The 144179-nt window shown below is 48.6% G+C and overlaps 1 protein-coding gene across 1 annotated transcript; it reads left to right on the top strand.

Annotated features, from left to right (window-relative positions):
• The first annotated feature begins 137833 nt into the window (after positions 1-137833).
• LOC123062519 (probable signal peptidase complex subunit 1) lies at positions 137834-138584 on the top strand. The gene is made up of 2 exons (XM_044486066.1): positions 137834-137979; positions 138167-138584. Exon 2 carries the CDS (start codon positions 138167-138169, stop codon positions 138458-138460), a length of 294 nt encoding a protein of 97 aa, XP_044342001.1. The 5' UTR covers positions 137834-137979; the 3' UTR covers positions 138461-138584.
• The last annotated feature ends 5595 nt before the right edge of the window (positions 138585-144179 follow it).

Genomic DNA, 144179 nt, shown 5'->3' with positions numbered 1-144179 from the left:
GAGAGTTCCAATGTGCCGTCGCGATAAGGCCTGATGGCTCGTCTTGTTGTCAGGGACAACATTACCTCTGGGGGAGCCCTGGCTGTAGGCCAAACCCTCCGATTAGGCGTCTTCGTCGTGACCGCCCCGTCGGCCGTCGCGCCGACGATGGCCTCTCGGGTCATCAAAAACAGCTTTCACATCGGCTCGGGATTCACCGAGCAGATGGACCCAATGGAGCTCTCTTCTTTGAACGAGCTCTTGGATCGCATCGCCGCCTTGGGAGTCGCTACGGACTATGATCGGATCGGTCTTAAACCTGACCAAAGGGAGATTAACTCTCTGCCGGTTACCCATCAGATAGCGATGGTGGAGGAGGGATGCAGTGATTTTTCCTCTATTTTGAGGACAAACTATGTCCGGATTCCCGAGCTCTCTGAGCCGGATACCCGTCTACGGGAGGACATGGCCCAAGCTTCGAACCTGGAATCGAACAATGGTCTAGCACCGTCGGGCAATGTCCCAGAGCCCAAACTACCAAGCTCGGAAACTCCTTTGGGTCTCAAACCGGGCCAGGGTTTGGACTTAAATCTACCCACCCACCCTCACATAAGTGATCTTTCCCATATTAGACAAGAGCCCCAAGAGACAGTACATCACTATTGGGCCATATTCCTCCTTGCAATAAGCAAGGCGAAGGACTGTCGCGAGGAAGACACAATTTCATTCTTTTGCAAAAATTGCACGGACAAGGGAATCCTTAACGCATAAGTCACCGTGATATAACACACTTCGCTGACTTGGCGTCCATAGTACGGAAGTATTGTGCGATGGAAAGCACTTGGAAAACCCAAACACAATTATGGGATCCTCTGGCTCTAACTAAACCCTCTGTCCGAACTAAAAGGGTGTACTCTCGTAAGTCACCCAATCCAATTACTAAGAAGCCGAAACCCACTACAGGGCGCGGAACCGTATTGGAGGGATGGCTCAATGGGCCATGCAAAATTCACAGTACATCGGATACCATGCCAACACACAGCCTTAGAGCATGTTGGATAATCCGGCAGGTGGCTAGGAGCGGCGAGGATCTCCTCGTCAGCAATACCACAAAGCACCCTCCCGCAGAAAATAACAATACAATACTGACAGTCTTTGAGACTTTCGCCTCAAACAATAGGCGCAAGCGGGCACTTCGTAGCCTCGCCAAAGTCTGCCATGTCGCAACAATAAATCCATGGAACAACACGGCCATAACCTTCAATGCCAGTGACGAACCTCAATTCCGCATAGCCCGAGCTCCAGCCGGTTTGGTCCTTAGTCCAATTGTGGACGGCTTCCATCTTACTAAAGTACTCATGCATGGTGGCAGCGGATTAAACCTCATCTATGAGGAGACTCTTAGAAAAATGGAAGACAAGAGCCGCATTGAGCAAAGTAGCACGACCTTCAGAGGAATCATCCCTAGTCGGGAGGCATGATGTGCGGGAAAAATCACACTAGATGTGGTATTTGGCACACCGGAGAATTACAGGTCCTAAGAAATCACATTCCAAGTGGCACCGTTTAGTAGCGGATACCACGCCCTTCTAGGACAAGAGGCATTCATGATCTTCCAAGCTATACCCCATTACGGGTACATGAAGCTCAAGATGCCCGGACCCAATGGAATCATCACTCTAGCTAGTGATCCGGACATAGCACTCTGTGCTGAAAATAAAACTGCCGCACTGTCCCTCGAAGCGTTATCCCAAGCCCTTGCCGTCGGTGTCAAAACCGGCGGATCTCGGGTAGGGGGTCCCGAACTGTGCGTCTAAGGCGGATGGTAATAGGAGGCGGGGGACACGATGTTTACCCAGGTCCGGGCCCTCTCGATGAAGGTAATACCCTACGTCCTGCTTGATGGATCTTGATGATATGAGTATTACAAGAGTTGATCTACCACGAGATCGTAGAGGCTAAACCCTAGAAGCTAGCCTATGGTATGATTGTTGTTGTCCTACGGACTAAACCCTCCGGTTTATATAGACATCGGAGGGGGCTAGGGTTACACAGAGTCGGTTACAAGGGAGAAGATCTACATATCCGTATTGCTAAGCTTGCCTTCCACGCCAAGGAGAGTCTCATCCGGACACGGGACGAAGTCTTCAATCTTGTATCTTCATAATCCAACAGTCCGGCCAAAGGATACAGTCCGGCTGTCCGGAGACCCCCTAATCCAGGACTCCCTCAGTAGCCCCTGAACCAGGCTTCAATGATGATGAATCTAGCGCGCAGATTTGTCTTCGGCATTGCAAGGCGGGTTCTTCCTCTGAATACTCCATAGAAGATTTTAAACACAAGGACAGTGTCCGGCTCTGCAAAACAAGTTCCACATACCACCGTAGAGAGAATAATATTTCCACAAATCTAATCTGCTGACACATTTGACAGCATGACATCATACCACGGCCTATCATTATTCGAACCGTTTTTCTCAACCAGCACTGCACATATCGCGAGGCAGTTTTCTTGACACGTCTTGTCGAAGCAGAGATCGTGTCCCCCTTATTACGGGATTCTCATCAATACGGACGTGGGTAACCCAATCGTGCTTGTTGGTATGACTCCTCGATTTTAGGCAAGTCCCAAACGGCCACGAGGAGGACGCCTGATATTCATCCTCTTTATAAAGAGGCCATGGCCTGTCCTTTTTCTTGTACTCAATCGAATCCTTCCCCCTCCTTGAGTTCCAAGACCCAAGGCTCAGGTCAGGCGCTTCGGACCTTCAACCATATCCAGATCCAACCTTCATGGTCAGTGGATGCCTTCCTCTGTCACAGAGGAAGATGTCAAGAAGCTAAGAGAGGCCAGGTATTTGACCCTCGAAATCTCGCATAGGCCTCCTGCTCGAGGGCAGGTCATTCCCACTCCCGAACCCGGCGAGAGCGTTGTGTTCATTTCTCACTTTCTCCGAGGGCTACGCCTCGCTCTGGATCCCTTTGTTAGGGGGCTCATGTTCTATTATGGGCTGGATTTCCATGACCTGGCCCCGGATTCCCTCCTTCACATCTCATCGTTCATCGTTGTGTGTGAGGCCTTCCTCCGCATTACCCCACACTTCGGCATGTGGCTCAAGACTTTCAATGTGAAGCCGAAGATGATCGAGGGGCGACACACGGAGTGTGGAGGTGACGAAATAAGCAAAAGCGTTGATGTTCCATGGCCAGAGGGTTCCTTCCCAGAGGTGTCCAGTTTATGGCAACGGGAGTGGTTTTATATCACACCTCCCCGGAGTCCCAAGTGGGTAGCCGCCCCAGCCTTTCGCTCGGGCCCCCACCACAACTGATGTCATGGATCAACAAGTGGCTGGACTGGGGGCCAGTAAATGATGTGCCGATATTGTAGAGTCGCATCCGAGATCTCCTCGAGAGAGATGGCAGCCTGGTCACGGTAATGCAAGTCATGCTAGTTCCTCGAGTCCCGCCTTGCAAACGTCGACCCCTCCGTATGTGGGAATTCAACCCGGAAGGACCGCGAACTATTCAGCACTTCCTCGGCATGACACTCGAAGAGATGTACAAATTGTTCTTTGGACCACAAATAAGGTGTCCGGACACCACCGAGGATGCTGGTTTGAGCTGCAATCGCCCAGATACCCAAGTAAGTAATTCCATGGCCGAACACGCTATCTTTTTATTTATCATAACATCATTCTGAAAAGTCGCTCTTTGACCAGGACTGGATAACAAAGGCGAAGATGATCAGGTGTTCAGCCCCCCTTCCCGAAGGCTCAGCAGCTCCAGTACTGGCCAGAATGCTCGAGCCGGCGCCTTATCAGGTGCCCCCAGGGGAAGATAAAGGGGGGAATAAAGAGGCTGAATGCAGGCCTCACTCATTATTCATCCAAACCAGGGGAATTAGCGCCTCCGCGAAGGAGGATAACCAGGGAGAAGAATCTAAAATTCCCTCTCCCCAAGGAAGGAAGAGGACCACCTCTGAAGACCCGGAAACAAAGGTTTCCAAACGGGGGAAGAAATCTTCGCCAGAGGGTCCAGTCTCGGAGGGTACTCTTGTCGCACAATGCCCGCAAGGGGATCAACCCTCTATCGAGTTGTAAGTAAACAAAAAGTACTTAATAGTAAAAATACCCTCCATTACCTCTGAAGACAATAATCAAAGCATGTATCTTGTAGTTCGGATCGTAGCCCTTCTCGACAGAGTTCGTCTTTGGGGGATCTTCTTCCAAAGATGATGGAGAGCAAAACACCTCCCCATGCCACCCGCCTCATGAGGCGGGCGACCCTAAAGTGTCATCGCGGAGGGTTTCTCCTGATCCGCCAAGGCCAGAGGGTAATCCTTCGGCCACCCGAAGTCCTCGGTATTCGGCTCCTAAAGAGAGCAACAGAAAGAGTCCGGAACCGTCCGATGTGCGATCGGACACACTGAAGGATCTTCTGGAGCAAGCGGCCATCTCAGAAGCGCATCATACGCTAATGGGTACGGTGATTGAGAGGATTTCATCTGCCGAAAGCGGGTTGCATGAAGCTTTTATGAGTCTACTGAAAGGCTTTGAGGTATGTGAAATAGTGTATGTTTTTTATGGTACCGCACGAAGGAAATATGCCCTAGAGGCAATAATAAAGTTATTATTTATTTCCTTATATCATGATAAATGTTTATTATTCATGCTAGAATTGTATTAACCGGAAACATAATACATGTGTGAATACATAGACAAACAGATTGTCACTAGTATGCCTCTACTTGACTAGCTCGTTGACCAAAGATGGTTATGTTTCCTAACCATAGACATGAGTTTTCATTTGATTAACAGGGTCACATCATTAGGAGAATGATGTGATTGACTTGACCCATTCCGATAGCTTAGCATACGATCGTTTAGTATGTTGCTATTGCTTTCTTCATGACTTATACATGTTCCTATGACTATGAGATTATGCAACTCCCATTTACCGGAGGAACACTTTGTGTGCTACCAAACGTCACAATGTAATTGGGTGATTATAAAGGTGCTCTACAGGTGTCTCCAAAGGTACTTGTTGGGTTGGCGTATTTCGATATTAGGATTTGTCACTCCAATTGTCGGAGAGGTATCTCTGGGCCCTCTCGGTAATGCACATCACTTAAGCCTTGCAAGCATTGCAACTAATGAGTTAGTTGCGGGATGATGTATTACAGAACGAGTAAAGAGAGTTGTCGGTAACGAGATTGAACTAGGTATTGAGATACCGACGATCGAATATCGGGCAAGTAACATACCGATGACAAAGGGAACAACGTATGTTGTTATGCGGTTTGACCGATAAAGATCTTCGTAGAATATGTGGGATCCAATATGAACATCCAGGATCCGCTATTGGTTATTGACCGGAGATGTGTCTCGGTCATGTCTACATAGTTCTCGAACCCGTAGGGTCCGCACGCTTAACGTTTCTATGACGGTTATATTATGAGTTTATATGTTTTGATGTACTGAAGGTTGTTCGGAGTCCCAGATGTGATCTCGGACATGATGAGGAGTCTCAAAATGGTCGAGACATAAAGATTGATATATTGGAAGCCTATGTTTGGATGTCGGAAGTGTTCCGGGTGAAATCGGGATTTTACCGGAGTACCGGGAGGTTACCGGAACCCCCCGGGAGGTAAATGGGCCTTAGTGGGCCTTTATGGAGAAGAGGAGAGGCGGCCAGGGCTGGGCCGCGTGCCCCTCCCCCTAGTACGAATAGGACAAGGAGAGGGGGCGGCACCCCCCTTTCCTTCTCTCCCTCCTTGAGGGAGTCCTGGATTAGGGGGTGTTCGGGTAGCCGGACTATACCTTCAACTGGACTCCTGGACTATGAAGATACAAGATTGAAGACTTCGTCCCGTGTCCGGATGGGACTTTCCTTGGCGTGGAAGGCAAGCTTGGCGATGCGGATATTCAAGATCTCCTACCATTGTAACCGACTCTATGTAACCCTAACCCTATCCGGTGTCTATATAAACCGGAGGGTTGTTGTCCGTAGGCAATCAACTCCATATACAACAATCATACCATAGGCTAGCTTCTAGGGTTTAGCCTCCTTGATCTCGTGGTAGATCTACTCTTGTACTACCCATATCATCAATATTAATCAAGGAGGACGTAGGGTTTTACCTCCATCAAGAGGGCCCGAACCTGGGTAAAACATCATGTTCCCTGCCTCCTGTTACCATCCGGCCTAGATGCACAGTTCGGGACCCCCTACCCGAGATCCTCCGGTTTTGACACCGACATTGGTGCTTTCATTGAGAGTTCCTCTGTGTCGTCGCCTTTAGGCTCGATGGCTCCTTTGATCATCAACAACGATGCGGTCCAGGGTGAGACTTTGCTCCCCGGACAGATCATCGTCTTCGGCGGCTTCGCTCTGCGGGCCAATTCGCTCGGCCACCTGGAGCAGATCGAAAGCTGCGCCCCTGGCCATCAAGTCAGGTTTGGAAGCTTAAACTACACGGCTGACATCCGCGGAGACTTGATCTTCGACGGGCTCAAGCCACGGCCAAGCGTGCCGCACTATCTCGAGGGGCATGATCTAGCTCTGCCCCCGGACAGTGTCCTGGAGGCCGCACATGCATCGGTTCCGACCCCTAACTCGGAGCCTATTGCGCCAATCGAGGATGAGCGGTTGGACGTCACCTCGGGGGCTGCGATCCCGAAAGCGATCGAGCCGAACGCTAGCCCCGCACTCTGCACGACCCGTGACTCCGAGGATCCGGACTCCTCCCCAGACTCCGAACCCCCCGCGCCCCTGCCAATCAAATCCGATTGGGCGCCGATAATGGAGTTCACCGCCGCAGACATCTTTCAGCATTCGCCTTTTGGCGACATCCTGAATTCTCTTAAGTCTCTCTCTTTATCAGGAGAGCCCTATCCGGACTACGGTCAATGAGGGTGGGATATGGATGATGAGGAAATTCAAAGCCCACCCACCACCCACTTTGTAGCCACTGTCGATGATCTAACCGACATGCTTGACTTCAGCTCCGAAGACATCGACGGCATGGACGATGATGTAGGAGACGAACAGGAACCAACACTTTAGGGCGCTGGAAGGCCACCTCATCATATGACATATATATGGTGGATACTCCAAAAGATGGAGATGGCGATGGAACAGTGGGGGATGACACCCCCAAGAAACAGCCAAAGCGCCGGCGTCAGCGGCGCCGCTCTAAATCCCGCCAAAGTAAAAACGATGATTCTAGCACGGGAGATAATACTACCCCGGATAGCGCCGAAGAACACCCACCTCAGCAAGATTCGGCACAGGAAGATGGAGAAGCCAGCCCTCATGAGAGAGCGGCAGACCGAGAGGTCAAGGATGATAACTATACGCCTCCCTCCGAAGACGAGGCAAGCCTCGATGACGACGAATTCGTCATACCATCAGACTCCGCCGAACAAGAGCGTTTTAAACGCAGGCTTTTAGCCATGGCAAGCGGCCTCAAGAAAAAGCAGCAACAGCTTAGAGCTGCCCAAGATTTGCTAGCTGACAGATGGACGGAAGTCCTTGTGGCCGAAGAGTATGAACTCGAACGCCCCTCCAAGAGTTACCCGAAGCGCAGGCCGCTACCCCGATCAGAGGAGGAAGCACCTACATCACCAGCGCATGACATGGCAGACCGGCCACCTTGCGGCCGCAACAGAGAGGCCTCTCGGCCCTCCACCCAAGCCATGCCCCAACGCCGCCCAACTAAGGCACGGGAAAATGCGCCCGACCTGCGAGACATACTGGAGGATAAGGGAAGACAAACAAGATCGATCTACGGATCGTGCAGGCGCCCTACGGCATGTGACAATGATCTTCACTCCGGATACAACAAATTCGGCCGGGCCGAACACAACAGACATAGCTCTTCCGAGCTGCGTCGTGATATAGCCCAGTACAGAGGCGCCGCACACCCGCTATGCTTCACGAATGAAGTAATGGATCATAAAATCCCAGAGGGTTTCAAACCCGTAAACATCGAATCATACGATGGCACAACAGATCCAGCGGTATGGATCGAGGATTATCTCCTTCACATCCACATGGCACGCGGCGATGATCTACACGCCATCAAATACCTCCCGCTCAAACTTAAAGGACCGGCCCGGCATTGGCTTAACAGCTTGCCAGCAAACTCAATCGGTTCTTGGGAGGACCTGGAAGCCGCATTCCTCGACAACTTCCAGGGCACTCACGTGCGACCACCAGATGCTGACGACTTAAGCCACATAATTTAGCAGCCAGAGGAATCGGCCAGACAATTCTAGACACGGTTCCTAACAAAGAAAAACCAGATAGTCGACTGTTCGGACACAGAGGCCCTAGCAGCCTTCAAGCATAACATCCGCGATGAGTGGCTTGCCCGGCACCTGGGACAGGAAAAGCCGAAATCCATGGCAGCCCTCACGACACTCATGACCCGCTTTTGCGCGGGAGAAGAGAGCTGGCTAGCTCGCAGTAACAACTTATCAAAGATCCCTGGTAATTCGGATACCAAGGACAAAAGTGGCAGGACACGTCGGAATAAGCAAAAACGCCGCGTTAGCAGCGACAGCAATGAAGACACGGCAGTCAATGCCGGATTCAAAGGCTATAAATCCGGTCAGCAGAAAAAGCCATTCAAAAAGAATACTCAGGGCCCGTCCAGTTTGGACCGAATACTCGATCGCTTGTGCCAGATACATGGCACCCCCGAAAGGCCAGCCAACCACACTAACAGGGATTGTTGGGTGTTCAAGCAGGCAGGCAAGTTAAGGGCCGAAAACAGAGACAAGGGGCTGCACAGCGACGACGAGGAGCCCAAGCCGCCGAACAACAATGGATAGAAGGGCTTTCCCTCACAAGTACGGATGGTGAACATGATATACGCAACCCACATTCCCAAGCGGGAGCGGAAGCATGCGCTACGGGACGTATACGCGATGGAGCCAGTCGCCCCAAAGTTCAACCCATGGTCCTCCTGCCCGATCACTTTTGATCGAAGGGACCATCCCACTAGCATCCGTCATGGCGGCTTCGCCGCATTGGTTCTCGACCTAATCATCGACGGATTTCATCTCACAAGAGTCCTCATGGACGGCGGTAGTAGCCTGAACATGCTTTATCAGGATATAGTGCAGAAAATGGGCATAGATCCCTCAAGGATTAAGCCCACAAGAACGACCTTTAAAGGCGTTATACCAGGTATAGAAGCCAACTGTACAGGCTTAGTAACACTTGACATGGTCTTCGGATCCCCGGACAATTTCCGAAGCGAAGAGTTAATCTTCGATATAGTCCCGTTTCGCAGTGGCTATCACGCCCTGCTCGGATGAACCACATTCGCAAAGTTCAATGCAGTGCCTCACTACGCATATCTCAAGCTCAAGATGCCAGGCCCTCGAGGAGTAATTACGGTCAACAGAAACACCGAACGCTCCCTCCGTACAGAGGAGCATACGGCGGCTCTCGCAACGGAGGTACAAAGTAGCCTTCTCAGGCAATTCTCCAGTCCGGCCATTAAAAAGCCAGACACTGCCAAGCGCGCCCGGAGTAACCCACAGCAGGACCGCCTGGCACACTCTGAGCAAGCGTAGCAATGCGGCCCCAACCCCAGCTTTCACGACATAGCGAAACCAGTACCTCGCGTACAAATACACCCTTGAAATACCATGGGCACAGAGGAAGGGGCACAATAACGGCGCGCCCAAAATACGGCTTAAAACGTACTAGGGGCTGCCAGATTCTTTTTTTTAATTTAAATTTTTCTTACTTTTAGGACTCCATACTTTGGACGACCTGTTCGGCAATTCGACTGCCGCACAAACGATGCAAGATCCAGGGAGGTAGACAAGCCATGCCGCATTATGGAACTCCCAGGTGGTCTCTGTTACAAGCGGTATACCTGTTTTAAATACAATTCCGCGGCCTGCCCCTGGTCAGGACATACTGAATAGTCCAATATCTTTTGCTTACCGCACTATTTGTATCGTTCGGCTTTGATAAATAGCCTCTCTATAAACAATGCTTAGCTTCTTGTCTATTTTTTTGCATTATCTTCTTTTCACATTTATGTTTATTAAATGACATGATTGCACCCGTACACCATGGTACGGCAAACACGCCAGGGGCTTCAGTACCCCTCATAATGGTGTGAGAAGTCCATACACTTTCACAAGTGCGGCACCCCGAACTTATAGCACTATATGCATCGGCTCCGAATCATGATTTGGGTCAATAGTTGGGTTTGCCCGGCTCATATGTTTTGGTGCCTTACGTTCCGCTCTATCGGCTAAGGTAGCACTAGGAGAACCACTGCGATTGTGCCCCGGTTCAACTGGGTTAAGCACCTCAGTGGAGAAAGCTAAAACTGACTGTCATGATGTGGCGAGAGACCGGTCGCTGTTCGAGAGGTTTTTCGAGTCCCTAAAGGCTTATGCCGCTTCGAGCGAGGAGTTGGCTTTGTCCGGCCAAGGCGTGGATAGCGCCCCGAACTCGGTCTTCCGAACTAGGGGCTTCGCCGAAATTTGAAATTATAGAGTTCTATGGCTAAGTGAGAGTGTTCATGCATTATAGTCCGATTGCCTAGTCCGTTGTGCTGAGCGCCTCCCTCGAAGGACCCAACTATGGGAAAAAGAGCGCTCATGTTTATCCCGAACACCCCAGCACTAGTGGCACGGGGGCAGAAGCCGACGACTGGCCATCTCTCAATTTTTGATAAACGGCCGCACAGAAAGTAATATTTTAAATTCAATAAGCATTGCTTAGCGCATATGAACAAGTTTTCAGCGCACAGGATAAACACGAGCGAGTTCATTCAAATATCACATCCTTGGTACATTCATCCGCCACAAGGCGGGCACCTGCAAGAACATCCTTGTAGTAGTTCTCGGGCTTGCGATGCTCCTTCCCCGGCGGCGGCCCGTCCTTCACAAGCTTCTCACTGTCCAGCTTACCCCAGTGCACCTTTGCACGGGCAAGGGCCCGATGGGCACCTTCGATGCAGACGGAGCGCTTGATGACCTCAAGCCTCGGACAGGCCTCCACCAGCCACCGCACCAGCCCGAAATAGCTCCCAGGCAGGGCTTCTCCGGACCACAGCCGAACTATGAAGCCCTTCATGGCCTGCTCGGCTGACTTGTGGAGCTCGACCAGCTGTTTCAGCTGGTCGCTCAAGGGCACAGGGTGTCCGGCCTCAGAATATTGAGACCAGAACACCTTCTCCGTCGAGCTACCCTCTTTAGCTCGGTAGAATGCGGCGGCGTCGGATACGCTGCGGGGAAGATCTGCGAATGCCCCTGGAGAGCTCCGGATTCAGGTAAGTAACAGGTAGTTCACTTTTATATTTCTACTTTGCATAAAGAATGCCTTACCCGCTGCTATCTTCCTCATCTCCTCCAACTCTTGGAGGGCCTTTTGGGCTTTGGCCTTGGCAGAGTTGGCAGCCTCTAGGGCCGTTGCAAGCTCGGATGCTTGCGCCTTCGACTCCAGCTCCAAACTCTCATGTTTTTCATGAGAGCCTGAAGCTCTTGCTGCACCTCGCCGACCTGAGCCCCAAGTCTGTCTCGCTCGGTGCGCTCCGCGGCCGTTTTCTTTTCGGCCTCAGACAACGCCTGCTTAAGGGTCGCCACCTCAGTCGTGGCCCCTACAATAAGCAGTACAATCTTGTTACTCTTTTTGCAATCAAGCCTTTTTATAGGCAATTGTTCTATAAGGTATTTCTTACCTTCTTCCTCCTCGAGCCGCCGCTTGGCAAGGCCGAGCTCTTGCTCGGTCCGCTCGAGGTCCTGCTTCAGGACACCCACCTCCGCAGTCAGTGCGGCGGTGGATAGCAGCGAAGCCTGCATATGCATATTGACTCTTTTTTGTTAGACTCCTGCGATATTTAATAGATCCTCTATTCGGCTTTTCTTTTCGAACGCCAAACAGAGCATCAGGGGATACTGTCTATGCGGTAATATTTTTACATATTTTTACTTACCTCGAAGCCTGTTAGAAGGCTGGCGCAAGCTTCGGTCAGTCCCCTCTTGGCGGACTGAACCTTCTAGATCACCGTACTCATAATAGTACGGTGCCCCTCGTCGATAGAGGCATCATCAAGCACCTCCAGCAGATTGTCCGGCACCTCCATTTGGACGGAGGCTGCCGGCTCAGAAGGCTTGCTCCTCTTGGAAGGAGTTCGCCTACCGCGGTCCGGAACTGTGGAAGATTTCGGCGCGGTGTCCGGCACAAAGCCGGACTGAGAGCCCTGGGGAGCCTTATCCCCTTCACTCCTGGAGTCCGGGAGGTTGCCTTGCGGCTCCTCCGGGACCACCTCCTCCTACCCCGGAGCTTGTCGCGACGCCACTTCGGCGTTGTCTGCGGTGTGGGGGGAGACAGCGGGCGGAACTGAGTTCACGTCCAATGAGTCCAGGGAGCCGCCCGACGATTCGTCGAATTCGGCCCAGGGCGGCCTGCATAATTACATTCGACATTAGGGAAAGCTGTGCAACAAAGGAACATCATGAGTTACTCTGATATCCGAACTTACGATTTCGCTGGACGCTTGGCCCTGTTTGGCCACTCCTCTTTGCCCTCTTCGGCGTTGGGGGCGTAGTCCGGCGGAGGGGTCTTCCTTTTCCTAGACCCCTCGGCCTCCCCCGTTGGGGCGGCCTTCCTCTTCTCTCCTCCCTTCGCTGGGGGGGAGAGTTTTCTTCTTCCTCCTCCTCGATTTCGCAGGAGGAGGGCGTCTCGGACTCGTCAGATGACGAGTCCGACACCACCACGTTGCGGGCACTCTTTCGAGTCCCCGTGGTCTTCTTCTTCTTGGCCTTCTTCTCCGGCACCACATAAGGTGCCGGAACCAGCAGCTTCGCTAGTAGAGCTGGGGCTGGGTCTTTGGGTAGCGGAGCCGGACAGTTAATCGGTCCGGATATCTCCCGCCAAGCCTGTCAAAGGTAAGGGAGTTTAGATCCCGCATAGAGTCAAACTATGAAAAAAGCTTAACATCCTGTAAAAGGTGTAGATGGCATACCTCGCTAGCGTGACGCTGCGAGCTGTATCCGCGGTCCTCGGAAGCGGATGCAGGAACCTCGGCGCCCTTGAATAGCATCTTCCAGGCGTCTTCGTACGTCGTGTTGAAGAGCCTGCTGAGGGTTTGATGCTGCGCCAGGTTGAACTCCCACAGATTAAAATCCCGTTGTTGGCACGGGAGGATCTGGCGGACGAGCATAACCTGGATTACATTAACAAGCCGGACTGGCTTGTTCACCAGGGACTGGATGCATGTTTGCAATCCGGTCACCTCTTTTTCGTCACCCCACGACAGGCCCGTCTCTTTCTAGGACATAAGCCGCGTGGGGGGTCCGGATCGGAACTCGGGGGTTGCGGTCCATTTCGGATCGCGCGGCTCGGTGATATAAAACCACTCGGATTGCCATCCCTTTAGGGTCTCCACGAAAGAGCCCTCGAACCATAGGACATTGGCCATCTTGCCCGCCATGGCACCTCCGCACTCCGCCTGGCTGCCGTGCACCACCTTGGGCTTGACGTTGAAGGTCTTGAGCCAGAGGCCGAAATGAGGGCGGACGCGGAGAAAAGCCTCGCACACGATGATAAACGCCGAGATGTTGAGGATGAAGTTCGAAGCCAGATCGTGGAAATCCAGGCCGTAGTAGAACATGAGCCCCCGGACAAATGGGTGGAGTGGAAAACCCAGTCCGCGGAGGAAGTGGGGGAGAAATACTACCCTCTCATGGGGCCCTGGGGTGGGGAGAATCTGCCCCTCTTCGGGAAGCCGGTGCGCGATATCCTTGGACAGGTATCCGGCCTTTCTTAGCTTCTGGACTTTGCCCTCCATGGCGGAGGAGACCATCCACTTGCCTCCCGCTCCAGACATTGCTGGAGAAGGTTGAGGTGGGAAGTGCAGGCTTGGGCGCTGGAGCTCGGGTGCGCAGGAGATGGATAGGCAAGGGAGGAAGAAGGCATAGGTAAAAAGGTGGATCCTTGTCCCCTTATATGGGCGGATGCGGTTGTGCGTCCCCACCTGCCTAGTAAAACTCGCTTGCCTCTCAAGCGCCGTGATATGTGGCGCGGTTGGGTTACCCACGTCCGTATTGATGAGAATCCCGTAAAAGGGGGGTACACGATCTCTGCTTTGACAAGACGTGCCAAGGAAACCGCCTCGCAAAGCACGCTGAGGTGGAAAAGTGAAAACGATTCGAGTGAAGGACTTGGCTGTAGTGTGATGACGCACTGCGGAATACGTTAGCAGATTTGATTTGTGTTAATATTATTCTCTCTATGGCAATATGTGGAAGCTTATTTTGCAGAGCCGGACACTACTCTTGGTGTTTACAATCTTCTATGAAGGACTTGGAGGAGGAACCCACCTTGCAATGCCGAAGACAATTTGTGCGCCGAACTCGTCGTCATTGAAGCCTGGTTCAGGGGCTACTGAGGGAGTCCTGGATTAGGGGGTGTTCGGGTAGCCGGACTATACCTTCAGCCGGACTCCTGGACTATGAAGATACAAGATTGAAGACTTCGTCCCGTGTCCGGATGGGACTTTCCTTGGCGTGGAAGGCAAGCTTGGCGATGCGGATATTCAAGATCTCCTACCATTGTAACCGACTCTATGTAACCCTAACCCTATCCGGTGTCTATATAAACCGGAGGGTTGTAGTCCGTAGGCAATCAACTCCATATACTAGCCTCCTTGATCTCGTGGTAGATCTACTCTTGTACTACCCATATCATCAATATTAATCAAGGAGGACGTAGGGTTTTACCTCCATCAAGAGGGCCCGAACCTGGGTAAAACATCGTGTTCCCCGCCTCCTATTACCATCCGGCCAAGACACACAGTTCGGGACCCCCTACCCGAGATCCGCCGGTTTTGACACCGACACTCCTCTTTCCCCCTCCCGAATCCTATTCCAACTAGGAAAGGGGGGAGAGTCCTACTCCCGATGGGAGTAGGACTCCTCCTGGCGCGCCTCCTCCCTGACCGGCCACACCCCCCTTGGTCCTTTATATACGGGGGCAGGGGCACCCCATAGACACAACAATTTATCAAGTTGATCTTTTAGCCGTGTGCGGTGCCCCCCTCCACCATAGTCCACCTCGATAATACTCTAGCGGTGCTTAGGCGAAGCCCTGCGTCGGTAGAACATCAACATCATCACCACGCCGTCGTGCTGATGCAACTCTCCCTCAAGACTCAGCTGGATCAGAGTTCGAGGGACGTCCTCAGGCTAAACGTGTGCTGAACTCGGAGGTGTCGTGCGTTCGGTACTTGATCGGTCGGATTGTGAAGACGTATGACTACATCAACCGCGTTGTGCTAACGCTTCCGCTTTCGGTCTACGAGGGTACGTGGACAACAGTCTCCCCTCTCGTTGCTATGCATCACCATGATCTTGCATGTGCGATTTTTTTTTTGAAATTACTATGTTCCCCAATAGTGGCATCCAAGCCTAGTTTTATGCGTAGATGTCATATGCACGAGTAGAACACAAGTGAGTTGTGGGCGATATAAGTCATACTGCTTTCCAACATGTCATACTTTGGTTCGGCGGTATTGTTGGATGAAGCAGCCCGGACCGACATTACGCATACCCTTACGCGAGACTGGTTCTACCGACGTGCTTTGCACACAGGTGGCTGGCAGGTGTCAGTTTCTCCAACTTTAGTTGAACCGAGTGTGGCTACGCCCGGTCCTTGCGAAGGTTAAAACAACACCAACTTGACAAACTATCATTGTGGTTTTGATGCGTAGGTAAGAACGGTTCTTGCTAAGCCCGTAGCAGCCACATAAAATTTGCAACAACAAAGTAGAGGACGTCTAACTTGTTTTTGCAGGGCATGTTGTGATGTGATACGGTCAAGACATGATGCTAAATTTTATTGTATGAGATGATCATGTTTTGTAACCGAGTTATCGGCAACTGGCAGGAGCCATATGGTTGTCGCTTTATTGTATGCAATGCAATTGCCCTGTAATGCTTTACTTTATCATTAAGCGGTAGCGAGGTCGTAGAAGCATAAGATTGGCGAGGCGACAACGATGCTACGATTGAGATCAAGGTGTCGCGCCGGTGACGATGGTGATCATGACGGTGCTTCGGAGATGGAGATCACAAGCACAAGATGATGATGGCCATATCATATCACTTATATTGATTCCATGTGATGTTTATCTTTTATGCATCTTGTCTTGCTTTGATTGACGGCAGCATTATAACATGATCTCTCACTAAATTTTAAGATAAAAGTGTTCTCCCTGAGTATGCACCGTTGCCAAAGTTCATCGTTCCCAGACACCACGTGATGATCGGGTGTGATAAGCTCTACGTCCATCTCTAACGGGTGCAAGCCAGTTTTGCACACGCAGAATACTCAGGTTAAACTTGACGAGCCTAGCATATGCAGATATGGCCTCGGAACACTAAGACCGAAAGGTCGAGCGTGAATCATATAGTAGATATGATCAACATAGTGATGTTCACCATTGAAACCTACTCCATTTCACGTGATGATCGGTTATGGTTTAGTTAATTTGGATCACGTGATCACTTAGAAGATTAGAGGGATGTCTTTCTAAGTGGGAGTTCTTAAGTAATATGATTAATTGAACTTAAATTTATCATGAACTTAGTACCTGATAGTATCTTGCTTGTCTATGTTTGATTGTAGATAGATGGCCCGTGTTGTTGTTCCGTTGAATTTTAATGCCTTCCTTGAGAAAGCAAAGTTGAAAGATGATAGTAGCAATTACACGGACTGGGTCCGTAACTTGAGGATTATCCTCATTGCTGCTCAGAAGAATTACATCCTGGAAGCACCGCTGAGTGCTAGGCCTACTGCTGATGCAACTGATGACGTTAAGAACGTCTGGCAGAGCAAAGCTGATGACTACTCGATAGTTTAGTGTGCCATCCTTTACGGCTTAGAACCGGGACTTCAACGACGTTTTGAATGTCATGGAGCATATGAGATGTTCCAGGAGTTGAAGTTAATATTTGAAAGTGCAACTATCCCTAGGTGGTTTTGGTAATTCATAACAACATATAGCTCATTGAGCTAATGCTATTCCAAGATGATTATTTCAGGAAAGCTCAATGATTGGCATGGCATGGATGTGAAAGCTCAAAATACTAAGGACAAAGGATTGGCTCAAGCTCAAAAGCTCAAGACTCTTCATTTTATATTTTAGTGATCCAAGATCACATTGAGTCTTTAGGAAAAGCCAATACTATCAAGGAGGGATGAGGTGTTGCTTAATGAGCCTCTTGCTTCATGTGCTTAGTGATATGCTCCAAAACCCTCAACTACTTTCCCATATCCACATATGACCTAAACCCTAAGCCAAACTCGGTCCTACCGATTCTTCCTATCCGGCGCCACCGAGTTTCACTTGTCATTAGCCACTGCCAAACCCTAGCAATTTGGTCCTACCGATAGGGATCTCGGTCTCACCGAGATGGGGTTGCAAACTCTCTGTTTCCCTTTCGTAACTTTTCAGTCTCACCGAAAGAGCGAATCGGTCCCACCGAGATTGCAATGTAAACTCAGTGTTTCCCCTTTGTAACTTTTCGGTCTCACCGAGTTCCACTCGGTGTCACCGAAAGAGCAAATCGGTCCCACCGAGTTTGCCTGACCAACTCTCTGGTTAGCTAATTACCAAATTCGGTCTCACCGAGTTTGTGTAATCGGTCTCACCGAGATTACGTTATGCCCAAACCCTAACCACATCGGTCCTACCGAGTTGCATGTCAGTCCCACCGAAAATCTCTAACGGTCACTAGGTTTACATTTTCGGTCCGACCGAGTTTATTGATTCGGTCCCACCGAGATTGGAAAACTGTGTAACGGTTGGATTTTGTGTGGAGGCTATATATACCCCTCCACCTTCTTCTCATTTGAAGTGAGAGCCATCAGAACACACACACCATTCCAACTCATATGTTCTGAGAGAGAACCACCTACTCATGTGTTGAGACCAAGATATTCCATTCCTACCATATGAATCTTGATCTCTATCCTTCCCAAGTTGCTTTCCACTCAAATCTTCTTTCCACCAAATCCAAATCCTATGAGAGAGAGTTGAGTGTTGGGGAGACTATCATTTGAAGCACAAGAGCAAGGAGTTCATTACCTACACACCATTTGTTACTTCTTGGAGAGTGGTGTCTCCTAGATTGGCTAGGTGTCACTTGGGAGCCTCCGACAAGATTGTGGAGTTGAACCAAGGAGTTTGTAAGGGCAAGGAGATCGCCTACTTCGTGAAGATCTACCGCTAGTGAGGCAAGTCCTGTGTGGGCGATGGCCATGGTGGGATAGACACGGTTGCTTCTTCGTGGACCCTTTGTGGGTGGTTGCTTCTTCGTGGACCCTTCGTGGGTGGAGCCCTGTGTGGACTCGCGCAATCGTTACCCTTGGGTGGAGCCCTGTGTGGACTCGCGCAACCGTTACCCTTCGTGGGTTGAAGTCTCCATCAACATGGATGTAGGATAGCACCACCTATCCGAACCACGGGAAAAACATCCGTGTCTCCAAATTGCGTTTGAATTCTCTAAACCCTTCCCTTTTCATTCTTGCAAGTTGCATGCTTTACTTTCCGCTGCCTATATACTCTTTGCATGCTTGCTTGAATTATGTGATAATTGCTTGACTTGTCCTAAATTAGCTAAAATCTGCCAAGAACTAAAATTGGGAAAAGGTTAAGTTTTTATTTGGTCAAGTAGTCTAATCACCCCCCCCTCTAGACATACTTTCGATCCTACAATATTTCAAGAAGATGCCCGGATTGAGAGATATGAAGTCTCCAATAAGTTCTACAGCTACAAGATGGAGGAGAGTAGTTCTGTCAGTGAACATATACTCAGAATGTCTGGGTACCATAATCACTTAACTCAGCTGGGAGTTAATCTTCCGGTTGATAGTGTCATTGACAGAGTTCTACAATCACTGCCACCAAGCTACAAGAGCTTCGTGATGAACTATAATATGCAAGGGATGAATAAAACAATTCCCGAGCTCTTCGCAATGCTAAAGGCAGCGGAGGTAGAAATCAAGAAGGAGCATCAAGTGTTGATGGTAAATAAGACCACCATTTTCAAGAAAAAGGGTAAAGGGAAGAAGAAGGGGAACTTCAAGAAGAACAGCAAGCAAGTTGCTGCTCAGGAGAAGAAACCCAAGTCTGGACCTAAGCCTGAAACTGAGTGCTTCTACTGCAAGCAGACTGGTCACTGGAAGCGGAACTGCCCAGAGTATTTGGCGGATAAGAAGGATGGCAAGGTGAACAAAAGTATATGTGATATACATGTTATTGATGCGTACCTTACTAGAGCTCGCAGTAGCACTTGGGTATTTGATACTGGTTCTGTTGCTAATATTTGCAACTCGAAACAGGGACTACGGATTAAGCGAGCACTGGCAAAGGACGAGGTGACGATGCGCATGGGAAATGGTTCCAAAGTCAATGTGATCGCGGTCGGCACGCTACCTCTACATCTACCTTCGGGATTAGTATTAGACCTAAATAATTGTTATTTGGTGCCAGCGTTGAGCATGAACATTATATCTGGATCTTGTTTGATGCGAGACGGTTATTCATTTAAATCAGAGAATAATGGTTGTTCTATTTATATGAGTAATATCATTTATGGTCATGCACCCTTGAAGAGTGGTCTATTTTTGATGAATCTTGATAGTAGTGATACACATATTCATAATGTTGAAGCCAAAAGATGCAGAGTTGATAATGATAGTGCAACTTATTTGTGGCACTGCCGTTTAGGTCATATCGGTGTAAAGTGCATGAAGAAACTCCATACTGATGGACTTTTGGAACCACTTGATTATGAATCACTTGGTACTTGCGAACCATGCCTCATGGGCAAGATGACTAAAACACCATTCTCCGAAACTATGGAGAGAGCTACAGATTTGTTGGAAATCATACATACAGATGTATGTGGTCCGACGAATGTTGAGGCTCATGGCGGATATCATTATTTTCTCACCTTCATACATGATTTAAGCAGATATGGGTATATCTACTTAATGAAGCATAAGTCTGAAACATTTGAAAAGTTCAAAGAATTTCAGAGTGAAGTTGAAAATCATCGTAACAAGAAAATAAAGTTTCTACGATTTGATCGTGGAGGAGAATATTTGAGTTACGAGTTTGGTCTACATTTGAAACAATGCGGAATAGTTTTGCAACTCACGCCACCCGGAACACCACAGCGTAATGGTGTGTCCAAACATCGTAATCATACTTTACTAGATATGGTGCGATCTATGATGTCTATTACAGATTTACCACTATCATTTTGGGGTTATGCTTTAGAGACGGCCACATTCACATTAAATAGGGCACCATCGAAATCCGTTGAGACGACGCCTTATGAACTATGGTTTGGCAAGAAACCAAAGTTGTCATCTCTGAAAGTTTGGGGCTGCGATGCTTATGTGAAAAAGCTTCAACCTGATAAGCTCGAACCCAAATCGGAGAAATGTGTCTTCATAGGATACCCAAAGGAGACTGTTGGGTACACCTTCTATCACATATCCGAAGGCAAGACATTCGTTGCTAAGAATGGATCCTTTCTAGAGAAGGAGTTTCTCTCGAAAGAAGTGAGTGGGAGGAAAGTGGAACTTGATGAGGTAACTATACCTGCTCCTCTATTGGAAAGTAGTTCATCACAGAAACCAGTTTCTGTGACGCCTACACCAATTAGTGAGGAAGTTAATGATGATGATCATGAAACTTCAGATCAAGTTACTAGTGAACCTCGTAGATCAACCAGAGTAAGATGCGCACCAGAGTGGTACGGTAATCCTGTTCTGGAAGTCATGCTACTAGATCATGATGAACCTACGAACTATGAAGAAGCGATGGTGAGCCCAGATTCCGCAAAATGGCTAGAGGCCATGAAATATGAGATGGGATCCATGTATGAGAACAAAGTATGGACTTTGGTTGATGCCCGATGATCGGCAAGCAATTGAGAATAAATGGATCTTCAAGAAGAAGACTGACACTGACGGTAATGTTACTATCTACAAAGCTCGACTTGTTGCGAAATGTTTTCGAAAAGTTCGAGGGATTGACTACGATGAGACTTTCTCACCCGTAGTGATGCTTAAGTCTGTCCGAATCATGTTAGCAATTGCCGCATTTTATGATTATGAAATTTGGCAAATGGATGTCAAAACTGCATTCCTGAATGGATTTCTGGAAGAAGAGTTGTATATGATGCAACCAGGAGGTTTTGTCGATCCAAAGGGAGCTAACAAAGTGTGCAAGCTCCAGCGATCCATTTATGGACTGGTGCAAGCCACTCGGAGTTGGAATAAACGCTTTGATAGTGTGATCAAAGCATTTGGTTTTATATAGACTTTTGGAGAAGCCTGTATTTACAAGAAAGTGAGTGGGAGCTCTGTAGCATTTCTGATATTATATGTGGATGACATATTGCTGATTAGAAATGATATAGAATTTCTGGATAGCATAAAGGGATACTTGAATAAGAGTTTTTCAATGAAAGACCTCGGTGAAGCTGCTTACATATTGGGCATCAAGATCTATAGAGATAGATCAAGACGCTTAATTGGACTTTCACAAAGCACATACCTTGACAAAGTTTTGAAGAAGTTCAAAATGGATCAAGCAAAGAAAGGGTTCTTTCCTGTGTTACAAGGTGTGAAGTTGAGTAAGACTCAATGCCCGACCACTGCAGAAGATAGAGAGAAAATGAAAGATGTTCCCTGTTTCAGCCATAGTCTCTATCATGTATGCAATGATGTGTACCAGGCCTGATGTGTGCCTTGCTATAAGTCTAGCAGGGAGGTACCAAAGTAATCCAGGAGTGGATCACTGGACAGCGGTCAAGAACATCCTGAAATACCTGAAAAGGACTAAGGATATGTTTCTCGTTTATGGAGGTTACAAAGAGCTCATCGTAAACGGTTACGTTGATGCAAGCTTTGACACTGATCCGGACGATTCTAAATCGCAAACCGGATACGTGTTTACATTGAACGGTGGAGCTATCAGTTGGTGCAGTTCTAAACAAAGTGTTGTGGCAGTATCTACATGTGAAGCGGAGTACATAGCTGCTTCGGAAGCAGCAAATGAAGGAGTCTGGATGAAGGAGTTCATATCCGATCTAGGTGTCACACCTAGTGCATCGGGTCCAATGAAAATCTTTTGTGACAATACTAGTGCAATTGCCTTGGCAAAGGAATCCAGATTTCACAAGAGAACCAAGCACATCAAGAGACGCTTCAATTCCATTCGGGATTTAGTCCAGGTGGGAGACATAGAAATTTGCAAGATACATATGGATCTGAATGTTGCAGAACCGTTGACTAAGCCTCTTCCATGAGCAAAACATGATCAGCACCAAGGCTCCATGGGTGTTAGAATCATTACAGTGTAATCTAGATTATTGACCCTAGTGCAAGTGGGAGACTGAAGGAAATATGCCCTAGAGGCAATAATAAAGTTATTATTTATTTCCTTATATAATGATAAATGTTTATTATTCATGCTAGAATTGTATTAAGTGGAAACATAATACATGTGTGAATACATAGACAAATAGATTGTCCCTAGTATGCCTCTACTTGACTAGCTCGTTGATCAAAGATGGTTATGTTTCCTAACCATAGACATGAGTTGTCATTTGATTAACGGGGTCACATCATTAGGAGAATGATGTGATTGACTTGACCCATTCTGTTAGCTTAGCATACGATCGTTTAGTATGTTGCTATTGCTTTCTTCATGACTTATACATGTTCCTATGACTATGAGATTATGCAACTCCCGTTTACCGAAGGAACACTTTGTGTGCTACCAAACGTCACAACGTAACTGGGTGATTATAAAGGTGCTCTACAGGTGTCTCCAAAGGTACTTGTTGGGTTGGCGTATTTCGAGATTAGGATTTGTCACTCCGATTGTCGGAGAGGTATCTCTGGGCCCTCTCGGTAATGCACATCACTTAAGCCTTGCAAGCATTGCAACTAATGAGTTAGTTGCGGGATGGTGTATTACAGAACGAGTAAAGAGACTTGCCGGTAACGAGATTGAACTAGGTATTGAGATATCGACGATCGAATCTTGGGCAAGTAACATACCGATGACAAAGGGAACAATGTATGTTGTTATTTGTTCCATTTGTCGACAACGTTTGTATATTCACCGTGACATGGCGACTCCCACCTCCCACCCCTCCCCTCCCCTAAACCCTAGCCCACCCACCGCCGGCGATCTCCATCTCCCTCCGTGGGTTTTGATTTTGGATCCGGCCATCACCTCCGGCGATGTCTCCTCTTTCTCCTGGTTGTCATCTTCATGGTTGTTCACGCGGCCATCTCCCTGGGTTTGGATTTCTCCCCTGGGATTGACATGGCAAAGGCGATATGGCATTCTCTTCATCGCACAATGCATCCCTCTGATAGATCTGGCCACTTCATCATGGTGGTGTCTTTTGCACGCCACAACTTTCGGCTAGATGAGGAGAACGTGGCTTTGGCTCTGGAATCTGCGATCGGAGGATATTGTTCTTCTCTCAAGGTATCTTATCTGCGTGACCAGGTTTTTGCCTTTAATGTTTCTTGCAAAGAAGTGGGGTTCTTCATCTTGCATCAACGATCTTTTGTTTGCCCGCAATTTAAGTGCTACTTTCATCTTTGGGGCCATGGTGGCCCAGATTAGGACAAAGAGTTTTGTCTTTGGCAAGTTGAATGCCAGGAGGAATGGACTCTAGTCAGTCCCTCCAAGCGTCGAGCACGCCTTGGTCTTGAGGCCATGAAACATGCACCGGCCAAATCCTCTTTGCGTTCATCTAAACATGCTGTTAAACAATCCCTACGTTTTGCCACCTTCCTAAATTATGATGCTTGCAAGGGTTATCGTTATCTGGCCACTTCCGAGGAAATCAATATTGTTACTCTAGATGCTGGTTATTCAGTTGATCCTCAGGAGTGTGTTGATTTCCCTCGGGTTGATTTGCTATCACCGCCGGCGCCTCCTCCGGTCAGCCTCCTCCGCTTCCCCAACAAAACCACCATCCACATCGCCGCCGCGTAGCCCAACGCCAAGCACGCCACCGATTCTAGCTCCATCGCTGCCTCCATCCATGGCAGTTTATGAGCTTGATCCTCGGCGTTTCCTCTCGGTGGGCCACGACATCGTCGACGGTGGGCCTTTCCGCGTCCCGAGGATGTTCTACACGCCGGCCCAAGCTCCTCCCCGGTGCCATGAATCCTTCATGGTCGGCATTGTCGACCCGCCTCCGCCACCTAAGGATGTTGCTATTCGTCGGCAGCAGGTCCATGCCTTCATCACCAACCATCTTGAGCTTCCGGTACGATCTGCACAGACTTGGTTTCAGGGAGTAGGTCTGTATGAGATGCAGGATCTTGTCATTTGCGCTGCTCTAATTTCCCACCCTCCTTGGCTGCTTGGATTAGATCAGCATGGCAATGAGTTGTTTGTCAGATTTATTAGGCATGATGATGGAGAGGGTTTTCGTGCTTTGCAAGGGCATAGAACTGGTTGGCTTATGTTTGTTGGAGTTCCTTTGGATTATCGTAATGAGGTCAACTTAGCTAAGGTAGTGGGCATGTTTGGTCAGTTTCATTATTGGAACCATCAAGATGATAGACTTGTCAGATCCCTCGTTTACGCCTCTTTCCCTGACAATCAGTTAGTTCCACGGGATGTGGTTTTTCGTCAGTTCACAAATATTGGTGGAGCAGTGGTCTCATGGACTGCATCAGTTACAATTCTGACTACTGATTTTGCTGAGCAATTACCATCCGATGAGGATGTTTTGCCATTCGATTGCCATTCGATGGAAACCCGCATCCAATGCCAGATGAGCTGCAGCCACTCGAGAATTTTTGGGTTCTGCCATCGTACCCTGCTCTTGGGTGGAATGATGTCCCTCAACAAGCTGAACCAGAGGAGCAGCCGCAGCCTAATCCACAGGACCTACATGGCTGGGGGCAGGGCAACAACGAGGAGGAGGTTCAACAAGTGTAACCACAGGTCCAGGAGGCCAATTCTATGGTTTTAAACCCTTCTATGGGTTCAAATGAGTCAGGTGATGCTTTGGGCCCATTGGAGCCTATTAACCTGGTGGATGGGCCAAACAATGCAGTGGTGGACGGCCCTTTGTTAGTTCAGGATAATGTCATGGAAGGAATCCAACAAGAGCAGATCCATCAGGATCGCCAAGACCAACCAGAGTAGCGGATTCATATTGAGGACCCTGACAATGTTGTTATGCCTATTGATGTGCAAGATCCAGGCCAGAATAATCTTGCAATAGTTCCATATAATCCCATTGTGGTTTAGGCACCCCCACTGCATGTTGGGCTTGTGAGAATTGTCATGGGACTGGCTTTGACACCTGATTTCATCTGGAGGAGGTCTTTCGAGCCACTCATGCCTACTTTCCTGTCTGCCCAGATCCCTAAGGCCATGCCTCCACCTGGCTTGCCTCAGCATAAGAGATCTTGGACTATGGCTTTTGATCCTATGCTGCCCTTCTGCTTTCCAGCTCCTGCCCAGCAATTGTTCCCTCAACGCACTGCTAGGAGACTGTTTTTGGAGAGCACCTGTAGTAAGTCTGCAGCACCAGAGCCAGATGACAGTGTACCTTACCCTGAAGCAACTACTCAGGTGGCTGATGTTTCAGATAGTACAATCTGCACCTTTTCCTCCATAGTACAGCCAGCTAGGAAATCCCGTGCCAGAAAGCCCAAATCTACAGTTGTTCAGGTTGCCTCTGACTTTTCTGACAGAAGGATGACCAGGAGTGCAACCAAGTCTCAGGGTTTTAAACCTATATCTCCTCTTTCACCCAAGCCCAAGCCTCTCAGGCGGCCCATAGCCAAGAAGTTGAAGGTTGATAATCTTGCTTCCACTCCAAACAGGCAGGCCCAACCAGAGAATGATGATACTCAGTCCCCCTCCAACTCCAATTGCCACACTTCGGATGATTGGAGCAGCTCTTGGTGTCCGTGCTGAGAAGATGACTGTGGAGAAGCTTATGGCTTCTTCAGACACTGCCCCCAAGCCTGTAGTTTCTCATGACGATTAAGTCTTTTAATTGTTATACAAGGAGGCATATCCCTTGTCATGCCAGTTGTCTGAACCTTATTTCTCTTTTGTCTGTTGCCTGCACTTTGGTCTGCACTTTGGTTTGTGTGGATGGTTTTATCTATGGGATTTTGTTTCACTGTTATGCAGTGAGATATTACCTCTGCCTCATTTTATTGTTTCCTCATGAATACACAACAAACTAGAGATTGGAAGGTTCTCTATTGGAATGTGAGAGGTTTAAACTCTAAAGATAGGCAGAGAAGTGTTAGGGCGAAAATTGAGGAAAGCCAGTGCTCTATCATTTGTTTGCAAGAAACTAAATGTGATTTCTTCAATCAGCGTGCGATTAGAAAGTTTTGCCTGAGAAGATTTGTTAACTTTGTTTATTCACCCTCTGTTGGTGCCTCTGGTGGAATCCTTGTGCTGTGGTGCTCTAACATGTTCACTGGCACTTTAGTGGATATTAAACCGTTTGGTATCATAGTCTCCTTCATTTCTGCCCATAATGCAAGTCGATGGACCTTGGTCAATGTTTATGGGCCTTGTCAAGGGCAGCCTAGAGATGATTTTGTTCAGTGGTTGTATGATCTGGATATTCCAACAGATGAGAAGTGGCTCCTTGTGGGAGATTTTAACTTCATTAGATCTCCTGAGAACAGAAACTTGCCAGGAGGAGATATAAATGATATCTTTCTCTTCAACGAGGTTATTGGCCACCTTGGTCTTCTTGAGTTGCCATTAAAAGGAAGATCATACACATGGTCTAATATGCAAGAAAACCATTGCTGGAACAATTGGACTGGTTCTTCACTTCCTCCACTTGGATAAATGACTATACTAACACAATGGTCTTTCCTTTAGCATGAACAGCCTTGGATCATGTACCTTGTGTTGTCTCCATTGCAACAACTATTCCCAAGTCAAAGATCTTTCAGTTTGAAAATTATTGGGTGGATTTTCTAGGTTTCTTTGACTGTGTGGAACAATCGTGGAATGCTCCAACCAAAAGAACAAATTCTGCAACTCGTTTGACTGAAAAATTCAAGAGGCTTCGAAATGCTCTTAAACACTGGTACATCAGCCTGTCTAAACTTAAGAAAGCCATTGAAGCTTTTAACAAGGTGGTCATCTTTTTTGATAATCTTGAGGAGTTAAGGCCTTTAATAAGACCTGAATTTAATTTCAGGAAAATTGTTAAACTTCACATTGAGGAAATACTCCACCTGCAGTTTCTATACTGGAAGTAGAGATGTACCATTCGGTGGATAAAAGTTGGGGAGGAGAACTCTAAGTTTTTCCAAGCAATGGCAACTGAACATTTTAGGAGGAACTCAATTTCCTCTCTGCAGAATGAAAATGGTAATGTTGTCTCTGACCACCAACAGATGGCTGGCATGTTATGGAGCACTTTCAAGGATAGAATGGGTGTCTCTGAGGGGACTGATATGAAGTTTGACTTAGCCTCATTGATTGACAAAGTGGATGGTCTGGATAATTTGTGTGCTCGTTTTTCTGAGGAGGAAATAAATGAGGTTCTTAACTCTCTGCCTACTGATAGGGCCCCTGGCCCTGATGGTTTTACCGGTTAGTTTGTCAAACGGTGCTGGCATATCATTAAGGATGATTTTTTGCAGTTATTTCAAGATTTTTATGATGGAAAGGTCACTATTAGCAGCATCAATGGGTCTTTAATCACCTTAATTCCCAAGAAACTCTCGTCTGAGAGTCCTCATGATTTCAGGCCTATTTCCTTGACTAATACTTGTCTGAAGTTTCTAACTAAACTGCTGGCTAATAGATTGCAGAGGGTTATCCTAAAGTGCATTCATAAAAATCAATATGGGTTCCTTAAGTGCAGGTCTATCCAAGATTGTATTGCTTGGACTCTAGAATATATACATCAGTGTCACAAGTCCAAGAAGCCTATCTTGATTCTTAAGTTGGATTTTGCCAAAGCCTTTGATACTGTTGAGCATGACCTAATCCTCAGACTACTGCATCACAAAGGTTTTGATAGCAAGTGGATTGGTTGGATTAGCGAGCTACTATCCTCTGGTACTTCTTCTATCATTCTAAATGGTGTGCCTGGAAAACAATTCACCTGCAAAAGGGGAGTAAGGCAAGGTGACCCACTGTCACCCCTCTTGTTTGTTCTTGCAGCTGATCTGCTACAAACTTTGGTAAACAATATGCTTAGAAATGGAATGATTTCCCTACCTATTGAATCTCATGATCCTGATTTCCCTATAGTGCAATATGCTGATGACACTCTTCTCATTGTGCCTGTTGTGGACTCACAACTATTAGCTCTCAAGGAGATGCTGCAAGATTTCCATGCCTCCACAGGTCTTAGGGTAAACTTCCATAAATCATGCATATTGCCTATCAATGTGGATGAGGCAGAAATTGCCAGGTTAGCCTCTGTGTTTGGCTGCCAAGTTGGGACCCTCCCCTTTACCTATCTAGGGCTCCCTGTGGGAACAACTAAACCCAGGATCCAAGATTTATTTCATGTGATTGATAGAGTTGAACGAAGGTTGTTTGCCAGTTCCAGCCTTCTCAATCAGGGTGCTAGGTTACAATTACTCCAGTCAGTACTGTCCTCTTTGCCCATCTATTTTCTCTGCAGTTTATGTTTGCCAGCTGGTATTATAAAGCAACTAGAAAGGATTATGAGGCAGTGCTTATGGAGGGGAAATTCTGATACTCCTAGGAAATCACTTGCAGCTTGGCCTCTTGTGTGTAGACCCAAAGATAAAGGTGGCATGGGGATAGTCAATCTAAACATCCAAAACAGAGCTCTCCTATCCAAGCACCTATCCAAGTTTTATAACAAAGCAGATATTCCTTGGGGTTCTCTCATCTGGAACACCTACTATGATGGTGTTGTTCCTCATGGCACAGTTTTATGTGGTTCTTATTGGTGGAGAGACATCCTCAAGCTCAATGAAGTCTTCGGACTCTACTCTGAGGTTACCATCAACATGGGGGACTCTGTTCTTTTTTGGTTTGATGCTTGGGTGTTCCTAGGCTCATCTGTCCCCCTCAGAGAGCGATTTCCTAGGTTGTTCTCTTTTGCCATTGATGACAAGGTGTCTGTACGAGAGGTCATTAACACAACTGATATGTCTGAACTATTCCATCTGCCCTTGTCACTAGAAGCAATGGATGAGATGAACACTATCCAGTCTGGTCTCCTTGACCTTCATGTTGATGAAGGGATTCCTGATTCATGGTCATGGACACCTGGCAAAAGTATTTTCTCTGCAAAGAGTTATTATACAGTGATGCATGCTCACATGGCCACAAACACTCTAGCCAAATGGATTTGGGAAAGTAAAGCGACAATGAAGATAAAGGTGTTTGCATGGTTGATGCTAAATGATAGGCTCAATACAAGAGATATGCTCGTGAGGAGGCACTGGCGATCAACTCAGGATGACAACACCTGCCCATTATGCTCTGCCCATGCCCATGAGGATAGAGATCATCTCTTCTTCACATGTCAATTCAGCACAAGAGTATGGAACTACTTGAACATCCAATGGTTGTTTAACCCCAGCTCAGTGCTTATTTGCTGCAAGGAAGAGCTTTGGGCAACCGTTCTTTAGGGAGGTCGTTTATCTAGCAGCTTGGAATATTTGGCTCCTCAGAAATGGCAGAATTTTCAGACATGAAAGGTCAACTTTTGCTGCTTGGAAGAGAAACTTCATTCATGATGTTACTCTACACTCTCATAGATTCAAGCCTAGTCTAAAGCCATTGTTGTTAGCTTGGGTTAATTCTTTGCCCTAGTTGGTTGTATGTATCCATGTATATATCTCTGTATTTATGTAAATAGCTCAATAGGTAAGTAGGCCTCTACCTCTATAATTAGCCTTTCTTTTCAGAACCTCTTTGTCTGTTTGGTGGTTGAGTTTTAATAAAGTGTTGTGGGGCTATTGCCTCACAGTTTCCAGTAAAAAAACGTATGTTGTTATGTAGTTTGACCGATAAAGATCTTCATAGAATATGTGGGAGCCAATATGAACATCCAAGTTCCGCTATTGGTTATTGACTGAAGACGTGTCTCGGTCATGTCTACATAGTTCTCGAACCCGTAGGGTCCGCACGCTTAACGTTTCGATGACGGTTATATTATGAGTTTATATGTTTTGATGTACCGAAGTATGTTAGGAGTCCCGGATGTGATCCCGGACATGACGAGGAGTCTCGAAATGGTCGAGACATGAAGATTGATATATTGGAAGCCTATGTTTGGATGTCGGAAGTGTTTCGGGTGAAATCGGGATTTTACCGGAGTACCGGGAGGTTACCGGAACCCCCTGGGAGGTAAGTGGGCCTTAGTGGGCCTTTACGGAGAAGAGGAGAGGCGGCCAGGGCTGGGCCGCGCGCCCCTCCCCCCTAGTCCGAATAGGACAAGGAGAGGAGGGTGGCGCCTGTCGGTGTCAAAACCGGCGGATCTCGGGTAGGGGGTCCCGAACTGTGCGTCTAGGCCGGATGGTAACAGGAGGCAAGGGACACGAAGTTTTACCCAGGTTCGGGCCCTCTCGATGGAGGTAAAACCCTACGTCCTGCTTGATTAATATTGATGATATGGGTAGTACAAGAGTAGATCTACCACGAGATCAGAGAGGCTAAACCCTAGAAGCTAGCCTATGGTATGATTGTTGATGTGTATGTTGTCCTATGGACTAAAACCGTCCGGTTTATATAGACACTAGAGAGGGCTAGGGTTACATAGAGTCGGTTACAATGGTAGGAGATCTGAACATCCGTATCGCCAAGCTTGCCTTCCACGCCAAGGAAAGTCCCTTCCGGACACGGGACGGAGTCTTCAATCCTGTATCTTCATAGTCCAGGAGTCCGGCTGAAGGTATAATTCGGCTATCTGAAAACCCCCTAATCCAGGACTCCCTCAGTAGCCCCTGAACCAGGCTTCAATGACAACAAGTCCGGCGTGCAAATTGTCTTCGGCATTGCAAGGCGGGTTCCTCCTCCAAGTACTTCATCGAAGATTTTAAACACAAAGATAGTGTCCGGCTCTGCAAAATAAGTTTCCACATATTGCCATAGAGAGAATAATATTTACACAAATCTAATCTACTGACGTACTCCGTAGTGTGACATCACACCATGGCCAAGCTTTTATTCGAACCGTTTTACTATCCCATCTTAGCGCGTTATGCGAGGCGGTTTCCTTGGCACGTCTTGTTGAAGCAGAGATCATGTCCCCTTATTCCGGGATTCTCATCAATACGGGCGTGGGTAACCCAATCGCGCCATTGATCACGGCGCTTGGAGATAAGCAAGTTTTACCAGGCTGGTGGGGACATGTAGTTGCGTCCACCCATATAAGGGGATAAGGATCCACCTTTTCACCCACGCCTTCTTCCTCCTTTGCCTATCCATTCTTGCGCACTCGAGCTCCAGCGCCCAAGTCTGCACTACCAACTCAACCTTCTCCAGTCATGTCCAGAGCGGGAGGCAAGTGGATGGTCTCCTCCGTCACCGAGGGGCACATCAAAAAGCTGAGGAAGGCTGGATATCTGGCTAGCGATATCGCACACCGGCTTCCCGAAAAGGGGCAGCTCATCCCCACTCCTAGGCCCCATGAGATGGTGGTATTCCTCCCCCATTTCCTCCGCGGACTAGGCTTCCCTCTACATCCATTTGTCCGGGGGCTCCTGTTCTACTACGGCCTGGATTTCCACGATCTGGCCCCGAACTTCGTCCTCAACATCTCGCCGTTCATCGTCGTGTGCGAGGCGTTCTTCCGCATCCGCCCCCATTTCGGCCTATGGCTTAAGACTTTCAATGTCAAGCCGAAGGTGGTGCGCAGCAGCCAAGCGGAGTGTGGCGGTGCCATGGTTGGCAAGATGGCCAACGTCCTGTGGCTCGAGGGCTCCTTTGTGGAGACCCTGAAGGGGTGGCAATCATGGTGGTTTTACGTCACCGAGCCGTGCGACCCCGAATGGGTCGCCACCCCCGAGTTTCGGTCCGTACCCCCTACGCGGCTCACGTCCTGGAAGGAGACGGGTCTATCGTGGGGTAACCAAAAGGAGGTGACCGGACTGCAAACATGCATCCAATCCCTGGTGAACAAGCAGCTCAGGCTTGTCAATGTAGTCCAGGTTATGCTCATCCGCCTGATCCTCTCGTGTCAACGACGGGCCTTTAATCTTTGGGAGTTCGACTCGCGCAGCATCAAACTCTAAACAGGCTCTTCAAGATGACGTACAAAGATGCCTGGAGGATGCTTTTCAAGGGCGCCTAGGCTCCCGCATCCGCTACCGAGGATCGCAGATTCAGCGTGCAACGTCACGCGCTCGCGGTAAGCTGTTTTTTCCTTTTACAGGGTATCAGTTTTCCATAGTTTGACTCTATGTGGGATCTAAACTCCCTTACCTTTGACAGGATTGGCAGGCGAAGTCCGGATGGATCGACTGTCCGGCGCCCTTGCCCGAAGGCCCAGCGGACGCTCAATTGGCGAAGCTGCTGGTTCTGATACCCTATGTGGTGCCGGAGAAGAGGGCCAAGAAGAAGGCCACGGGGACTCGAAAGAGTGCCCGACGCCCGGAGGTGTCGGATTCACCATCCGACGAATCCGAGGCGCACTCCTCCCATGAATATGAGGAGGAGGAAGAAGAGACCCCTCCCTCTCCAGCGGGGGAAGGGAGGAAAAGGAAGGCCGCCCCAACTGGGGAGGCCAAAGGGTCCAAGAAGGGGAAAACCCTTTCTCCAGACTACTCCACCGACGCCGACGACGGCAGAGAGGAGTGGGCGCCCAGGGCCTAGCCCCTGGCGAAATCGTAAGTATCCGGATACCAAAGTAATTCATAGTATTCGTTTATTGCACAGCTTTCCCTTATGTTGAATGCGTTTATGCAGCCCACCCAAAGACCGGCTCGACGCGTTGTCGAGCGGCTCACTGGACTCGTCGGACATGAACTCACTTCTGACGGCTTCCTCCCCCCGCCCTACGGACGACACTGAAGTGTTGTCCCAATAGGTTCCAATCCGGGAGGAGGTGGTCCTAGAGGCGCCACAAGGCGACCTCCCGGACTCCAGGAGTAAAGGGGATGAAACCCCCCAGGGCTCCAAGTCCGGCTCTAGGCCGGACACTGCTCCGGAACCTTCAAAGGTCCCAGAGTCCAGCGGGGGACCTCCTTCCAAGAGGAGCAAGTCCACCGTGCCGGTGGCCTCCGTCCAACCGGAGGCGCCAGACAATATGTTGGAGGCGCTCCAAGGTGCCTCCATCGACGAGGAGCACCGTGCTATTATGAGTGCGGTGGTCTAGAAGGTTTAGTCCGCAAAAAACGGACTGACTGAAGCTTGTACTAGTATTTTGACAGGCTTCGAGGTAAGTAAAGAAAGTGTAAATAATAGTACCGCATAGACAATAGCCCCTGATGCTCTGTTTGGCGTTCGGGAAGAAAAATCGAATAGAGGATCAAATAGAATTCACAGGAGTCTAACAAAAATGAGCCAATATGCATGTGCAGGCTACCCTGCTTGCGTCCGCCGCTCTGACTGCGGAAGTGGACACGCTAAAGCAGGACCTCGAAAGGTCCAAGCAAGAGCTCGAGCGTGCCAAGAAGCAGCTCGAGGACAATGAAGGTAAGAAATACCTTGTTAAAAATATAAATATATATATAAAGGTGCAATTGCGAAAAATGACAGGATTATCGTGGCTATTGTAGGGGCCACGTCTGAGGTGGCGACCCTTAAGCAAGCGCTGGACGAGGCCGAGAAGAATTCGGCCTCGGAGCGCACCAAGCGGGAGAAGTATGAGGCCGAGGTTGGCAAGGTGCGGCAAGAGCTTCAGGCTCTCATGGAAAAACATGAGAGTTTGGAGCGTGACTCGAAGACGCAAGCATCCGAGCTTGCGGTGGCTATTGAAAATGCCAAATCTGTCAAGGCCGAATCCTAGAAGACCCTCCAGGAGTTGGATGAGGTGAAGAAGATTGCGGTGAGTAAGGCATTCTCTATGCAAAGCAAACACATAAACGTGAGTTACCTGTTACTTACCCGAATCTGGAGCTCTCCAGGAGCGTTCGTAGATCTTCCCCGAAGTGTATCCGATGCCGCCGCATTCTATCGAGCCGAAGAGGGCAGCTCGACGGAGAAGGTGTTCTGGTCTCAGTACGCTAAGGCCGGACACCCCGTGCCCCTAAGCGACCAGCTGAAGCAACTGGTCGAGCTCCACAAGGCGGCCAAACAGGCCATGAAGGGCCTTCTAGTTCGGTTGTGGCCTGGAGAGGCTTTGTCTGGGAGCTATTTCGGGCTGGTGCGGCGGCTGGTGGAGGCCTGTCCAAGGCTTGAAGACATCAAGCACTCCGTCTGCATTGAAGGTGCCCGTAGGGCCCTTGCCCGTGCTAAGGTGCACTGGGGCAAGCTGGATGCGGAGAAGCTTCTGAAGGACGGGCCACCGCCGGGGAAAGAGCATCGCAAGCCCGAGAATTATTATAAGGATGTTTTGAAGGGTGCCCACCTTGTTGCGGATGAATGTACCAAGGGTGTATTTTTTGAGTAAAACTCGCTCGTGTTATCCTGTGCGTTGAAAACTTGTTCATATGCGCTAAGCAATGCTGCTTGAATTTAAAATATTACCTTCTGTGTGGCTGTTTATCAATACTGAGAGATGGCGAGTCGTCGGCTTCTGCCCCCTTGCCGCTAGTGCTGGGGTGTTCGGGGATAAACCTGGGCGCTCTTTTTCCCATATTTGGGTCCTTCGAGGGAGGCGCTCAGCCCAACGAACGAGGCAATCGGACTACAATGCGTGAACACTCTCACTTAGCCATAGAATTCTATAATTTTAAATTTCGGCGAAGCCCCTAGTATTCGGAAGACCGAGTTCGGGGCGCTATCCACGCCTTGGCCAGACAGAGCCGGCTCCTCGCCCTAAGTGGCATAAGTCTTTAGGGACTCGAAAGACCTCTCGAACAGCGACCAGCTCTCGCTTCATCATGACAGTCAGTTTTAGCTTTCTCCACTGAGGTGCTCGACCCAGCTCAACCGGGGCACAATCGCAGTGGTTCTCCTACTGCTACCTTAGCCGATATAGCGGAACGTAAGGCACCAAAACATAGGAGCCGGGCAAACCCAACTATTGACCCAAGACATGATTCGGAGCCGATGCATATAGTGCTATAAGTTCGGGGTGCCGCACTTGTGAAAGTGTTCGGACTTCTCACACCACATTGAGGGGTGCTAAAAGCCCCTGGCGTATTTTGGCCGTACCAAGTTGTACGGGTGCAACATGTCGTTAAGGAACATTTATAAAAAGATAATGCAAAAAATAGACAAAAGCTATGCATTGTTTATTAAAAATAGTTGTGATCAAAGCAGAACGATACAAGTAATGCGATAAGCGAAAAGTTGGACTATTTAACATGTCTGCTCCAGGGGCAAGCTGTGGAATAGTATGGTATGTTGCTCGTGATAGAGACCACCTAGGATTTCCGTAATGCGGCATGGCTTGTCTGCTTCCCTTGTCCTTGCATCGTTTGTGCGGCAATTGAACTGCCGAACAGGCCTTCCGAAGAGTAGAGTCCTGGAAGTAAGAGAAAAGTAAAAAATCGGCAGCCCCTGGTGCGGTTTAAGCCGTGTTTTGGGCGTGCCGTGATGGTGCCCCTCCCCCGATGTCCATGGTATTTCCAGAGCGTAGTTATGGACGTGAAGTACTGGCGTCGCCTTTTTGCGAGGGTTGGGGTTGGGGCCGCATTGCTACGCCTGCTCGGAACATGCCAGGCGGTCTTGTTGTAGGTTACTCCAGGCGCGCTTGACGGTGTCCGGACGTTTAATGGCCAGACTGGACAACTGCCTGGAGAGGTTGCTTTGTACTTCTGCTGCAAGGGCCGCCGTGTGCTCCTCCATTCGGAGGGAGCGTTCAGTGTTTCCATTGACCGTAATTACTCCACGAGGGCCTGGCATCTTGAGCTTAAGGTATGCGTAGTGCGGTACCGTGTTGAATTTGGTGAATGTCGTTCGCCCGAGCAGTGCGTGATAGCCACTGCGAAACGGGACTATGTCGAAGATTAACTCCTCGCTTCGGAAATTATCCAGAGATCTGAAGACCACTTCAAGTGTGACTGAGCCTGTGCAGTTGGCCTCTACACCTGGTATTACGCCTTTAAAGGTCGTTTTGGTGGGCTTAATCCTCGAGGGATCTATGCCCATTTTCCGCACTGTATCCTGGTAAAGCAGGTTCAGGCTGCTGTCGCCGTCCATAAGGACTCTAGTGAGATGAAATCCGTCAATAATTGGGTCTAGAATCAATGCGGCGAATCCGCCATGACGGATGCTAGTGGGATGGTCCCTTCGATCAAAGGTGATCGGGCAGGTGGACCATGGGTTGAACTTTGGGGCGACTGGCTCTACCGCGTATACGTCCCTTAACACACGCTTCCGCTCCCTTTTGGGGACATGGGTTGCGTATATCATGTTCACCGTCCGCACTTGTGGGGGAAAACCCTTCTGTCCACTATTGTTAGGCGGCCGGGGCTCCTTGTCGTCATCGCTATGCAGCCCCTTGTCTTCATTGTCAGCGCTTAACTTGCCTGCCTGCTTGAACACCCAACAATCCCTGTTGGTGTGATTGGCCGGCTTTTCGGGGGTGCCATGTATTTGTCGGCGTTCTGGGAACGGGGGTCCCCAGACTTGCCTGCCTGCGGCGTGGCTCAAAGGGGGCCCAGCACAGCCCATCTTCATCGACACAACCCCAAGACCCTCGCGAGGGGCCAAGCCTCGCGGGGCGGAAGACACGGAGCTTCCTCGGGCACGGCCACATCAGGCTGGCTCGCGAGGAGGCGGAGAGATCAAGGCGGGGTACCTCACGAGGTGCCCGTGACGCAGGCCATGACGACCAAGGGCGCCAGGCGGGCGCCAGCCCGCGCAGTGTCCTCCTTTCCTCTTTGGTGCAAAGGGAGCAAGCGCAGGCGAGAGCATCAAGCAAAGGCACCCGTTTTGGTGCAACGAGAACAAGACCAGTCCAACGGCAGGGAGGAAGTCATTGTGGAGCCCAAGCCAGCGTCACCACCAGAGTCTTTGGCAGGCGAGGACTAACTTTAGTCAGGATAAGTGTACCAGATGTTCCCCTTCAAAATGGCCAATTGTTGGCGCCCTTCCCGCTCAATATTTGGGAAGAGGCCCAGGGCCTTTGCCTATAAATAGGACTAGCCACCCACAGGGTAGGAAAGAGGGAAAATCGGATCGAGTAACATCACACAGAAGAGAGAGAGAGAAGGGTGACTGAACTCCTCCTAGCAGTTCATCCCCACAGCCAAGAACAGACCCTCGCGAGGCTGTTCTTCCTTGTATTGCTCATCATCATCAGCCCAATAGGCAATCCACCACACCACACACTGGAGTAGGGTATTACACCACAACGGTGGCCCGAACCAGTATAAACCCTGTGTCTCTTGTACTGTTCTTTCCATAGCTTAGATCTTAGCAAGGCGGAGGGGTGCAGGTAGGTAGAAGGAGAAATCTCCGCGCGCACCCCAGTGTTCGAACCTCAAGGGTCTGCCGGAACCCGAAATCCTACAGTATTTGGCACAAGCGGTCGAGTATTCGGTCCAAGCTGGACGGGCCCCTAGAATTCCTTTTGAATGGATTTTTCCGCTGACCAGATTTAGAGCCTCTGAATCCGGCATTAACTGTCGTATCCTCAGCATTGTCACCGTTAATGCGGCTCTTCTGCTTGTTGCGACGCGACCTGCCACTAATGTCCCTGGTGTCCGAACTACGAGGGTTCTTGGTCATGTTTTTGCTACAAGCAAGCCAGCTATCTTCTCCCGCGCAAAAGCGGGTCATGAGTGTCGCGAGTGCTGCCATAGATTTCGGTTTTTCCTGTCCGAGGTGCCGGGCCAGCCACTCGTCACGGATATTGTGCTTGAAGGCTGCTAGGGCCTCAGCGTCCGGACAGTCGACTATTTGGTTTTTCTTTGTTAGGAACCATGTCCAGAATTGTCTGGCAGATTCCCCTGGCTGCTGGATTACGTGACTTAGGTCATCGGCGTCTGGGGGTCGCACATAAGTGCCCTAGAAATTGTCGAGGAATGTGGCTTCCAGGTCCTCCCAACAACTGATTGATCTTGTTGGCAAGCTGTTGAGCCAATGCCGTGCTGGCCCTTTAAGCTTGAGTGGGAGGTATTTGATGGCGTGAAAATCGTCGCCGCGGGCCATGTGGATATGAAAGAGATAATCTTCGATCCATACTGCAGGGTCTGTTGTGCCATCATATGATTCGATGTTTACAGGTTTGAAACCCTCGGGGATTTGATGATCCATTATTTCGTCTGTAAACCATAGTGGGTGCGCGGCGCCTCTATACTGGGCGATATCATGACATAGCTCCGATGAGCTTTGTCTACTGTGTTCGGCCCTGCCGAATTTGTGGCCGGCGTGACGGTTACCGTCTCGAGCCGTGGGGTGCCCACGCGATCCGTAGATCGATCGTGTTTGCCTTGCCTTGTCCTCCAACATGTCTCGTAAGTCCGGCGCATATTCCCGTGCCTTGGTATGGGGTGCGGCTTGAGTGGAGGGCTGGGAGGCCTCTTTGTCACGGCCACGAGGTGGCCGGTCGGCCGCATCAAGTGCTTCCTCCTCTAATTGGGGTAGCAACCTGCGCTTTGGGTAGCTCTTGGAGGGGCATTCGAGTTTATGCTCTTCGGCCGCAAGGACTTCAGTCCATCTGTCAACCAGCAAATCTTGATCAGCTCGGAGTTGTTGTTGTTTTTTCTTGAGGCTTCTTGCCGTGGCCATAAGCCTGCGTTGGATACCCTTTTGCTCAACAAGATCCTCTGGTACGACGAATTCGTCATCGTCGAGGCTTGCCTCGGCTTCGGAGGGAGGCATATAGTTATCGTCCTCGACCTCTCTGTCTGCCGCTCTCTCATGAGGGCTGGTTTCTCCATCCTCCTGTGCTAAACCTTGTTGGAGGGGGTTTTATTCGGCACTCTCCGGAGTATTATTATCTCCTGTGCTGGAATCGCCGTTTTTGTGTTCGCGGGATTTTGAGCGGCGCCGCTGACGCCAGCGCTTGGGCTGTTTCTTGGAGGGGTCATCCTCCGCTGTTCCATCGCCCTCTCCCTCTTTTGGGGTGTCCACCATGTATATGTCATATGATGAGGTGGCTTTCCAGGGCCTAGTAGGCACTGGTTCTTCATCATCTCCTTCATCGGCGTCCATACCGTCGATGTCTTCGGAGTCGAAGTCGAGCATGTCGGTTAAGTCGTCGACAGTGGCTACAAAGTGGGTGGTGGGTGGGTTTTGAATTTCTTCATCGTCCGTACCCCAACCTTGCTGACCGTAGTCCGGCCATGGCTCTCTTGATAAAGAGAGAGACTTCAGTGACTTTAGGATATCGCCGAAAGGCGAGTGCTGAAAGATGTCTGCGGCAGTGAACTCCATAATCGGCGCCCAATCAGATTCGACTGGCAGGGGCGCGGAGGGTTCGGAGTCCAGAGAGGAGTCCGGCTCCTTGGAGTCATGAGCCTCGCAGAGTACGGGGCTAGTGTTCGGCTCAATCGCTGTCTGGATCACAGCCCCGAGGTGGTGTCCAACCGCCCATCCTTGATCGGCGCGGTCGGCTCCGAACTAAGGGTCGGAGCCGATGCGGGTGCGGCCTCCAGGGCACTGTTCGGCGGCAGAGCTAGATCATGCTCGTCGTGACAGTGCGGCGTGCTCGGCAGTGGTTCGAATCCGTCGAGGATCAAGTCCCCGCGGATGTCAGCCGTGTAGTTTAAACTTCCAAATCTGACCTGACGGCAAGGGGCGTACCTTTCGATCTGCTCTAGATGGCCAAGTGAATTGGCCCGCAGTGCGAAGCCGCCAAAGACGAAGATCTGTCCGGGGAGGAAGGCCTCACCCTAGACTGCATCGCCATTGATGATCGTAGGAGCCATCGGGCCTGATGGCGACGGCACAGAGGAACTCTCAATGAAAGCACCAATGTCGGTGTCAAAACCGGCGGATCTCGGGTAGGGGGTCCCAAACTGTGCGTCTAGGCCGGATGGTAACATGAGGCAAAGGACACGAAGTTTTACCCAGGTTCGGGCCCTCTCGATGGAGGTAAAACCCTACGTCCTGCTTGATTAATATTGATGATATGGGTAGTACAAGAGTAGATCTACCACGAGATTAGGGAGGCTAAACCCTAGAAGCTAGTCTATGGTATGATTGTTGATGTGTATGTTGTCCTACGGACTAAAACCCTCCGGTTTATATAGACACCGGAGAGGGCTAGGGTTACATAGAGTTGGTTACAATGGTAGGAGATCTGAACATCCGTATCGCCAAGCTTTCCTTCCACGCCAAGGAAAGTCCCTTCCGTACACGGGACGGAGTCTTTAATCTTGTATCTTCATAGTCCAGGAGTCCAGACGAATGTATAGTTCGGCTATCCGAACACCCCCTAATCCAGGACTCCCTCAGCGCCCCCCCCCTTTCCTTCTCTCCCTCCTCTTTCCCCCTCCTGAATCCTATTCCAACTAGGAAAGAAGGGAGAGTCCTACTCTTGGTGGGAGTAGGACTCCTCCTGGCGCGCCTCCTCCCTGGCCGGCCGCACCCCCCTTGCTCCTTTATATACGGGGGAAGGGGGCACCCCATAGACACAACAATTGATCAAGTTGATCTTTTAGCCGTGTGTGGTGCCCCCCACCACTATAGTCCACCTTGATAATACTGTAGCGGTGCTTAGGCGAAGCCCTGCGTCGGTAGAACATCAACATCGTCACCACACCGTCGTGCTAATAAAACTCTCCCTCAACACTTCGCTGGATCGGAGTTTGAGGGACTTCATCGGGCTGAACGTGTGCTGAACTCGGAGGTGTCGTGCATTCGGTACTTGATCGGTCGGATCGTGAAGATGTACGACTACATCAATAGCATTGTGCTAATGCTTCCACTTTCGGTCTACGAGGGTACATGGACAACACTCTCCCCTCTCATTGCTATGCATCACCATGATCTTGCGTGTGCGAAGATTTTTTTTTGAAATTACTACGTTCCCCAACACCGCACACGTTAGGTGTGCCCTATGGAGATGGTAGCCCCTGAGACTCTGGTTGCTGTCGAGAGCGGCAGCAAACAGAGGATCATAGTCCTAGGAATAATCAGGCCGCCTTCATATGCAGGTGGCAGAAGGTCCGATGGCTACCTGGACTAGTGAGGTTGCCGAGCTTAAGCGGCAACTTGATGCGGCAGATGCCGACATCGTTCTTGTCAACAAGCGGCTCGACGAGGCACAGAGTATGTGATTTCTCTGGTGATCGACACATAGTAAGAGGAGCATGATGCTAGTATCTTTAATATGTTGTGACTGCAGATGGATCTGCCGCCGTGGAGATCCTTCGAGCGGAACTTGCCCGAGCCAAGGAACAAGCCAGGAATAGTGATGCGGCCGCTCTAAAGGCGGTCAAAGAGTTGAGAGCCGAACAGGCTGCGAATTGCCAAAGCAAGGAAAAAATAGCCAAGATGGTCATTGAGTTGAAAGATGTCGCCGACCGTTACTAGCTTCTTGAAAAAGAAAGCCGAGCGAAGGCGACGGGCCTGGAGAAGGCCATGGTAGCAGCCAAGGAAGCCCGCTCTAAAATCAGGGCGGCGAAGGAGGAGCTGCGTCAAGCTGGAGATATCGCGGCTGGGAAGCCCTTTTTTGCAGACGAAGTTCGGAGATTCAAAGTATGCCCCTCTTGATCAACTATGGAGTTCTGCAGACACGTACGTGGATTTGGCAACAAGTGCTGCTGATGTGGCCGAGTACTTCAAGGATCAAAAAGATCGTGAAGTGGAGAAGCTGTTCTGGTCACAGTTCCATGTTCCAGTGCGTCCGCTATTATTGAATGAGCGAATGGCCGAATGGGCCGAGCTCCATAGGTTGTCCGGGCTTGCCATGAGGTCTGTTGTGGATCATCTATGGCTGGAAGGGCCAAGGCCGAATAGTTATTTTGGTTTAGTGAAATAGTTCCTTGGTGTTGTGTCGCACATCGACGCTATGAAGAGGTCGGCGTGCATAGAGGGTGTGCGTATGGCACTTGCCCGTGTCAAGACATACTAGGCAGAGATGGAGGCCACCGCTATTGCAACCCAAAGTTCGGCCGTAGGCCGAGTATCTGTCGAGCACTACTTTGAAGAAGTCCTTGAAGGCGCTCGTTCAATAGAGGCTCAGTGCTCAAAGAATATTATGTTCTAGTGACATGTATTCCCATTGTAAAAACAATGTTTTATTGAATTATCAAGGCTGTGTTTATACTTTTGCCTGAAAGTATTATGATGCCTCCTGTGCAGCCATTTATGTATATATGTATATAACCTGAAAGTTTGCAGTCGTCGGCTTCAGCCCCCACGCATATAATGCGGGGGTGTTCGCAAAAAACATGTATTCACACTTGATCCAACGTCTTGGTCCATTAAGGAGGTGGTAGCACAGCGAACGAGGCAATCGGACTATATTGCTTTAACACTTTCACTTAGCCATAGGAGTTTGACGGCGGGACTACTATATAGCCCCTGGTACCTCCGCGCTCATCCGAATACGGTGTGCGTACGTACATGACTGGGAAACATTCCTTCGTTAATGCGGAGGAATCTTGAAGATTCCTCTAAGTCATCGAGTGGTTGACCAGTCTCGCGTTTTATCATGACAGTCAGTTTTCGGCTTTCTCTACTAAGGTGCTCATCCGGATGAACGTAAGGCAGCAAAACAAGGGAGCCGGGCAAACCCAACATTTGACCAAAGACATGATTCGGAGTTGATGCATATAAGGCCAAACTCGCGACGCCGAACACTCCCTAAGGTATTCGGTCTTTATAACATATTCCAGGATGAACAATGCCCTTAAAAATAAACCCCGAGTGTCCAGGTACGTGCAATATTCTGACGTGGCGAAATGCCAATAATGCCAGCATCCTTCTCGGTTGTATTGAGTATCCGGAGGATGTGAACAACAAGAGACAGTAAAAAAGGTTTACGCAGGGTCTTAATCTGGAAAGAAACCTTTGAGCGGGTCCCTGCTGCACGTCTGCGCCTGTGTCTCCGTTGTGTCGTGTCCTGGATGGGTGTAGCACGATTGTCATCTGTAAAAGAGAAGAACTTAGGTGAAAGTTGTCGTGCCAAAAAAATTGGTTATTCTCGATAAACCATTAAAATTCAAGAATAAGTCAAGTTGAGCCGAACTAGCCCTGATTACACGCGGGAAGCCCCTGGTACCGTCGATGAGGGTTTAACCATCAGACCAATCTCATGTATATGTAGTGATGCGCCGGAATCGTCTAACCGTGTCCGTGGTCTTGACAACCTGTCATTTATTCTGGTTCGTGAGGCCGTCTAGTGCTCGGCTGTTAAGGTCGCCGCACATTCTTCCGCGCGTAGAGAACGCTCAATATTTCCACTAATTGTGATGGCGCCGCGTGGACCGGGCATCTTAAGCTCGAGAGAAGCGTAATGCAGTACTGCATTAAAACGAGCGGAAGCCGCCCTTCCGAGTAGTGCTTGATAGCCACTTCGGAATGGAGCAATGTAGAAAGTTAACTTTTCGCTTCGGAAGTTGTCGGGAGAACCGAATACAACCTCTAGTAATAGAGAGCCCGTACAGTGGGCCTCTGGGCCTAGTATTACTCCCTTGAAGGTAGTATTATTGTGGCTTATTTTTGTCGGACCTATCCCCATTTTGCGGACTGTATCCTGATATATCAGATTTGGACCACTGTCGCCGTCCATAAGGACTCGTGTGAGGTGGTATCCGTTTATTATTGGGTCTAACACCAAGGCAGCCAGTCCTTCATGCCAGATGTTTGTCGCGTGATCCCCGCGATCAAAAGTGATCGGGCAGGCCAACCAGGGGTTGAACTTAGGGGTGACGGGCTCTATGGCGCGTATATCTCGGAGTGCATGTGTGCTTCTCCTCTTCGTCACATGGATCATGTTTACTGTTTTAACCTCTGGTGGGAATTTTTTCTGTCCTCCAGTGCTTTGCTGGCGAGGTTCGTCCTCGTCTTCGCTTGGTGTATCCCCCCTTGTGTACGGCGTTTAGATTACCGGCCTTCTTGAAGATCCAGCATTCTCTGTGGGTGTGATTTGCAGGTTTGTCGGGGGTGCCATGAATCTGACATAGTTTGTCGAGAATCTTGTTTAGGCTAGACGGTCCATCTCTGCTGCCTTTGAAAGGCTTTTTCCGCTAACCTGGCCGAGAGCCCCTAAATCCGGCATCGACCGTCATATTATCTGGGTTGTCTTATTTATTTCGACGCTTGTTTTTACTGCATCATGGTTTTCCATTGCCATCCTTAACTTCGGATGTCCTTGGGTCGTTGGTGCTACTGCGGGCTAACCAGCTATCTTCGCCTGTGCAAAAGCGGGTCATGAGGCTTGTCAGGGCTGCCATTGTTCTCGGTTTTTCTTGGCCGAGGTGTCTGGTGAGCCATTCATCTCGGACGCTGTGCTTGAAAGCTGCTAAGGCTTCAGCGTCCGGGCAGTCGACGATTTGGTTCTTCTGAGTGAGAAACCTGTTCCAAAGCTTTCAGGCTGACTCTCCGGGCTGTTGAATTATATGACTTAAATCGTCTGCATCCGGAGGTCGGACATAGGTCCCTTGAAAGTTAGCCCGAAAAGCATCCTCGAGCTCCTCCCAACTTCCAATTGAGTTTTCGGGGAGGCTTTTCAGCCAGTGCCGAGCTGGTCCTTTAAGCTTGAGGGGCAGGTACTTGATGGCATGGAGATCGTCTCTGCGAGCCATATGGATATGGAGGATAAAGTCCTCAATCCAGACCCTAGGGTATGTGGTCCCGTCGTACGCCTCTATGTTCACTGGTTTGAATCCTTCTGGAAATTCGTGGTCCAGCACCTCATCGGTGAAACATAGGGGGTGTGCGGCACCCATGTATTTGGATGTATCATGGCGTTTGGATGGTTGTAGTATTCGGTTTTGATTTTGTGCCGGAGTGCGCTTCCTAGATCCATAGATGGATCTGGTCATACTGGATTTTTGGCGCAAGTCCTCACGTAGATCGTGTGTTGACTTATGTGCAGCCTTGTTAGCCGCTCTATCGCGGCCACAAGGTGGTTTATCCGGCCGGTTGGCCATTTTATTTTTCGGCTGTGTGGCCTCTACGGCCTCATCGTCGAATTCAGGTAATAGCTTGCGCTTTGGATAGCTCTTTGTGTGGTAACTTCCACCATACTTTTCTTCGTTGTCGAGCACTTTGTTCCACCTGTTGTTGAGCGTATTTTGTGCGGCCTTAAGCCTTTGCTTCTGCTTCTTCAGACTCCTCGTTGTGGTAATAAGCCTTCTGCAGAGGTTCTCTTGTTCCAAGTGTGTTTCTGGGATGATGTGTGCATCTCCGTCCGGACTGCTTTCCTCCCCAGAGGGGGGTTGATGAGGTTTATCCTCGGCGTCGCCGTGTTCGAACATTGGATCCGTACTATGTTTGCCGTTTACAGTTTCATCGTGCTCTGCCGCTGGGTCAATGTGGTCATCGTTTCCTCTAGAGTCGACTGGAGTGTTATTTTCTCTTGCACTGTTATCGATGTTTTTGCTATGGCGGGACTTAGAGTGGTGCTGCTGACGCCGGTGCTTGGGTTACTTCTTGGAGGGGTCATCCTCCGCTGCCTCGTCGCCATTGCCTTCTCTGGGTGTATCCACCATGTATATGTCATGTGGTGAAGTGGCTGTCCAGCACCCTGTGGGCACTGGTTCCTGTTCCTCTCCTGCATCGTCGTCCATGTCGTCGATGTCTTCGGAGTCGAAATCGAGCATGTCGGTTAAATCGTCGACAGAGGCTACTAAGTGGGTGGTGGGTGGGCAGCGAATTTCTTCGTCGTCCGCATCCCATTCTAGCTGGACATAGTTCGGCCAAGGTTCTCCAGACAAGGAGAGAGATCTTAATGAATTTAGCACGTCGCCGAAAGGTGAGTGCTGAAAGATATCCGCAGAGGTGAACTCCATGATCGGCGCCCAATCGGATTTGATAGGCACGGACGCAGGCAGCTCGGAGTCTGTGGCCAGAGACGAATCCAGTGGTTCGGCAACACGGCTCTTGTAAGGGGTGAAGTCAGTATCCGGCTCTATCGCCACTGAGAGTGCGGCCTCCATGGCAGGGTCTATCCATCCGTCCTTGGATGGCGCAATTTTCTCCGGATTGAAGGCCGGAGTAGTTGCAGGTGTGATCTCCCGAACATTGTCGGACGGCAGAGCTAAATCATGCTCGTCGTGATTGTGCAGTGCACATGACATGGGCTCGAATCTGTCGAAGATCAAGTCTCCGCGGATGTCGGTGGTGTAGTTTAAGTTTCCAAACCTGGCCTGATGGTCAGGGGCGTAGCTCTCGATCTGCTCCAGATGGCCAAGCGAGTTGGCCCGCAGTGCGAAGCCACCGAATACGAAGATCTGTCCGGGGAGGAAAACCTCACCCGGGACTACATCATTACCGATGATCGAAGGAGCCGTCAAGCCTTATGGTGACGGCATAGTGGAACTCTCAATGAAAGCACCAATGTCAGTGTCAAAACTGGTGGATCTCGAGTAGGGGGTCCCGAACTATGCGTCTAAGGCAGATGGTAACAGGAGGCGGGGGACACGATGTTTACCCAGGTTCGGGCCCTCTCGATGGAGGTAATGCCCTACGTCCTGCTTGATTGATCTTGATGATATGAGTATTACAAGAGTTGATCTACCACGAGATCGTAGAGGCTAAACCCTAGAAGCTAGCCTATGGTATGATTGTTGTTGTCCTACGGACTAAACCCTCCGGTTTATATAGACACCGGAGGGGGCTAGGGTTACACAGAGCCGGTTACAAGGGAGGAGATCTACATATCTGTATTGCTAAGCTTGCCTTCCACGCCAAGGAGAGTCCCATCCGGACACTGGACGAAGTCTTCAATCTTGTATTTCATAATCCAACAGTCCGGCCAAAGGATATAGTCCGGCTGTCCGAAGACCCCCTAATCCAGGACTCCCTCAATCATGGCCGAAGAACTAACTACGCTGCACTCTATAGTTGACAGGGACGACGTGATACTCGACAAAAGACCCAAGTCCACCTCTTTTAAACTAGCGAACAAAATAGTCAAATTCCAGGTCCACCCAACGGACCCTACAAAAATAGCATCCATCGGGGCATAGCTGAACCCCACAAGAGATGCCGCACTGCGGGAGTTCTTACACGAGAATTGGGACATCTTCGCCTAGCATCCTTCAGATATGCCAGGCATCCCACGCAGGCTGGCCGAGCATAGCCTAAACATTCTAAAGGGATACAAGCCGGTCAAGCAAACTCTTCGGCGTTTCTCTGAACCCAAGCTACAAGCTATGGGAGAAGAACTAGCCAAGTTACTCGAGGCCAGATTCATTAGAGAAATAAAACACCCGGACTGGCTAGCAAACCTGGTGATGGTACCAAAGAAGGACAAATCCTGGCGCCTATGTGTCGATTTCAAGGACCTTAACAAGGCTTGCCCCAAAGATCCCTTCCCCCTCCCCGCATGGATCAAATAATCGATGCTACCGCGGGACACGACTCGTTGTGTTTCCTCGACGGATACTCCGGATACCATCAAATCAAGATGGCAGAGCCCGATCAAGACGCAACGGCATTCATTACTCCATACGGCCCCTTCTGTTTCAACACTATGCCTTTCGGGCTCAAAAACACCAGTGCGACCTATCAACGCATGATTCAGACATGCCTGGAAGCACAAATCGGCAAAACAGTGGAGGCATAGATAGATGATATGGTAATTAAAACCAGACACGTCAAATCTCTAATAGACGACTTGAGGCTCACATTCGATAATCTCCGAACATATGACATCAAGCTCAATCCAGAAAAATGTGTTTTCGGTGTACCCACCGGAAAGCTCTTGGGCTTCATCGTTTCCAACAGAGGAATTGAAGCGAATCTGGCTAAAATCCAAGCTCTATCACAGTTGGCTATCCCAACAAACCTTAAGCAAATCCAGAAATTAACTGGATGCATGGTTGCGTTAAGCCACTTTATCTCCCGACTGGGAGAAAAGGCATTACCTCTTTATCGCCTTCTTCGGCACACCGAACACTTTGAGTGGACGGACGCGGCTACGGCCGGATTGGAAGAAATAAAAGCTGCCTTGGCCAGCAACCCAATCTTGGCCATGCCAAATATCGGTGAACCAATGCTGTTATATATAGCGGCAACACACCAGGTTGTAAGCGCAGTGCTCGTCGTCGAACGAGAAACGGACGGACATAAGTTCCCGCTTCAAAAGCCGGTATCTACTGTCCTCACTCCATGAAAATCCTGGTACCCACACTATCAAGAGATAGCATACGCGGTCTTCATGGCATCCCGAAAACTACGACACTACTTTCAAGAGTGTTCAATTACGATGGCCTCCGAAGTTCCACTCAACGACATTATAAACAACCGCGATGCCACGGGCCAGATTGCCAAATGGGCTATTGAGCTCCTCCCGTTCTACATATCATACAAACCACGGTGAGCCATTAAGTCACAAGTACTGGCCGATTTTGTCGCTGAATGGACAGAAGCCGAACTCTCTAAAGAATACAACGCATACTCCAATTGGATCATGCACTTCGACGGCTCTAAAATGTTGGTGGATCTGGGAGCATGCATCGTCCTGACATCCCCAACTGGAGATACAGTCCAATACGTACTTCAAATATTATACACAGACTCCAACAACGCAGCCGAATATGAGGCACTGTTGCATGGTCTCCGGATGGCAGTCTCCATGGGCATTCAACGCCTAGAGGTGCGAGGGGACTCAGACCTCGCAATATCTCAAATAAATGGAGATTTTGATGCCAAGGACCCAAAAATGGCGGCTTATTGCAATGTTGTCCTCGAAATGTCATCTCGATTCGACGGGCTCGAATTCCACCATGTGGTCCAAGAAAACAATCAAGCAGCAGATATCCTCGCCCGAATCGGCACTAAGCGCGACCCTGTCCCACCTAATATCTTCTTGGAAAGGCTGTTCAAGCCATCTGTGGTGTGGGAAGGGGAGACCGGCAATAATAGTCTGGCTCCGGCCACAACACTAGACCCCGAATACTCTGACGTAATCGGAGGCTCCGCCATCGAGATAACACCTTCGGCCCACGTGATTATGGTTGTCATCACCCCATGGACAGAACCCTTCTTGGCTTACCTAAATAGGCAAGAACTCCTCGGGGACCAAAACGAGGCATGTTGCATTGTGCAGCGGTCTAAATCCTACAAGGTCCACGAGGGAGACTATGACACTCCAAAATTTTTATTTGGTTTTTCAGCAAAAACTTTGTTGGTTTTTGAAAAGAGGCCATTTAAATTTTTTCCAAAAAACCTTCCTCTTAAAAACTTCTTTGGCAAGGATTTTTATTTTTGTATCTTCTTCAAACTATGGTGTTTGATCATTTAAAACTCTTTCTCTGATGGTTCCCTTCTCAAAGTATATTTTTGGAAATTATTCTTTTTCTTATAAAAAGAACTCTATGAATTTTGAGGCTTTTCTTATCTTGAAAACCACCCATGGTTTTACCATGTCTCTTATAGTAAATCTTCTCAAAATCCCTCCCTCCACCTTTGAACAATCTAAATTCTCTGTCTCAACAATTCCAAACAAGTTTTGGATTTTATTTCAATTATTTTTACCTCTCAAATCATTTCTGCCAATTATTTTGAGCCTGAGTGATTTTCAAAGCAAGTACCTCATTGCCTTTGAGTTTTTATCCCAAACCAACTCCCCTGGATAGTCCTTAGTACCCACAACCTAGAACCATCTTGATCCACTCTTCTTCTTTTCAAATTTTTCAAATTTTACTCTCTGCAAGTTTGGACCAGATTTGCCAAATTTGGTGAAATTCATATCTACACTTCTCCAAAATTCCACAAAATTAGGCAGTCTCCTGGTGAAATGAGAGGCCACTCCACAAAAAATCAGCTCAAGCAGAGCCTCCCTCATACCAAAAACATTCTGTCGAACACCTGAGCTGCACTGTTCCTTTGCACATTCAGAAAATTCAGAGAAACTTCAGGGTTCAGTGTTGTTTCTCTTCGTCAGATTTCGGTCACGCGGCCACAGTGCCCTAGGCACGTTGCTCGCTGCCTGGCCTGCTTGTCCGGAGCTCCACACGCGCGCTTGGCGCCTTCCTGGCGTCGGTGGCACCCTGGCCCGCCTGCGCCGGCATGTCTTGCGGTGGTCGAACCACAGTAGCGGCCGACAGGGAGCAGAATGGCGGCTCAACACCGTTCGGCACCGCCCAATCCTCCTGGTAGCTCCACGTGGCCTCATGCACGCCAGCACACCCCGCTGTACCGTCGCCGTCGCCCGGCAAGCACTGGGCACGCTCTCTACCGCCGACGGACCCGCGCCGCCCCGTTCCGTCGAAACCCACCCCAAGCTCCTAATCCAAGTCCGTTTAGCGTCTGAATGGAACCAGTGGACCTCCACGTTGATGCCCAACCTCCTAAACTCCCCGACCGAGCACTGCGCCGCCGTAATCCATTGCCGGAGAACCCCGTTCACGGCCACCACCTTAGATCGCCTATAAAAGGGGACCCCGAGCTCACCCTCGAGCACACACCCTCACTACACCCCACAGACACCCCGCCAGGCCACTAGGAGGACCTCTAGGAGGTCTCCACCCCCAACTCCGGCCGCCTCATTCCGCCTCGGCCACCAACTCGATTCACTCCAGTGAGGCCATCCCCGATGCCCAAACCTCGTCAGTAGCCTCCTCGAGCACCCAGTGAGCTAACCCAAGCATCAATTTGGCCTTCGCAGCTCTTCCCAACGAGATCCATCTCCACCCGAGCCACCGTCCGCCGAAGCAAGGGCCGCCGTCGACGTAGAGCTCGCCGGCGACCACCACCACCTCCCACAGACGCGGAATGGCGCCCTGAACATGGAGGTACTCTCCGATCTCCCTGCCTCGCCATGGATCGCCGCCGGCGACCACCGCGGCTCTCGGGCACCGTCGAGCTCTGCCGCCTCTTTTTGAAAATTCAAACTTGACGGGCGGGACCCGCCTGTCAACCTCTCTGTCCTTTCTAAACGAACCGTTTTCTGAAAGCGTCTTCTGCCAAATGCGTTTTCCCGCTGGGCCGGCGTATTCTTTATCGAATCATTTTCTGTTTTTATAAGTTAGCCCCTGGGAACTTTCTGTTTCATTACAGATGAGTCCCTGGACTAAAACCCTTATAACTTTTTAACAGAAAAGTATTTTTGATTGACTCTTTTTCTGTCCTCCTTAAAATTTTGTCTAGTTTTTTATCAGATTTATTTGAAAAATATTTGGAGAAATTTTTGTGCACCTCACGGTATTCATGATAGTGCATATATTTTCTTTATGCCGTAGATACCGAAGGAGGTGACGGGACCGCGAACTTCACCGAGCTAGGCTCTGACTACTCCGAACCAGGCAAGCATGTTTGAACTTTTGAAATGATGATTGTTTTGGCATGTTGCATTAAGTAGTTTCATGGCATGTTGATGAGCATACCGACGAATGTCGTGTTACATGCAATGATGAGGCAAGTGAGTTTTGAAAATCCATAAGTGGATGGATGTGAGTATGCATGGCCATGTGTTGGCATGAGGATGGGTAAGATGGCAGTGTTGCAGCATGCCAGTCTTACGCCAGACTATATGACTTCAGTGTCAACCCGTATCGATCCAGTTCCTTCCACTTTTCCTTCCCTGTACTACCACATGTTTTCCGCAAGGAATATGGCTTAGTAAGTTGCAAACCGCTTTCTTGGTACACATCAAAAGGAGAGGCCGTGATGATGGTTCCATGGCCCTGGATTAAAGCCAGTCATCCGGTCAGGGGGCATGGGTGTTTCCGGTTGGGACCAAGAGGGGGGCACCCCTTAGAGCGCGCGTATATAAATTTGATCCCATGCTATTCGAGATTGTGATCTCCCCGTCTCAAAAGTTTTTCTTGGACGATGTCTAGGGCGATTCCTGGCATCAAGAGGTAGGATGGGTGTGTACTGGTTAGCTGTGTTTTCTTCCGAAATACCATAAACGGAACTAGTCCTTCGTGACTACGGAAATCCGTTGGCTGTGGGAAAAAATTTTGTACAAACTCTGCAGAGTCATATATTCCTTTGAATCGTCTATTCCATGTGCAAGTTCGGTATTATCTTATCCTGACAAATGTCAGTTTTGATGACAGAGACTCCGGTGAATCACATGAGTGCTAAGTTCGGTTAAATGTTTACTCCTGTGGATGGACTAACCCGTTTATTATCATGAATTGAATATTTATTATGAGTATTACTTACTTGTGAATAAAAGCCCTTTCTGCGATGTCGCTCAGACGTCCGACTGTGGCATTGTTATATTTTACTTTCAATGAAAGCCCTTTCTGCGATGTCGCTCAGACGTCCGACTGTGGCATCTCTTTTAAAGCCCTTTATGTGGCGTCGCTCAGACGCCCGACTGTGGCATTTCTTTTAAAGCCCTTTATGTGGCGTCGCTCAGACGCCCGACTGTGGCATTTCTTTTAAAGCCCTTTATGTGGCGTCGCTCAGACGCACGACTGTGGCATTTCTTTTAAAGCCCTTTACATGGTGTCGCCTAGACGCCCGACTGCAGCGTGCTTTATTTATTTATCTTCCTATCGAGGTGTCGCTTCAGACACCCGATTGGGTTTATAGTTATTTTGTTGGGTTTTCGAGCGGACTACCGCCGACCCCCTTTTTACCTGTCTTGTTTTTACGAATTAATGTGCCACTGTTAAAATTAATCATGACGCATCCATGCATGCATTTGTTATACCTTACGTCCGAACTGTCTTGCGAGTACTTTCAAAGTACTCACCTGGCTTGTTGATTTGGTCAGATGCTAACGAAGGTGATCTCATGGATGAATAATTTGATAGCGAGTCCGACACCTAGAGGAATCCCAGTCAGTCTAGTGCGACCCTGGATTTGGTCACTGTATTATATCCGCTTCCGCTACCAAATAAATTCAACGAGCCTCACCTCGATGCTCGATGAGATGCCAGTTTTAGAGTCATGTATCTCACTCCCCGCTGTGATTTTTCACCACCACCCTATCCTCGAGTCAGTAGTATGCCTCCACACCACTGTGTCATATCCGCCATTATGTATAATTATTGGCGTGCTTGTAATAATTTGGTTGAGCAACCGTAGCTCGACCCTGTAATATATTTTATGCTACTGGCTTATTGTATCAAGAATTTGTCTACCGGTAAAGAGGATTTTTCTCATACTGGACTCAAAAGATTGGTTTCTCAATAAACATTTTTATTGGAAAACCGGTCGTGACAAGCTTGGTATTAGAGCCAGGCTGACTGTAGGAAGCCACTAGGTGCGATCGCTAATTGGTTATTAGCATGATAGAGCTAATTTATATTTTTTTGCAATTGTAGTCATTTTCTGACAGTCAGCATAAATTTATGATCTGACCATTCAGAATTTTTTCCTACTTTTGTAGATGGCCGACAACAGCTGCGAGTCTCAGACCTTCGCCAACGTGCCCGATGGGTTCGTCAAGCTTCTCTCCTTCATCATTCAGGTCGCGATGGGGCCATCTGTGCGCCCAGTCTTCACACTCTGCCAGCATCGAGTCAACGACAGTCTGACCATGCACCAGGCCGCGGTACAATTCAAGGGAGGGTGTGGTGAGTTACGCCGCTTCCGGTTCTTGGGAAGAGCCATGCCTACGGAGAGGCATGCTATGCAGATGGCAGCCCGCGAGGCGATAGCTCATCTCAGGGATGTCCTTCCCGTGATGAAGGCTCGTTGTTACCGTTATCTTCCATGCCATGTGCCTTACACCTGTCACTAAGCATCCTCCTGCCCCAGAGGAGAATGAGACGAGGCTTTTGAGATGCTTATTGAGTATCTCTGGGCCCTGGAGGCAGCCTTCGACAACCTGGTGGACGACTTCATGGCTGCCCGCATGGACTCAGTCCATGGCTGTGCCGCCAACAGGAGGGAACTCCTGCCCACCGCACCGCCACTGACTTTTGTCTCGTCCTCAGCATCTTATGCACCTACTCGTCGCCTGCCTTCTACCGAAGAGTTCAACCAAGTCATTGCGCCCACTCCAGTGCGCACTGCACCACCCTTCGCGCCCACTCCTGTTCGTGTTGTTCCGCCCCTGGCACCCGCTCCATCTACTCGGTGCAACACTACACGTATGGAGCCTATTAGCGAGGAGGAAGTCGAGTCCCCAGCCTCGCTACGCCTCACCCTCGGCAGGGCAAAGGAGATCGTCAACATCTCCGCTTGAGTACGCTTAGCCGCCATGCAATGTACCGCTTTGTACGATATGTTTATATGTACATAGGTTGTGAGAAGTAGCCTGTTTGCGCATCATGTAGGATCTGGAGGAGTGCACTAGCCTAAATAACATGTCAGGATTATGTACGCATATCCTGAATGATGTATTGTATAATTACCGCCTGCGTGTAAGATATGTAATGAGCAGTCCTTCTCCGTGCGCAAATCGATTTGTTTTTCTTAAGTAAGCTTGGTTATTTAATTTATTTGCCAGCTTTGTGCATTTATGGAATTGTTTTTGCGACCCTTTTCGCTTTTCTTATGGGTTTTACAAAATATATCCCCAGAGTGAAAAATGTCTCGTCCTTGGACTCGCTCCATGCCAACTCCACCAGAGGAAAATTATGATACACAACCCAGCAACAAGTTCACACAGGGACAGTCAAGCCAACAGGGCAGTGAATCGGCACTTTCACAAATGTGTCGCCTTTATGAGCAGAGTCAGCAACAACATCGGGAAATGATGAACCAAGTCATCAACATGGGAAATCACCATGGACAGTATCAGCAGCATTCCAAGTTATCTGAGCTACAGAAGACACGTCCCCAAACATTTTCTCATACTGACAAGCCTCTTGAAGCCGAGGATTGGCTTCGAGATATGGAGAGAAAATTAGTTATTGCAAAATGTTCAGACCCCGAGAAGGTACTATATGCCCCGCACTATCTCACAGGAGCAGCTGCATCATGGTGGGAGAATTTTCTGCACATGCACCCCAACGAAAGTGATATAACCTGGGATGATTTCAAGGAAGGTTTCCGTGGTGCACACATTCCTAAGAGTATTATGAAAATCAAGAAGAGAGAGTTCGATGACCTCAAACAAAGGAACATGACAGTGTCAGAATACAACGGTCAATTTACTCTATTGTCTCGCTACGCCAATGAAGAACGTATGACTGAAAGCAAGAAGATGGAGAAATTCCTTGACGGTCTGGCGCCCGCGCTTAAATGCCAACTGGTCGTGCACACTTTTCCAGATTTTAAGACACTAGTGGACAAAGCCATTACTCTGGAAAATGAGAGACGTAGCTTGGAGGATTTCCGCAAGCGAAAAAGAGACCAGACTACTCTTGCGCGCAACCACCGAAGCAAGACAGATTTTCAGAAAGGTGGGACACACAAACCTACGACAAACGTCTCACGCCCAACCAAGAATTTCCATGCAAGGGACAAGGAGTTCACATATCGCCCAGGCGTTACTTGCTACGCTTGTGGGGAGGAAGGGCACTATGCCAAGCAGTGCCCCAAGCCAAGGAACTCGACCCCAAAGCCGAACAACGGTGGCAATAATTCAGCACCCAAGCGAAACAATTTCAACCCCAACAACAACCACAGGAAGGGTCATCTGAACCACGTAACCAAAGAGGAGGCACAAAATGCTCCGGATATCGTACTCGGTACGTTTCCTGTCAACACAATACCTGCAATGGTTTTGTTTGATTCTGGAGCTTCTCACTCATTCATCTCGAAAAGTTTTGCTTTGCAAAATAATTTTTCAATGTTTCCCTTGGAAAAATCCATGATCATCAAGTCCCCTGGGATTCAGCAAGTCACTCAGAATTACTGTCAGGATGTGGTTATTGAGTTTGAAGGATTGAAGTTTCACGCCAATCTTATTGTATTGGAAAATAAAGGACTGGATGTCATCCTAGGGATGGACTGGTTAACCACCAACAAAGGTTTTATTGACTGTTTCAACCGGACCGTAATTCTCACACACCACCACGGGAAGACAATAAGAGTGTCAGCCAAAGAAACAAAAATACCCCGGCAGCCGAGATTGAATAAGGTGGACGTTTCTGAGCTAAACAAGGTTCCAGTAGTATGTGAATTTCCAGACGTATTTCCCGAAGAACTACCAGGCATGCCACCAGACTGAGAGATAGAATTCAGCATTGAGCTAGCCCCAGGAACCACCCCCATATACAAGAAACCATACAGAATGGCACCATCCGAGTTGATTGAGTTGAAGAAACAAATAAAGGAATTGCTGGACAAGGGATACATTCGAGCCAGCTCCTCACCTTGGGGATCACCAATTTTATTTGCCAAAAAGAAGGATGGAACACTGAGATTGTGTATCAATTACCGAGCACTTAACATGGTGACAGTCAAGAACAAATACCCGATGCCACGGATAAATGATTTATTTGATCAGCTCGCTCAGGCCAAGGTATTCTCAAAGATTGACTTAAGGTCAGGATACCATCAATTAAAAGTGCGAACAGAAGATATCCCCAAAACAGCCTTCACCTCCAGATATGGACTATATGAGTTCACAGTAATGCCTTTTGGATTAATGAACGCCCCCGCATATTTTGTTCACCTCATGAACAAAGTATTTATGAAGTTTATGGACAAGTTCGTTGTGGTATTTATCGACGATATTCTGATATACTCCAAGACACCAGAAGAGCACGCGGAACATCTCAGGATTGTGCTAGGAGAACTCAGGAAACATCAATTGTATGCCAAGTTCAGCAAGTGCGAATTTTGGCTAAGACAAGTAGGTTTTCTAGGCCACGTACTGACTCAAGAAGGTATCGCAGTGGACTCGGAGAAAGTCAAGGCCGTACTTGGCTGGAAGTCACCAGCCAGCGTAACGGAAATACGAAGTTTCTTGGGAATGGCAGGATATTACCGCAGATTTATTGAAGGATTCTCCACCATAGCCAAGCCAATGACGCAGTTACTCAAGAAGGACAAGAAGTTTGAATGGACAGAAGCCTGCGAGAAAAGTTTCCAAGAGCTAAAACGGAAATTAACGATAGCACTGGTATTAATTGTGCCAGACATACACAAGAATTTTGAAGTGTATTGTGACGCATCCCAAAAGGGCCTCGGGTGCGTGTTGATGCAAGAAGGCAAGGTTGTCGCATACGCTTCAAGGCAACTTCGCAAGCATGAGGAAAATTATCCCACTCATGACTTAGAAATGGCAGCAGTCATTCATGCACTCAAGGAATGGAGGCATTTCTTACTTGGAAATCGATGTGAAATATACACGGACCATAAAAGTCTCAAATATATTTTCACACAGCCAGAACTAAACTTGCGGCAACGACGCTGGTTGGAATTGGTAAAGGATTATGATGTTGGTATCCACTATCATCCAGGAAAAGCAAATGTAGTGGCCGATGCTCTTAGTCGAAACCCCAGCTCCGACGAAAACAGTCTGCAAAGCTTGAGACCTGAATTCCAACAAGAATTTGCCAAACTCAACTTGTTAATGATCGCGGAAGGCACCATAACAAACTTGGAAATACAGCCCGACCTTGTGGAGAGAATTAAAGAAGCTCAGCCTGGTCACCCCAGCATTGAAGGAATTAAAAGAAAGGTGAGTATGGGCAAGGCCTCGGAGTTCGTCATAGACGATGGAGGAATATTATGGTACGGAGACAGACTCTGCGTGCCAAACATAGAGGACCTCAAACAGCAAATTCTAACTGAAGCCCACACAGCCCCATATTCGATCCACCCTGGAGGAACCAAAATGTATAAGGATATTCAGGAAAGATTTTGGTGGCACGGTATGAAGAGGGACATAGCCACATACGTTGCATGTTGCGATTCTTGTCAACGCATAAAAGTTGAGCATCAAAGACCAGCTGGACTACTGCAACCAAACAAAATACCTGAGTGGAAATGGGATGAAATAGGGATGGATTTCATTGTCGGACTACCTCGGTCACGACACGGGAATGATGCCATATGGGTCATCACCGATAGATTAACCAAGGTGGCACATTTCATTCCAGTAAAGACAACCTACAACACTTAGAGGCTCGCCAGGATTTATCTCTCCCGTATAGTTTGTCTGCATGGAGTGCCGAAGACTATAATATCCGACATAGGCACTCAGTTCGTCTCGAGATTCTGCGATCATTTACAACAGGCTCTGGGAACTCAACTGGCCTTCAGTACAGCCTACCATCCCCAGACAGATGGGCAGGCTGAACGCGTAAACCAAATTCTAGAAGACATGCTGAGAGCATGTGTCCTCACCGATGGAGCCAGTTGGGAGGAATGCCTGCCATACGCCGAGTTCGCGTACAATAACAGTTACCAGGCCAGCCTGCAGATGGCACCATTTGAGGCTTTATACGGACGGAGATGTCGTACCCCATTAAATTGATCAGAGACCGGAGACAGCCGCATCTTCAGCCCAGACATGCTCAAAGAAGCCGAGGAAAAGGTCAAGCTAATCAGGGACCGACTTAAGACAGCTCAGAGCCGACAGAAAAGTTATTACGATTAGAAACATCGTGGGGTCAATTTTGAACCCGGTGAATTTGTGTACCTACGAGTATCACCTATGAGGGGACTGCAACGGTTTAAGATTAAAGGAAAGCTAGCGCCAAGATTCATCGGACCATTCTGTATAGTGGCACGAAGAGGCACGGTGGCCTACCAGCTAGACTTACCCGAAGAATTATCCGATGTCCACGACGTGTTCCACGTCTCGCAATTGAGGAAGTGCGTAAGCAACCCAGAGAAACAAGTATCCCATGAGAACATTGACGTGCAGCCAGACCTCACCTATCGGGAACGCCCAGTAAAAATATTAGAGGAGTCTGAAAGGAAGACCCGACAGAAAACCATCAAGTTTTTCAAAGTTCAGTGGACCAACCACACCGAAAGTGAAGCAACCTGGGAAAGGGAGGATTTCCTTCGGACAGAGCATCCGTACTTATTTAAGGATCAGCTGAAATCTCGGGGATGAGATTTTTCCTAAGGGGGTAGGTGTTGTGACACTCCAAAAATTTTATTTGGTTTTTCAGCAAAAACTTTGTTGGTTTTTGAAAAGAGGCCATTTAAATTTTTTCCAGAAAACCTTCCTCTTAAAAACTTCTTTGGCAAGGATTTTTATTTTTGTATCTTCTTCAAACTATGGTGTTTGATCATTTAAAACTCTTTCTCTGATGGTTCCTTCTCAAAGTATATTTTTGGAAATTATTCTTTTTCTTATAAAAAGAACTCTATGAATTTTGAGGTTTTTCTTATCTTGAAAACCACCCATGGTTTTACCATGTCTCTTATAGTAAATCTTCTCAAAATCCCTCCCTCCACCTTTGAACAATCTAAATTCTCTGTCTCAACAATTCCAAACAAGTTTTGGATTTTATTTCAATTATTTTTATCTCTCAAATCATTTCTGCCAATTATTTTGAGCCTGAGTGATTTTCAAAGCAAGTACCTCATTGCCTTTGAGTTTTTATCCCAAACCAACTCCCCTGGATAGTCCTTAGTACCCACAACCTAGAACCATCTTGATCCACTCTTCTTCTTTTCAAATTTTTCAAATTTTACTCTCTGCAAGTTTGGACCAGATTTGCCAAATTTGGTGAAATTCATATCTACACTTCTCCAAAAATTCCACAAAAATTCAGGCAGTCTCTTGGTGAAATGAGAGGCCACTCCACAAAAAATCAGCTCAAGCAGAGCCTCCCTCATACCAAAAACATTATGTCGAACACCTGAGCTGCACTGTTCCTTTGCACATTCAGAAAATTCAGAGAAACTTCAGGGTTCAGTGTCGTTTCTCTTTGTCAGATTTCAGTCACGCGGCCACAGTGCCCTTGGCACGTTGCTCGCCGCCTGGCCTTCTTGTCCGGAGCTCCACACGCATGCTTGGCGCCTTCCTGGCGTCGGTGGCACCCTGGCCCTCCTGCGCCGGCGTGTCTTGCGGCGGCCGAACCACCGTAGCGGCCGACAGGGAGCAGAACGGCGGCTCAACACCGTTCGGCGCCGCCCAATCCTCCTGGTAGCTCCGCGTGGCCTCATGCACGCCAGCACACCCCGCTGTACCGTCGCCGTGGCCCGGCAAGCACTGGGCACGCTCTCTACCGCCGACGGACCCGCGCCGCCCCGTTCCATCGAAACCCACCCCAAGCTCCTAATCCAAGTCCGTTTAGCGTCTGAATGGAACCAGTGGACCTCCACGTTGATGCCCAACCTCCTAAACTCCCCGACCGAGCACTGCGCTGCCGTAATCCATCGTCGGAGAACCCCGTTCACGGCCACCGCCTCGGATCGCCTATAAAAGGGGACCCCGAGCTCGCCCTCGAGCACACACCCTCACTACACCCCACAGACACCCCGCCAGGCCACTAGGAGGACCTCGAGGAGGTCTCCTCCCCCAACTCCGGCTGCCTCGTTCCGCCTCGGCCACCAACTCGATTCACTCTAGTGAGGCCATCCCCGACGCCCAAACCTCGTCAGTAGCCTCCTCGAGCACCAAGTGAGCTAACCCAAGCGTCAATTTGGCCTTCGCAGCTCTCCCCGACGAGATCCATCTCCACCCGAGCCACCGTCCGCCGGAGCAAGGGCCGCCGTCGACGTAGAGCTCGCCGGCGACCACCACCACCTCCCACAGACGCGGAATGGCGCCTTGAACACGGAGGTACTCTCCGATCTCCCTGCCTCGCCGTGGATCGCCGCCGGCGACCACCGCGGCTCTCGGGCACCGTCGAGCTCTGCCGCCTCTTTTTGAAAATTCAAACCTGACGGGCGGGACCCACCTGTCAACCTCTCTGTCCTTTCTAAACGAACCGTTTTCTGAAAGCGTCTTCTGCCAAATGCGTTTTCCCGCTGGGCCGGTGTATTCTTTATCGAATCGTTTTCTGTTTTTATAAGTTAGCCCCTGGGAACTTTCTGTTTCATTACAGATGAGTCCCTGGACTAAAACCCTTATAACTTTTTAACAGAAAAGTATTTTTGATTGATTCTTTTTCTGTCCTCCTTAAAATTTTGTCTAATTTTTTATCAGATTGATTTGAAAAATATTTGGAGAAATTTTTGTGCACCTCACGGTATTCACGATAGTGCGTATATTTTCTTTATGCCGTAGATACCGAAGGAGGTGACGGGACCGCGAACTTCACCGAGCTAGGCTCCGACTACTCCGAACCAGGAAAGCATGTTTGAACTTTTGATATGATGATTGTTTTGGCATGTTGCATTAAGTAGTTTCATGGCATGTTGATGAGCATACCAACGAATGTCGTGTTACATGCAACGATGAGGCAAGTGAGTTTTGAAAATCCATAAGTGGATGGATGTGAGTATGCATGGCCATGTGTTGGCATGAGGATGGGTAAGATGGCAGTGTTCCAGCATGCCAGTCTTATGCCAGACTATATGACTTCAGTGTCAACCCGTATCGATCCAGTTCCTTCCCTGTACTACCACATGTTTTCCGCAAGGAATATGGCTTAGTAAGTTGCAAACCGCTTTCTTGGTACACACCAAAAGGAGAGGCCGTGATGATGGTTCCATGGCCCTGGATTAAAGCCAGTCATCCGGTCAGGGGGCATGGGTGTTTCCGGTTGGGACCGAGAGGGGTGCACCCCTTAGAGCGCGCGTATATAAATTTGATCCCATGCTATTCGAGATTGTGATCTCCCCATCTCAAAAGTTTTTATTGGACGATGTCTAGGGTGATTCCTGGCATCAAGAGGTAGGATAGGTGTGTACTGGTTAGCTGTGTTTTCTTCCGAAATACCGTAAACGGAACTAGTCCTTCGTGACTACGGAAATCCGTTGGCTGTGGGAAATATTTTCGTACAAACTCTGCAGAGTCATATATTCCTTTGAATCGTCTATTCCATGTCCAAGTTCAGTATTATCTTATCCTGACAAATGTCAGTTTTGATGACAGAGACTCTGGTGAATCACATGAGTGCTAAGTCCGGTTAAATGTTTATTCCTGTGGATGGACTAACCCGTTTATTATCATGAATTGAATATTTATTATGAGTATTACTTACTTGTGAATAAAAGCCCTTTCTGCGATGTCGCTCAGACGTCCGACTGTGGCATTGTTATATTTTACTTTCAATGAAAGCCCTTTCTGCGATGTCGCTCAGACGTCCGACTATGGCATCTCTTTTAAAGCCCTTTATGTGGCGTCGCTCAGATGCCCGACTGTGGCATTTCTTTTAAAGCCCTTTATGTGGCGTCGCTCAGACGCCCGACTGTGGCATTTCTTTTAAAGCCCTTTATGTGGCGTCGCTCAGACGCCCGACTGTGGCATTTCTTTTAAAGCCCTTTACGTGGTGTCGCCTAGACGCCCGACTATGGCGTGCTTTATTTATTTATCTTCCTATTGAGGTGTCGCTTCAGACACCCAATTGGGTTTACAGTTATTTTGTTGGGTTTTCGAGCGGACTACCGCCGACCCCCTTTTTACCTGTCTTGTTTTTACGAATTAATGTGCCACTATTAAAATTAATCATGACGCATCCATGCATGCATTTGTTATATCTTACGTCCGAACTGTCTTGCGAGTACTTTCGAAGTACTCACCTGGCTTGTTGATTTGGCCAGATGCTGACGAAGGCGATCTCATGGATGAAGAATTTGATAGCGAGTCCGACGCCTAGAGGAATTCCAGTCAGTGTCGTGAGACCCTGGATTTGGTCACTGTATTATATCTGCTTCCGCTACCAAATAAATTCATCGAGCCTCACCTCGACGCTCGATGAGATGCCAGTTTTAGAGTCATGTATCTGACTCCCCGCTGTGATTTTTCACCACTACCCTATCCTCGAGCCAGTAGTATGCCTCCACACCACTGTGTCATATCCGCCATTATGTATAATTATTGGCGTGCTTGTAATAATTTGGTTGATCAACCGTAGGTCGACCCTATAATATATTTTATGCTACTGGCTTATTGTATCAAGAATTTGTCTACCGATAAGGAGGATTTTTCTCATACTGGACTCAAAAGATTGGTTTCTCAATAAACATTTTTATTGGAAAACCGGTCGTGACAGAGACCTTTAAAAGAAAAGCGCTACCGGAGTACTACAAAGGTGCATCTCCGAGGAGGAAGGACGGCAACTTTTGGCAGAAATTCATGCTGGACTCAGCGGCCATCACGCCGCAGCTCGGGCCCTTGTAAGTAAGGCCTTCCGTACAGGTTTCTACTGGCCGACAGCTCGAGCAGACGCACAGGACCTCGTTCAACATTGCGTCGGTTGCCAGCTCTTTGCAAACCAAAGCCATATGCCACCTACCGCTCTCCAAACAATCCCCATTACTTGGCCCTTTGCGGTCTGGGGGCTTGATATGGTCGGACCCCTTAAAGGAGGAAGCCATTAGAAAAAGTACCTGTTGGTCATGGTGGGTAAATTCACCAAATGGATAGAGGCCAAACCAGTTAAAACGGCCGAATCCGTACTAGTGATAGATTTCGTATCCGGGGTTGTACACCGCTATGGTGTCCCCCACAGTATCATCACCGATAACGGCTCGAACTTTACAGCCGATGAGGTAAAAACTTGGTGCAGCAAAATGGGCATTAGGCTCGATTATGCATCTGTCTACCACCCTCAAACTAACGGTCAAGTCGAATGAGCAAATGGTCATATAATGAGCGGCATTAAACCCAGACTAGTGCGGTCCTTGAAGGAATCAGATACGCACTGGGTCGAGGAGCTCGACTCCGTACTATGGGGGTTGCGGACCATGCCAAATGGCACTACCGGATACACACCTTTCTTTATGGTGTACGGCGCAGAGGCGGTACTGCCCTGTGACATCATTCATGACTCACCTCGCGTGCGCATGTACGAAGAAAAAGAAGCCAAGCTAGATCGGCATGACAGTTTGGACGCCCTGGAGGAGGAGCGTGACGTGGCAAAAGCCCGATCCGCATTCTATCAACAACAGGCTCGACGATATCAAAGCAGAGAAGTACGGGCCAAAACTTATAATGTTGGCGAACTCGTTCTACGCCTACCAGAGAAGAAAAAGGACAAGTTCAAACCCAAATGGGAAGGTCCCTTCATTATTGACAAAGTTCTGACCGGTGGAGCGTACCGTCTGCGGGATGCATCGGACAATCGACTCGAGCCAAACCCATGGAACGCGGCCAGACTCCGAAGGTTCTACGCCTAACGCCGGACTCTGTGTTCGTCTCCTTATCTCCGTCAATTTTTTATATACATTCGTTATCTATATTTTTCTGTCTTTCTTCCTTTTCTTCGCAGCCTTCAAAGGTTAAACTGTGTCTTGATTGCATAATTTGTACGCGCTAAGCGCGCTCATTATACCTGGGGGCTTCTTACACAGAAGTTGAATATAATTATGATCCGGGCTCTATGCCTGCCGCACATGTGTTATTTTTACACATGCACCTTTTCTTTGCCATTATATGCATAAATATGACTTAAGTTTTGGCCAAGCTGGGTTGCCTGGATCTTGTATTTATGCCCTATGTTCCCGTTCATTTGGCTAGGGAATAAGGGTAGCACCTCTGTGATTGTTATTGTCGGGTCAGCCGGACGTGTACCTCAGACTGGGTGAAGCCGAAAGCTAGCATTCTTAAGGGAATATTCGGTCAGCAAACAAAGGATGACTTTTTTACTTATTAGAATACATACCCCCAGATGTTTATATCATGCGTCTCTTGTCGCAGTTCGGACATGCACATTAATGCATGCGTACCCAGGGAAAGGAACCCTTAACGGAACTATTCTCCCTGGAAGATGTTTCTTACTATCCATGTAATATAATATAACTAGTTGGGAACTTGTCTGTTCAAGCACTTATGACCCCTACGCCTGGTTTCCACGCGTACCCCGGTTTTTACATAACTGAGCGGGTATTCGGATACACTCCGGACTGTCGGGTCCAGAGGTCGAAGCGAAAAGGTCCACCATGACAAATGATTTACAATCCGGCTAGGGACAATATATGTCACTCGAAGTACACAGTCACTTAGACTGACTAAATTCTTCTTCTATAACATCCAACAAGTTGTCTAGCCTACAATCCTGTTGGGAATACTTTGCGGCTAATTTCACCTGGTCATACACCAAGATGACAGGGACCTCTTTCCCGTCAGGCCCTACAGGTCCGACCTCGGCCATATGGTTCGGGTCAGCCTTGGTATATCGAGTCTTCACCATGGCCCAGGCTTCCCTTGCACCTTGTCGACGGGCAGATATCTTCCATAGTCGAAAGCACCGCCGCGCTCCCTTGAGTCTCTCTACAAGCTCCCCCATGCCTCCCGGCAGGGAAGCGGATGGCCGCAAGGCCTAGGCAAGGTCCTGCATCACCTGCCGAACTTGTTCGTGCAGTTGTGAGAGCTCTGGGAGAAGATCTCCCGCAGACACGGGCATCTCCTCTCCGGGACGGCCCGTCAGCATACCTACAGATATAGCTCTGTTAGTTGGTTTCTTCGCCGAACTCTATAGAAGTTCGCTCAAGCACTTACTGAAAATGCCGCGTCGAAGCCTTTTATTCTCCTTTACGGAGTCAGTCAGCTGTGCCTGAACATCTTTCAGTTCAACATCCAGCCGGGTATTGGCATCTTGGAGATCGTTTTTCTCCCGCCTTACTTGTGTAAGCACGCGCTCGCCATCCTTCTTCTACCATTGAGCATGTTGCTCCTCCGGGTTCACTCCGGGATCATCTGCTGAATCTATTGATTAGATTAGCATGCAAGCCAAATATTAACTGGTACATCTTGTTCCTTTTTATAGGAACAAGTGTTCCCAGATGGGGCCTTCTGGGACTCCTCTATTTTGGTAACTACGGCCCGTAGCTGGGCTTTGCACTCCTCCAGCTCTTGAGACAACTAGGTATTCTTCTCAGTAAGAACCTACGCAAATAATGATCCTTAAATCAGTCATGCCAACTGTTTCAAGTCTCAGGGGCTACTAGTACATATATAATTATTAGATTTTTCTTACCCATATATCCTTTACACACTGGTCCATGGCTCTGGCAAGACCATTTTGAGCAGCTAGGATGTACGCGTCCACTGAGTTGAAGGCATCAAACGCCTCTTTAGAAAAACCGGGGTCACGGAGTACGGCCCGGCGACGCCTGTGCTTCATGGCACTCTCCAGTTCGGAATTTGTAGCGGACAACCTATCCGCATCCTCGGTAGGAGGAACATCCGGCGTTGTCCCCACGTTAGCATCTGCCTCCAAGTCCGGCTCTAGAGCCCGGCTGGTGGAGGAATGGCTGGCAGGCTCTCCAGATACGGTCCGGCGAGCATTTTTCTTGGTTTTAGCCATGGACATTATTATACTTTAAAGACAATAACCACGTAGCAGGGTTCTTTTTCATACCTCTACGACGGCATCTCAGTCCTGACTGCCTTCCTTTTAAGCCTACCCGGTTTCGGTGCCCCTTGTTGGTGAGCCACTGCGGGTTCGGCATGGCGTCCCGAAGGCCTTCCCTGCAAGACACCATACGTGTGCGGTGGGTGAAGTGCAAAAAAGGGGATCCTTCTCGGAAGTTGGGACTCCAGTTTTACTTAGATGTGATGCAGGGAGCAGTCCAGGATAATCGGCGGTGATGGCCACCAAGGCACCATCGCAGCTTAACTGATAAAACGTCTTGTCGATGAGCTCCATGAATATGTCCAGATCTTCTTCGAGTCCGGGATCGAGGGCCCGATCAGGGTCCTCTGGCTGTGGAGGCGGGCTATGAATCTCCCTCACAGCTTTTCGTAGTTCCTGCTATGAAATAGCAAGGTAAATATTTATGACAAAGAAAGCGGGAAGGTTTGGAGTAAAAAGCAGCAGCTCACCCAGTTTGGGGGTTGTACATGGAGAATCCATCCCATGGCTTAATACGGATGAACTCCTCTTCCTCTCCCTTATATAAATCGGACAGTATTTTCACCAGAGCAGCGGCGGAGTCCGGACCTTTATGGCCGCAGCGGGTGGCATTGTCTTCTCCATTGAAGTGCCACATGGGCTGTCCCCGATATTGAAGTGGCTGCACCCCCCACGTTATACATATTGACATAACCTCGATTATTGCCAGTCCTGATTCGGCCAGTGTCTTTATTCGGCTCATCAGGTAAAGGACCTCTCTGTTATCTTCCTCCTGGGGGCTCCGAGGGCGCCAGCTACGGCGTTTCTTCAAAGGGGCGTTGTTGAACTCAGGAAGGCCCATGCGAATAGGGCCCGGGAGGGGAACGTCCTCCATATAAAACCACTCCGAAGGCCAGTCTTCGGATGTCTTCTTCGGAGTACCGGACAGGTATCCGGTCCTGGCGATGCGCCATATCTCAGCTCCGCTCACTTGAAATATTGACCCCTTCTGTGTACGGGGCACGAGGCAGAATAGCCTCTGCCATAGCTCTAAATGAGCCTCGCAGCCCAGAAACAGCTCGCAAAGGGCAACATAGCCTGCGATGTGTAATATGGAGGTGGGAGTAAAGTTATGCAGCTGGAGGCCATAAAACTCCAGGAGCCCGCGGAGGAATGGATGGATTGGAAATCCGAGTCCCCTCAATAAATAAGGGACGAGGCACACCCGCTCCCCCGTGGATGGGTTGGGAAAGCTTTCCGCTTGCTCCTCGCCATTATAAGTGGCTAGTCCGGCTGGGACAGGGACCATGTACGCAGGAGGGAGGAACCCCTGGGTTTGCAACTCTACTAGTTGGCTATGGGGAACAGAACACTTCTCCCAACTACCTGGCTTAGGGCTACGGGGGCGAGAGGAGGAGCTGCGGTGGCCGGCCATGATGGGATGGATTTTTCCGGACACGCTCCGATGAATACTCGCTGTAGGAAGGTGGTGTGATCTAGATCTGAAGATCCCCGACTGTTTAAGTAGACGATTCACCTACCTGGTTAGGGTGGTAAATGTAAAAACACCCCGACCTCTCGCATTCGCTCGACACGCGGAAGATAGCCATTATTAAGGCACAGAAGCCGAGGAGTGCAACATTCATGGGAGGCCGGACATAACTCGTTACAATGGGTACCCAGGATTTGGAGGAGGAACCCGCCTTGCAATGCCGAAGACAATCTGCGCGCCGGACTCATCGCCATTGAAGCTTGGTTCAGGGGCTACTGAGGGAGTCCTGGATTAGGGGGTCCTCAGACAGCCAGCCTATATACTTTGGTCCGACTGTTGGACTATGAAGATACAAGATTGAAGACTTCGTCCCGTGTCCGGGTGGGACTCTCCTTTGCATGGAAGGCAAGCTTGGCGATTCGGATATGTAGATCTCCTCCCTTGTAACCGACTTTGTGTAACCCTAGCTCCCTCCGGTGTCTATATAAATCGAAGGGTTTAGTCCGTAGGATAACAACAATCATACCATAGGGTAGCTTCTAGGGTTTAGCCTCTCGGATATCGTGGTAGATCAACTCTTGTAATACTCATATCATCAAGATCAATCAAGCAGGAAGTAGGGTATTACCTCCATCGAGAGGGCCCGAACCTGGGTAAACATTGTGTCCCCCGCCTCATGTTACCATCTGCCTTAGACGCACAGTTCGGGACCCCCTACCCGAGATCCGCCGGTTTTGACACCAACACCCCCCCTCTAGTCAACTGTATCAATCATTTCAATTGGTATCAGAGCCTTGTCTCTTTACTAAGGACTTTGTCATCCGAAGAGTATGGTTGACACCATAGATGGTGTGGAGGAGCACTCCAGTGTGAATCCGATTTCGTCTACAAGCGATGGGGGAACCGCAGTCTCTCGTGAGGAATTCAATGTGGCTTTGGAAACATTGAAAACCTCCATGACGACCGAGGTTGAAAGCATGTTTAATAAATTCATAGAAGGGCTTAAACTATCCACCGCACCGTTGAAAGTGAGTGATCCCACTAACAAGGTGACAGATGCTAACTCCGACAAGGGGGAAGCTACGAGTGAAAAGGCTCCTTCTTCTAGTGGTAAAAATGGAACCGACATCTTTGCCCATGTGGAACCTCCACTTATTTATGGTGGACCGATTCCTTCCACTCATTTGAATCATGTCGGTCCTCCCCCTAAGATTGTGAAAAATCAGGACTTTGATTCTTGGGTCTATTGTTTTAAGCGTCATTTAAATCATGTGAATACTAATCTTTGGAGAATCATTGAAGAAGGTTTCTATCTGCATGACCGACGCAACTTCACTCCTAGAGAAGCCGCGGATAATCAATTCAATGAGAATGCTCTCTTCATCATCCAAGATGCAATTCCACCCGAAGATCTTCCTCACCTCCGGCCCTTCTCCATGGCCAAAGATGCATGGCACCAAGTTGTTTCCCTCTATAGGGGAAGCGCAAGCATTCAACGCTTCAACTATGAAGTGGTGCAAGATGAAGCCGATGAGTTTGCAATGAAAGAAGATGAAGAACCTCATGAGCTTTATCGGAGAGTAACCAAACTCGCGGTCTCACTCCGAGATCATGGGATCAAGGATATGGATGACAATTGGTTCAAGCGCAAATTCCTCAAGGAGATGATGCCTTACCATAAGGCCATGTCCTCCGTCAATCTTCAAAGGCCGGACTTCCACACCTTGTCCTCAAGTGAAGTGTTGGATGAGTTTGTGGCTATGAGCATCTTGGACAAAACCGCCAACAATGCGCTGCTACGTTCTCAAAGAGCAAAGAAGCCTTGCATTAAAAGCCAAGGTTAGGGTGGAAGAAGAGGATGAAGAGGAAGAAGAGGAGAGCAACCCCGAAGATACAAAGTATGCCTATCATGAACACATGGCTCTTGCTTCAAGGCAAATTTTGGAGCAAGAAGAACTCAAGGCCCCACTTCAACAAGAACAATGCAAGTGGCGCGAAGGTCAAGCAACGTATGAGGACTTGCTATAATTGTGGTAATGTGAGTCATTTTGTTGCGGAATGCCCTTATGAGAAGAGGGAAGACAATGGTGGCAAGCTCATTCGAAAGGACAAGGCCAAGTATTTCCCCAACAAGAGCAACTTCACCAAGAAGACTCCTCCCAAGGCGTTGGTGGTACAAGAAGAGTAAAATGAGGATGATGATGATGAAGATGGTGAGTCGGTTGCCATGGCCTCTATTGCCATTGCGACAACTCCACGGGTGTCACTCTTTGACTCAACCAATGAGAGCATCACCACCAAGTGCCTCATGGATAAATCCACCAACAAGGTAACCCCCACTTTTTCAAAACTACCATCATTAATAATCCTTCTTTGATGGATTTCATTTATGAATATGAGGGATCTAATGTGGAGGAGAATGAGTTTGAGTCCTTTATGGGTAAACTCAAGGGTAAATCCAAGAAGCACTTTGTTGCTCTCTTGGAACAACTTGGTGAAGCCAATGACATGATCGAGGCTCACGAAGATACTATCTCTAAGATGGAGGGGCATAGTGGTGACTATGTCGATGAGATTTCAGATCTTTCCAATGCTCTTGAGGAAGAGTGTGGTCTTCGTTTGGCTCTTGAGGAGTCACACAACGTTGATCATGCTAAGTTAAAGAAAGATCTTGATCATGCTCTTGTTGTTTCTTGTGTGCTAAACTCCGAGAAGGCCAAGCTTGGGGTTGATCTTGCTAGACTCAAAGAGGAGTTTGACTTACTTGACAAGGCTCACAAGGTCTTGAAGGGTGCTCATGCTAGCCTCAAAGAGTCTCATGGTCAACTTCAAGTAAAGCTAACCAAGGAAAAAACCACTTTTCCTCATATGATGTTAATTGATAATGCAAATGCTACTAACCCATGTTGTGAGCATGTGCATCTTGTTGAGGAGAATGCTAAGTTGAAAGATCAACTTGAGAAAGGTATTGTGTCTTGCATACAAGGTGAGAAGAACCTCAACGACCTTTTGAGCAACCAAAAGGGAGTTGTGGCCAAGGAAGGGATTGGGTACACGCCCAAGTCCAAGAACAAGAAGAAGGATGACAAGGCCAAACGACCCCCCCCCCCCTCTCAAGCAAACCTTTGTGAAGGAGGGAGAGGGTGCTACTAAGGAGAAGAAGAAGAACACCGTGAAGGGTAGTGATGCCAAGAAGGGCAACACTTCCCTTCCCAACAAAGCCGGCGACTTTAACCCTTCTTATGTGTTGTGCCGTGCTAGTGATGGGCATGTTTATGCCAAATTTTTTGGTTCTCCTTATGAGTACATTGAATGGTCTATTTGGGTTCCTAAGACCCTTGTTACTAACATCAAAGGACCCATTACAAAATGGATACCTAAAACCAAGCATTGACCTCTTGTAGGTGTTTGCTTCCGGTGGGGGGTCATGGTTGCTCGATAGTGGAGCTACTAATCATATGACCGGAAGCAAGGACTTGGTGGTGGATGTGCAAAAGATTCCACCATGCCCACCAATGTCGAGTGGGGTGACGCCTCGTCCTCTAAGGTATTGGGACTCGGCAAGGTGGTCATTTCCCATGATCTCACGATTGAGAAGGTCATGCTTGTTGAGTCCCTTGCATATAATTTACTTTTCGTTCATCAACTTGCACTCATGGGCTTTGCCACCTTCTTTGATGTTGATACCATGTCCCTCTTGTGGAGAAAGACTCTTAAAGTAGCCTTTATTGGGCATGTCGAAAACGGTCTCTATGTGATTAACTTTCCGGAGCGACTCACTAAGACCACGGCATGCCTAATGGCTAAAGTTGACGTGGGATGGCTTTGGCATCGCCGTTTAGCCCATGTCAATATGAGATCTTTGCAAAGTCTTCTTAAGGGGGACCATGTCCATGGACTAACAAATGTTAGTTTTGCCAAAGATCGTGCTTGCAGTGCCTGTATCAAAGGAAAGCTACATGAAAAGGCTCACCCTCCCACGACTATCATTTACTCGAAGAGGCCTTTGGAGCTCCTTCACATGGATCTCTTTGGGCCTCCACCTTTTGATAGTCTTGGGGGTAGAAAGTATTGCTTGGTGATTGTGGATGACTATTCAAGATACACTTGGGTATATTTCTTCAAGAGGAAGAGCGAGACCCAACAAACCATCATTGACTTTGTAAATGAAGCCCAACGTTAACACAATGCAAAGATCTTGACAATAAGAAGTGACAATGGCACCGAGTTCAAGAACTACACCTTGGATGAGTTTCTAAGTGATGAGGGGATCAAGCATAAATATTCCGCACCATACACCCCTCAACAAAATGGAGTAGCGGAAAGGAAGAAGCGGATGTTGATGGATGCGGCAAGGACCATGATGGCAGAGTTCAAGTCTCCATACAACTTTTGGGCCGAAGCCATCAACACCACGTGTCATGCATCCAATTGGCTCTACCTCCGCGAGGGCTTGAACAAGACTCCATATGAGATACTCACCAGTAACAAGCCCAACCTAAAGTACTTTCGGGTGTTCGGATGTAAGTGTTTCATTCTCAAGAAAGGTGTTCGTTTGTCTAAGTTTGAGGCTAGAGCTTATGAGGGCATATTTGTTGGTTATGCTACAAACTCTCATGCGTACTGTGTCCTCAATAAGCTTATTGAGGACACGTGTAACGTGGAGTTTGATGAGAATAACGGCTCCCAAGTGGAGCAAAGTGGCACTTGCGATGTAGGTGATGAAATTCCTCCTCAAACCATAAGAAGAATGGGAGTTGGCTTTATCCTACCCATTGAGGAACCCCTTATGGCCGAAGGAGAAGGACAATGCTCCACTCAAGTGGAGCCATCACCAACCCAAGGCCCACACGCTTTCGAAGAACAAAGTGAATGCCCTCAACCTCAAGAACAAGACCAAGGGCAAGATCAATCTCAAGATGGAGTTGAAACATCAAGTGATGCCCAAGGTCAAGTTCTCTCCTTCGAGCAAGTTCAAGATCAAGAACTTCCTCGAGATCAAGAACAAGCTCAAGACGGCACTCAAGATGATCAAGTGACCGCTCCTCGACTCACCCCGAGGAGGAATTAGAGCGTCGTGCCGCCAAGATTGCATCGAAGCTCTCCACCAAGGGTCATCTCATGAAGAATGTGCTTGGAAGCATTAAAAAGGGGGTAAGCACTCGTAGACAATTAGCAAACTATTGTGAACATCATGCGTTTGTCTCTTGTGTTGAACCCCAAAAGGTCTATGAGGCGCTCGAAGATCCGGATTGGCTCAATGCCATGCATGAAGAACTCAACAACTTCGAGTACAACAAGGTGTGGAGATTGGTGCCAAGGCCAATGGGCAACCACAATGTCATTGGAACCAAGTGGATATTCAAGAACAAGCAAGATGCTCATGGGACCATAGTTCGCAACAAGGCAAGATTGGTAGCACAAGGCTACTCCCAAGTCAAGGGTATCGACTACGGTGAAATCTTTGCTCCCGTTGCTCACCTTGAATCCATTCGTTTGTTGATTGCTTATGCTTCCCATCATAACTTTAAGTTATAACAAATGGACGTGAAGAGTGCTTTTCTTAATGGTCCTATTAATGAGTTGGTATATGTGATGACCCACAAGTATAGGGGATCTATCGTAGTCCTTTCGATAAGTAAGAGTGTCGAACCCAACGAGGAGCAAAAGGAAATGATAAACGGTTTTCAGCAAGGTATTCTCTGCAAGTACTGAAATAAGTGGTAATAGATAGTTTTGTGATAAGATAATTTGTAACGAGCAACAAGTAACGAAAGTAACTAAAGTGCAACAAGGTGGCCCAATCCTTTTTGTAGCAAAGGACAAGCCTGGACAAACTCTTATATAAGGAAAAGCGCTCCCGAGGACACATGGGAATATCGTCAAGCTAGTTTTCATCACGTTCATATGATTCGCGTTTGGTACTTTGATAATTTTACATGTGGGTGGACCGGTGCTTGGGTGTTGTTCTTACTTGAACAAGCATCCCACTTATGATTAACCTCTATTGCAAGCATCCGCAACTACAACAAAAGTATTAAGGTAAACCTAACCATAGCACGGAACATATGGATCCAAATCAGCCCCTTACGAAGCAACACATAAACTAGGGTTTAAGCTTATGTCACTCTAGCAACCCATCATCTACTTATTACTTCCCAATGCCTTCCTCTAGGCCCAAATAAGGGTGAAGTGTTATGTAGTCGACATTCACATAACACCACTAGAGGCTAGACAACATACATCTCATCAAAATATCGAACGAATACCAAATTCACATGACTACTAATAGCAAGACTTCTCCCTTGTCCTCAGGAACAAACGTAACTACTCACAAAGCATAAACATGTTCATAATCAGAGGGGTATTAATATGCATAAAGGATCTAAACATATGATCTTCCACCAATTAAACCAACTAGCATCAACTACAAGGAGTAATTAACACTACTAGCAACCTACTAGCACCAATCCCAGACTTGGAGACAAGAATTGGATACAGGAGATGAACTAGGGTTTTGAGATGAGATGGTGCTGATGAAGATGTTGATGGAGATTGCCCTCTCCCGATGAGAGGAGCATTGGTGATGACGATGGCGATGATTTCCCCCTCTGGGAGGGAAGTTTCCCCGGCAGAACAGCTCTGTCGGAGCTCTAGATTGGATCCGCCAAGGTTCCACCTCGTGGCGGTGGAGTTTTGTCCCGAAAGGTTGCTTCTTATTTTTTTCTCGATGAAAGACTTCATATAGGAGAAGATGGTCATCGAAGAGCCACCAGGGGGGCCACGAGGTAGGGGGCGCGCCCCCCACCCTCGTGAGCAGGGTGTGGGCCCCCTGGTCTTCATCTTTGGCGAGGATTTTTCATTATTTATTATAAGGTATTCTGTGGAGTTTCAGGACTTTTGGAGTTGTGCAGAATAGGTCTCTAATATTTGCTCCTTTTCCAGCCCAGAATTCGAACTGTCGGCATTCTCCCTCCTTATGTAAACCTTGTAAAATAAGAGAGAATAGCCATAAGTATTGTGACATAATGTGAAACAACGGCCCATAATGCAATAAATATCGATATAAAAGCATGATGCAAAATGGACGTATCAACTCCCCCAAGCTTAGACCTCGCTTGTCCTCAAGCGAAAGCCGATAACAATAAATATGTCCCCATGTTTAGTGGTAGAGGCGTCAATAAAAATAAAATACGGACATGAGGGCATCATGATTATTCTCATAACAGCAACATATATAGATATTGTCATATGATTACTTATGTTCAAGTGATGATCTATTCCCAATGCAAAAGTATGAATCAAAAAACCTTATTGAGAACCAACAAACTATAACCTCAGTCATTGAAGAAATTGCAATTTATCATAACATCAGAAAGAGTCTATGTTAGAGCTAAAAAGCAAGTCCACATACTCAACTATCATCTAGTCCTTCATAATTGCTAACATCGCGCAATACTTGTGGTTACGAAGTTTTAATCGGACACAGAGAAAGATAGGGGCTTATAGTTTCGCCCCATAACCTTTTACCTCGAGGGTAATGTCAACAATAATAACTCATGCCCCCCTACATCCAATTAGATATATATACCAGGTTATTTCCAACATGCTGGGCTTGCCAAAGGATAAAATGAAAAAGGAAAGGTGAAGATCACCATGACACTTGCATAGAGTAGAAGATAATAATAAAAGATAGGCCCTTCACAGAGGGAAGCAGAGGTTGCCATGCACTTTTATGGTTGGATGCACAAAATCTTAATGTGAAAGAATGTCACTTTATATTGCCCCTTGTGATATGAACCTTTATTATGCAGTCCATTGCTTTTATTACTTCCACATCACAAGATCGTATAAAGCTTATTTCTCCCACAACAATCAATCATACATATTTAGAGAGCATTTTTTTATTGCTTTGCACCGATGACAACTTACTTGAAGGATCTTATTCAATCCATAGGTAGATATGGTGGACTCTTATGGCAAGACTGGTTTAAGGGTATTTGGAAGCACAAGTAGTATTTCTACTTGGTGTTGAGAATTTGGCTAGCATGAGGGGTAAAGGCAAGCTCAACATGTTGGATTATCCATGACAACATACTTTGTCTCAGATATAAGAAAACATAACCCATTACATTGTCTTCCTTGTCCAACATCAACTCTTTAGCATGTCATATTTTGATGAGTGCTCACAATCATAAAAGATGTCAATAATAGTATATTTATATATGAAACCTATCTTTCCTTATTACTTCCTATTAATTGCAATGATGACCAAAGCTATGTCTGCCAACTCCCAACAACTTTTAATCATCACACTCTTTCTATGTGAAGTCATTACTATCAATAAGATCAATATGAACTTTTGTTTCTTTTTATTCTTTTTCTCTTTTCTTTTCTTTTCTTTTATGTGGGATCATGGCAAAAATAAACAAGCCCTTGACTCAATCACTAATATTTATTATATAGCTCAAGGACTCAATTACATAGAAGGATAATAAAGCAAAACTCATGACTAGATCATACTAAGAATTTTTATTCTACTAGATCAAAATATTACCAAAAGGATCGAACTAAGAAAAACGGTAAAGATAAAAGTGATGGTGATTGTGATACGATACCGGGGCACCTCCCCCAAGCTTGGCAGTTGCCAAGGGGAGTGCCCATACCCATGTGATTATGTCTCCTTGGTTGGTGAAGAAGGAGGTGATGGATAGTCGCACATCGAGCGTAAGAGGTCCTCTAACTTGCGAATAATGCCCTTGAGTGCTAAGATATGCTCCTTCAACAAAATATTTTCACTTGTGAGATACTTGTTTTGAATACGAGTTAACTCAATCATCTGGAAAGCTTCAATCTCAGTTGGGGTAAGAAGGTTGCGATCAAGTTGAAGGACGTCTTCTATTGCCGGAGCTTGGTTCTCCGTGGCCTTCTTGATCCCTTCATCCTTGTTGATCTCCATGGGTTCTTCCCTCTTCATCTGTATCTTCATTAGCCAGGCATCTTTGTCACCGTTGTTGGAGGAGGGGATGACATGATGCCTGGCCTTGACAACCCTGACAGAGAACAACCCAAAACAAGAACAGAGGATATTTGCGTGATACGGGAGTCAAAACCTTCGGGAGAATATATAGTGAATTTTTACTGACCAAAATACGTATCGTGCAAGAAAATGGAGTCCGGAAGGCACACGAGGTGCTCACGAGGTAGGGGGCGCGCCTAGGGGGGTAGGGCGCGCCCTCCACCCTCGTGGGGCCCTCGTGTCCTTCCCAGACTGCTACTTAATTTTCTATTTTTCTAAATACTCCAAAACAGAGAAATATTGCCTTAAAATTGTTTTGGAGTCGGTTTACTTACCGTACCACATACCTATTCCTTTTCGGAGTCTGAAACATTCTGGAAGGTGTCCTTTATGTATTCCTCCAGTGTTACGGTTTCAATAATATTTGTTTCAATATTTATGGGACTACCTGAGATATAATGTTTAATTCTCTGACCGTTTACCACCTTCGGATTTGTGCCTTCAAAGATGTTGATTTTTATGGCGCCGGAACGATAGACTTCCTCGATAACGTAGGGGCCTTCCCACTTAGAGAGAAGTTTTCATGCAAAAAATCTTAAACAAGAGTTGTATAGCAATACATAATCACCTACATTAAACTCACGCTTTTGTATCCTTTTGCCATGCCATCTTTTAACCTTTTCTTTAAACAACTTGGCATTTTCATAAGCTTGGGTTCTCCATTCATCAAGAGAGCTAATATAAAATAACCTATTTTCACCGGCAAGTTTGAAATCATAGTTGAGCTCTTTAATAGCCCAATATGCCTTATGTTCTAGTTCGAGAGGTAAGTGACATGCTTTTCCATATACCATTTTATACGGAGACATACCCATAGGATTTTTATATGCAGTTCTATAGGCCCATAATGCATCATCAAATTTCTTGGACAAATTCTTTCTAGACCTATTGACAGTCTTTTGCAAAATTAATTGGAGTTCTCTATTACTCAATTCTACTTGACCACTAGACTGTGGGTGATACGGAGATGCAATTCTATGATTGACGTCATATTTAGCAAGCATTTTACGGAACGCACCATGAATAAAATGAGAACCACCATCAGTCATTAAATATCTAGGGACTCCAAACCTCGGAAAAATAACTTCTTTAAGCATTTTAATAGAAGTGTTATGATCAGCAATACTAGTTGGAATAGCTTCTAACCACTTAGTAACGTAATCAACAGCAACTAAAATATGTGTATATCCATTAGAGGCAGGAAAAGGTCCCATATAATCAAAGCCCCAAACATCAAACGGTTCAATAACAAGTGAATAGTTCATAGGCATTTCTTGACGTCTATTGATATTACCAATTCTTTAACATTCATCACAAGATAGGACAAACTTACGGGAATCCTTGAAGAGAGTAGGCCAATAAAAACCGGATTGCAATACCTTATGTGCAGTTCTATCTCCCGCGTGGTGTCCTCCATAAGTTTCAAAGTGGCACTTGCGTAGGATATGTTCCTGTTCATGCTCAGGTACACAACGTCTAATAACACTATCTACTTCTTTATGAAGATGTGGGTCATCCCAAAAGTAATGTCTCAAATCATAGAAGAACTTTTTCTTTTGTTGGTATGTGAAGCTAGGTGGTATAAATTTAGCAACTATGTGAAAGTGCAACTATCCCTAGGTGGTTTTGGTAATTCCTAACAACATATAGCTCATTGAGCTAATGCTATTCCAAGAATAATATTTCAGGAAAAGCTCAATGAATGGCATGGCATGGATGAGGAATGTGGACCCCTCAAAATATTAAGGACAAAAAGATTGGCTCAAGCTCAAAGCTCAAGACTCTACATTTTATATTTTAGTGATCCAAGATCACATTGAGTCTATAGGAAAAGCCAATACTCTCAAGGAGGGATGAGGTGTTGTTTAATGAGGTTCTTGCTTCATAGTGCTTAGTGATATGCTCCAAAACCCTCAACTACCTTCCCACATCCACATATGACCTAAAACAAAAGTCAAACTCGGCCCTACCGATTCTTTCTATCCGGCGCCACCGAGTTTCAAATGTCATAGCCACTGCCACAAACCCTAGGCAAATCGGTTTCACCGATAGGGATTTCGGTCACACCGAGATGGGGTTGTAATCTCTCTGTTTCCCTTCGTAACGTTTCGGTCCTACCGAGATGAGCGATCGGTCCCACCGAGATTGCAATGTAAACTCTCTGTTTCTCTTTCGTAACATTTCGGTCCCACCGAAATGAGCGATCGGTCCCACCGAGTTTACCTGACCAACTCTCTGGTTAGCTTATTACCAAAATCGGTCCCACCGAGTTTGTGTAATCGGTCACACCGAGATTACGTTATGCCCTAACCCTAACCATATCGGTCCTACCGAGTTGCATCTCAGTCCCACCGAAAATCCTAACGGTCACTAGGTTTGCTAAATCGGTCCGACCGAGTTTTTCACTTCGGTCTCACCGAGATTGGTAAATTGTGTGTAACGGTTAGTTTTTGTGTGGAGGCTATATATACCCCTCCACCCACTCTTCATTCGTGGAGAGAGCCATCAGAACATACCTACACTTCCAATACACATTTTCTGAGAGAGAACCACCTACTCATGTGTTGAGGCCAAGATATTCCATTCCTACCATATGAATCTTGATCTCTAGCCTTCCCCAAGTTGCTTTCCACTCAAACCTTCTTTCCACCAAATCCATATCCTGTGAGAGAGAGTTGAGTGTTGGGGAGACTATCATTTGAAGCACAAGAGCAAGGAGTTCATCATCAACACACCATTTGTTACTTCTTGGAGAGTGGTGTCTCCTAGATTGGCTAGGTGTCACTTGGGAGCCTCCGACAAAGATTGTGGAGTTGAACCAAGGAGTTTGTAAGGGCAAGGAGATCGCCTACTTCGTGAAGATCTACCGCTAGTGAGGCAAGTCCTTCGTGGGCGATGGCCATGATGGGATAGACAAGGTTGCTTCTTCGTGGACCCTTCGTGGGTGGAGCCCTCCGTGGACTCGCGCAACCGTTACCCTCCGTGGGTTGAAGTCTCCATCAACGTGGATGTACGATAGCACCACCTATCGGAACCACGACAAAAACATCCGTGTCTCCAATTGCGTTTGAATTCTCCAAACCCTTCCCTTTACATTCTTGCAAGTTGCATGCTTTACTTTCCGCTGCTCATAGACTCTTTGCATGCTTGCTTGAATTGTGTTAAGATTGCTTGACTTGTGCTAAGATAGCTAAAATCTGCCAAAGACTAAAATTGGGAAAAGGATAGATTTTTATTTGGTCAAGTAGTCTAATCACCCCCCCTCTAGACATACTTTCGATCCTACAAGTGGTATCAGAGCTTTGGTCTCCATTTGCTTTGATTTCCATAGCTTTTGGTGGTCATAGCCTTGGTTTCACAACCTAGGAGAGTATGGCGTCTAGCGAGGGAAATTATCACCGTAGAGGTCCTTACTTTGATGGTACAAATTTTGCTAGTTGGAAGCATAAGATGAAAATGCATATTCTTGGACATAACCCCGCCGTTTGGGCTATTGTGTGTGTTGGCTTGCAAGGTGAATTCTTTGATGGGAGAGAACCGAATCGTGAAGCTACCGCGGATGAGTTGAAGATGCTACAATACAATGCTCAAGCTTGTGATATCCTCTTCAACGGATTGTGCCCCGAAGAATTCAACAAAATCAGCCGTCTTGAGAATGCAAAGGAAATTTGGGATACTTTGATTGATATGCATGAAGGTACCGACTCCGTCAAGGAATCCAAGTTGGATGTGCTTCAAAGTCAACTTGACAAGTTCAAAATGAAGGATGGTGAAGGTGTCGCTGAAATGTACTCTAGGCTTGCTCTTATCACAAATGAGATTGCCGGCTTAGGAAGTGAAGAGATGACCGACAAATTCATCATCAAGAAGATCCTAAGAGCCTTGGATGGAAAATACGATACCGTATGCACATTGATCCAAATGATGCCAAATTACAAAGATCTCAAGCCAACGGAAGTCATTGGAAGAATTGTTGCTCATGAGATGTCACTCAAGGATAAGGAGGAGCTCCATAACAAGTCAAGTGGTGCTTACAAAGCCTCATGTGAAGCTCCCACATCATCAAGTGAGAAACAAACCTTCAATGAAGAATTGAGCCTAATGGTGAAGAACTTCAACAAGTTCTACAAGAGTAGAAGCAAGGAAAGAAGTTCCAAGTCAAGGTCCTACAATGACAAAAGATCTTCTAGTCGAGAGCGAAACTGCTACAATTGTGGAAGACCCGGACACTACTCCAATGAGTGTACGGCTCCCCACAAGAGAAGAGAAGATTCTCCCAAAAGAAGAAGTAGAAGAGAAGAATCACCATCAAGGGAGAGAAGGAGTAGGGATGATCGATATGAACGAAGACACCCTCGGAGAAGCAAGGATTCGGAAAGGAAGGACAAGTCATCAAGGAGCTACACAAAACGAAGACATCAAGCTCATGTTGGTGAATGGGTATCCGGCTCCGACTCCGACAATGACTCCGAGAGAAGCTATCACTCCGACTCCGAATATACTCAAGATGAAGGTGTTGCCGGACTAGCACTTGTGTCAACCAACTCCTACGACATATTTGATTCACCAAATGAAGGAATTGGAAGATGCTTCATGGCCAAAGGTCCAAAGGTATCACACCCCGAGTATGTTGATTTCAATAGTGATGAAGATGACTTGTTAGGTGATGATGAGTTACTTGTTGACAACTATAGTGATGAATACTATGATGAAACGAATGACAATGATAAGGAGAAGATTGAGTCTCTAACTAAAGAACTAAACACTCTTAAGTTAGCTCATGAAACTATCTTAGGAGATCATCGAGAACTTTTAAGGACTCATGAGAAATTACGTTTTGAAAAGCTCAACCTTGAGCAAGAGCATGAGTTCTTAAAGGCAATCAATGATGATCTTCGCAAGAAAAGTTCTTCTTACATTGCCAAGCGTTTACTCTTATCCACTTACATGCCTCAAGTCAAGTCTAGTAACAAGAACAAGAAGGATTCTTCTCTAGTAGTAACAATAATCATGCTAAATCCAATGTTGTTGCTTCTAGTAGTTCTCTTGATTCCACTAATGATTCTCTTAGCCAAGTTACACTTGAGCAAGAAAATAGCTTATTGAAGGGAATTATAGAGAAAGGTGTTTACAAGAGCCTTGCCGGGAGTAAGCAATTCGAGGAAATTGTACGCAAGCAAGGAAGGCACCGGAAGAATCAAGGTATTGGTTTTGAACGAAAGTTCAATGCCAATGGAGTTGAGTGGGAAGAAGATCAATACCCCAAGACGAAGTTTGTTCCTCAACAAGAGAAGTATGATCCTACTTCATCCAAAGGGACACAAGCTCAAGATGATCTTCCACCACAAGACCACAAGCAAAAAGGCAAGGACAAGCTTCAAGAGGAAATTGATGCATTTGAAGAAGCTCCTAAGGCCTTGGTCAAGTGGGTTCCCAAGACTACATCAAGTTCCACTTCATCAAGTACAACTACAACTCCGAGGATTCCCATCAAGATGGTGTGGATCCCGAAGAAGAAGAACTAGAAGAGTTCTTGAGGGTGACTCCGCCAATATACTTCACTCTTATCATTTTGGCAAGAACAAGTGCAATCAACTTCCACATCTTGCACTAGTTCAAGGAGTCACAAACCCTCTTGTTGGTAAGACAAGGGACAAGGTAACCTAAAGCTTTCATAGACATCATCTTGTGTGTGCATCACTCTATGTCTATGGATACCCTTGTTTGTTCCTTGTGGGACTAACCCGTGTAGGTATTGAAAGTGCAACTCACTCCAAAGGATAGCTCCAAATGATCTACATCAACATAGAGCATCCACATCTTCAACACCTACATGAAGTCATCATCGACAAAACCCAAGGTTAGTTCATCCCTCTTAGGGGGGATCTCACATCTAGGGGGAGCTTTACTCTAACAATTGAGTTAAAGCAACTCTAATGGTGTGAACACAACAACGCTTTATGTAAAAGTGGTAACCCCACTTGTGCTTAAACGATGAGTATGACCTATGATCAAATGTTCTCATTTGACTCCTAAGTCAATATACTCATATATAGATGACCTAGTCATCGCCAATTGCTTGATAGATGCTAGAATTGTTTGTGCATGCTTTGCCACATATTTCATTTGCCATTTTATTGTGTGAGCATGTTGGTTGCATAATTTACTCATTCGAGGACATCCACTTGTTGTTTTGATTGATTGGTTTCCTTTTCTTTTGGCCAAGTGGATGGACAAGAATGCCTAAGAACCTTCTCTAGCTATCTATGCTTTTCTCGTCTCAAACTCTATTCATGCTGCATCACAAAATTTGATCAAGTCAGATTCGAACCACTCTATGTGAGGAGCACTCGGAGTCCCCGATTCGTCATAGACTTAAACTTCCAAAACTTCTTTGTGCGTTTCGGTCTGACCGATTCACCCATTTCGGTCATACCGAGATCACTAAGTCGATCTAGGTTTTCTACCTCGGTGCAACCGATTCGAACCTTTCGGTCACACCGAGTTTCAGTAACTGCTTGCAGTTATGAATCTCGGTGCCACTGAGTTGTTCCACTCGGTCACACCGATAGGGTCGGGCTATATATACCCACGGGTCAAATTTTGGAAAACTTTCCGAACCTCCTCGACCCGCGCTTAGCCCGCTCTGCCTCCAGGGTCTCCGGATCGTCTTCCTCGTCGCCAGCCGCCTCCTGCCGCTGGTCTCCGCCGCCGTCAACGGGAATCAACCCCGCCGTTGCTGCCGTAGCGAGTTCATCGCCGAACTAGGGTATGAACTCGATCACTGTGCTATCCCTATCTGATTCCTAGCACATTGTGTTCGCCATGTATCTTGCCACGATTGAGATCATTCTTATCCAGTCAAAACACTCTGTAGTTTAGTCGTGAATTGAAAATTTAGGGTTAGGTTTCCGCCGAAACCATCTCGGACCCACCGAGTTGTGGAACTCGGTACCACCGATTCGGCTCAGGCCATTGCACATGTAATTTTCGGTCTGACCGAGAATTGCAAATCGGTGTGACCGAGTTCAGGACTTTGTGAAACCCTAGCAGTCTCGGTGCCACCGAACTGTGACTCGGTCTGACCGAGTTCACTAGTTTAGGTTCCAACAGCTGCTTCGGTATCACCGAGTTTACAAATCGGTTGATCCGAAATGCTTTCTGTGGAAAACTAAAACTAAGTTTTTGACTCATTCTTTTGCAAAAACCTCTGCATTTTGTGATGCTCATCCACTCTATCTCATCTATATCTATTCACAGGGTCTGCTGTCAGTGTTTGCAATATGTCTGATCAGAGTGACAGCCAGAACAGGTCAGAGGAGCAGGTTCACCTGAGTGAGGGCACTAGTCCCTCTAGCAGTTCAGATGATGGTAGCAGGAGCACCCCAAGCAACTTACCCAAAGCTGCCACCAGGGCCAGAAAGAAGAAGACCTCTGAATCTGAGGATGAAGACTATGTGGCAGTTGAGGATGAGGCCACTTCCAAGAAGAAAGTGGTTAAGAAGGAATATAGCACTGCTGCTGCCACCAAGCCAGGCATGAAGCAAAAGGTTCCTGCAAAGAGAATTCCAATGTCTAAGGCCAGAGCATCTACTCAAGTCCCTTTGGAATCTGAACCCAAAGAGGCTGCTGCAGAAGGGAAGAAGAGGAAGGAGAGGGTCAAAAAGACCACTGCTAGAGTGCTTGGGAGATCCTCAATCATGAGAGATTCTGAAGAGGAAGAGGAAGAAGATGCTGCACCAGCACCCAAAGCTCAGAAGCTTATGGGTGATGCCATCAGGGCAGGGGCTGTTCCATCTAAGCCTAAGACTGCTCCAAAGGCTGCTGCTCCAGCTCCAAAGCCAAAACCGAAGAGGAGCACCAGGAACATCCCTGCTGAGGAAAAGAACAAGGCCCCAGTGCCTGAAGCTGAAATGGAAGAAGAAGATGATGAGTCACATGTATTGAGGAAGCTGAAGCCAAAAATCCCAGATCACAATGATGCTCATCCAGTAGCTGAGAACATGAAGATAAGGAAGGACTCAGGTCTGAGGCTATGGAGAGAGTCTGATCCATATGCCACCAGGAGGAGGACTGTTGTGGACTACAGGTTCCATACAAAGGAACAACAGGACTTCTATGAGACAGTGTTGCTTGACAAGAAGCCCATAGTGTGTGACATGAGATGGGTCGACTGGGACTACATCAAGGAGAATGAGGATCACTATCCAGGTGTACATGACAGTTTCAAGGCTTGTGGAGTCGATGAGTTTGTGGCTCAGAAGCTCACAAAATGGAATGATGAGCTCATCATGCAGTTCTACTCCACAGCTCATTTCTACCCAGATGGAAGGATTGTCTGGATGTCTGAAGGTACGAGGTACCAGTCCACGGTTGCTGAATGGGCGAAGTTGATCAATGCCCCAAAAGAGAGTGAAGATGACTTGGATGTCTATGCCAACAGGAAGAAGGATCACAACACAATGGCACACATGTACAAGGAGATCCCAGATGCTGCTCTTGAGACACATAAGTTTGGATCTGTACATTACCTTCTGTCAGGCTTGCCAACCATCAACTGGATCCTCAGGCACACTCTCTTGCCAAAGTCAGGTGATCACAAGATGATCAGAGGCCATGCAATTAACTTGCTTCACATCTTTGATGTCCCACAGAAGTTCAAAGTCATGAGCCTAATAGTTGAAACTATCAAGAGGACAGCTGCAGATCAGAAGAGGAGTTGTGGGTATGCCCCACAGATCCAGGAGCTGATCAACTCCAAGATGGGCACTGGTACATATCTGCTGGACAAGGAGCACATGCCTATCTATCCAGACTTCGAGGACAACACTGTGGTTATGAATGAGGATGAACCATCTTCTGTGCACGCACAAGCCAAGAAGGAGAAGGCAAAAGCTGAAAAGGCTGCAAGGATGCCAACTACTGAAGAAGCATCTCAGTATCTCCTGAAGAGCAAGCAAGATCAGCTTGGCTACCTGATTGCATCCACTCTGAGGATTGAGAAGGGACTGGCCACCCTGACTCAAAACCAGGAGAGCTTGGAAAGAATCGTGGAGCAAAAATTCTATGACTTGGATGTGAAGGTAACTGAGATTCAGTCTGTTGTGGAGCAACTTCAAGATGATATGCAGGAGAGGAAGGGCAAGACAACCACTGATGCATTTGCCAGAGTGCCTAGAGCTCAGAGGTCTGCTGCAGTGCCTGTTCCAGACACCAGAGCCACGTCATCTGCACCAGCTACAGCTTCAGTGCCACCAGCTCCAGCACCTACTCCATCAGCTCCATCTACTTCGACTGAAGCCTTCGTTCTTGGAGTTATCCGGACACCACCACCTGAAGACCAAGCCTGAGAGACGATTTAGTGCTATGCATTTTCTAGGAACTTTTTGGTAACTTGTTGCCAAAGGGGGAGAAAAATGTATAGATCATAGGCTTCGAGAGAGAGCGTTGCTTTTTATTCTCTCTTGCTTTGGTGGTTGAACTTTATTTGCTTTGCTTGTTTGAGATACTTTTGTCTATGTGATACTTGGATGATCATGTGTTTGATCATATGCTACATTAATGCTTGTTGGATGACATTATCTTTTTATCCCTATATAATCATTCACTTTGCTTGGTGATGAGTGCATGCATTTAATTATTATCATTTTGAGCGCTCCACCAAGATGTATGTGACATGGAAGAGTAACCCATGAGCCTAACTCTTTGTGCATTTGCAGTCCAAAGCAAACCATAAACTATGCACAAATTTAGGGGGAGCTCTTGCCTTTCACATACTTCTCAAAGCGACAATGTTTTTCACTCTTATTATCATTTGTCGAAGCTTTGATCTATATGTTGTCATCAATTACCAAAAAGGGGGAGATTGAAAGTGCAACTATCCCTAGGTGGTTTTGGTAATTCCTAACAACATATAGCTCATTGAGCTAATGCTATTCCAAGATTAATATTTCAGGAAAAGCTCAATGAATGGCATGGCATGGATGAGGAATGTGGACCCCTCAAAATATTAAGGACAAAAAGATTGGCTCAAGCTCAAAGCTCAAGACTCTACATTTTATATTTTAGTGATCCAAGATCACATTGAGTCTATAGGAAAAGCCAATACTATCAAGGAGGGATGAGGTGTTGTTTAATGAGGTTCTTGCTTCATAGTGCTTAGTGATATGCTCCAAAACCCTCAACTACCTTCCCACATCCACATATGACCTAAACCAAAAGTCAAACTCGGCCCTACCGATTCTTTCTATCCGGCGCCACCGAGTTTCAAATGTCATAGCCACTGCCACAAACCCTAGGCAAATCGGTCTCACCGATAGGGATTTCGGTCACACCGAGATGGGGTTGTAATCTCTCTGTTTCCCTTCGTAACGTTTCGGTCCTACCGAGATGAGCGATCGGTCCCACCGAGATTGCAATGTAAACTCTCTGTTTCTCTTTCGTAACATTTCGGTCCCACCGAAATGAGCGATCGGTCCCACCGAGTTTACCTGACCAACTCTCTGGTTAGCTTATTACCAAAATTGGTCCCACCGAGTTTGTGTAATCGGTCACGCCGAGATTACGTTATGCCCTAACCCTAACCATATCGGTCCTACCGAGTTGCATCTCAGTCCCACCGAAAATCCTAACAGTCACTAGGTTTGCTGAATCGGTCTGACCGAGTCTTTCACTTCGGTCTCACCGAGATTGGTAAATTGTGTGTAACGGTTAGTTTTTGTGTGGAGGCTATATATACCCCTCCACCCACTCTTCATTCGTGGAGAGAGCCATCAGAACATACCTACACTTCCAATACACATTTTCTGAGAGAGAACCACCTACTCATGTGTTGAGGCCAAGATATTCCATTCCTACCATATGAATCTTGATCTCTAGCCTTCCCCAAGTTGCTTTCCACTCAAATCTTCTTTCCACCAAATCCATATCCTGTGAGAGAGAGTTGAGTGTTGGGGAGACTATCATTTGAAGCACAAGAGCAAGGAGTTCATCATCAACACACCATTTGTTACTTCTTGGAGAGTGGTGTCTCCTAGATTGGCTAGGTGTCACTTGGGAGCCTCCGACAAAGATTGTGGAGTTGAACCAAGGAGTTTGTAAGGGCAAGGAGATCGCCTACTTCGTGAAGATCTACCGCTAGTGAGGCAAGTCCTTCGTGGGCGATGGCCATGATGGGATAGACAAGGTTGCTTCTTCGTGGACCCTTCGTGGGTGGAGCCCTCCGTGGACTCGCGCAACCGTTACCCTCCGTGGGTTGAAGTCTCCATCAACGTGGATGTACGATAGCACCACCTATCGGAACCACGACAAAAACATCCGTGTCTCCAATTGCGTTTGAATTCTCCAAACCCTTCCCTTTACATTCTTGCAAGTTGCATGCTTTACTTTCCACTGCTCATAGACTCTTTGCATGCTTGCTTGAATTGTGTTAAGATTGCTTGACTTGTGCTAAGATAGCTAAAATCTGCCAAAGACTAAAATTGGGAAAAGGATAGATTTTTATTTCGTCAAGTAGTCTAATCACCCCCCCCTCTAGACATACTTTCGATCCTACACTATGTAATTAGCATAATCAACATACCAAGGGGTATTACGAGAAGTACTTATGACATTTAATTGTTCATCAGGAAAGCTATCATCAATAGGTAGTGGGTCATCAAGAACATTCTCTAACCTAGATAAGTTGTCTGCAACGGGGTTCTCAACTCCTTTTCTATCAACAATATGCAAATCAAATTCTTGTAGCAAGAGAACCCATCTAATAAGTCTAGGTTTAGCATCTTTCTTCTTCATAAGATATTTAATAGCAGCATGATCAGTGTGGATAGTTACTTTAGAATCAACAATATAAGGTCTGAACTTATCACAAGCAAATACAACTGCTAAAAGTTCTTTTTCAGTAGTAGCATAATTTCTTTGAGCATTGTCTAGAGTCTTACTAGCATAATGGATAACATTTAATTTCTCATCAACTCTTTGCCCTAGAACAGCACCTACAGCATAATCGCTAGCATCACACATAATTTCAAAGGGTAAGTTCCAATCAGGTGGCTGAACAATAGGTGCAGAGACTAATGCTTTCTTAAGTATTTCAAATGCCTCTACACAATCATCATCAAAGACAAATGGTATATCTTTTTGTAATAAATTAGTCAGAGGCCGATAAATTTTTGAGAAGTCCTTAACGAACCTCCTATAAAATCCGGCGTGACCAAGGAAACTTCTTATACCTTTGATGTCCTTGGGACATGGCATCTTTTCAATAGCATCAACCTTGGCTTTATTAACTTCAATACCTCTTTCAGAAACTTTATGCCCCAAGACAATACCCTCATTAACCATAAAGTGGCACTTTTCCCAATTCAAGACAAGATTAGTTTCTTCACATCTCTACAAAACTCGATCAAGATTGCTCAAGCAATCATCAAAAGAAGATCCATAGACGGAAAATTCGTCCATGAAAACCTCACAAATCTTTTCACAAAAGTCAATGAATATAGCCATCATGCATCTTTTAAAGGTAGCAGGTGCATTACATAAACCAAAAGGCATACGTCTATAAGCAAAAGTACCAAAAGGGCACGTAAAAGTAGTCTTTGTTTGATCTTTAGCCGACACAGGTATTTGAGAGAAAGCAGAATAACCATCTAGAAAGCAGTAATGTGTATGTTTGCATAATCTTTCTAGCATTTGATCGATAAAAGGTAAGGGGTAATGATCTTTCTTAGTAGCCTTATTTAATTTGAGGAAATCAATTACCATCATATAACCTGTAATAGTTCTTTGTGGAATCAATTCATCTTTATCATTAGGAACAACAGTGATACCTCCCTTCTTAGGGACACAATGAACAGGACTTACCCATTGACTATCAGCAACGAGATAAATTATACCTGCCTCCAGAAGCTTTAGTATTTCTTCTCTTACCACTTCTTTCATTTTAGGATTCAGACGTCGTTGAGGATCACGAACTGGTTTGGCATCTGCTTCCAAATTTATTTTATGTTGACATAGAGTGGGACTAATGCCCTTAAGATCATCAAGAGTATATCCAATAGCAGCACGGTGCTTCTTCAGAGTTTTCAATAATCTTTCTTCTTCATGCTCTGAAAGGTTAGCACTAATAATAACAGGATATATCTTCTTTTCATCAAGATAAGCATATTTAAGATTATCAGGCAACTGTTTAAGCTCAAACACGGGATCACCCTTAGGTGGAGAGGGATCCCCTAGGATTTCAACAGGCAAATTGTGTTTCAGCATAGGTTCTTGTTTAAAGAATACTTCATCTATTTCCCTTCTTTCATTCATAAACATATCATTCTCACGGTCTAGCAAATATTGTTCTAAAGGATCACTAGGAGGTATGGCAATAGAAGCAAGACCAATAATTTCATCCTTACTAGGCAATTCTTCTTCACGGTGTTATTTACTAAATTTAGAGAAATTAAATTCATGAGTCATATCATCCAAGCCAATAGTAACAACATTCTTTGCGCAGTCTATCCTAGCATTAACTGTATTCAAGAAGGGTCTACCAAATATAATGGGACAAAAGCTATCTTGTGGGGAACTAAGAACAAGAAAATCAGCAGGATATTTAGTTTTCCCGCACAAGACTTCAACATCTCTAACAATTCCCATTGCTGAAATAGTATCTCTATTAGCAAGTTTAATTGTGACATCAATATCTTCTAACTCAGCAGGTGCAATTTCATGCTTGATTTCTTTATACAAGTCATAAGGTATAACACTAGCACTAGCACCCATATCACATAAGCCATGATAACAATGATCTCCTATTTTAATAGAATAACGGGAACGCCTACCACAGGTCTATGTTTATCTTTAGCACAAGGTTTAGCAATTCTAGCAGTTTCACCGTAGAACTGAATAACATGCCCATCAATATTATCAGACAAGAGCTCTTTAACAATAGCAACATTATGTTCAACTTTAACTTGCTCAGGAGGTGTATATGTTTTAATATTGCTTTTACGAACCACAGTTGAAGCTTTAGCATGATCCTTTATTCTAACAGGGAAAGGTGGTTTCTCAACATAAGAAGTAGGAACAATAAGATCATTATAAGTGATAGTCTTTTCTTCAACTTTAATAGGTGCAGCTACTTTTACTTCTATGGGAGGATGATATTTAAACCACTTCTCCTTAGGGAGATCAATATAAGTAGCAAAATATTCACAGAAAGAAGCTACTATCTCAGAATCAAGTCCATATTTAGTGCTAAACTTACGGAAAATATCGGTATCCATAAAAGATTTAACACAATCAAACTTAGGTGTCATACCTGACTCCTTACCATTGTCGAGGTCCCAATCTTCAGAGTTGCCTTTTTTATATCCAATAAATCCCATTTGAATTCAATAGTCTTCATCATAAAAGAGCCAGCACAAGAAGTATTAAGCATGGTGCGATTGTTATCTGAAAGCCGAGCATAAAATTTTTGAATAATCATTTCTCTTGAGAGCTCATTATTGGGGCATGAATATATCATTGATTTAAGCCTCCCCCAAGCTTGAGCGATGCTTTCTCCTTCGCGAGGCCAAAAATTATAAATATAATTGCAATTAGATGAACAAGATGCATAGGGTAATACTTTTTATGAAATTCCAATTTCAATCTTCTATAGTTCCATGATCTCGTATCATCACATAGCCTATACCATATCAATGCGTCTCCCTTCAAAGATAAAGGGAAGACCTTCTTCTTAGCAACATCATCGGGTATACATGCAAGCTTAAATAATCCACAAAATCCATCCACATATATTAGGTCTTCATCAGGATGCTTCGTTCCATCTCCTGTAAAATGATTAGCTAGGAGTTTTTCTATCATACCCGAAGGATACTCATAAGGAATTTTATTTTCATATTCATTTTAAATAGATTCAGTAGGTTGAGGAGCAACTCTTTGCTCTACTGGTCAGGGTGAAGATACCCTGAACAAGCCCCTCAGAGGATTACTTTCCATAGTAACAAGTGACAGTAAATTTCAGCACACTATATAAATTTTTCCTTACCAAATTCCACCTACCAAAGGCGCTTCACTCCCCGGCAACGGCGCCAGAAAAGAGTCTTGATGACACACAAGTATAGGGGATCTATCATAGTCCTTTTGATAATTAAGAGTTTCGAACCCAACGAGGAGCAGAAGGAAATGATAAACGGTTTTCAGCAAGGTATTCTCTGCAAGTACTGAAATAAGTGGTAACAGATAGTTTTGTGATAAGATAATTTGTAACGAGAAACAAGTAACGAAAGTAAATAAAGTGCAGCAAGGTGGCCCAATCCTTTTTGTAGCAAAGGACAAGCCTGGACAAACTCTTATATAAGGAAAAGCGCTCCCGAGGACACATGGGAATATCGTCAAGCTAGTTTTCATCATGTTCATATGATTCGCGTTCGGTACTTTGATAATTTGACATGTGGGTGGACCGGTGCTTGGGTGCTGTTCTTACTTGAACAAGCATCCCACTTATGATTAACCTCTATTGCAAGCATCTGCAACTACAACAAAAGTATTAAGGTAAACCTAACCATAGCACGGAACATATGGATCCAAATCAGCCCCTTACGAAGCAACGCATAAACTAGGGTTTAAGCTTATGTCACTCTAGCAACCCATCATCTACTTATTACTTCCCAATGCCTTCCTCTAGGCCCAAATAAGGGTGAAGTGTTATGTAGTCGACATTCACATAACACCACTAGAGGCTAGACAACATACATCTCATCAAAATATCGAACGAATACCAAATTCACATGACTACTAATAGCAAGACTTCTCCCTTGTCCTCAGGAACAAACGTAACTACTCACAAAGCATAAACATGTTCATAATCAGAGAGGTATTAATACGCATAAAGGATCTGAACATATGATCTTCCACCAATTAAACCAACTAGCATCAACTACAAGGAGTAATTAACACTACTAGCAACCTACTAGCACCAATCCCGGACTTGGAGACAAGAATTGGATACAAGAGATGAACTAGGGTTTTGAGATGAGATGGTGCTGATGAAGATGTTGATGGAGATTGCCCTCTCCCGATGAGAGGAGCGTTGGTGATGACGATGGCGATGATTTCCCCCTCCGGGAGGGAAGTTTCCCCGGCAGAACAGCTCTACCGGAGCTCTAGATTGGATCCGCCAAGGTTCCGCCTCGTGGCGGCGGAGTTTCGTCCCGAAAGGTTGCTTCTTATTTTTTTCTCGACGAAAGACTTCATATAGGAGAAGATGGTCATCGGAGAGCCACCAGGGGGGCCACGAGGTAGGGGCGCGCCCCCCACCCTCGTGAGCAGGGTGTGGGCCCCCTGGTCTTCATCTTTGGCGAGGATTTTTCATTATTTATTATAAGGTATTTCGTGGAGTTTCATGACTTTTGGAGTTGTGCATAATAGGTCTCTAATATTTGCTCCTTTTCCAGCCCAGAATTCCAGCTGCTGGCATTCTCCCTCCTTATGTAAACCTTGTAAAATAAGAGAGAATAGCCATAAGTATTGTGACATAATGTGAAATAACAGCCCATAATGCAATAAATATCGATATAAAAGCATGATGCAAAATGGATGTATCAATATGTCCAGCAACCCCCCGAGTTCGAGGATCCCTACTTCCCCGATCATGTGTATAAACTCGATAAGTCACTCTATGGCCTTAAGCAAGCCCCACGTGCGTGGTATGACCACCTTACCGAGTTGTTGCAAGATCGTGGATTTGAAGTTGGGCAAATCGATCCCACTCTTTTTACTAAGAAGGTCAAAGGGGAGTTGTTTGTGTGCCAACTATATGTTGATGACATTATCTTTGGTTCCCCTAACAAAGCTTTCAATGAGGAATTTGCTGCTCTCATGACCTCTAAGTTCAGGATGTCTTCGATGGGAGAGTTGAAGTTTTTCCTTGGATTCGAAGTCAAACAAAGAAGAGAAGGAACCTTCATCAACCAAGCCAAATACACTCAAGACATGCTAAAGATATTCAAGCTGAGTGATGTCAAGCCGGCTTCCACTCCAATGCCTACCAAGTGCCAACTTGACATTGATCCCAATGGTAAAGCGATGGATCAAAAGGTATATCGCTCCATGATTGGCTCCTTGCTTTACCTTTGTGCATCTAGACCGGATATCATGTTGATTGTGGGAATTTGTGCATGGTTTCAAACCGCACCTAAGGAAAGCCACTTTGTGGCGGTCAAGCGAGTCTTTCGATATTTGGCTCATACCCCAAACTTTGTCTTATGGTACCCAAGAGGAGCAAACTTCAAGCTTGTAGGTTATTCAGACTCGGATTGGGCGGGAGACAAAGTGGATAGGAAGTCCACTTACGGAGGGTGTCAGTTCCTTGGTTGCTCTTTGGTAAGTTGGTCCTCTAAGAAGCAAAGTTGTGTGTCTCTCTCGTCCACCGAAGTGGAGTATGTGGCAGCCGGGAGTTGTTGTGCACAACTTATTTGGATGAGGCAAACTTTAAAGGATTACGGTGTCATTTGTGACAAAGTGCCTCTTTGGTGTGACAATGAAAGTGCCATCAAGATTTCTTTCAACCCGGTTCAACACTTCAAGATGAAGCATATTGAGATTCGGTATCACTTCATCCGGGATCACATTAGGTGAGGAGAGATCGAGCTCAACTACGTCAACACTCATGATAACCTTGCAGATATTTTCACGAAGCCCTTGGATGAAGCAAGATTTCGTGAGTTAAGGCATGAGCTAAATATCATTGATTCGAGCAATGTTGCTTGAACCCTTGCACACCTCACCATACTCAACTTGCTATCTTGTTTAGGTGTAGGCATGGACATAGGGGGAGTGTTGTTATCTCAATGAACTCTACCTCCCCCCATTATGCATAAATTAATCATCTCTTTCACATAAGCCATTTTTGATGGTATTTGTGCTTCAAAGACGAGTGTTGGTCATGGGCCCAAGGATAATTCTTCGCGGTGCCATACCAATTGACTCAAACATAGGTGGCTCCGGCCACCGCCCTCTTTCGAGAGGTTGTGCTTCGAGTTTTGTCCTTGTTGTATTTGTCCTCGTATGTTTTCTTAGGCTCTAGGTGTTGTGGCCTCCAAGTGTGGTTTTTCCTTCGTTGTTGTTCTTTTAGTCTCTTGGAGATCCTCACACCATATTCCAATCCCGTGCCCTATCCCAAGCCTTCCTCTTCCCTTGAGAACCCTCTACTCCAATTGCACACACTTGATCTTGGCTTTGGTAATGGTGACCGGGCGGTACAACCGGTGTTACCGGCGGTTCTACCGCTGGTACACTCGGGTTGTCCCGCCCCAGGAGGACTCCCAGCGGTGCTTGAGCGGTTCCACCGTTCAATCACTAGGGTGCCCATCTGGCCGGTACTACCGGTTGGTTACAGGCGGTACTACCGCTGCCTACTTGGCGACGGAAGTACCGCCTGCAACCATTGGCTCGTAGCAGGTAGCGGTACAACCGCCGCATGTCTTTGGGCCTATATATTGCGGACGGGGCTGAAGGGAGTTTCTTTTTCCCCTCATCCCCTGTTCTTCCCATCTTGTGCCCTAGCCGCCGGTCGCCATTGCCGCTGCCCCAGAGTGCTTCTCGTGCTTCGGATCCATGGTGAGGGAGTCCTGGATTAGGGGGTGTCCGGATGGCCGGACTATACCTTCAGCCGGGCTCCTGGACTATGAAGATACAAGATTGAAGACTTCGTCCCGTGTCCGGAAGGGACTTTCCTTGTCGTGGAAGGCAAGCTTGGCGATACGGATATGCAGATCTCCTACCATTGTAACCGACTTTGTGTAACCCTAACCCTCTCCGGTGTCTATATAAACCGGAGGGTTTTAGTCCGTAGGACAACATACACAACAACAATCATACCATAGGCTAGCTTCTAGGGTTTAGCCTCTCCGATCTCGTGGTAGATCTACTCTTGTACTACCCATATCATCAATATTAATCAAGCAGGATGTAGGGTTTTACCTCCATCGAGAGGGCCCGAACCTGGGTAAAACTTCGTGTCCCTTGCCTCCTGTTGCCATCCGGCCTAGACGCACAGTTCGGGACCCCCTACCCGAGATCCGCCGGTGTTGACACTCACATTGGTGCTTTCATTGAGAGTTCCTCTGTGTCGTCGCCGTCAGGCTTGATGGCTCCTACGATCATCGATGGCGATGCAGTCTAGGGTGAGACCTTCCTCCCCGAACAGATCTTCGTCTTCGGCGGCTTCGCACTGCGGGCCAATTCACTTGGCCATCTAGAGCAGATCGAAAGCTATGCCCCTGGCCGTCACGTCAGATTTGGAAGTTTAAACTACACGACTGACATCCGCGAGGACTTGATCTTCGACGGATTTGAGCCACTGCCGAGCGCGCCGCACTGTCACGACGAGCATGATCTAGCTCTACCGCCGAACAGTGCCCTGGAGGCTGCACCCGCATCGGCTTCGACCCTTAATTCGGAGCCAACTACGCCGATCAAGGATGGGTGGTTGGACGCCGCCTCGGGGGCTACGATCCCAACAGCGATCGAGCCGAACACCAGCCCCGCACTCTGTGAGACTCGTGACTCCAAGGATCTGGACTCCTCTCCGGACTCCGAACCCTCTGCGCCCCTGCCGATCGAATCCGATTGGGCGCCGATTATGGAGTTTACTGCCGCGGACATCTTTCAGCACTCGCCTTTCGGTGATATTCTGAAGACACCGAAGTCTCTCTCTTTATCAGGAGAGCCCTGGCGGGACTACGGTCAGCAAGGTTGGGATTCGGACGATGAAGAAATTCAAAGCCCACCCACCACCCACTTTGTAGCCACTGTCGACGACTTAACCGACATGCTCGACTTCGACTCCGAATACATCGACGGTATGGATGCCGATGAAGGAGACGATGAAGAACCAACGCCTATCAGGCCCTGGAAAGCCACCTCGTCATATGACATATACATGGTGGACACCCCAAAAGAAGGAGATGGCGATGGAACAGCGGAGGATGACCCCTCCAAGAAACAGCCTAAGCGCCGGCGTCAGCGGTGCCGCTCAAAATCCCGCCAAAACAAATACGGTGATTCTAGCACGGGAGATAATAATACTCCGGAAAGTGCCAAAGAAAACCCCCTCCAGCAAGATTTAGCACAGGAGGATGGAGAAACCAGCCCTCATGAGAGAGCGGCAGACAGAGAGGTCGAGGACGATAATTATATGCCTCCCTCCGAAGACGAGGCAAGCCTCGACGACGACAAATTCGTCGTGCCACAGGATCCCGTCGAGCAAGAGTGTTTTCAACGCAGGCTTATGGCCACGGCAAGAAGCCTCAAGAAAAAACAGCAACAGCTTAGAGCTGATCAAGATTTGCTAGTCGACAGATGGACTGAAGTCCTTGCGGCCGAAGAGCATAAACTCGAACGCCCCTCCAAGAGCTACCCAAAGCGCAGGTTGCTACCCCGATTAGAGGAGGAAGCACTTGATGCGACCGACCGGCCACCTCGTGGCCGCGACAGAGAGGCCTCTCGGCCCTCCACTCAAGCCGCACCCCGTACCAAGGCACAGGAATATGCGCCGGACTTACGAGATACGTTGGAGGACAAGGCAAGGCAAACAAGATCAATCTACGCCGGCTACAAATTCGGCAGGGTCAAACACAGTAGACAAAGCTCATTGGAGCTACGTCGTGATATAGCCCAGTATAGAGGCGCCGCACACCCACTATGCTTCACAGACGAGATAATGGATCATCAAATCCCCGAGGGTTTCAAACCCGTAAACATCGAATCATATGATGGCACAACAGATCCTGCGGTATGGATCGAGGATTATCTCCTTCATATCCACATGGCCCGCGGCGATGATTTCCACGCCATCAAATACCTCCCACTCAAGCTTAAAGGACCAGCTCGGCATTGGCTTAACAGCTTGCCAACAGGATCAATCAGTTGTTGGGAGGACCTGGAAGCCGCATTCCTCGACAATTTCCAGGGCACTTATGTGCGACCCCCAGATGCCGATGACCTAAGTCACGTAATTTAGCAGCCAGAGGAATCGGCCAGGCAATTCTGGACACGGTTCCTAACAAAGAAAAATCAAATAGTCGACTGTCCGGACGCTGAGGCCCTAGCAGCCTTCAAGAACAATATCCGTGACAAGTGGCTTGCCCGGCACCTTGGACAGGAAAAGACGAAGTCTATGGCAGCACTCACGACACTCATGACCCGCTTTTGCGCGGGAGAAGACAGTTGGCTTGCTCGTAGCAACAATATGACCAAGAACCCTGGTAATTCGGATACCAGGGACAGTAGTGGCAGGTCACGTCGCAACAAGCAGAAGCGCCGCATTAACGGCGACAATGCTGAGGATACGGCAGTTAATGCCGGATTCAGAGGCTCTAAATCCGGTCAGCGGAAAAAGACATTTAAAAGGAATCCTAGGGGCCCGTCCAGTTTGGACCGTTAACTCGACCGCTTGTGCCAGATACATGGCACCCCCGAAAAGTCGGCCAATCACACCAATAGGGATTGTTGGGTGTTCAAGCAGGCAGGCAAGTTAAATGCCGAAAATGAAGACAAGGGGCTGCATAGCGATGACGACGAGGAGCCCCGGCCGCCGAACAACAGTGGACAGAAGGGTTTCCCCCCACAAGTGCGGACGGTGAACATGATATACGCAACCCACGTCCCCAAAAGGGAGCGGAAGCATGCGTTAAGGGATGTATACGCGGTAGAGCCAGTCGCCCCAAAGTTCAACCCATGGTCCTCCTGCCCGATCACCTTTGATCGAAGGGACCATCCCACTAGCATCCGTCACGGCGGATTCGCCGTATTGGTTCTGGACCCAATTATTGACGGATTTCATCTCACTAGAGTCCTTATGGACGGCGGCAGTAGCCTAAACCTGCTTTACCAAGATATAGTGCAGAAAATGGGCATAGATCCCTTGAGGATTAAGCCCACCAAAACAACCTTTAAAGGCGTAATACCAGGTGTAGAGGCCAACTGTACAGGCTCAGTCACACTTGAAGTGGTCTTCGGATCTTCGGATAATTTCCGAAGCGAGGAGTTAATCTTTGACATAGTCCCATTCCGAAGTGGCTATCACGCACTGCTCGGGCGAACCGCATTTGCCAAGTTCAATGCGGTACCGCACTACGCATACCTTAAGCTCAAGATGCCAGGCCCTCGAGGAGTAATTACGGTCAATGGAAACACCGAACGCTCCCTCCAAACAGAGGAGCACACGGTGGCCCTTGCAGCGGAAGTACAAAGCAGCCTCTCCAGGTAGTTCTCCAGTCCGGCCATTAAACGACCGGACACCGTCAAGCGCGCCCGGAGTAACCTACAGCAAGACCGCCTGGCACGATCCGAGCAGGCGTAGCAATGCGGCCCCAACCCCAGCCCCCGCAAAAATGCGACACCGGTACTTTGCGTACATAACTACGCTCTAGAAATACCATGGGTACAGGGGAAGTGGAACCATCACGGCACGCCCAAAACACAGCTTAAACCGCACCAGGGGCTGCCGATTTTTTAATTTTCTCTTACTTTCAGGACTCCACACTTCGGAAGGCCTATTTGGCAGTTCAATTGCCGCACAAACGATGCAAGAACCAGGGAAGCAGACAAGCCATGCCGCATTACGGAACTCCCAGGTGGTCTCTATCACGAGCAGTATACCTGTTTCGCATACTATTTCGCAGCTTGCCCCTGGAACGTACACGTTAAATAGTCCAACCTTTTGCTTATCGCATTATTTGTATCGTTCTGCTTTGATCGCAGCCCTCTTTAATAAACAATGCATAGCTTTTGTCTATTTTTGCATTACTCTTTTTTAATATATGTTCCTTAATGACATGTTGCATCCGTACACTTTGGTACGACCAAAATACGCCAGGGGCTTTAGTACCCCTCAATATGGTGTGAGAAGTCCGAACACTTTAACAAGTGCGGCACCCCGAACTTATAGCATTATATGCATCGGCTCCGAATCATGTCTTGGGTCAATAGTTGGGTTTGCACGGCTCCTATGTTTTGGTGCCTTACGTTCCGCTATATCGGCTAAGGTAGCACTAGGAGAACCACTGCGATTGTGCCCTAGTTAAGCTAGGTCGAGCACCTCAGTGGAGAAAGCTTAAACTGACTATCATGATGAAGCGAGAGCTGGTCGCTGTTCGAGAGGTTTTTCGAGTCCCTAAAGACTTATGCCGCTTATAGCGAGGAGCCGGCTCTGTCCAGCCAAGGCGCGGATAGCGCCCCGAACTTGGTCTTCCGAATACCAGGGGCTTCGCCGAAATTTCAAATTATAGAATTATATGGCCAAGTGAGAGTGTTCACGCATTATAGTCCGATTGCCTTGTTCGTTGGGCTGAGCGCCTCCCTCGAAGGACCCAAACATGGGAAAAAGAGCGCCCAGGTTTATCCCCGAACACCCCAGCACTAGCGGCATGGGGGCAAAAGCAGACGACTTGCCATCTCTCAGAATTGATAAACAGCCGCATAGAAGGTAATATTTTAAATTCCAGCAGCATTGCGTAGCGCATATGAACAAGTTTTCAGCGCACAGGACAAAACGAGCAAGTTTCACTCAAAAATTACATCCCTAGAACATTCATCCGCCACAAGGCAGGCACCCTTCAAAACATCCTTATAATAATTCTCGGGCTTGCGATGCGCTTTCCCCGGTGGTGGCCCGTCCTTCACAAGCTTCTCAGCATCCAGCTTGCCCCAGTGCACCGTAGCACGGGCAAGGGCCCTACGGGCACCTTCAATGCAGACGGAGCGCTTGATGACTTCGAGCCTTGGACAGGCCTCCACCAGCCGCCGCACCAGCCCGAAATAGCTCCCAAGCAGAGCCCCTCCAGGCCACAGCCGAACTATGAGGCCCCTCATGGCCTGTTCGACCGCCTTGTGGAGCTCGACCAGTTGCTTCAGCTGGTCGCTCAGGGGCACGGGGTGTCCGGCCTCAGCATACTGAGACCAGAACACCTTCTCTGTCGAGCTGCCCTCCTCGGCTCGATAGAATGCGGCGGCATCGGACACACTCCGGGGAAGATCTGCGAACGCTCCTGGAGAGGTCCGGATTCGGGTAAGTAATAAGTAACTCACGTTTATGTGTTTGCTTTGCATAAAGAATGCCTTACCCGCTGCTATCTTCTTCACCTCATCCAACTCCTGGAGGGTCTTCTGGGATTCGGCCTTGGCAGACTTGGCATTTTCAATAGCCACCGCGAGCTCGGACGCTCGCGTCTTTGAGTCAAGCTCCAAACTCTCATGTTTTTCCATGAGAGCCTAGAGCTCTTGTCGTACCTTGCCAACCTCGGCCACATACTTCTCCCGCTCGGTGCGCTCCGTGGCTGCCCTCTTCTCGGCCTCGACCCGTGCTTGCTTAAGGGTCGCCACCTCAGACGTGGCCCCTACAATAGCCACGATAATCCTGTCATTTTTTGCAATTGTACCTTTTTATATATATTTAAACAAGGTATTTCTTACCTTCATTGTCCTCGAGCTGCTTCTTGGCACGCCCGAGCTCTTGCTCGGACCGCTCGAGGTTCTGCTTTAGCGTGTCCACTTCCGCAGTCAGTGCGGCGGATGCAAGCAGAGAAGCCTGCATACGCATATTGACTCCTTTTTGTTAGACTCCTGCGAATTTTATTTGATCCTCTATTCGGCTTTTCTTCCCGAACGCCAAACAGAGCATTAGGGGCTATTGTCTATGCGGTAATATTATTTACACATTCTTTACTTACCTCAAAGCCTGTTAAAAGGCTAGTACAAGCTTCAATCAGTCCACTCTTGGCGGACTGAACCTTCTGGACCACCGCACTCATAATGGTGTGGTGCTCCTCGTCGATGGAGGCGCCTTGGAGCGCCTCCAATAGATTGTCCGGTGCCTCCGGTTGGACGGGGGTCACCAGCACGGTGGGCTTGCTCCTCTTGGAAGGAGGTCCCCTTTCGGACTTTGGAACATTTAAAGGTTCCGGAGCGGTGTACGGCCTAGAGCCAGACTTGGAGCCCTGGGGGGTTTCATCCCCTTTACACCTAGAGTCCGGGAGGTCGCCTTGCGGCGCCTCCAGGACCACCTCCTCCCGGCTTGGAACCTGTTGGGACAACACTTCGATGTCGTCCGTAGGGTGGGGGGAGGAAGCCGTCGGAAGCGAGTTCACATCTGACGAGTCCAGTGAGCTGCTCGACGACGCGTCGAGCCGGTCTTTGGGTGGGCTGCATAAACATATTCGACATAAGGGAAAGTTGTGCAATAAACGAATACTATGAATTACTCTGGTATCCGGATACTTACAATTTTGCCAGGGGCTTGGCCCTGGGCGGCCACTCTTCTCCGCCATCATCGGCGTCGGTGGATTAGTTCGGAGGAAGGGTTTTCCCCTTCTTGGACCCTCCGGCCTCCCCAGAGAGGGTGCCCTTCCTTTTCTTCTCTCCTCCCGCTGGAGGGGGAGAGGTCTCTTCTTCTTCCTCCTCGTCTTGACGGGAGGAATGCGCCTCAGAACCATCGGATGATGGATCCGACACCTCCTGGCGCCGGGCACTCTTTTGAGTCCCCGTGGCCTTTTTCGCAGCCTTCTTCTCCGGCACCACATAGGGTGCCGGAACCAGCAGCTTCGCCAAGCGAGCATCCCCTGGGCCTTCGGGCAAAGGAGCCGGACAGTTGATCTGTCCGGACGTCACTTGCCAATCCTGTCAAAGGTAAGGGAGCTTAGATCCTGCATGGAGTCAAACTATGAAAAACTGATACCCTGTAAAAGGAAAAAACAGCTTACCGCATGAGCGTGACGCTGCATACTGAATCCGCGATCCTCGGTAGCGGATGCGGGGGCCTCGGCGCCCTTGAAAAGCACCTTCCAGGCATCTTCGTACGTCGTGTCGAAGAGCCTGCTCAGAGTTTGGTGCTGCGCCGGGTCGAACTCCCACAGGTTGAAAGCCCGTTGTTGACATGGGAGGATCAGGCGGATGAGCATAACCTAGACTACGTTGACAAGTTTGAGCTTCTTGTCCACCAGGGTTTGGACGCATGTTTGGAGTCTGGTCAGCTCTCCTTTTTTACCCCACGACAGGCCCGCCTCCTTCCAGGAGGTGAGCCGCGTAGGGGGTCCGGATCGAAACTCGGGGGTTGCGACCCATTCGGGGTCGCGCGGCTCGGTGATGTAAAACCACCCCGATTGCCACCCCTTTAGGGTCTCCACAAAAGAGCCCTCGAGCCACAAGACGTTGGCCATCTTGCCCACCATGGTGCCTCCGCACTCCGCCTGGTTGCCGTGCACCACCTTCGGCTTGACATTGAAAGTCTTGAGCCATAGGCCGAAATGGGGGCGGATGCGGAGGAAAGCCTCGCACATGACGATAAACACCGAGATGTTGAGGACAAAGTTCGGGGCCAGATCGTGGAAATCTAGGCCATAGTACAACATGAGCCCCGGACAAATGGGTGAAGAGGGAAGCCCAGTCCGCAAAGGAAATGGGGGAGGAACACCACCCTCTCATAGGGCCTAGGGGTGGGGATGAGCTGCCCCTTTTCGGGAAGCCGGTACGCAATGTCGTTAGACAAGTATCCGACCTTCCTCAGTTTTTGGATGTGTCCCTCCGTGACGGAGGAGACCATCCACTTGCCTCCCGCTCCGGACATGGCTGGAGAAGGTTGAGGTGGGGAGTGCGGACTTGGGCGCTGGAGCTCGAGTGCGCGAGAATGGATAAGCAAGGGAGGAAGAAGGCGTAGGTGAAAGGGTGGATCCTTATCCCCTTATATGGGTGGACGCAACTATGTGTCCCCACCAGCCTGGTAAAACTCGCTTATCTCCAAGTGCCATAATCAATGGCGCGGTTGGGTTACCCACGCCCGTATTGATGAGAATCCCAGAATAAGGGGACACGATCTCTGCTTTAACAAGACATGCCAAGGAAACCGCCTTGCATGACGCGCTGCGGTGGGATAATGAAACGACTCGGATAAAGGCTTGGCCGTGGTGTGTCACACTACGGAATACGTCAGCAAATTAGATTTGTCTAAATATTATTCTCTCTATGGCAATATGTGGAAACTTATTTTGCAGAGCCGGACACTATCTTTGTGTTCAAAATCTTCTATGAAGTACTTGGAGGAGGAACCCGCCTTGCAATGTCGAAGACAATCTGCACGCCGGACTCATCATCATTGAAGCCTGGTTCAGGGGCTACTGAGGAGTCCTGGATTAGGGGGTGCCCGGATGGCCGGACTATACCTTCAGCCGGACTCCTGGACTATGAAGATACAAGATTGAAGACTTCGTCCCGTGTCCGGAAGGGACTTTCCTTGGCGTGGAAGGCAAGCTTGGCGATACGGATATGCAGATCTCCTACCATTGTAACCGACTTTGTGTAACCCTAACCCTCTCCGGTGTCTATATAAACCGGAGGGTTTTAGTCCGTAGGACAACATACACAACAACTGTCGGTGTTCTGGGAACGGGGGTCCCCAGACTTGCTTGCCTGCGGCCTGCGGCGTGGCTCAAAGGGGGGGGGCCAGCACGGCCCATCTTCATCAACATAGACCCAAGGCCCTCGCGAGGGGCCAAGCCTCACGGGGCGAACGACACGGAGCTTCCTCAGGCACGGCCTCATCAGGCTGGCTCGCGAGGAGGCGGAGAGATCAAGGCGGGGTACCTCATGAGGTGCCCGTGACGCAAGCCATGACGACCAAGGGCGCCAGGCGGGTGCCAGCCCGCGTAGTGTCCTCCTTTCCTCTTTGGTGCAAAGGGGGCAAGCACGGCCGCGGAGTACTGAGGCATCAGGCAAAGGTTGCCATTTTGGTGCAACGAGACCAAGACCAGGAAGACTGCAAGACGGAGGTCATCGTGGAGCCCAGGACGGCGTCACCACCAGAGCTTTGTGCAGGCAAAGACTACTTTTGTTAGGGTAGCGAGTACTAGCTGTCCCCCTTCAAATTAGCCCGCCATTGTTGGCTCCCTTCCCGCTCGATATTTGGGAAGAGGACCAGGGCCTCTATAAATAGGACTAGCCACCCATAGAAGAGAGGGTTTCGGATGGGTTAAGAGGAGAGGTTCGATAGGAGGTTGAATCGGAGAAAGACAATCAGAGAGAGAGAAGGGTGGCTGAACTCCTCCCAGCAGTTCATCGCCCCAACCAAGAACAGACCCTCGTGAGGCTGTTCTTCCTTGTATCATTCATCATCATCAGCCCAAGAGGCAATCCACCACGCCACAAACTGGAGTAGGGTATTACACCACAACGGTGGCCCGAACCAGTATAAACCCTATGTCTCTTGTGTTGTTCTTTCCATAGCTTAGATCTTAGCGAGGCGGAGGGGTGCAGGTAGGTAGGAAGCGAAATCTCCGCACGCACCCCAGTGTTTGAACGTCAAGGGTCTGCCGGAACCCGAAATCCGACACTTGGCACGCCAGGTAGGGGTGTGCCGGAATTCACCTTCTACCGCTTCGTGCCCCGTCCCGTCGTCATCATCATGTCCGGCGACCAGGCGGGCAACCCAGATCCATGGGCGGCGTGGCCCGCCCGCACAGAACCACTCGCCTCGGGCGACCCCGTGCCCCAGGCAGCTCGCGGTCCGCAGGGCGCTGCGGGCCGCGGGCAACGCGGACAGGCTTCGACAGCTCTCACACCACGGCAGGCGCGGTCGGCAGCAAGGGCCTCCAATCACGCCGCGACCACGACACCGTACACCCGCCGGGAGCAGGCGAACTCGAGGGCCGCGCTCACGGTGGCCCGAGAGCTGCTGCAGTGCAGACTGCTGGAGGGCGGCCACGACGTGCTGTTGGAGCGAGTGGCGGAGCTCCTGGGCTTCGCTGCCTCGGGGGCTCACCCCTTCTGCACCCAGCTCCCATCTCAAGCCCAGGGCGGCCCGCGCGGGGGCTCCAAGGCTACCCCAGCGGCAGCGAAGCTGTCAGCACCGGACCGGTGGCGGCGCTGCCCCCGCTCCCGGTCCGTGAAGAAGAAGGACTCGACACGACCCACGGCCCCAGTGGACAGCCGCGCTGCCACCTCACGGTGGGCGCGTCAGGCAGGACCGCGTGGCACGCGGGGCACTACGGCGTGGCCTTCGGGATGGCGGCGCCAGAGGAATACGTGCCCCTCATGATGGACCAAGGACACCCTCACGAGAGCGAACAAGGCTCGCTCCTCAGCCCAAGCTGGGGGGACGAGGCGCCAGAAGCTGAGCCTTTCTGGGAGCCCCGGGACGGTCCCACTGGCCACGCTGGAGGCAATGATTATCGAGTACCGCTAATTCTTCAGGAGCAGGCATACGCTAACCATGGATCGCAGGAGGTGCAGGTCGCCACAGCGAGCAGCTGCCCCGCTCCCACAGTCTCCTACCCGTCGGGAGGAGGGCGCAGGGGGCTGCAGGAGAGGGGCCGGGATCCGACATCACCACTGCGGCGTTCGGAGCAAGGTGTTCTCAGGAGGTAGGCCCTCCGCTGGGGAGATGCCTCAGGGCCTACCCCTGGCGGAGGACCCGTGGTCGTCGGGGGAACCGCTGGCAACCGCTCTACCCCATCGGCGGCGTCCTGGTTTCTGGTCGTTGTTGATGGCACTAGAGTGTGGCGCAAGGCGGGGCCCTCATCTGGCGATATGAAGCAAGGCCAGTACCTACGAAGAAGGCCCAGTGCCTTTGAAGCTCGCCGCCCCGTGACACTCTCACGTAATAATGAGTGGGGATGTACACGCCCCGGAGTCTCAGGGGTGCCGGCCTCAGGCCCTGGGGCTCCCTCCCACGCCCAGTGGCAGCACTTAGCTCCGCGCTGGTGAGAAGACGTCCAAGACTAGACTAGGTGCCGGACGCGGCCTTTTGTTTGCTTTCGTTGCTTTTCCCTTTGGTTGTCGCTTTCCCCTGCTGGATTCAAGTTGGATTTGAATTTAAGATTTGCATGTGTTCGGGGAAGGGGTGCTTAGTCTCATCCGAGCAATTTCTCGCGTTTTGGTTACCACTTCGCCTCAGCTGCCTCCCCTCGCGAGCCCCTCGCGAGCCGGGTCAGGCCTAGCTTGCGCGCAGGCCAGACTACCGCTGACGTGTCCTCTCAGGAGGGTGTTTTACTGCAGATCCTACGAACCCAATTGGGGAACACTCGAGACACCACAACCTCCCACAGGCTGCCTCAGGGCCAGCATGGGACAAAGGTAAACTAGCCGACCAGCGCGTCGCTTAGGCCAACCACTTGGCACAGGCGCATGGGCAATGTAGCGTCTACTAACACGATGAACACAAGTTTTACATAAGGGGCTCCCCCTCCAAAATGCTCTCACTGCCATCAGGCCAAAACCTGAGTTCTATTCATGCAGGGTAAGGAAGTAGGAACGATGCACAATCAGTCGGATAAATCCCCCAATGCGTTCTCAGGAGCACCACCCGAGCTGTTGTTGGCGTCGCTGAACTCGCCATCGCTGTCCGCGTTGCCGCCAGCGGCGTCAGGGCCGTTCACCATGCTGCCCTCGTCGGCCGCCACGATCACGTCGTCGTTGTCTGAAGCGAAGGCCGTGATAAGAGCATCCACATTGTCTTCCACCCAGTGCGCCAGATCGCCTCGGGCGGCCTGGGGGACTGGGGCGATGGCGGCATCAAAATCAAAGTGGGGATCCATGTTCCGGAGGTGGCTGAAGACGCGAGAAAAGGCGCGCCCGAGCAGGGCGTGGCTCCTCTCCTCCACCAACTTGTCAGCCCTGACCGACCGCGCCTCCAGCTGCGTCACCACGTCAGTGAAGAACTGAAGATTGCCAGCATAGTTGACTGCGTGCGGCTCGCCAACAGCCGCCTCGCAGATGTTGCCCAAGGCTTTGTTGGCTCTCTCCTGATGCGTGGTGATCATGGGGCCGTGCTCATGCTCCAGGATCCACCGCTGATGTATCTCATCCGCGTTCTGCCCCGCGACGACCTCAGCCTCCTCCACCCGCTGGCGGAGAAGGAGCACCTCGGCCTGGGAGGCGGTTAACTCACCTTGCGCCACCTCAAGAGTGGCCCGGAAAGTGTCGGCCCGCCGCGTCGCCCCCTCCAGCTTGGCCCTCAAGGCAGCAGTCCTGCCTTCAGCTTCAGCCCAGATCAACCCCAGCTTCTCTTCGAACTCGTGCTCGAGGTTCAAATGCGCCATCGCCACTCGACGTCCGACCTCCTCCAGGACGCGGGCTTCCTGTGCAGCGACATCATCCTCCGCCTGCATCACCAAGCGCTCCCTCGTCTCCAGACGCTCGTACTCACGGGTACGTTCGGCGGCTTCCAGCGTCAGAGCCTCCTCACGCTTCTGGAGCTCTGCTGAGTCGCCGGAGGCCACCTTCATCGACGCGAGGGCTGCCTCACGTAGCTCCACCTGCTCCTCCAGTGAGTGGCACCAGGCCAGGAGCTCCCGAGCCCGCTCCTCCGCCGTCGTTCACCGCCGGTCAGCTTCCCGAGCCTCCTCAGCGGCCCAAGATTGGGCCTCCCGAGAGGCCACCAGCGACGCCTTGGCCTCTGTGTCGTCAAGATCGCACTGACGGCGCGCAAGGGCGATGGCACCCTCCAGCTCGCGCCTCTCTGCAGCCAGGCGCAGGCCCTCGGCCTCAAGGCGCGCGTCTTCATCGGCAAGCTCCTCTCCAAGTAGGCTTACCGCGTCAGCCGCCCTTCGAAGGAATCCTTGGCGGAGAGCGCGACGCTCCCGAGCGCGCTCGAGCAGGTCTTCCACACCATCATCTGCCCCAAGCAAGCGCCGGGGGCCACGAGTCAGCACTCCCCCTCCGGGCTGGGGGCTGGGGGCTGGCACCCTCGTGACGACCGGGCACGCCGCGTCAGAATCCCGGCCTGGGGCCAACCCGTCCCCAGGTGAAGAGCGCAGGAAGCGCCTCAGCCAATCACAGTCCACGACTAGGCGAGAAGCCCACGGCAGGCTGGCTATGCCACGAGAAGGCCCACGAAGGATCGCGAGGTGCGCAGGGCCACGATACGCCTCGGGACGGTTCGCCTCGTCGATCGCCCTCACCACAAGGGCTCCACTGCTTGGAGCGCTTGAGGACGATGGAGGGGGCGAAGCCAAGGGGGACGGCTCCTCAGCCGTCTCCGCAAGCTCGACTAGAAGGGGCCTGCGGAGCAAGGGTCAGTAAGAGCAACAGAAGGATCGGGAGCTGGGAAAGGAGAAGGCTTACTCATCAGTGGCGAAGTACTTCCTACGCTTCAGCAGGCGACAAGGGTAATCATCGCCCAGGGCCTCCCTTCTCTTCCGGAGGGCCTCAAAGTCCACGCGGAAGCGGCCTAAGAGTTGGGCGCAGGGATCAACCTGCGACGAAGATGGAGCGTCAAGGCGATCTGCGTTAGGGGCGCCTGCCTGATGTGCGCTGCCAATCGCCTCGCCAAGAGAAGCTGCCAGAGCCTCAGGGGCCTCGGTCGTAGGGGCAGAGGGCAGCTGCTTGTCACCCTCAGCCTCAACGGCACGGGCCCCAATAACTGCTTCCTCATGAGCATCGCCCGGCGCTGTCACCCCGCCGGGAGCCCCCTCGGCCTCTGGCGTCTCATGCCTCCCTGCTCCGCCACTTGAGGAAGAGTCGCCTTGGCCGACTGGAAGGGCAGTCACCACCACTGGGTTCTCGCGAGGCCCCTGGAGGCCGGCGGGGCGCGGCCCCCACTCATCGAAGATAGGCATCTGCCTCACAAAATCGCCCCTTCTCTGGCAGAGGTACAGCAAGGCCCCTCCCTGCTGGATGTTGCCAGGGTTGGGGTCCCCCATCAGGGTCAAGAGCGCCGTCCTCAGCACTTCAGGCGTCAGGTCCTCTTCCTGGAGCCTCATACGATCATCGCGCCCGCTGAAGGCCCACATCCGGCGGGAGTGGCGTTGGAGAGGAGCAACGCGGCATAGCAGGAAATCCTTCACCACCTTGGGCGCTGTCATGCCAAGCGACCTCAAGAACGCGAAGCGGTGCCAGACAAAGACGAGCCGGGGGCTCTCAAGCGTCTCCTGGCCCCAGCCCGAATTGGGGACAGCAGGCGAAGTTGGCTCCGACAGCAGGGGGCTGGGCACCCCAGCATCCACATACAGCCACCTCTCGTGGAACCCAGCCGCGGGCGGAGGGAGCTTGAAGTCAATCCCAGAGGCCGCCGTCTCAGACGCGGCAATGAAGCTTACACACGCCCAGCATTGGGTAGGGTCAACAAGGCGCAGCGAGAAGAAGTGGCGCAGCAAGGCAACCGAAGGAAGGATGCCCATCATAGCCTCGCAAACAAAGGCGAAGACCGAAAGGAGAGTGATGGATTCAGGACCCAGATGCATCATGTGGATCTGATAGTGGGAAAGCACGGCATTGAAGAAATCAGAAAAGGAAGGAACCAGACCTGCCCACAGGGCGTCGGCAAAATACGGGACCTCGGTGACTATCCTGTCGATGGAGAAGTGGGACGCGGGCCAGGCCGTCGTCCTCCCGCATTCGTTGAAGATGGTGGCCAGAGCTGAGCTGACCTTGCCCAAGCCCTCGGTGGGGGCCGCCAACGGCGGCGGGCAAGGCGGAGACACGAGTTTCTTCCCTCTTCCCTTCTTCGTCGGAGCCATGGCGGTGGGAAGGGGGGGAAGGTTCAAGATTGGGTTGAAAACAGAAACCAGAGTTCGAGCGGAGGAAGGACAATGGGCGCTCGAGCAACAGAAAGGGGAACGGTTGTGTACGACTATGGGTCTGCCTAGCATGGCGCAAAATAAGGAGGGCGTGGGGGAACAGTGCCGCCCACGTCCAATCAACCGCCACGCGGCGCCCAAGGCCGCAGGCTGTTAGGGCCCGTGGCGCTTCGCTCTTGCCCTTCCGCCTCCCTGCACGGCCAAGTCCAGGCGCGCCTTGGGCCCGGGGGCTACTGTCGACGTTCTAGGAACGGGGGTCCCCAGACTTGCCTGCCTGCGGCCTGCGGCATGGCTCAAAGGGGGGGCAGCATGGCCCATCTTCATCAACACAGACCCAAGACCCTCGCGAGGGGCCAAGCCTCGCGGGGCGGATGACACGAAGCTTCCTCAGGCACGGCCTCATCAGGTCGGCTCACGAGGAGGCAGAGAGATCAAGGCGGGGTACCTCATGAGGTGCCCGTGACGCAAGCCATGACGACCAAGGGCGCTAGGCGGGTGCCAGCCCGCGCAGTGTCCTCCTTTCCTCTTTGGTGCAAAGGGGGCAAGCACGGCCGCGGAGTACCGAGGCATCAGGCAAAGGTTGCCATTTCGGTGCAACGAGACCAAGACCAAGAAGACTACAAGACGGAGGTCATCGTGGAGCCCAGGACGGCGTCACCACCAGAGCTTTGTGCAGGCAAAGACTACTTTTGTCAGGGTAGCCAGTACTAGCTGTCCCCCTTCAAATTAGCCCGCCATTGTTGGCTCCCTTCCCGCTCGATATTTGGGAAGAGGACCAGGGCCTCTATAAATAGGACCAGCCACCCACAGAAGAGAGGGGTTCGGAGGGGTTAAGAGGAGAGGTTCGATAGGAGGTTGAATTGGAGAAAGACAATCAGAGAGAGAGAGAAGGGTGGCTAAACTCCTCCCAGCAGTTCATCGCCACAGCCAAGAACAGACCCTCGCGAGGCTATTCTTCCTTGTATCATTCATCATCATCAGCCCAAGAGGCAATCCACCACGCCACAAACTGGAGTAGGGTATTACACCACAACGGTGGCCCGAAGCAGTATAAACCCTGTGTCTCTTGTGTTGTTCTTTCCATAGCTTAGATTTTCGTGAGGCGGAGGGGTGCAGGTAGGTAGGAAGCGAAATCTCTGCGCGCACCCCAGTGTTTGAACCTCAAGGGTCTGCCGGAACCCGAAATCCGACAACAACAATCATACCATAGGCTAGCTTCTAGGGTTTAGCCTCTGCGATCTCGTGGTAGAACTACTCTTGTACTACCCATATCATCAATATTAATCAAGCAGGACGTAGGGTTTTACCTCCATCGAGAGGGCCCGAACCTGGGTAAAACTTTGTGTCCCTTGCCTCCTGTTGCCATCCGGCCTAGACGCACAGTTCGGGACCCCCTACCCGAGAACCGCCGGTTTTGACACCGACACATGGGGTCTCCGTGGATCCTCTCCAAGGAGGCCTCCTCCTTCCTGATCTCTTCCCATGGATGCCGGTAATGCCCCATGTCCTTTGTTCTTTGTTCTAGGGTTCTTTCCCTACTCCTAGGGCGTTACTTGACATTCCGCGTTTATTGCTCAAACTATTGGGTGGAAGAGATCTATATTTGGCTCCTGCTTAGATTTCATTTCTTAGAATTAGAATATGGCTAGTGTGATTCATTTTCCGCGGTTAGATCTATTTCCTACTGGTAGCGCCACTGTTTAGCGGTACAACCGCCCCTACGGGCGGTACAACCACTGGAGCGGTACTACCGGCATGAGACCCGGTACAACCTGGGTATCTGCACCATGTAGCCCTATTATGTCTTCTATGTTTGTGCAATCTATCTATTCCTCTGCTCGTGTGTGCAATCCTCTCATCTTTGCTGGGTTTCTTGTGTTCTCCTTGTGTGGTGTTGCAGGTGGCTCTAGTTCTCACTCTGCTCCTCGCAAGACCAAGAAGCCGGCTAGGAGGTGCCCGCGCCCTATTGAGTCTGATGAAGAGGATGTGGTTCCCACCAAGCCCACTTGATGTGAGAAGTCTGCCACTGCCAAGCAACGTGCGGTTTTGCCCTTGCACCATTGGAAAGCCAAGGATTGGGAAGCCTTCCGCTCAAAGAATCCTTATGAGGTTCCTATTGCACCTCGGTGGACCACCGTTCAGTTCCGGAATGAGATGCAATTGCGGATTGTTCATGAACTCTTTGAGCACAACAAGAACAGGTATGCCAAGCAGTGGACCATTGATCTTGACCATTGGAGGAACGACTTGGAGTATTTCGGTGAGGCTTTGGCTCTCTATGAGGAATTTGATTTGGTCAAGCTCATGTCGGTGAACTATGACTTTGATGTTCAACTTATCCATCAATTCTGTGCCACTATTAATTTTGGAGAAGATGATGCTCGCACTCTCACGTTCATGTGCCGTGATGATCTCTTTCAAGTTCCCTGGAGAGCTTTCTGCAATGCTCTTGGATATGACGACACAGGCCTTGAGGTTAATGGCGGCATTCGTCCACACGACCATCCTGAGTCCATGCCTAAGGAGAAACTTGCCCCTTTGTACATTCAGGGTCGTGGTATCATTAGAGAGTCCAAGGACCTTGAGAAGGTCTTCGACATCATGCATCGTGTGTTCCGCAACGTGCTTCTGCCCAAGGTGGGCAATCAAGATGAGATTCATGGCTATCTTGTTAACTTGATGGTTGCTATGAAGACCAAGGTGGGCTCTGGTGAAACGTTTGATGTGTCCAATTGGATGTGGCACGAGATGTACAACATGGTCATCTATAGAAAGGTCCCTATTTATGCCCCGTTTGGCATGTGCTTTCTGAACTCAGTTTGGGCTATTCGCCGTCCTGGAGAGCTTCTTACATCTCCAGATAATCTCACAGTTCATGAAGTAAAGGTGCTCAAGAAAAAGAAACATGATGAGCCTCGCTTTCCTGCTAATGCTCCTGAGGATGTCTATGACACTTCTGATGATGAGGACTTTGAGATGGAGCCAGGGTCCAAGCCCTCTTGGGTGACCAAGCTCACGGCCAAGGTGAAGAAGACGTTCTGCCTCCAGACTGACATTCAGAAGAGGATGTATGAAGCCCATGTCAATGAGAAGCATGCCTGGCGTCGTCAAATTGCGATGATGAAGCACCTCAACATGCATGTTCAGAGTGGTTCTGAGAAGAGCATCACACCGGAGGAGCGATGGATCTCTACGCATAGCACGTGGTCTGATGACGAGCCTCCTCGCCAGCCCTCCACCTCCGCTGCTGCTGATGATGACATCATGGAGGACGAAGATCGGGACGAAGATGAAGAGTCTGATGATGAGGAGGATCCAGATGCTACCGAGGAGTCAGAGGAGGACGACTGAGCTCTGGGGCGCTAGCTTCGCTCTTTTCCTTTTTGGTGTCTTGGTGCCAAAGGGGGAGAGAGTTCTATTAGGTCTCGGGATTTGCATGGGTTTCTGATTTGCTTTGCGTGTGTTTGTGTTCTTGTGGTTTGTTCGTGTGGAACTTCAGTTTGTGGACCTCGTTGCTTATCTCGAGTCTTGCATGGTGTAAGACATGCGCTTATCTATCTATCTTTATTGTCTTTAGTGCTTATTCCTTATCTTTGCCAGTCTAGTAGGAGTAGCAAGTCTATAAAATCTAGGGGGAGTCTCTCCCTTAATGTGTGTTCTTGCACTCCAATAGCTTTCGCAAATTGGGGCACACATCTAGGGGGAGTCCCATCTATATTTTCTAGACTTCTCTCTTGCAAATCATGTTGTTGCCATCATCCACCAAAAAGGGGGAGATTGTAAGGGCATTTCCCTACCTTGTGTTTTCGATGATGATGACAACTCTTAGTGAGGGAGTCCTGGATTAGGGGGTGTCCGGATGGCCGGACTATACCTTCAGTCGGACTCCAGGACTATGAAGATACAAGATTGAAGACTCCGTCCCATGTCCGGAAGGGACTTTCCTTGGCGTAGAAGGCAAGCTTGGCGATACGGATGTTCAGATCTCCTACCATTGTAACCGACTCTATGTAACCCTAACCCTCTCCGGTGTCTATATAAACCAGGGGGTTTTAGTCCGTAGGACAACATACACATCAACAATCATACCATAAGCTAGCTTCTAGGGTTTAGCCTCTCTGATCTCGTTGTAGATCTACTCTTGTACTACCCATATCATCAATATTAATCAAGCAGGACATAGGGTTTTACCTCCATCGAGAGGGCCCGAACCTGGGTAAAACTTCGTGTCCCTTGCCTCCTGTTACCATCCGGCCTAGACGCACAGTTCGGGACCCCCTACCCGAGATCCGCCAGTTTTGACACCGACATTGGTGCTTTCATTGAGAGTTCCTCTGTGTCGTCGCCATCAGGAAGGATGCCTCGCCCCGTCTTTAAAGATGGCACCGTTGCTAAGGGAGCTTTGGCTGTCGGCCAAACCCTCCGGCTAGGTGGTTTTCTTATGACTGCCTGTTCGGCTTCTGCGCCGACGATGACCTCTCGAACCATCGAAAACAATCTTCATGTCAGTTCGGAACTCGTCGAGCAGTCAGATCCAATGGAGCTTTCCTCCATAAACGAGCTTTTGGATCGCTTTGCCGCCCTGGGAGTCGCTGCGGATTACGACCAGATTGGGCCTAAAACCGATCTGAGAGAGATTAACTCTCCCCAAGTCACCCACCATGTTGCCGTGGTAGAGGGACAGTGCGGTGACCCTTCGTCTATCTTAAGGACTCGCTACGTCAAGATTCCCAATCCCTCCAAGCCGGATACCCGCGGAGGGGAGGATATCACTCAAGACCTGAACTTAGAGTCAGGCGACGGGCTGGATTCATTGGACAACACCCAAGGATCCAAATTTTCGAGTTCAGAAATTCCTCGGCCTCCGAGCCTCAGACAGGGTGAGGCTTCAGATTTAACTCCACCCACCCACCCCAACATAAGCGATCTATCCAAAATCAGGCAAGAGCCCAACGAAACAGTACATCATTATTGGGCTAGATTCCTCCTGGTTAAGAACAGGCTAAGGGACTGCCGCGAGGAAGACGCAATCTTAATCTTCTGCAATAATTGCACGAACAAGGCAATACTCAACGCCATAAGTCGCCGTGATATCACACGCTTCGCTGACTTGGCGTCCATTGTACAAAAGTATTGTGCGATGGAAAGCGCCTGGAAAACCAAAATAAAATTTTGGGACAATCCGGCCCTAAATACAAACCCAGTCTGAAATAAAAGGGTGCAGCATAACCAGACACCCAGGTCAAATACCAAAAAGCAAAAACCCTCTATAGGGCATGGAACCGTACTGGAAGGATGGCTTAACGGACCCTGTAAAATTCACAGTACAGAGGACGCCACACCAACTCACAGCCTTAGAGCATGTTGGATACTCCGCCAGGTGGCCAAAATTGGCGAAAACCTCCTAATTCCGGAGGCCACAGAAAGCCACTCCAGAGACACCCATACGGTATTAACAGTCTTTGAGACTTTCGCATCAAATAATATGCGAAAAAGGACACTCTGAAGCCTTGCCAAAGTCTACCAAGTAGCAACAATAAACCCATGGAGTGACACGGCTATTACCTTCAACGCCAGTGATGAACCTAAATTCCGAACAGCCCGAGCACCAGCCATATTGGTCCTCAGCCCAATAGTGGACGGCTTTCGTCTTACCAAGGTACTCATGGACGGCGGCAGCAGATTGAACCTCATTTACGAGGAAACCCTTCAAAAAATGGAAATAGACTGGAACCGCATTGAGCGAAGCAGCACAACCTTTAGAGGAATAATCCCCAGTCGGGAAGCGCGCTGTACATGAAAAATCACACTAGATGTGGTGTTCGGCACGCCGGATAATTACAGGTCCGAAGAGATCACGTTCCATGTGGCTCCGTTCAGCAGCGGTTATCACGCTCTGCTAGGGCGGGAAGCGTTTACAATCTTCCAAGCAATACCCCATTACGGGTACATGAAGCTCAAAATGCCCGGGCCTAACGGGATCATCACTCTCGCTAGTGATCCGGACATAGCACTCCGCGCCGAAAACAAGACAGCCGCACTGGCCCTCGAGGCACTATCCGAAGCCCTAGCGGTTGAGGAACTGACTGCGCTGCGCTCTACGGTGAATAGGGACGATGTGGTACTTGACAAAAGATCCAGGTCCACCTCCTTTAAACTGACGGACGAAATAGTTAAATTACAAGTCCATCCAATGGACCCAAATAAAACAGCTTCCATCGGGGCACAATTAAACCCTGATGTAGACGCCGCACTGCGAGAGTTCCTATGAGAAAACTGGGACATTTTCGCCTGACACCCTTCAGACATGCCAGGAATCCCATGCAGGCTGGCCGAGCACAGCTTAAATATCCAAACAGGATTCAAACCTGTCAAACAGGCTCTTCGGCGTTTTTCTGAACCTAAGAGACAGGCTATGGGAGAGGAGGTAGCAAAGCTATTGGAGGCCGGATTCATCAGAGATATAAAACATCCGGACTGGCTAGCAAACCTGGTGATGGTACCAAAGAAGGATAAATCCTGGCGCCTGTGCATTGATTTTAAAGACCTTAACAAAGCTTGCCCAAAGGATCCCTTCCCCCTCCCCCGCATCGATCAAATTATTGACGCTACCGCAGGACACGATTCGTTGTGTTTCCTCGATGCATATTTCGGCTACCATCAAATCAAGATGGCAGAATTTGACCAATCCGCAATGGCATTTATCACACCATACGACCCATTCTGCTTCAACACAATGCCCTTCAAGCTCAAAAACGCCGGCGCAACATATCAGTGCATGATTCAGACATGTCTGGCAAGCTAGATCGGCAAAACAGTGGAGGCATACGTAGATGATGTGGTCGTCAAAACAAGACATGTCGAATCTCTAGTAGACGACTTGAGGCTCACATTTGATAACCTCCGAACATACGACATCAAGCTCAACCCGGAAAAATGTGTTTTCGGCATTCCAGCCGGAAAGCTCTTGGGCTTCATTGTATCCGGTAGAGGAATCGAAGCAAATCCGTCCAAGATCCAAGCTATGTCGCAACTGGACATCCCAAAGGACCTCAAACAAATACAAAAATTAACCGGATGCGTGGCGGCTCTAAGCCGCTTTATCTCCCGCTTGGGAGAAAAGGCCCTACCCCTTTACCGCCTCCTTCGGCGCACCGAACACTTCGAATGGACGGATGCAGCCACGGCCGGACTCGAGGAGATAAAAGCCATACTTGCAACAAACCCAGTCCTAGCCGCGCCAAATATTGGCGAACCAGTGCTACTATACATTGCAGCAACACATCAGGTTGTAAGCGCAGTGCTCGTCGTCGAACAAGAAGCGGACGGACACAGATTCCCCCTTCAAAAGCCGGTCTATTATGTGTCCACTGTCCTCACTCCTTGCAAATCACGGTACCCGCATTATCAAAAGATCGCGTACGCGGTATTCATGGCATCCCGGAAGCTACGACACTACTTTCAAGAGTGTTCAATAACAGTAGCCTCGGAAGTACCACTTAACGATATTATAAACAACCGTGACGCAACGGGCCGGATTGCAAAATGGGCCATTGAGCTCCTCCCGTTCGACATAACTTATAAGCCACGGCGAGCCATCAAGTCACAAGTCTTGGCCGACTTCGTCGCAGAACGGACGGAGGCCGAACTCCCTAAAGAGTACGGCACATATTCAAATTGGATCATGCATTTCGACGGCTCCAAGATGTAGGCTGGACTGGGGGCTGGCGTCGTTTTGACGTCCCCCACAGGAGACACAGTTCAATACGTACTCCATATTATGTACACAGACTCCAACAACGCAGCCGAATATGAGGCCCTTTTACATGGTCTCCGGATGGCAGTATCCATGGGCATTCAACGCCTAGAGGTGCGCGGGGACTCAAACCTCGCTATATCCCAAATAAATGGAGACTTCGATGCCAAGGATCCAAAAATGGCAGCTTACCGCAACGCCGTCCTAAAAATGTCAGCTCGGTTCGAGGGGCTTGAATTTCACCATATAGCCCGAGAAAATAAGCAGGCGGCAGATGTCCTGGCACGCATCGGCGCAAAACGCGATGTAGTCCCCCCCCAACATCTTCCTGGAAAGGTTGTTCAAGCCATCCGTAGTATGGGAAGGGGAGACGAACAATAACACCCCAGACCCAACCGCACTGCCCGACACCGAACATTCTGACACAATCGGAGGCTTTGCCAATGAAATAACACCTTCAGCCCACGTAATAATGGCCGTCATCGCCCCATGGACAGAACCATTCCTCGCCTACCTCACTAGGCAGGAACTCCCCGAGGACCAAAATGAGGCACGCTGCGTAGTGCGGTGATCCAAAGCCTACAGAGTCCACGAGGGAGAGCTTTATAAGAAAAGCACTACCGGAGTCCTTCAAAGGTGCATCTCCGAAGAGGAGGGGCCGAACCTCCTGGCTGAAATTCATGCCGGACTGGGCGGTCATCACGCTGCAGCTCGGTCCCTCGTAAGCAAGGCCTTCTGTACAGGCTTTTATTGGCCGACGGCCCGGGCAGACGCTCAGGACCTAGTCCAACGATGCACCGATTGCCAGCTCTTTGCAAACCAAAGCCATATGCCACCCACCGCCCTCCGAACCATCCCCATTACTTGGCCCTTCACGGTCTGGGGGCTTGACATGGTTGGACCCCTTAAAGGCGGAACCCACAAGCAAAAATACTTACTGGTCATGGTGGATAAATTCACCAAATGGATAGAAGCCAAGCCTGTTAAGACGGCCGAATCCGGACCGGTGATAGACTTTATATCTGGGGTCGTACACCGTTACGGTGTTCCCCACAGCATCATCACTGATAATGGCACGAACTTCACGGTCAACGAGGTAAAACTCTGGTGCAAAAACATGGGCATCAAGCTCGACTATGCTTCCGTCTATCACCCACAAACTAACGGCCAGGTCGAACGTGCAAATGGTCTTATCATGAGCGGCATTAAACCCAGATTGGTGCGGTCCCTCAAGGAATCTAACACGCACTGGGTAGAGGAGCTCGACTCCGTACTCTGGGGGCTGCGGACCACACTGAATCGCACCACCGGATACACACCATTCTTTATGGTGTACGGCGCAGAGGCAGTTTTGCCCTGCGACATAATTCATGACTCACCTCGAGTGCGCATGTACGAAGAAAGAGAAGCCGAGCTCGATCGGCAGGACAGCTTAGACACATTGGAGGAGGAGCGTGACGTGGCAAAAGCTCGTTCCGCATTCTATCAACAGCAGGCTCGAAGATACCAAAGCAGAGAAGTACGGGCCAAAAATTACAACGTTGGCGAATTAGTTCTACAACTATCGGACAAGAAAAAGGACAAAATCAAGCCCAAGTGGGAAGGTCCCTTCATAATTGACCAAGTCCTGACTGGTGGAGCGTACCGCCTGCGAGATGCATCGGATAACCGACTCGAGTCGAACCCATGGAACACAGCCCGTCTCCGAAGATTCTATGCCTAGCGCCGGACTCTATGTTCGTCTCCTTCCTCTGTCCATTTTTTATATATTTTCTGTCTTGCATTTCTCTTCTTCTTTTCTCTCTCTCTCTCTTATAGCCCTTAAAGGCTCATACAGTGATGCGCCATCCGCGCTCATTAAACCTGGGGGCTTCTTTAAACAGAAGCTTATTCATACGGGCTTCATGCCCAACACATGCGTCACACTTCCACATGTACCTTTTATTCACCATTATATGCATCGATATGACTTAAGTTTTGGCCAAGCTGGGTTGCCTGGCTCCTGTGCTTACCCCTACGTTCTCGATTGTTCGGCTAGGTGGTAAAGGGAGCACCTCTGCGATTGTTACTGCCGGGTCAGCCGGACGTGTACCTCAGACTGGGTGAAGCCGAAAGCTAGCGTTCTTAAGAGAATATTCGGTCGGTGAACTAAAGATGATCTTTTTTATTTTTATCTACATGCCCCTAGATGTTTTTCCTGCGTTTCTTTTCGTAGCATGGACATGCACCTTAGGGCATGCCTCCCAGGGAAAGGAACCCCTAACGGAACTATTCCTCCTGGAAGATGTTTCTTACTAACCATGTAATATAACATAACTAGTCGGGCACTTGTCTGTTCACGCACTAATGACCCCTACGCCTGGTCTCCATGCATTCCCCGGTTCCTATATAACCACATGGGAATTCGGACACACTCCGGACCGTTAGGTCCCGAGGCTGAAGCGTAAAGGTCGGCCATGACAAATGATCTACAATCTGGCTAGAAGGCATTATAAATGTCAATTAAATTACATAGTCATCTTGACTGATCGTATTCCTCTTCAATACCATCTAATAGGCTGTCTAATTTACAGTCCTGCTGGGAATACTTTGCGGCCAACTCTACTTGGCCGTATACTAAGCTTAGAGGGATCTCCTTCCCATCGGGCCCTATAGGACCGACCTCGGCCATGTGGTTGGGGTCAGCCTTTGCGTACCGCGTCTTCGCCATGGCCCAGGCCTCCCTAGCGCCTTGACGACAGGCTGATATCTTCCACAATCGGAAGCGCCGCCGTGCCTCTTTTAGCTTCTCCGCAAGCTCTCCAAGACCTTCGGGCATGGAGACGGATAGCCACAGGGCTTGGGCGACGCCTCGCATCGCCTGCCGAACTCTATTGAGCAGTTGCACGAGCTCAGGAAGAAGGTCACCCGTAGAACCGGGCATCTCCTCTGCAGGACGGCCTGTCAGCACACCTACAGACATTGCTCTGTCAATCGCCTTCCCCGCCGAACTTTCTTTCAAAAGGTTCGTTCAAGCACTTACTATATATGCCGCGCCGAAGCCGCTGATTCTCCTTCACGGAGTCTGACAGCTGGGCACGAACATCTTTCAGCTCGACGCCCAGCTTGGTGTTGGCATCTCGGAGATTGTTCTTCTCCCCCATCACCTTTAACAGCACCCTCTCACCAGCCTTTAGCTGGTGTAGGAGGTTTTGCCTTTCCGGATCCAATCTGGCGCCATCTGCAATTTCATTTGTCAGATTCGCACCAACGCCGTGCTTCACAAAATACTTATCTTTCGAAGTGTATATTACCAAAGGGGGCCTCCTTAGGCTCCCCTGCCGCGGCTAGTGCGGCCTCAAGTTGGGATTTGCACTCTTCCAGCTCCTTGGACAGTAGGGAATTCTTTTCTGTAAGAACCTGCATAACAAATGATCCTTAAATCAGTTATTTTAACTGTTTCAAGTCTCGGGGGCTACTGGTATATATATAATTACCAAAATTTTCTTACCCGTATGTCTTTTACATATTGCTCCGTGGCTCTGGTTAGACCATTTTGAGCGGCACGGAGGTACGCATCTCCCGACTTAAAGGCATCTAACGCCTCTTGGGAGAAACAAGCGTCGCGAAGAATTGTCCGGCGATGCCTGTGGTTCATGGCACTCTCCACCTCAGAGTTGGTGGCAGACAACCTGTCCACATCCTCTGTCGGAGGAGCGTCCGGTGCGCGCCTTGTGTTCGGCTCCGCTTCCGAGCCAAGCTTTGGAGCCTGGCTGGTGGAGGCGCGATTGGCGGTCTCTCCGAATATAGTTCGGCCAGGTCTCTTTGTCCTGAAGAGGGCACAAGTGTTAATATGCCCTGAAGGTACGACACCTGGGATAAGGGGTTGCGCCATACCTTTGCGCTGACGCCCCGGTCCGGACTGCACCTCTTTTCTGCCCACGGGGCCCTGCGGCCCCTCGTTGGCTTGTTGCCGTAGGTTTGGCCTCCCGTTTCTGGGAAGCCGGGATTAGCCCTGGATAATCGGCCGTAATGGCCACCAGGGCGTTGTCCTTGCTCAATTGATGGAACACTCCATCAATCAGATCCACCGAAAGCTCCGGATCCTCTTGTGAGTCCTGATCGAGGGACCGTCCTGAGTCCTCGGGTTGTGGAGGAGGGTTGTTTATTTCTTTAACAGCCTGGCGCAGTTCCTACGTCGAAATCACTAAAATTAAATACTTAACAATGGGGATATAAAATGGATGGGCAAGATGTGATCACTCACCCAGCTTGGAGGATTGTACATGGAAAATCCACCCTTTGGGTTAACACGGAGAAAATCCTCCTCTTCTCCCTTGTATAAAGCGGACAAGGTCTTTATTGGAGCCGCAGCCGAATCCGGCCCCTTATGGCCGTAGCGGGTGGTGTCATCTTCCCCGTTGAAATCCCACATGGGGTGGCTTCTATACTGTAGCGGCTGCACCCCTCGCATGATGCATGCGGCCATGACCCCGATCATGGTTAGTCCGGAATGAGCTAACAATCTTATCCGGCCCATCAGGTAAACAACGTCCCTGTCACTTTCCCTCTGAGGGCTCCGTGGGCGCCAGCTTAGGCGCTTCTTTAAGGGAGCATTGTTGAATTTAGGGAGGCCGATCCGGACAGGATCCGGCAGCGGGACGTCTTTTATGTAAAACCATTCCGAGGGCCAGTCTTCGGACGCCTTCTTTGGGGTTCCGGACAGATAGCCGGTCCCGGCGATGCGCCATACTTCGGCTCCGCCCACTTGATACATAGACCCCTTCTTGGAACGAGGCACGAGGCAAAATAGCTCCCTCCACAGTCCGAAATGGGCTTCAACACCCAAGAACAGCTTCGTAGAGGGCTACAAAGCCCGCGATATGCAATACTGAGGCAGGCGTGAGATGATGTAGTTGGAGGCCGTAGAACTCCAGCAGACCCCGGAGAAATGGATGGATGGGAAATCCGAGCCCCCTTATTAAATAAGGGACGAGGCACACCCGCTCTCCTTTGGAGGGATTAGGGGCGCTCTCCGCTTGCCCTCCACCGTTATAGATGGCAAGACCAGCTCGAACTGGGATCATATAGGCCGGGGGGAGAAATCCCTTGGTCTGGAGCATCACTAACTCGCTATGCGGGATGGAGCATCTTTCCCAATGTCCAGGCTTAGGGCTGGAAGGGCGGGAGGAGGAGTCGCGACGGCTGGCCATGGTAGAATGGATCTTTGTCGAATGCGCTCTGTTGAACACTCGCGAAGGGGGAAGGTGTGGTTTGAATCTAAATCCTCGTCTCCTTAAATAGGTCAACTTGTTTACGCGGCTAGGGGTGTGAATGTAAAAACACTCAGACCTTTCATATTCGTTTGACACGTGGGAAGCGGCCATTATTGGGCGCAGAAGCCAAGGAGCGCAACATCTACAAGAAATCGGACTTTATTCAACAGGTACATGGGATTTGGAGGAGAACCCGCCTTGCAATGTCGAAGACAATCTGCGCGCCGGACTCATCGTCATTGAAGCCTGGTTCGGGGGCTACTGAGGGAGTCCTGGATTAGGGGGTGTCCGGATGGCCGGACTATACCTTCAGCCGGACTCCAGAACTATGAAGATACAAGATTGAAGACTCTGTCCCATGTCCGCAAGGGACTTTCCTTGGCGTAGAAGGCAAGCTTGGTGATACGGATGTTCAGATCTCCTACCATTGTAACCGACTCTATGTAACCCTAACCCTCTCCGGTGTCTATATAAACCGTGATGGAAATATGCCCTAGAGGCAATAATAAAATCATTATTATTATATTTCCTTGTTCATGATAATTGCCTTTATTCATGCTATAATTGTATTATCCGGAAATCATAATACATGTGTGAATAATAGACACCAACATGTCCCTAGTAAGCCTCTAGTTGACTAGCTCGTTGATCAACAGATAGTCATGGTTTCCTGACTATGGACATTGGATGTCATTTATAACGAGATCACATCATTAGGAGAATGATGTGATGGACAAGACCCAATCCTAAACATAGCACAAGATCGTATAGTTCATTTGCTAGAGTTTTCCAATGTCAAGTATCTTTTCCTTAGACCATGAGGTCGTGTAACTCCCGAATACCGTAGGAGTGCTTTGGGTATACCAAACGTCACAACGTAATTGGGTGACTATAAAGGTATACTACAGGTATCTCCGAAAGTGTCTGTTGGGTTGACACGGATCAAGACTGGGATTTGTCACTCCGTATGACGGAGAGGTATCATTGGGCCCACTCGGTAATGCATCATCATAATGAGCTCAAAGTGACCAAGTGTCTGGTCACGGGATCATGCATTATGGTACGAGTAAAGTGACTTGCCGGTAACGAGATTGAACGAGGTATTGGGATACCGACGATCAGATCTCGGGCAAATAACATACCGATTGACAAAGGGAATTGTATACGGGGTTGCTTGAATCCTCGACATCGTGGTTCATTCAATGAGATCATCGAGGAGCATGTGGGAGCCAACATGGGTATCCAAATCCCGCTGGTGGTTATTGACTGGAGAGTCGTCTCGGTCATGTCTACATGTCTCCCGAACCCGTAGGGTCTACACACTTAAGGTTCGGTGACGCTAGGGTTGTAGGGATATGTATATGCAGTAACCCGAATGTTGTTCGGAGTCCCGGATGAGATCCCGGACGTCACGAGGAGTTCCGGAATGGTCCGGAGGTAAAGAATTATATATAGGAAGTGCTATTTCGGCCATCGGGACAAGTTTCGGGGTCATCGGTATTGTACCGGGACCACCGGAAGGGTCCCGGGGGTCCACCGGGTGGGGCCACCTATCCCGGAGGGCCCCATGGGCTGAAGTGGGAAGGGATCCAGCCCAAATTGGGCTGGGGCGCCACTTCCCCCTAGGGCCCATGCGCCTAGGGTGGGGGAAACCCTAAAGGAAGAGTCCTAGAAGGGGAAGGCACCTCCTAGGTGCCTTGGGGAGGAGGGATTCCTCCCTTGGCCGCCGCCCCCCTAGGAGATTGGATCTCCTAGGGCCAGTGCCCCCCCTAGGCCCCCTATATATAGTGGGGGGAAGGGAGGACCTCTCACCCCTTGCCTTTGGTGCCTCCCTCTCCCTCTCCAACACCTCCTCCTCCTCCATAGTGCTTGGCGAAGCTCTGTCGGAGTACTGCAGCTCCATTACCACCACGCCGTCGTGCTGCTGCTGGAGCCATCTTCCTCAACTTCTCCTTCCCCCTTGCTGGATCAAGAAGAAGGAGACGTCACGCTGACCGTACGTGTGTTGAACACGGAGGTGCCGTCCGTTCGGCGCTAGGATCTCCGGTGATTTGGATCACGTCGAGTACGCCTTCCTCATCCCCATTCTTTGAACGCTTCCGCGCATGATCTACAAAGGTATGTAGATGCAATCCGATCACTCGTTGCTAGATGAACTCCTAGATGGATCTTGGTGAAACCGTAGGAAATTTTTTGTTTTCTGCAACGTTCCCCAACAGTGGCATCATGAGCTAGGTCTATGCGTAGTTCTCTTGCACGAGTAGAACACAATTTGTTGTGGGCGTTGATGTTGTCAACTTTCTTGCCGCTACTAGTCTTATCTTGCTTCAATGGTATTGTGGGATGAAGCGTCCCAGACCAACCTTACACGTATGCTTACGTGAGACCGGTTCCACCGACTAACATGCACTAGTTGCATAAGGTGGCTGGCGGGTGTCTGTCTCTCCCACTTTAGTAGGAGCGGATTCGATGAAAAGGGTCCTTATGAAGGGTAAATAGAAGTTGACAAATCACGTTGTGGCTTTCACGTAGGTAAGAAAACGTTCTTGCTAGAACCCTACTTCAGCCACATAAAACATGCAACAACAATTAGAGGACATCTAACTTGTTTTTGCAGCAAGTGCTTTGTGATATGATATGGCCAAAGTTGTGATGAATGATGAATGATATATATGTGATGTATGAGATGTTCGTGCTATTGTAATAGGAATCACGACTTGCATATTGATGAGTATGACAACCGGCAGGAGCCATAGGAGTTGTCTTTATTTTTTGTATGACCTGCGTGTCATTGAGAAACGCCATGTAAATTACTTTACTTTATTGCTAAACGCGTTAGCCATAGTAGTAGAAGTAATAGTTGGCGAGCAACTTCATGGAGACACGATGATGGAGATCATGGTGTCATGCCGGTGACAAGATGATCATGGAGCCCCAAGATGGAGATCAAAGGAGCTATGTGATATTGGCCATATCATGTCACTATTATTATTTGATTGCATGTGATGTTTATCATGTTTTTGCATCTTGTTTATTTAGAACGACGGTAGTAAATAAGATGATCCCTCATAATAATTTCAAGAAAGTGTTCCCCCTAACTGTGCACCGTTGCTACAGTTCGTTGTTTCGAAGCACCACATGATGATCGAGTGTGATAGATTCCAACATTCACATACAACGGGTGTAAGACAAATTTACACATGCAAACACTTAGGTTGACTTGATGAGCCTAGCATGTACAGACATGGCCTCGGAACACAGAAGACCGAAAGGTCGAGCATGAGTCGTATAGAAGATACGATCAACATGAAGATGTTCACCGATGTTGACTAGTCCGTCTCACATGATGATCGGACACGGCCTAGTTAACTCGGATCATGTTATACTTAGATTACAGGAGGGATGTCTATCTAAGTGGGAGTTCATTGAATAATTTGATTAGATGAACTTAATTATCATGAACCTAGTCTAAATTTTTTTACAGTATGTCTTGTAGATCAAATGGCCAACGTAGTCCTCAACTTTAACGCGTTCCTAGAGAAAACCAAGCTGAAAGACGATGGCAGCAACTACACGGACTGGGTCCGGAACCTGAGGATAATCCTCATAGCTGCCAAGAAAGAATATGTCCTACAAGCACCGCTAGGTGACGCACCTGTTCTCCCTGCAGAACAAGACGTTGTGAACGCTTGGCAGGCACGTACCGATGACTACTCCCTTGTTCAGTGCGGCATGCTTTACAGCTTAGAGTCGGGGCTCCAAAAGCGTTTTGAGAGACATGGAGCATATGAGATGTTCGAAGAGCTGAAAATGGTTTTCCAAGCTCATGCCCGGGTCGAGAGATATCAAGTCTCCGACAAGTTCTTCAGCTGTAAGATGGAGGAAAACAGTTCTATCAGTGAGCACATACTCACTATGTCTGGGTTGCATAACCGCTTAACTCAGCTGGGAGTTAATCTCCTGGATGACGCGGTCATTGACAGAATCCTTCAGTCGCTTCCACCGAGCTACAAGAGCTTTGTGATGCACTTCAATATGCAGGGGATGGAAAAGACCATTCCTGAAGTATTTGCAATGCTGAAATCAGCAGAGGTAGAAGTCAAAAAGGAACATCAAGTGTTGATGGTGAATAAAACCACTAAGTTCAAGAAGGGCAAGGGTGAGAAAGCTTTCAAGAAGGACGGCAAGGGAGTTGCCGCGCCCGGCAAGCAAGCTGCCGGGAAGAAGCCAAATAATGGACCCAAGCCCGAGACTGAGTGCTTTTATTGCAAGGAGAGTGGTCACTGGAAGCGGAACTGCCCCAAATACTTAGCGGACAAGAAGGCCGGCAACACTAAAGGTATATGTGATATACATGTAATTGATGTGTACCTTACCAGTACTCGTAGTAGCTCCTGGGTATTTGATACCGGTGCAGTTGCTCACATTTGTAACTCAAAGCAGGAGCTGCGGAATAAGCGGAGACTGGCGAAGGACGAGGTGACGATGCACGTCGGGAATGGTTCCAAGGTCGATGTGATCGCCGTCGGCACGCTACCTCTACATTTACCTTCGGGATTAGTTTTAAACCTTAATAATTGTTATTTGGTGCCAGCTTTGAGCATGAACATTGTATCAGGATCTCATTTAATTCGAGATGGCTACTCATTTAAATCCGAGAATAATGGTTGTTCTATTTATATGAGAGATATGTTTTATGGTCATGCTCCGATGGTGAATGGTTTATTCTTAATGAATCTCGAGTGTAATGCTACACATATTCATAGTGTGAGTACCAAAAGATGTAAGGTTGATAATGATAGTCCCACATACTTGTGGCACGGCCGCCTTGGTCACATAGGTGTCAAACGCATGAAGAAGCTCCATGCTGATGGACTTTTAGAGTCTCTTGATTACGAATCATTTGACACGTGCGAACCATGCCTCATGGGTAAAATGACCAAGACTCCGTTCTCAGGAACAATGGAGCGAGCAACCAACTTATTGGAAATCATACATACTGATGTGTGCGGTCCAATGAGTGTTGAGGCTCGCGGTGGCTATCGTTATGTTCTCACCCTCACTGATGACTTTAGTAGATATGGGTATGTCTACTTAATGAAACACAAGTCTGAGACCTTTGAAAAGTTCAAGGAATTTCAGAGTGAGGTTGAGAATCAACGTGACAGGAAAATCAAGTTCCTGCGCTCAGATCGTGGAGGAGAATACTTGAGTCACGAGTTTGGCACACACTTAAGAAAATGTGGAATAGTTTCACAGCTCACGCCGCCTGGAACACCTCAGCATAATGGTGTGTCCGAATGTCGTAATCGCACTCTATTAGATATGGTGCGATCTATGATGTCTTGCCGATTTACCGCTATCTTTTTGGGGCTATGCTTTAGAGACTGCCGCATTCACTTTAAATAGGGCTCCGTCGAAATCCGTTGAGACGACACCGTTTGAATTATGGTTTGGGAAGAAACCTAAGCTGTCGTTTCTAAAAGTTTGGGGATGCGATGCTTATGTCAAGAAACTTCAACCTGAAAAGCTCAAACCCAAGTCGGAGAAATGCGTCTTCATAGGATACCCTAAAGAAACTATTGGGTATACCTTCTACCTCAGATCCGAAGGCAAGATCTTTGTTGCCAAGAATGGATCCTTTCTAGAGAAGGAGTTTCTCTCGAAAGAAGTAAGTGGAAGGAAAGTAGAACTTGATGAAGTATTACCTCTTGAACCGGAAAATGGCGCAACTCAAGAAAATGTTCCTGAAGTGCCTGCACCAACTAGAGAGGAAGTTAATGACGATGATCAAGATACTTCTGATCAAGCTCCTACTGAAATTCGAAGGTCCACAAGGACACGTTCCGCACCAGAGTGGTACGGCAACCCTGTCTTGGAAATCATGTTGTTAGACAATGGTGAACCTTTGAACTATGAAGAAGCGATGGCGGGCCCGGATTCCGACAAATGGCTAGAAGCCATGAAATCCGAGATAGGGTCCATGTATGAAAACAAAGTATGGACTTTGACTGACTTGCCCGTTGAGCGGCGAGCCATAGAAAATAAATGGATCTTTAAGAAGAAGACAGACGCGGATGGTAATGTGACCATCTATAAGGCTCGGCTTGTCGCTAAGGGTTATCAACAAGTTCAAGGGGTTGACTATGATGAGACTTTCTCACTGGTAGCGAAGCTAAAGTCCGTCCGAATCATGTTAGCAATTGCCGCATTCTATGATTATGAAATATGGCAAATGGACGTCAAAATGGCATTCCTTAATGGTTTCCTTAAGGAAGAATTGTATATGATGCAACCGGAAGGTTTTGTCGATCCTGAGAATGCTGACAAGGTATGCAAGCTCCAACGCTCGATTTATGGGCTGGTGCAAGCATCTCGGAGTTGGAACATTCACTTTGATGAGATGATCAATGCGTTTGGGTTTATGCAGACTTATGGAGAAGCCTGTGTTTACAAGAAAGTGAGTGGGAGCTCTGTAGCATTTCTCATATTATATGTAGATGACATACTTTTGATGGGAAATGATATAGAACTCTTGGACAGCATAAAGGCCTACTTGAATAAGAGTTTTTCAATGAAGGACCTTGGAGAAGCTGCTTATATATTAGGCATCAAGATCTACAGAGATAGATCAAGACGCCTCATAGGTCTTTCACAAAGCACATACCTTGATAAGATATTGAAGAAGTTCAATATGAATCAGTCTAAGAAGGGGTTCTTGCCTGTGTTGCAAGGTGTGAAATTAAGCTCAGCTCAATGTCCGACCACGGCAGAAGATATAGAAGAGATGAGTGTCATCCCCTATGCCTCAGCCATAGGTTCTATTATGTATGCCATGTTGTGTACCAGACCTGATGTAAACCTTGCCGTAAGTTTGGTAGGAAGGTACCAAAGTAATCCCGGCAAGGAACACTGGACAGCGGTCAAGAATATCCTGAAGTACCTGAAAAGGACTAAGGAAATGTTTCTCGTTTATGGAGGTGACGAAGAGCTCATCGTAAAGGGTTATGTCGACGCTAGCTTCGACACAGATCTGGATGACTCAAAGTCACAAACCGGATACATGTATATTTTGAATGGTGGGGCAGTAAGCTGGTGCAGTTGCAAGCAGAGCGTCGTGGCGGGATCTACATGTGAAGCGGAGTACATGGCAGCCTCGGAGGCAGCACATGAAGCAATTTGGGTGAAGGAGTTCATACCGACCTAGGAGTCATACCCAATGCATCGGGGCCGATCAAGCTCTTCTGTGACAACACTGGAGCTATTGCACTTGCCAAGGAGCCCAGGTTTCACAAGAAGACAAGGCACATCAAGCGTCGCTTCAACTCCATTCGTGAAAATGTTCAAGATGGAGACATAGATATTTGTAAAGTACATACGGACCTGAATGTAGCAGATCTGTTGACTAAACCTCTCCCTAGAGCAAAACATGATCAACACCAGAATTCCATGGGTGTTCGATTCATCACAATGTAACTAGATTATTGACTCTAGTGCAAGTGGGAGACTGTTGGAAATATGCCCTAGAGGCAATAATAAAATCATTATTATTATATTTCCTTGTTCATGATAATTGTCTTTATTCATGCTATAATTGTATTATCCGGAAATCATAATACATGTGTGAATAATAGACACCAACATGTCCCTAGTAAGCCTCTAGTTGACTAGCTCGTTGATCAACAGATAGTCATGGTTTCCTGACTATGGACATTGGATGTCATTGATAACAAGATCACATCATTAGGAGAATGATGTGATGGACAAGACCCAATCCTAAACATAGCACAAGATCGTATAGTTCGTTTGCTAGAGTTTTCCAATGTCAAGTATCTTTTCCTTAGACCATGAGGTCGTGTAACTCCCGGATGCCGTAGGAGTGCTTTGGGTATACCAAACGTCACAACGTAACTGGGTGACTATAAAGGTATACTACGGGTATCTCTGAAAGTGTCTGTTGGGTTGACACGGATCAAGACTGGGATTTGTCACTCGTATGACGGAGAGGTATCACTGGGCCCACTCGGTAATGCATCATCATAATGAGCTCAAAGTGACCAAGTGTCTGGTCACGGGATCATGCATTACGGTACGAGTAAAGTGACTTGCCGGTAACGAGATTGAACGAGGTATTGGGATACCAACGATCAGATCTCGGGCAAGTAACATACCGATTGACAAAGGGAATTGTATACGGGGTTGCTTGAATCCTCGACATCGTGGTTCATCCGATGAGATCATCGAGGAGCATGTGGGAGCCAACATGGGTATCCAGATCCCGCTGGTGGTTATTGATCGGAGAGTCGTCTCGGTCATGTCTACATGTCTCCCGAACCCGTAGGGTCTACACACTTAAGGTTAGGTGACGCTAGGGTTGTAGGGATATGTATATGCAGTAACCCGAATGTTGTTCGGAGTCCCAGATGAGATCCCGGACGTCACGAGGAGTTCCGGAAATGGTCCGGAGGTAAAGAATTATATATAGGAAGTGCTATTTCGGCCATCGGGACAAGTTTCGGGGTCATCGGTATTGTACCGGGACCACCGGAAGGGTCCCGGGGGTCCACCGGGTGGGGCCACCTATCCCGGAGGGCCCCATGGGCTGAAGTGGGAAGGGATCCAGCCCAAAGTGGGCTGGGGTGCCACTTCCCCCTAGGGCCCATGCGCCTAGGGTGGGGGAAACCCTAAAGGAAGAGTCCTAGAAGGGGAAGGCACCTCCTAGGTGCCTTGGGGAGGAGGGATTCCTCCCTTGGCCGCCGCCCCCCCTAGGAGATTGGATCTCCTAGGGCCGGCGCCCCCCCCCTAGGCCCCCTATATATAGTGGGGGGAAGGGAGGACCTCTCACCCCTTGCCTTTGGTGCCTCCCTCTCCCTCTCCAACACCTCCTCCTCCTCCATAGTGCTTGGCGAAGCCCTGCCGGAGTACTGCAGCTCCATCATCACCACGCCGTCGTGCTGCTGCTGGAGCCATCTTCCTCAACTTCTCCTTCCCCCTTGCTGGATCAAGAAGAAGGAGACGTCACGCTGACCGTACGTGTGTTGAACGCGGAGGTGCCGTCCGTTCGGCGCTAGGATCTCCGGTGATTTGGATCATGTCAAGTACACCTTCCTCATCCCCGTTCTTTGAAGGCTTCCGCGCGTGATCTACAAAGGTATGTAGATGCAATCCGATCACTCGTTGCTAGATGAACTCCTAGATGGATCTTGGTGAAACTGTAGGAAAATTTTTGTTTTCTGCAACGTTCCCCAACAAACCGGAGGGTTTTAGTCCGTAGGACAACATACACATCAACAATCATACCATAGGCTAGCTTCGTGGTAGATCGACTCTTGTACTACCCATATCATCAATATTAATCAAGCAGGACATAGGGTTTTACCTCCATCGAGAGGGCCCGAACCTGGGTAAAACTTCGTGTCCCTTGCCTCCTGTTACCATCCGGCCTAGACGCACAGTTCGGGACCCCCTACCCGAGATCCACCGGTTTTGACACCGACACTTGGTTAGTCTAATCGTGTGCTAAGTGCTTCAGGTACTCGGTGTTTAGGCGTACATTGGTTAGGTATTCTCTCTGGAAGGAAAAGATCGAAGATGGAGTTTTCTACGTTTTGTATCTCTTTGGTCGTAGGGAACCCGTACTATCAAGAGGGAATCCACATTAGGAGGTGTTGGGGATCTTTTCACGTACACACTTGACTCACCCCTCTCTTGCCATTCCATTTTGCCGAGAGAGAGAGAGAGAGCTTCCCTTCTCTCATGCCTCTTGCTGTGCATTCCCAGCGATTGTACCGCTCACTCGAGCGGTTATACTACTGGAACTTTGGCGCTTACCCAGTCTTGTTCGAGCGGTTGTACCGCTGCCTCCGGGCGGTGGTACCGCCACCTTGCTCCTCAATGACTGGGGCGGTCGTTCCGACCAAGTACCGCTGAACAACCGGTCCTGCCTCTGTTGTGATGCGGTACTTGGGCGGTAGTGTCCCGGTTGGTCCGGTTGTGCTCCGCACACCGGTACTATCAGTGCCCTGAGCGGTTCTACCGCTTGGGACTTAGCCGCTCAAGCACCCATAGCCAGGCGGTTGCACCGGTCGTGTACCGCTCGACTACCGCACTCAGGGGTGACTCCCTACTATTTCAATGCAGTGGTTGAGCGGTGGCCGGGCGGTTGGTTCGGTTGTTCTCATGAACCGGTACTACCGCGTGGTCGGCCGGTTGTACCGCCTGGTAGGGTTCTGCGGGCATAACCGTGAGTCCCAGTTGTACCGGGGCAAGGACCGGTTGTACCGCTGCAGTATAGAATGCACAGTAACGGTTGGATTTTTAGGGTTGCTATATAAGGGTGGTTCTTCCACCTACCACATTTACCTCTTACCTCTCTCACTCCACCATTAATGCTACTCAAGCTCTCTAGCCCGGTCTTTCTCCCTAGCCACTCAAACTTGTTGATTTGCTAGGGATTGAAGGAGGAGACCTAGATCTACACTTCCACCAAAGGAGATTTGATTCCCCCATACTTTCTTGTGTGGATTTTGTTACTCTTGGGTGTTTGAGCACCCTAGACGGTTGAGGTCACCTCGAAGCCACATTCCATTGTGGTGAAGCTTCGCGGTTTCGTTGGGAGCCTCCAATTAAGTTGTGGAGAGAGCCCCAACCTTGTTTGTAAAGGTCTGGTCGCCACCTTCAAGGGCACCAATAGTGGAATCATGGCATCTCGCATTGTGTGAGGGCGTGAGGAGAATACGGTGACCCTAGTGGCTTCTTGGGGAGCATTGTGCCTCAACACCGCTCCAACGGAGACGTACTTCCCTTCAAAAGGAAGGAACTTCGGTAACACATCCTTGTCTTCGCCGGCTCCACTCTTGGTTATCTCGTACCTTTACTTGTGCAAGCTTATTTGTGTCGTGTCCCTTACTTGCTTGTTGTTATTGTTGTTGCATCATATAGGTTGCTCACCTAATTGCATATCTAGACAACCTACTTTGATGCAAAATTTAAATTGGTAAAAAAACTAAAAATTGTTAGTTTCCTATTCATCCTCCCCCCTCTAGCCAACTGTATCGATCCTTTCACCATGACCTATCATCACGACCGCAGAGTCCTCTTTAGGAGTAGACATTGGGAGGCAGGGATGGATGCGGCCAACGAAGTCACGGTAGGTCATCATCTTCCAGGAAGACGGCGCCCCACGGGAGGTTGGCGTCGACCAGGAAGACGGCGGCGGCGCGCAAACCTAGCTTCCGAGCGGGCTGCCTCTGAGCGGAACCGTTCGCTTGCCAAACATGATGAAATAACCCGTGGACGAGGGTGTTGGTGTGACAAAAAAAGACAAAAAATCACAAAACAGATAACAAATTAAATAGGTACATAAATGCTTTCATGACGAGGTTTATTTGTTTCCAAAAACTCGTTATTTGTTTCCTAAAATAAATTGCATTAATAAGAGAGATCGGTTGATTTGGATAAATTATGAAAGTTTAGTCCGCGATTTTTGTACGTTAGGAAAGTGCTGATTTGCTAAAAAAAATGAAGAGAAAAATAAACCAACGTGGAGAGTGGTGGTGGGAGGGGAGACGGAAAAAAAATCAGTGAAAAAAAGGTTGAAAGTGGTGGGACGAAAATAAATCGTACTATTCAACCAACTCAGACATTACAAGTAGTGATTTTTGCAACGAGTACTCCTCAACTAGTGATTTCGTTCTATCTGCCGCTTATTGCGCGGCGGGCGCGACTATCGCTGGCCTTCAGCGGGTGAGCGAGCAGTACCAGCCCATTAGCACAGGACGCCACAGCCTTTATTTCCTGCTCTTTTTTACGTTTTCAGTTTTATTTTTTTACTTTTATTTTAGTACTTTTGTTTATGCTGAACAAGTATTTCACAATGTTGAGTAGGTATTTGAATTTTTTTGAGAAATTATTTGAAAAATGTTGAACAACTATTTGACAAACATCTTGATCATGTATATAAAAATGTTGAACAAGTATTTGAAAAAATGTTGAGCAAGTATTTGAAAAATGTTGAAAAAAGTATTTGAATTTTTTTATCATGTATATAAAAATGTAGAATGAAAAACAGAAAGATAGAAGAATGTTGAACAAGTATTTTAAAAAATGTTGATCATGTATATTAAAATGTTAAACAGGTATTTCAAGAATGTTGAACAGGTATATAAAAATATAGAATGGAAAAAAGAAACAAAGAAAAAACAAAAATGAAACAAAATGTCGATCCTGTATATTTGAAGAAATGTTGAACATGTGTATAAAAATATGCAATGGAAAAAAGAAACAAGGAAAAAACAAAAATGAAACGAAATGGAGAATAAAAAGAAATGAATGAAAAATCGGAGAAAACAAAATTAAAAAAAAAACGGAGAAGATCGGCTCTGGTCGCCTCTAGTAGGTCGCTATCCTACTACTAACTACTAACTACTCGTGGGTGGATTGGTTAGTCGCGCCGGTGATCACCCTTGGAGACCAGGGTTGCGATAAATAGTCGTTGTGTATTGTGGCAAACTGTCGGGCAAACGCACAGGCGACTGACTGGGCTGGCCCGCTGGCACATGAGCGGATATGTACGGAGAAACGATTGAGCACTGTAGCATAAATTCGCAAAAATATCACGCATTGCCAGAGATCAAACCCAAGACCTTCGGCATTAGAGCTTGTTGTGCTAGCCACTAGAGATAATCAACGCGAATAATTACAGTGCGGTGCAAGTTTATAAGATCCAAAATTTTAGTTTCTTTGTTCCCGGTTTTTCTTTTTGATGTTTTCTATCGGTTTACTCGAAATTCCAAATAATGTTCTCGATACTGAAATTTGTTCAGAAATTCAAAAAAAAAATATGTGTATTTTCTGAAATTATTCATATTTTTCGAACATTGTTCATGTTTCTAGAAATCCGATTTCTTTTTTTTAAATTGAATGTTTTAGAAACGAGAACACTTTTCAATTTTTAACGTTATTTTGAAAAAATACAAATATTTTCTCAAAATGCAAACATTTTTATAAATCACGAACAGTTTTTAACATAAGAAGGTTTCTTAAACGGAGAAAATATTTTGAAACTCTTATTTTAAAACGTGAACATTTTTTAACCCCCCCCCCCCCCACAATTTTTTTTGAAAATTGGATCATTTTTAAAAATTGGCGAACATTTTTTTAAAATACTAATAAATTTGGAAATACAATAGTTTATAAAAAACTCAAACATTTTTTGAAAGTGCAGAACAAATTTGAAAACGTGAATAATTTTCAGAAACAAGAACACTTTTTTAAATTTGCAAACAACATTTAAATAAAGGAACAGTTTTTGGAAACACAAAAGTTTTTCCAGGACGTGAACATTTTTTGAAACTGCAGAACAAATTTGAGAACATGAATAAATTTTGGGAACACAAACTTTTTTTGAAAATGAGAACATTTTATGAACGAATTTAATTTTCAAAAACACCCAAATTTCCGTAAAATGCAAACATTTTTATAAATTTGTTGACAATTTCCAAAAAACACAAATATTTTTTGAAATAAACGAGAACATTTGTCGAAAACTCAAGCTTGTAGCATTTTTTTGGTTTTCTTCTACTTTTATGGGTTTTCAATCAACTTTTAATATTTTTCCATTAATATGAATGTTTATTTAATAAAAGGTTGTGCATAATCAATATTATTAAAGGACACGACCATTTTGTAAAACTGTAGACATTTTGTTATTACATGCACATTTTTAATAGTTTGCCAGTATTTTTTTACATGATTTCTTTATAAGCCCAAGTTTTTCTTTCAAAACTACATGATTTTAGAAAACATGTTTCATTTCTTAAATTGCACAAACGTTATGAAAACTCACAATAGACATATAGAAAATTCACAATATATTTTAAATATATATAATTTCATATATGTTCATGTATTTTTAATTAAATATGTATCAAAAAGGAGAAATAAGATAAAAGAATAGGAAATCCCTGAAAAGAAGAAGAAAAATAATTAAGAAAAAGAAAAGGAAGTGAAGATTAAAAACCGAAAGAGTAAAAAAAGAATAAAACCCGAAGAACGAAAAAAAGAGAGAAAGGAAAAACGAAGAGAAAAACGCCAGCGAAATCGCTAATGGGGCCTGGGCCTACTGCCCCACGCCTGTGCGTTAGGACAACTATTTGCCGCATTGAGCGGCAAATAAGATTTTCGCAGCCGAATTCATCCCCTCTGCACCTCTTTTTTTTTTTTTTTTTTTTTTTAGGGGCATCCCCTCTGCACCTAGACGCACCTATTTCCGATAGGCAGGCCGGCGCTGCGAACCCACGACAGATCTCCCTATTGTCGCCATCTCTCTCACGGTCCTCTTCCCCTCCGGCGACTCCAGCGCGCGGCACGGCCGGCAAGGCGGCAAGCAAGGTAATACTCCGCACCCATCCTTCTCGTCCTCCTCTTCTCGCCCCTATAATCCTTCCAAGAATTCCTCTTATGTCGACATGGATCCACGGAAACCACGTCCCGGCGCCCCAGATCCATCCACGATCCGCCCCTTTTCTTGTACCAATCGAACCACCTGACCCCCGTCCTCTCCTTTCTTGGTGCGTAGATGGATTGGCAGGGGCAGAAGAGCGCGGAGATGCTGATGCAGGTGCTGCTGGTGGCGTCGGCGGTGGCGGCGTTCCTGGTCGGGTACGCGATGGCCGACTTCCAGCTGATGCTGCTCGTCTACGCCGGCGGGGTTGTCCTCACGGCGCTCGTCACCGTCCCCAACTGGCCGTTCTTCAACCGGCACCCGCTCAAGTGGCTCGACGCCGCCGAGGCTGATCGCCACCCCCGCCCGCAGATCAGCAGCGCACCAGCGACGACCGGGGGTAAGAAGAAGACCGGGAAGAACAAGTAGTCATGTTACTTATTGGTCCATGTGTCGCAGACATGTTTTATGATATATCAGTTGCAGAACTTCTGAGTATGACATGCTAGATGTTGTGTTACCTGAATGTTTTATATGACAAAAAATTAGCTTCCTTCTTGGTGTCTGGATGTCTGCTTTCATGGTGCTGAAAAGCCTGGTCACCTATATATGCTCAATACGGGCAGTGCCTATCAAAAGAAAGGAAATTATAGCATGTGCTCAGTTCTATCATGTGATTTTGAAACTAAATGCTTTGTTGCCACTCTGGAGTATGGAAAGGACTGGTGAGTTCTTAACAATTGCCAGGATATGAGTTGTGACTGTTGGTCATTGCAAAATTAAGATACCTTGAGAACTGCCTTGATTTGCCCGGGTGGTTTCAGGTTAAGCTGTGCCTACAAATTTTCTACAGTATCATTTTTTGCTCTCAGTTTTGCTGTTAAGTGCAATCTATGCTTAGCTACTGTTTTGCTGGTCGTTAGATGCGTGATGATAGACTGCGTTGTAGCATTTTATTGGTATCTCTGGTGTTTGTTTGTTTCAGTCATCATGATGTTCAAGAATACCATGCATGATGGAGCTTTTGTGCGTTCTGAGTTCATCATTAACCTGTTGTTAATGGTCAACGTTGCAACTGGAAAATATTGGTCGTCCCTAGTTAGTTTCTTTGTCTAATACAACCTCGGTCCGAATTACTTGTCTTAGATTTGTTCAGACAAGGATGTATCTAGACAAGTGTAAATGTAAGATAAGTAATTTGGGACGGAGGGAGTATTTGATTGAGGTGGCATCTAACATGGTTGTCTGAAGGGGACAACTTGAACACCTTCAAGAGTCAAATTGAGTTTTTTTTTTCAGACTTTATCTCTGACCTTTGAGACTTCAGGGTACCAAACATGTATTCAGAAATGCTTTTGTTGGGGTAAAATAAACTTCCGCTTATGCTCCCCTAGTTATACGGCCATATCTTAGTCATGTTGTAATAATTTTTTAACTAAGGGAGAACCTTCAACCACTATGTCTCAACATTTGGGCTGTCTTATTGCCAATACTTCTGTCCCACCATTGTTTGTCATATCAAAATCTTAACATCAGCCACACTTGAGCCACCACAGAAACTGGATGATTTTTGTATTTCGATGTACTCCCTCCGTCTGAAAAAACTTGTCCCTCAAATGGGTGTATCTAGCACCAAGTTAGTGCTAGATACATCCATTTGAGGAACAAGTTTGGGACAAGTTTTTTCGGACGGAGGGAGTACTTTTTTTTTTGAAACGAAAGGGGTTGCCCCCCTGCCCAAACTTTTTATTAAAAAAGCAAAGGCAACCATAGCAGACTGTTTTTTTTTGCGGGAAACTTCGAGCTTTATTCAACTATTCTTTGTTCCCGCACGATCAGCCAAAACGCTGGTCATGAGGAAGCCAGGGGGGAGTCCATCCAGCACTCGGTGATCCCCAAGGTGCAAGCATGTTTAGCACACAAGTGGGCCGACATATTAGAGTTTCTCGATACATGTTGAACATCAAAAGATAGAAAAGATAAGGCTAGCTCTTCTATTTCTAATAATAGCGGCGCTGCGATGGAGCGCGAAAACCGTCGCGAGTGCCATAGCTGAACCAATTCTAAGCAATCTGTTTCCATGAGCACTTGCGAAAAGCCTTGAAGTTGTGCGAATATCACCCCATCTCGCAAAGCAGACGCCTCGGGGTAGGGCTTACTCCAGGCTGCCAAGAAGGTCGAGGAAGTCCATGCCACTCCTCCAGCTCCACTTCTATGTTCAAGCACTGAAACACTAGCATCTGTGTTTACCTTTGTCCAGCCTTGATACGGTGGCCTCCAGCCATAGCTAGGTAGAACCTTCGTCTATTCCAAGGGAAGCTCCATCAAGGCAAGAGTTTCTCTTATACGTTGAGAGATTGCATCGGGTTCATACTTGCTCTGTCATGCGTTATATTATTGCGAGAGGTCCAAATAACCCACATGATAGTAACAATTTTTGCCAGATCACTCTCTGAGAACCAAGAGTCGCAAAGAATATCCCTACACCAAGTCATAGGGTGTAACTCCGGTAGCTTGACTTGCAACCATTTTCGAGCTTCTGTCCAGAAAGTTTGAGCATGTGAACACTTGATCAAAGCATGCATCAAATCTTCATCAGCTCTCATGCACACCTTGCATCGTGCTATGATTGCAATATGCATGTACTGTAGTGTGCTCTCCACTGGAAGAATGCCACGGAGGACCCTCCACCAAAACACACGTACCTTAGGTAGCACTTTGAGCTTCCAAAGACGAGTCCATAACTGCTTATTATTCTCTGAAGATTCTGTAGTCGCCCCTTCCTCTAGAGTTGAATGCTCGTTATGAGTCATTAGAGCGCGATACGCTGACTTCACAGTATAGGAACCCGACCTCTCATGATCCCAAGCCCAATAATCATCACCACCTCCTTGTCTGAGTGGAATATTTAAAATAGCATCAGCATCCGGTGGGATAAAATTTTCTCAAACAACGCCAGCTTTCCAAGACCAAGTCACATCATCGATCAAGTCTGAAACAAGATTAATAGGTGATGTACCTATCTGTGCAGTGGGCCGCAACGAAAGCTTGCCTGGTAGCCATCCATCCTGCCACACGCGCGTGGACGAGCCATCGCCAATCCGTTTTAGCAGGCCAGTCTCCAGTGCCGCCTTCCCGGCAACGATTGCTCGCCAGGTAGCCGAAGCGTTACAAGGAACAATAGCATGCATAAAATCCGTGTTCGGGAAATAGCGGCCTTTTAACACCTACAAAAAGAGGGGTACACTTTTTGTACCCCTATAACTGTGCACGGGCAGTCTGAGCCACGGGCACCACCACACTGAGCAAGGCAATGGAGGTGAGCCAAGGTAAGGCCGAAGCTCAGGAGAAGCAGAACGACGCCAAGACCAAGACCACAGAGAGCAAAGGGGACGAAGCGGACCCCCCGGCAAGATCCTTGTCGGGAGGCGGTTTTAGCAAACCCGGCAAGACCCTTGCCATGGCAGCTCGCCCCACGCCTGCGGAGTGAGTCACCCTTGAGTCCACTGCCCCCATGGGGCAAGGATTCGGGAGACATCCCCGTGGTGGCATGCAGATCTTTATGAAGGCATTCAAGATCAGATACACCCTTTAGAAGATGATGATCCTTGGCGGGATCCCAGCCAAGGAAGACCACAAGGCCCCCGGCAAGAGCCTTGTCGGGGATGACAGCAGGCGCCACAGCAAGACCCTTGCCGGGGCCCCGGCAAGGCCCTTGCCGAGAAAACCCGTAGGGCCACCATCAGGCCCACGCCAGTCAAACCTCCACCACCGTTCACATGCAGCTGCCGACCCAACCAGCTGAGCTGGCACCTGCGTGGCAGCATGCAGATCTTCGTGGAGACCTACCACTGCGCCACCTCAGGTGCCTGCCTGCCTACATGGCACCGCGGGCGCCGCTGGCCAGGGCGCGTGTCAACACGAGAGGGAGCGGCGACAGACGAGACAGGGCTCTCCCCCATCCCCGATAAAGCAAGGACACCTGGGCAAGACGCATTAAATGCGCCTTGTCATGTAATGCGAGGGATAACCTCACATCACTGTTCCCTTTCCACCTCCTGGTGCTACTGTGGCAACCCCTTTCCTATAAAAGGAGGCCCGAGGTGACCAAGAAGAGGATTCGGCTTTTTGGAGCTCCTCACGCCCCATAGCTAGCTCAAGAACATAGATATGCAATCCACCAAAGCAGGAGTAGGGTTTTACGCATCCTCGCGGCCCGAACCTGGATAAACGGACCGTGTGCTACCTGTTAGATCCGCTCTTCTCACGACCCCGCGCCCCGCAACCGTAGCAGGGATTCTTGTGATCCCATAGGTGTCGTTCATCACCGACATCTTTGGCGCGCTAGGTAGGAGAGCGCAGTTGTGAGAATCGGCTTTAGCAGTTAGTTCGACACTTCTTCATCATCATGGCGCCCAAGAAGAAGACGATGGTGGCGGTTGGCCCGTCGGAAGCCGGACATCCCGTCCCGACGCGGGCGAGCAGCGGACCGGTCGCAGAAAGGACCCGGGGCGCCGTTCGCGAACACCAACACCGTCCCAGCAGCCGGAGTTTGGGAGACGGCAATGTTCGTGCGCCTGGTAATGGGCCGCACGCCGCCAAATCCAAAGACGGAGCCAGGCCCTCCGCGGGTGGCGCGGGGCCTTCCAAGATCGCTACCGCCCTGCCCGAAGGCGATGCGAGGGCCTCCAAGACTCCCACGCCGGCATCGACGGCGCGCTCCTCTCAAACGGCGCGTGACGAACGATGCAATCACGCAGAAGACCCCGGGCGACGCTGCGGGGAGAGCCCTGAGCGCCACTCCCGGGAGGTAGAAGACCTGCCCGCTCGCCGAGGCGCTGGTGAAGATGGCATGCGACCGTGGGGTTGTGATAGAGCTCCTTCTGACATGGTCAGAAGTCGAAGCGCGTCGCGATCCGTGCAGGTTTCGCTGCCACCAACGCCAGCAGAAGCCCTGGCGCGCGCACGGTTGCTCCTCGATTTTCCTCCCACTACGGGGAAACTCGACAAATGGAGAGCCACTATCCGAAGCCTTGTTGCGGTGGCTAACAAAGACGAACCGAGTCTGGTGGAGCCCCCGAGTCGACGCTCCGACGGAGTCCCACGCACCAGTGGCAGGAAAGCCGACAGCGCCGCGACCATGGTGCACTCGCCTCCTCCTCGCCCGGTACCGCGGACACCAGCCCGTCGCGACGTTGCGGGCGACGAAATCTCCGTAGCGTCATCCGACCCGCGGACCCACTATGACCAGCGCCAATTCTTTCGGGAACGAGAACATGAAGACGCTCGAACCACTATCGAGCGCCGGCGTGGAGCGCGCCACCAGTCAGACAGGCGAGCAGGGCCTGCTGTGAACCACCCGGCACCGGAGAGCCCTGGAGGCCTACCTTACGAGGTAGGCTGCCCGGCTTTTACCCGTGAGCTGCGGCAGTTCCAGTGGCCCACTCACCGCACTTTCAAACCTGACGTGGGCGAAAAGTACAGCGGCAAGACCCACCCGTTCGAGTTCCTCAGCATCTACACCATTGCGATGCAAGCTGCCGGAGCTCGTGACGATAAGGTGCTTGCGAATTACTTTCCGTTGGCTCTTAAACCCAACGCCATGTCGTGGTTGATGCACTTGCCGGTAGACTCTATTTCCTCCTGGTCGGATTTGTGCCATGAGTTTGTGGGCGCCTTTACTGGAGGCCACCAAGCCCATGGCCAAGCGAGCGACTTGCACATCATTCCCCAGAAGGGAGGCGAGAGTCTCCGCAAGTATATACAGAGGTTCAGCTGGATACATTACAATATCCCTGATGTTCACCCTGCCGCCATCATCAGCGCGTTCCATCAGAACGTGCGTAACCGCAAGATGCGCGAAGTGTTGGCAATGAACAAGGTGAAAGATGTAGCAGAACTCTATGTTCTTGCTGACAGATGTGCCCGGGCTGAAGAGGGAAGGAAGTACCCCGGCGAAGACGCCGGCGTGGAAACCGACTCCTCAGATGAAGATACCACCGCCTCGGCGAAGAAGGGCCGGCGCCACAACAGGAAGCGCAAAGGTAAAGCCGTGCTTGCCGTTGAGGGATCTGGAGACACCAGCTCCACCAAGAAAACCAAGGCAGATGACCCCGGCAAGGAAATTGCTGGATGTGTCGCCTGCCGG

This window comes from Triticum aestivum, chromosome 3A, assembly GCF_018294505.1.
Source record: "Triticum aestivum cultivar Chinese Spring chromosome 3A, IWGSC CS RefSeq v2.1, whole genome shotgun sequence".
NCBI classification, from domain to species: domain Eukaryota; kingdom Viridiplantae; phylum Streptophyta; class Magnoliopsida; order Poales; family Poaceae; genus Triticum; species Triticum aestivum.
The sequence above is the reverse complement of the archived record's forward strand: the minus strand, read 5'-3'. Positions and strand labels throughout refer to the sequence as shown.

Coding starts and splice junctions, on each gene's coding strand:
- LOC123062519 (XM_044486066.1), top strand. CDS start 138,167: ATGGATTGGCAGGGGCAGAAGAGCGCGGAGATGCTGATGCAGGTGCTG.